The 138,695-nt window shown below is 46.8% G+C and overlaps 1 protein-coding gene, 1 long non-coding RNA gene and 2 other non-coding genes across 5 annotated transcripts; 3 read left to right on the forward strand and 1 right to left on the reverse strand.

Annotated features, from left to right (window-relative positions):
- The first annotated feature begins 10,400 nt into the window (after positions 1 to 10,400).
- On the forward strand, positions 10,401 to 10,779 carry LOC114631973. Its single transcript, XR_003713030.1, has 2 exons — positions 10,401 to 10,501; positions 10,703 to 10,779. It is a non-coding gene; the product is annotated as an uncharacterized LOC114631973 (long non-coding RNA).
- LOC114632210 lies at positions 10,562 to 10,631 on the forward strand. Its single transcript, XR_003713052.1, has one exon. It is a non-coding gene; the product is annotated as a small nucleolar RNA SNORD104 (small nucleolar RNA).
- Positions 10,780 to 10,812: 33 nt separating the features above from the next.
- On the forward strand, positions 10,813 to 10,944 carry LOC114632211. Its single transcript, XR_003713053.1, has one exon. It is a non-coding gene; the product is annotated as a small nucleolar RNA SNORA76 (small nucleolar RNA).
- An 820-nt stretch (positions 10,945 to 11,764) lies between these two features.
- Positions 11,765 to 121,502, reverse strand: Tex2 (testis expressed 2). 2 transcript variants are annotated; one of them, XM_028780617.1, is made up of 13 exons: positions 121,406 to 121,502; positions 76,856 to 78,521; positions 56,211 to 56,411; positions 53,970 to 54,309; positions 51,283 to 51,530; positions 40,603 to 40,749; positions 36,149 to 36,248; positions 26,462 to 26,594; positions 20,485 to 20,610; positions 18,846 to 19,055; positions 15,421 to 15,541; positions 13,159 to 13,326; positions 11,765 to 11,888 (listed from the first exon to the last, which is right to left on the reverse strand). In XM_028780617.1, exons 2-12 carry the CDS (start codon positions 78,494 to 78,496, stop codon positions 13,204 to 13,206), a joined length of 3,390 nt encoding a protein of 1,129 aa, XP_028636450.1. In that variant the 5' UTR covers positions 78,497 to 78,521; positions 121,406 to 121,502; the 3' UTR covers positions 11,765 to 11,888; positions 13,159 to 13,203. The 2 variants fall into 2 exon arrangements, with proteins under 2 accessions (XP_028636450.1, XP_028636449.1); XM_028780616.1 differs by having other exon boundaries at positions 11,765 to 13,326.
- Positions 121,503 to 138,695: the final 17,193 nt, after the last annotated feature.

The following is a 138,695-nucleotide window of genomic DNA, read 5'->3' on the forward strand; positions in this document are numbered from 1 at the left end:
AATGTGTGATGTGCAAGCCCGAGTGCAGTCCTCCTATTAGTGAAAGGAGAGGCGAAGCTCCTGGAAGTTGACCTCTGACCTCTCATGCGCATTGTACCACATGCAAACCCACACTCATACTCACATGTCACACAGTAATAAACTTTTTAAGGTTTTTTTTTTTTTTTTTTTTAGTTTGGGAAAACTGCTTTGGGGCTGGAGAGATGGTTTAGCCCTTAAGCATGTGTGCTTCTTTCCCAGAGGATCCAAGTTCAAGTCCGGTCACCCAGGATGTGCCTCCAGGAACATCTAACACCCCTGGGCTCTGGAGACATCTGCACTCATAGATGTACACACAGAGACGCATATAAATTAAAAAGTGTTTTTTCTTGCATATTTTCTCCAATGTAATAAATCTAGGGATGGGCCTAGGGATGACAGAAGAGGACTGTTATACTAGGTTTTAGGAGGGAGAGGCACGAGGGTTAGTAATTCAAGGCCAACTTCAGCTACATAGTGAGTTAAGGCCAGCCTGGGCTACATGTAATACTACCTCAAAATGCAAGGGGGGGAAAAGGTCTGAGAGGGGAGTTTGCTGGGCTGGAACTCTTTGACAATTTCAAAGGTCACAGTGACCCTGTAAAGGTAGCAGATGGAGCACAAAAAGGAAGGGTGACCTCAATCTGACTCATAAATCAGTTTTAAACAAATTATTCTGAAACAAATAGAAGCCACCCGAAGAACATGAGCCAGGCAGGAATATTTACCTTGCAGGGAGCTGACAGAAACCCTGGGCTTTAATCCTGCTACATGTTCTTGGAATTTCCTCTGTACCACCGAGCTATTCTTAGGATTAGCCAGCCTACATGCCTATGTACTTCTCCCCTTGACTGGCGAGTCAGACTGACAGAGTGCTGGTGTTTTATTTACGGTCGAGTGGCCATAATCTTGCTCCAAAGTCACATGCAGAAAAAGAAACAACTTATGTTAAAGCAAAAGCTGGCATTGATAAATATATAAAAAAAAAAACCAAACTATTTTAGGGCTTCTCTGAAATAGACAGTAATTAATCTCTCTGGAATCTCATTAAATGGTTCCTTTTTTTTTTTTTTTTTTTTGGTTTTTTGAGACAGGGTTTCTCTATATAGCCCTGGCTGTCCTGGAACTCACTCTGTAGACCAGGCTAGCCTCGAACTCTCGAACTCAGAAATCTGCCTGCCTCTGCCTCCCAAGTGCTGGGATTAAAGGCGTGCGCCACCACGGCCCGGCAAATGGGTCCCTTTTTAAAAGGTCAAGATGAGGGGCTGGAGAGATGGCTCAGTGGTTAAGAGCACTGACTGTTCTTCCAGAGGTCCTGAGTTCAATTCCCAGCACCCACATGGTGGCTTACAACCATCTGTAATGGGATCTGATGCCCTCTTGTGGTATGTCTGAAGAGGGTGACAGTGTACTCATATACATAAAATAAATCTTTAAAAAAAAAAAAAAAAAAAAAAAAAAAAAAAAAAAAAAAAAAGGTCAAGATGAGATGACTCAACGGGTAATGGTTCTACCTGCTGTGGAGCCTGACCACCTGAGTTCAATCCCCAGAATCTACATGGTGGGAAGAAAAAACTGACTCCCAAAGTTGTTCTCTGAGCCCCATATGCACACTATGGCATGCATGCCCACACAAGTCCACATACACACAAATAAACACGATAAAACAAAAAATAAAGATTGAGGTTATGGTCTTAATGCAAAAAAAAAAAAAAATAGGCTGCCACATAAAAATACATCACATATAGAGAGACACACAGACACACACATTCATATATGCACGCATTAGATTCAACAAAGACTGACAGAAGGATTAGGTATGTCTGCAGAGGTTGAGAGGAAGTAAATTAACCAAATCTTATTTTTATTTTTCTTGAAGAGCTTCTAAAACAAAACAAAACTTATTTCCAATACCTTTTGAGCTTCCTTCCTTACTGATTCAGACTATATAGAGCAGAGTCTAGAAATCTGTGTATTTTACACTTCCCACGGGTGTCTGGAGGTGGCTGAGATCAGGCCAGTTACAGATAGCCAGTGTTCAAATGCACTGGCAGTGAGTCCTTAGAGTTTAAGAAAATGCTGCCATCTAGCGGAAGTTATGACCTAGACCTGGAGGCTTTTATGTTTAGTTGTTCTTTTTTCTTATTTTCATTTCATGTGCATTGGCATTTTGCCTCAACTGGCATTCTTCGTGAATGTGTGAATGTATGTCTGCGTGAGGACGTTAGATCCCCTGGAACTGGAGTTACAGACAGTAGTGAGCTGCCATGTGAGTGCTGGGAATTGAACCCAGGCACTCTGAAAGAGCAGCCAGTGTTCTCAAACTCTGAGCCATCTCTCCAGCCCCCTGGTCTTTTTGTTTTGTTTTGTTTTTTGTTTTTTTTTCCCAAGACAAGGTTTCTCTGTGTAGCCCTGGCTGTCCTGGAACTTGTTCTATAGACCAGGCTGGCTTCAGACTCAAAAGCTTGCATCCCTGTCACACAGCGACTTGGAGGCTTTTAATCTCGTTTACAACTTAAAATTTTGAATTTATGATTGTCAAGTTGATTTGCACAGCTACTTACGTTTTTTTTAACTGCATTTATTTCTTTAGTTGGGGGGATGCACTTGTGTGTGAAGGTCAGAGGACAATTTTCAGAAGCTGTTTCTCTCCACCCACCGTGTGGATCTCAGGGATCCAACTCAAATCCTGAAGCAATGCCCCAACCACCTTTACCGTGCTGAACCATCTTGTCAGCCCTTTTGAAAAGGGGTACTTTTTAGAAAAAGCTTGTAAAGGGAAGGCAATTTCTGAAAGCGCACATCTTTTAATTAGAATAAACCAAATCTTTTTCTTTTTTTAAGAGACCTCCAAGCTGTTGTTTGGAAAGACTTGAATTTACAATACTTGTGGCATGCAGGTATGGGTTATATAAAATGATGTAAGAAAAAAAAGATGCAAGTCCTTCCTAATTTAAGGTTTAAGAAAACCCTGGGTGTAGTTCCATCTGTGGGCTCTTCCTGTGAGAGAAGAGGAATGGAAAGGTCGTGGCTCTTGTTCTAGGCACAACTGTTGTCACAAGATGACACCCAGCACCCATACTGTTACTACTGTGTGTGCTTCAAACTGCAAATGCTTTCTCTCTCTCCTGTTCATTCCTTCCCCTTTTCCCTCCCCATCCCTTCTTTCTTCTGTGTTGGGGATCAGTCCCTAAACCTAAGTATGCCAGGCAAATGCTCTCCCACTGAGCTATCTGGGGCACAAAGGTTCTGATGTCTCCTGGATGCTGCTACTACTTATTGTTTGCTGTTGTTTGGAAATGTGCAAATACCTGCCTTTAGGGTCATCTTGTGCAATAGTTCTATCAGTTAGGTATTAATTAGACACATTTTGTGGAGGATACATTAAGCCTGGGCATAGTGGTGCATGCTTCTATTCCCATCATTGGAATGGCCAAGGCAGGAGGACTGCTGCGAGTTTGAGGCCAACCTTGACTACATAGATAAATTCGAGGTCAGTCTAGGCCACAGAGCAAAACCCTATCTCAAAGACAAGCAAATACCAGAAAAGCCATTAAAATCTAGAAAGGCAAGAAGCCCACTAAGTAACATAATTAGGAAGAGACAAGACGCAGTTAGAGGCCCCCGGATGGATCAGCAAGGTGTGGTGCCTCAGTCCTGTAACCCCAGCACTTTGGGGGGGGGTCAAGAATGGGAAAGGCAGGATTCCAGGCTACCCTCAACTACACTACAAATGAGAGGCCAGTCTGGGCCATGAAACTCTACTTCCAAAACAACCAAACAAGCTGGGAATAGTGGCCCAAGGCCTTTAACGGCAGCACTGAAGAGACAAGTGGAAAGAGGATCTCTGTGAGTTCAAAGCCAGTGTGCTCCACATACTCAACAGCCAGAGCTACATTGTGAGACCTGCCAGGAAAAAAATCAGAAAAAGAAAAAAGAATTAGCCAAACAAACACTTAAAAATCAAACAAGAGCCGGGCAGTGGTGGTGCACACCTTTAATCCCAGTACTTGGGAGGCAGAGGCAGGCGGATTTCTGAGTTTGAGGCCAGCCTGGTCTACAGAGTGAGTTCTAGGACAGCCAGGGCTATACAGAGAAACCCTATCTCAAAAAACCAAAAAAAAAAAAAAAAAAAAATCAAACAAGAACTCAGATGTCCACTTAATTTCAGAGCTTCATTTAGTTATGGTGGAAGTTGTGACTAGTTCCACTCTTACCAGGCGGTTGGTTTGGGGTTTGAGGTTTGGTTTTGTTTTTGTTCTTTTGTTTTTCCTTGAGACAGGGTTTTTCTGTGTGGCGCTGCTGTCCTGGAACTTACTTTGTAGACCAGGCTGGCCTCAAACTCAAGGGATCCACCAGCCTTCACCTCCCATGTGCTGGAATCAAAGGCGTACACTGTCACACCTAACACTATTATTTGTATTTATGCATGGGGATATGTGTGCATGCCTCTTGTGGAGGTTAGAGGACAACTGGCAAGAGTCAGTTCCCTCCTTCCACCTTGTGGGTTCTGGGAATAGAACTCAGGTCATCAGACTTGGCAGCAGGCATCTTTGCCTGCTGAGCCATCTCACTGGGCCTTGGTTTTTGTCCCATATCCATAGTATTATGACAATGTCCTGTTATTTGTGCTGTAAGTGTAGCAAGAAGTCAGTGGCCCAAGCTGGCAGTTCCTGGAATATCAATCATATTCCCTCTATATTTGAGAATATTGGTTTCAGAAGCCACTACATCTACAGATACCAAAATCCCTTTCAAATCTCTTATATATTAATAAAATGGTATCACATTTGCATGTGTCTATGCATAGCCTCCTGATATCCTCCTGTATACTTTAAGACCTGTGTTATCATTGGATAATTGTGATACCTAGTGCACAGTACTAGGCATTGTTTGGAAAGAACCATGAGGGGGGAAAATAGCCTGTATGTGTTCAACATAGCTGCATTAAAAAAAAAAAAGAATAATTCTGACCACTGATACTGAAGGCAAACTACCCTAAAAACAGCTACAAGTTTATACAAACATGTGCTCACCACGAGCCTTGTCTGAACTATAGACAAAGTCGTCCACCTCCTCTTAGAGTTGCCCAAAAGAACATAAGAAGGTAGCCACCAGCTGGCTGAGGATGTCAGCTTCCTCATCTAGGGCTAGCTCGGACTAATCCTAACTGGTTATTTGTTCCCTTGCTCCTGAGCTGTGTTCCACACTATGCTGTGGAACTGGCTGTGCCACGGCAGAGCATTGTAACTTATCAGTGACCCCAGGTCCAATGCAGCACCAGTATGGATATGGCCGACCTCACAAGTCACCTCCATGCCCTCCCTGCCCAGTCCTCCTGATCCCCTATGTGGCCTAACTCCATAGAACTCTTTGGAAACGTCTCTTGGACAGCTCATAAGCATCTTTCCTCTATTAAAATCTCTGAGGAGGTCTGGTTTCATCCTGTTTTCCCTTAGGCTATTGTTTCATTCCAGGCTGGTCCAAAATTCTCTAACACATTCTCCTTGGATAAGGTCATTTCCCAGTTTTCCTCCAGACTCCTTGCTCTTTCCTTCCTATGAGACTGTAGGCACCCCCACACATGTGGCACCTCCCCCCAACACACACAAACACACACACACACACACACACACATACACCACATAGAACAAATAATAAGTTTTTTTAAGTAATTAAACCTTAATTGACTTGTTATTTAGATAGTCTCTAGCCTGGGCTGGCCTCAGGCTCCATATGTAGCAAAGGATGGGCTTTCTGATCCTCCTGCCTCCACCTCTTGAGTGCTGGGATTACAGGTTTGCCTTACCTCAGCAGGTTTAAACAGTGTTGGGGATGGAACCCAGGACTTCATGTCATTTATAGTTTCAGTCAAAATGTTTGCCACCCATAGATAAACAAAACCTGGCATAGGACTGAGGAGATGACCCGATGGATAAAGCCCTTGCTGCACACACCTAAGGACCAGAGTTCAGATCCCCAGACCTACGTCAAACTGGCTATGGTGTAATCTGTAATCTATTGGATTACATCTGTAGTCCAGTACTCCTATGTCAAGACAGGAGACTGAGGCAAGAGACTCCTCAGAAGCTTGTGGGCTGGCTAGCCCATCATACAAAGCAACAAACAAGAAACCTTGTCTTGCCGGGCAATGGCAGTGCACACCTTTAATCCCAGCACTCGGGAAGCAGAGGCAAGCAGATCTTTGTGAGTTCAAGGCCAGCCTGGTCTATAGACCAAATTGGAGGATGGACAGAGCTACATACAATAACCCTGTCTTGAAAAAAAAAACAACCAAACAACCAAACAAACAAACAAACACAGAGGGGGGTAAGGGGGAAGGGAGGGAGAGAGAGAAAGAGAGAAAAAGAAAGGGAAAGAGGGAGGGAGGGATGGATGGAGAGCACCTTGTCTCAAAGAAGCTGAGGAATGACATCTGCAATTGTTCTCTTTATCTGTGTGCTACAGCATGACCTTGTACACCTTGTACACTTATGCTCTCCCTCCTCCTTCCCTATACCACTCCTTCCCACACACACATAAAAGCAAATAAAAGAGTGGAATATCCACTTAATGAATACTATTTGGCAATCAAAATGGATGGCAAATAGAACAAGATCTTAATCTTTAAAATGTTAAGTAAAGACGGGCAGTGGTGTCGCACACCTTTAATCCCAGCACTTGGGAGGCAGAGGCAGGTGGATTTCTGAGTTTGAGGCCATCCTGGTCTACAGAGTGAGTTGTTCCAGAACAGCCAGGACTACACAGAGAAACCCTGTCTCAAAAAAAAAAAAAAAAAAAAAAAGTTAAGTGAAAGTTGTAAAGATTCACATTTTTACCATCCCAGTCACATAAAGGACTCAAGAGGGTAGAACCAGAAAAAGCTAGTGGTTGCTTAGGGCTGGGGAAAAGGATGAGGAAATTAGAAATTAATGATCAGGGCATGGGATTTCTATCTGGGCTAATGAAAATGTTCTAAGGTTAATAACGGTAATGATGCCCGACTTTGTTAATATAGCCAAGCTACTGACTTCTTCTAAATGGGTAGGCTGTATGTGGTATGTAAGGTATTTTACAGGCAAACCTGGGGGGCTGGAGAAGTGGCTCAATGGTTAAGAGAAATCACTGCTCTTCCATTGGACCTAGGTTCAATTCTTAGCACCCACATGACAACTAATAACTGCCTATAACTCTGGTCCCAAGGAACCAACGCCTTCTGGCCTCTGTCGGTCCTGCACACAAGGTGGTACACAGATGTACACGCATGTAAAGTAAGATACATTTTTTTTTGTTTTGTTTTTCAAGACAGGGTTTCTCTGTATAGCCCTGTCTGTCCTGGAACTCACTTTGTAGAGCAGGCTGGCCTCGAACTCAGAAATCTGCCTACCTCTGCCTCCCAAGTGCTGGGGTTAAAGGCGTGCACCACCACCGCCCGGCCACACATTAGATTTCAACATTCTCTCATTTGCTGATAGAAGAGAACAGATTTAGAAGACAGGATTTTTCTGTCTCTGCACAATCAACATTTTGGGGCTAAGTTTGTTTTAATTTTTTTTTTTAATGGATCAGATAACCCTGGATTGCAGAGTCTTGTGCATCGTTGGGTGTCCCGTGGCCCCTCTGCTCTCCACCTGTACTCAGTTCCTAGGGATGCTATAATCAAGTGCTCAAAACAAAATGCTTAACAGCAAGAACGAGATGCTTCAGTGGGTAGAGTCTGACTCCTGTTGGAGATGTGAATAACACCAGTGATGCTCTGGTCTACATGCTACTTGTGGACCATTACCCTCAACAGCAACAAATACATCAAACCAGACCATGTGCTAGACAATAAAATAAGTCTGTAATATGAGAACAAACCTCTGAGATGGCATCCCCAAATCCCTGTGCCCTGGTACTCACCTCCTCGTGTGGGCCCCCCTCCACTGTTCTAAGGTTGGTCTAAGGGATCAGTAAATTGTGGAAATGATGACATGCCCCTTCCAAGACCGGAGATTTTGCAGCCTTCGTTCCTCTTTCCCTCTGTCCATCTCTCAGTTCTCTTATTCGAAGGGAAGCAGATCAGCTTTGTGTGTGTTATAAGCAGAGCTAGAGAGACCTGTGCAGTTAGGAACTGAGGCTCCCTGGCCACAGCACAATGAGGCTAGGGGTAGGTAGATAATCCAATCCTATGGATCCTGCAGGCCAGGGCAGACATCAGTGGAAACTTCACCAGTGGTCCAGAGCCAGGAGTACTGAACCCTCTGGGTTCCTTATGTGCAGATGCTGCTGTAAACCACTGGTGCTCTCTCCCACCCTCCACCCCCACCCATGACTGTGGAAGCCAGAAGACTGCATCAGATCTGCTGGAAGCCTGACACAGCCTGACACAAGTGCTGGGAACTGAACTGAGCTCAACTCATGTGTATGTAACCACTGAGCCATCTCTCCAGTTCCTAACTGTTCATGAGACAGGGCCTCATCTAGCCCAGTCTGTCTATGACCTCTGTAAGTAGCTGAGGCTGATCTTGTATTTCTGATTCTCCTAACAGCATCTTCCAGTGTTGGTTTTGTGGAGGTGTACCACCACACCCAGCTAACATCACTCTCCTAAATAAATGAAAACAAAATATAATCTGTGGGATGCCTCTATAGCAACCCTTAATGTGAAAAGGATTGTTTTTAATGGGTGGTAAGAAAAGAACAAAGGTCTCCATTAATAACCTATGAATCTATTTTAAGAACTAAGGTGGTGGGGGAGGGGGCTGGAGAGATGGCTCCAGAGGTCCTGAGTTCGATTCCCAGCAACCACACGGTGGCTTACAACCATCTATAAATGAGATTCGATGTTCTCTTCTGGTGGTCTGAAAAGAGCAACTATGTACTCACATGCATAAAATAAATAAATCTTTAAAAAAAATAAAGAAACTAAGGCAGGTGTGGTGATGCACACCTTTAATCCCAGCACTTGGGTACTGAGGCTCAGAATCAGTAAATCCATAGAGGCAGAAGGGAGGTGAGTGATTACAGCTGGACTGGGGATGGGTGACTTGCCAATTAATGTAAGGGCTCTTTCTAGGTTGATAAAAATCTAATATTAGCCAGGAAGTGGTGGTGCATGCCTTTAGAGTCAGAGGCAGGTGGATCTCTGAGTTCAAGGCCAGCCTTGTCTACAAAGCAAGTTCTAGGACACCCAGTGCCACACAGAGAAACCCTGTCTTGCAAAACCAAAAAGCTTTAAAGAACAAAAACAAAACAAACAAACAAAAAACTAGAGGAGCCAGGAATGGCGGTACATACCTCTAATTGAAACTGTTCAGATACGGAGTTCTAAACTAAAGACAATTAAAAGGAGAGAATATCAATAAAGCCAGAAATGATAAATCTCTTTGATGGGGTAGAGCACACGCCCAGCGCTTGGGAGGCTGAGGCAAGATTATGAATTCAAGACTAGTTTGGTCTATTCAAGCAAGACATTCTCTAGATAAAAAGGGAGCTGGTGAGACGACTCAGTGGGCCTCTAGAAACTTCCAAGCATTAAACCTATCAAAGGATTACTGTATTTTGTCAAGTAGCATTTGGTTGTATAGACAATATAATTTTTTTATATTTGTCCATCAAAGAGCCTTAGCATGCTCTCGGTTGTGGGGTACTGTTTTTGAATAATGTGCTATTTACAATTATGCATGAGATTTTATGTGTGCACAGGGTTTAATTTCTCTCGACTAATTTCCCAGGTATTAGTAGGTCACCTGACAAGTGGATGTTTACAAGAAGTTAGTTTTGGAAACTCCTTTTCCAAAAATGGTTAACCCATTCTATTCCCAAACGTAATTGGGAACGACGGTCTGCATCCTCTCCAGTTTACCACAAGGCACACCCTTCCAACCAAGCACACAATATACAGAATAAAGACCTTAAACTGGGCGTTAAAGCCTTTCAGGTGCTGGAATTACAGATGAGTCATGAAGCCAGGCCAAGAGAGGATAATCTCAAACTGAGGACCAGAAAGGTCCTCGTGACCAAATCAGGATTCGTTCACATAAACAGTCTATGCTCCTACCGCTCCGGATCCTTTGAACCTAAGAGGCACTTCGGCTCATTTTCCCACCCTCCGTCTGGCTGCTGGGACAGAATACTTCACACTCGTCACGTTTTTACTTGTCTGGTTCTGCTTACTGGTAACGAACCCGCTAATTACAGCCCCCAACTGAGGTGTATGGGGAATACCTCCCCCACCCCACCCCCCGCCCCGGAAAAAAGCGAGGATCTCGCATCTCGCAGACAGCTAGTTTCGTCCCAGCTCTATGGTTGGAGGACCTGGCTACACGCTGGAGGACTCAAATAGCACGACCAATGAGTCCGTCGCTCTTGCGCACGTGACAAGAAAGCTGGCTCCCAAACGGTCAATGTTGCAGAAGCCCGCCCAACAACTTCCGGAAGCTTTCTTTAAATTAAGGCCACGCGCCCGTTTCGGCCTCTTAGCAACGGGGAGATCTTTAAGGTAATGTGTTTTTTCCCCCCTGTGGGCAGAGGGGCTGCACCATTTGTGGGTGTGCGGCCGGTGGTGATGACACTCCATACAAAGCACGCGTTAGACTGCTGATCCGGGTGATGCGAATCGAAGTCTGAGCCGGCTGCAGCGGCGGCGGGAGGTGGCAGGCCCAGCCAACTTCGAACCCTCACCTTTCGCTTCTCTTTCCAGGTCTGCCCTGCGCAGAACAGCAGACAGCGTGGACTTCAACCTTTCCCCAAGCTTCTGAATAAAGTGTTTCAACAACATTGCTGCTGTCCGTGTTTGTCACTGTCGCCGACGCGCTGCCTTTGAGCCCCCGCGCACCTTCTCGTGGTGCCGGGGGTTAAGCTGCGGCGCCATAGCACATTGCTGGCGCATAACTGGGGCCGCCTGCCCTTCGTAGGCGGCCCTTTTAACCGCTAGCTACAGGCTCAGACTAGTCTACACGGCACTTTGGGGAGTAGAGAGCAGATGGAGTCCTCAGGCTTTAAGAGGCTTACGTTTGGGAGTAAGGATGGTCCGAGTGAACCTTGCTCAAGTAGGTGTTTTCCTTTGTCCCAACCCCAGGTGTGGGTGATAGAGAAATCGGCCTACGGTAAAATGGAATGGGAGGAACCCTGGAGGTGTATTGAATCCATCTGTGGCACACGGGGGAATGGGGCTACTGAAGACTTAGAGGGTTGGTAATTGAATCAGGCCTCCAAGGGGAGCCAAGGACGCTAGGGATCAGTGCTTGGTTAGCAGATATGCCAGAAGTTGGGCCTGCACTACTGGGTAGGGAAGAGCCAGCTAGCACGCGCTCAAATCGGTAACCTAGAAACTGACAATATTTTTTTTTTTCAAAGACAGGGTTTCTCTGTGTAGCCCTGACTGTCCTGGAACCTGTAGACTAGGCTCGAGCTCAGAGATCCACCTGCCTCCCAAGTGCTGGGATCAAAGGCGTGCGCTACCACTGCCTGGCCAGAATTCTTACTGAAACGGAGTAGTTAAGATGAGGAAACCTTGCATTTGGATTGAACAAAAGTCAAGAGAAAGGAAGCTTTAAGGGGCAGGTCCCAAAGACCAGTTTTTCTAGAAAACAAGATTAATTACTCCATCTTCGTGGTACCTTAATTTTTCCATAGGGATGGAATAATGGATTAAGAAATCCAGTTGCAGTCTCAGGATTGCTGAAGGGTGGCTAAAACTACCCTGTTGAGAGTCAGTGCATTCATGTTCCTGTGGGCTTCTCTGAAAAATAACATGCTTGTCTGCTGTTTGACATGAGAGATTTATTTTGTGAAACAATGCAAGCGGTTGTAAGTTCCCACATTTTAAGCTCGGCAGGGTGCAGTCTTGGAATCTCTTGATTGTGGTCTATCTAGTCTTGCCTTTACTGCAGAGAAAGACCAGTGAACAAGACATGTGGACTCTTGACAGGCAAATGGGAGAAATTAAAGCAGTACACTGACTGGAATGATCAAGTAATTTGCCATGTTTTAATGGGATGATTAAAATAAAGGCTCAAATAACTTTTCAATATATTAATTTCTTTAAAGTCATCTTCAAGCAAGGTGCTGTTTAAGGATATTAAATTATCAGAAGTTACCCAAGATAATTTTGACATTGGATGCAGCTTTAAACAAACAAAAAAAAAACCTAGTAGGTTTCCTCAAAGCAAGTTATACAATTAGAGCCCCCAAATTTGTAAACTAAATATTCTGACACAAATGCACAAACTTAAGTTGGCAACATTAAAGAAAGGTCACAAGTGCATGTGTAGATGTAGTGCTTGCCACTGAGTAGAGAAAGAAGTCCATTTGGCCATCAGAGAAGGGGACTGCCCACAAACCTCCCAAATCAGATAAACAAGGCCCTCCCATCCTACAGCACACAGAAAAAACAGAAAAGAACACTTTGTGGCTCCTGCTGCTTTCTGGCCCCACCCCATCAGTACCAGGGAGGGACAATCATTGTGTGCAGTATTTTGACATTGTCACATACGCTCATGTCTCTAGAAAAATCAGGATTGGTTGGAAAGCAAGGTGATTGTACCTCGTTGAGATGGTTTGATCTCATGGCTTTGCCTGATGTTCACATGAAGCCCACTGTCCCCAACCCTGGTGAAAGTGTGGGTGTGTATGTTCTATGGCTGCTTGCTTCCAAAATGCACAATTTAATGTGAAAAGTTGCTATGCCTATTTTACCACCAATGAAATGGCTCACAAAAACACACTCCACACAGGTTACCACAGTGACATTCTCCAAGTGTGGAGGGCTGCAGTCATGCGTACAAAGTGTGGAGTGGACAAATGCTCCCTTGTGCACCAGCTGCCTGAGGAAAAGCTTTGGAGGAGGCAAGGGGAAGCCTTCCAGTTGTACAGCTCTGCTCTGAATGTGCTCATTTGCTGCCATAAAACCTGTCTGACTTAAAAAAGTCATGGTTGAGTCACCTGTGACTGCCTCTACCATGACAGTTCTTTAGGTCTCCTTTGCCAGTCAAAGCTTTACAACAGACAAACCAGATGTTAGTCACCAGATGCAGGGAATGACACCTCAGTGGAATGGGCCAGCAGGCAGAGGGCATAAACAGTCCTTTAAAAGACTGGCTGTGGCACCAGTAAAGACCACCCCCACAGAACAGATGGCAGCCACAAATCCCACACCTTGAGCTAGGTCTCATAATACTGGGAATGTCCCGTCTTCACCAATCACAGCTGGTCAGAGGCCTCCACAGGTGGCTCTTTCAAGAGGCAGGAAGTGGAGCGAGGGTCCATGGCTGAGTGCATTATAGGGATATAAACATCATCCATGTTTGGCATGACAAAAACTTTCTGTAGGGAGATATTAAAGGATAGTCGTATGTCAGGCAATTGTCCTTCTTTCATATATGAAGTATTTTCCTATACATTCCAAGCATGTTCTATCACACTGTCTCTGTATGTGTGTGTCAACTTTAATTCCTTCCCACCTTATTTATTGAGACAAAAGTCTTTCACTGAATTTAGAGCTAATCACTGTGATTAAATTGGCTGGCCAGTGAGCTGGGATTTTATGTGGATGTTGGAGATTTGAACCCAGATCCTCAGGCCTGTGCAGCATGTACTTTACTAAATGGCCAGCTCCTCCGTTCTTGAACTTCAAAAGACCCAAGGAGCTGGCAAGGTGGCACATGCTTTTATTCCTAGCACTTGGGAAGCAGAACCCAGCAGATATCTATGCATTCAAGGCCAGCCTGTGAGTTTCAGAGCAGCCATGGCTGTTACACAGAGAAACCATGTTTGGAAAAACCAAACAACAACAAAAAGAGCCAAAGAACCATACCCAGAGCACAAATACAGGAAGAACCTGGTGTGTCAGCTTTGAGGCAAGAGCCCTCAATTTCATATATATAGATGTATGTATGTATGTATGTATGTATGTATGTATGTATGTATATATGTACTATGTAAGAAACATTCAACAACCTTAATGTAGAACTGGCTTAGCAACTGCAGTATTTCAAAATCATGTTCATGACATATGTCAAGTGAATTCATTCTTTTAAATCTCAGCACAAATGTAAGCTGAGTTTTTTCACATCAAGGAAATCCTAATATGGTGACAGCACAAAGGATAAAGACACAAAGCTGAAGGCCAGGAGGAAGGTTAAACAGGTTCAGGGGCTGGATCCTGAGTCTGAGACGTGAGCTTAACCATTGGCACCCTCAGGGTAGAAGAGAGCTGACTGCAGGTTGTCCTGACACACGCACCTCCACACTCAAAACTTAAAGTGGGACCTATGGAGGCAACTCTTTCACTGAAGTGCTTTCTTACAAGCGTGAGGACCTGAGTTTGATTAATGAAACTCCAGAAGTTGGGCAATCCCAGTGCTGGGAAGACAGTCAGATCCCAGGAGCTCCATAGCCAGCTAGTCTAGACTTACTTGTCCAGTTCCTGGTCAATGAGAGACCCTGTTACAAAATACAAGGTGGACAGTGCCACACACCTCAAACTTAAAATATACCAATGAAAAGGAATGCAAATATTCTTCAAAGAAGTAAATTTATGACTAAGTAAATAAACCATTTACTAACCCATAAATTTTGAAGCACTTTGTTTTTCTTAAAATTTTGAGACAGGATCTCTCCAGGCTGTCCTGGAACTCATTATGCAGAGCAGTCTGGCCTGCCTTTGTCTCAAGTGCTGGGATTAAAAGTATTCACTCCCAAGCCTAGCTTCCATAAAACTTCAAGACAGCCATGCTTCAGATATTGGATCAAGTGACTGGGGAAGGTTCAGTGTGAGTGGTTCAGTGGTAGAGGGCTTGCTTAGCATATGCAAGGCCCTGAGTTTGATTCCCATCACCACAACAAAGTAAAACAAAACAAAAATCTGATCAAAATCTGAAAGAAATAGCTCATCCCAGGCCTGGGATACTGCTACTATCACTGGTGGCAGAATGCAGTAAGCAGGTTTGGAGAGTAAACTCTGGCTTAGGTGTTATTTAGGGGAGGCCCAAATGACTTTAGATTCCCAAGAGAGTTGTTGCTGGCATAGAGTTTCCTTGAATGTTAACTAAACTAAGTAAGGCAACAGAGAGTCAGGGAACACCTTTCCTGCCCACCAGCTAGGTGCTGCTGGCTGCCCAGTTCCTGACTTCACGAGGGACAAAGCCAAAGCCTGGAGAGTCTCTGCAGGCTTACTGGTACAGGGCACCATCATCCTGCCTCTAAATACATCTGCTGGATTCTCTGGAGTCTATTTAATGGGAAAGTTTCAGGGTCTTTGGAACCATTCCTAAAGTACTAAGCCCAAACCTGAACATAGGTATTTTCTACTAGGATGACGTCCATGCAATTCTCCATGAGGATCTTGACCAGGATGAAGTCCAGGCCCTCCGTTCCACTCAGTGCTCTTACACTCTGTGGGAAACACGGGTGTTTTACCTGAAGCTCCTGCTCCAGTTTCTTCTCTATCCACTCTGTCACGTGAACTAAAGTTACTTCTCTCTCTCCGAGTTTTGGCCGAGCTTTCAGCTCCACATATGGTGGCTTCCGGAAACCATACCTTCGTGAAGAAGACAGTAACCACATTTAAGGAGAGAAAGGAAGTGGGCAAGCACTGGCACCACAGACCCCTTTCTGGCACAGGTTTATCACTAAATGATCTCTAGTTCTAAACCGCCACATTCCTGACTCAGCACAGCACATGTGAACCCTGAACGCCTCTGTCTGCTGGGCAGTGTCAGGGCTCTGAGGGATTCACAGCAGTGCTGACAATGGAGAAATGCTGACAATGGATTGATCCTCTGAGGGATCGATCCCAGAAGGCTAGGGACTGAGCATTGCTTTAGAGATTTTATTTCCATAAAATGGCAATGGCCTTTTTCTTTTTCGAGACAGGGTTTCTCTGTGTAGTCCTGGCTATCCTGGAACTCACTCTGTAGACCAGGCTGGCCTTGAATTTCTTTGTATTTTTAATAGCAATAAGATGCACTCATTAGCTGGGCATTGGTGGTGCATGCCTTTAATCCCAGCACTTGGGAGGCAGAGGCAGGCAGATTTCTGAGTTCGAGGCCAGCCTGGTCTACAGAGTTAGTTCCAGGACAGCCAGGGCTACAAAGAGAAACCCTGTCTCGAAAAACCAAAAAAAAAAAAAAAAAAAAAAAATGTGCTCATTATAAAAACCAAAATATATAAGCCAGAACTTTCAGACAACACAGCCTCCTTCTGAATGCCATCCCCACCCTCTCCTAAGCAAGCTCAGGCAGAGAAATGTCTATACACTGCTTTTTTTCACTATGTGCCAAGTCGTGTTTTTTCTCCCAGTCTTGCTATGAAGGCCAGGCTGGTTTAGAACTCTCCAAATCCTCTTGTCTCTGCCTCTTGAGTGCACAGGTGACAGGAATGTGCTGCTTCACCCTGCCTCGTCCCCGCCCCTGTCACAGCCCTCTTCATCCCTGTCACACCCCTGCTCCGCCCACCACACTCCTCCTCACCCCTGCCTCTCCTCGTCTCACACATCACACCCCTGCCCTGACCCTGCCACACCATGCCTTTTATGATTTCTACAGCAGCCTGGCACTCAGAGCTGTTGACAAAGCGTCCAGAGCAGCACAGTGTGGTGGCACACGTGTAATCCCAGCATTCAGGAGGTGAGGCAGGAAGATCCTAGTTAGAAGATCAAGGACTAAAACTGAAGAATTGAGAAGTAGAGAAATCCTGCAAGTCTGTTCTGAGGAACAGTGACAGAAATTGCTGTCTGGCTTCCCTCACACCAGAGTGTATGTCGCCACCTCATGAGGACATGATAGACAAACACAGGAGACCCCTTTGGACCCCACACCTATCTCCAGTTGTGAACTAAAGGCCATAAAAGATTGTCACTTTAAGGTGGATAACAATAAAAGCAAACATCAGTGTGTGTGTGCGAACAGGAATGGCCCCCAGACTCGTGTGTGCGAACAGGAATGGTCCTCACATACTCATGTGTGTGAATGCTTGGGACATGGAAAATAGCACTATTAGGAGGTGTGGTCTTGTTCAAGGAAGTGTGTCACTGTGGGGTTGGGCTTTGAGGTTTCCTATGCTCAAGCTCTGCCTAGTATGGAACACAGTCTCCTCCTGCTGATCTTTCTGATCAAGTTGTAAACTCTTGGCTCCCCCAGTACCATGCTTACCTGTACGCTGCCATGCTTCCTGCCATGATAATGGACCAATAAACCTCTGAAATGGTAAGCCTGCCCCAATTTAAAGTTTCCTTCATGAGAGCTGCTGTGGTCATGGTGTCTCTTCACAGCAATGAAACTCTAACTAAGATAATCAGTTATCGTTACAGTTCATCCGTGAGGGGCAAAAGATGAAAGCACGCAGAAGCAACCTATTATGAAAGCAGTCCACTCAAAGTAACACTGGCAATGTGAGTACAACAAGTTTCCCTTGAGGGCTTTGAAACTACACCAGCTGTGCTCTGAAGGGTGTGGCTCAGGACCTGTGCACATTAGTGGATGGCACCTAGCAGCTGCAGAGGAAGATGAAGAGTCAGAAGATGAAGATGAGCAGGATGTAATGCTCATGGGGCTGGATGAGATGGCTCAGTGGTTAAGAGCACTGACTGCTCTTCCAGAGTTCCTGAGTTCAATTCCCAGCACCCACATGGTGACTCACGACTGTCTGTAACTCCAGTTCCAAGGGATCCAACACCCTCTTCTGGCTTCCTTGGGCAACATACATCATTTGGGCACTTATACATACACACAAAACAAAACAAATACATCTTTAAAAAAAAAGTAAGTAATAATTTTTTTTTGGTTTTTGTTTGTTTGTTTGTTTTTCGAGACAGGGTTTCTCTGTGTAGTCCTGGCTGTCCTGGAACTCACTCTGTAGACCAGGCTGGCCTCAAACTCAAGAAATCCGCCTGTCTCTGCCTCCCAAGTGCTGGGATTAAAGGCGTGCGCCACCACCACCCGGCTCAGTAAGTAATACTTAATCCACTTACAAAAGCTACATTTGAGTTTTACTGGGAATCACTGGCATTGCCTCTGAATGATCAGCGACTGGCAGAGACCCTCTTCCTACAAAGCTTGCTGGATACCAAGGGGTGTGAGGCACAGTGGCCGTGTTGTGATGGGCTGTAGAGCTGTGCTTTCATTGAGTAGCACTCACAGCACAGTGAGAGCTCTGAGGTCTGGTCCTCACGTCGCATGGCTGTGACTGTTTTATAGGAGATGCACACACAGAAATAGATGCTGGGCCTGTGAATGATTCCTTCATCAGTTCTAAACTGTGGCTTGAGCACTGTAATACCCCTCCCCTACACCTCCAATGCTGACACCCTGGGGAGTATGGCGGCCATGTCTGTATCTTCAGCATCCCCAGGTGGAACTTTCACCCAGAGCCTCCTCCTAAGAGAGCCTCCTATCACAAGTGTACGAGGCAGCCTCCCAACACCAAGACCTCACTGAGGGAGCATCTCCTCACTGCCTAGACTCTGCTGCATGTGTGATTGTCATCTGTCAAGAAAGAAGGCCTTGAGAAGACTGAGCCAGTGCTGTAGTTCCAAACCAGGCTGGGCAGAGATAGGGGCTGACTACAATGGGCAATTGTTGTTATTGGTGGATGAGTCAGCTTTAGAGAAAGGAGGACCAAGGACAGAAGCAGCCCCTCCCACAAACTTCACATTCACCTTGACTCTTTCTGACATATGAAGACCATCCTTAAAAATGTACAAGAGACAGTCATGGAAGAAAACACAATGATTAATGATTGAGATGAATCTAATAAAAACAGCGTGGAAATGCTCTTGTCCAGGGTTAAGTAGGTTGGGACTTTTATGGTCATGTGGTAAGGGGATCGCTAGGGCATATACGCACCATATCCGGTCCGTTGGGGGCGGTGGGATGTTGACCGCCAAGGTCCCTCGACACTCTTGCACTTCCACAGTTAGCAGCAGTGGCGTATTAGAGACTTCTTCCATCTTCTTTTTAATGAATTCTGTCTCTGTTGCTTTTTGGAAATATTTTGATTTGGTGATCTTATCAACAAATCTCATAATCTTACTTGTTCGATGACCTCCAACGTACCTTCAAACACAGAATGCAGAGGTGTGTTAGCGTGCGTGTCAGGGGAGTAGGGTTCCCAGGGATCAAATTCAGGCTGTCAGGCTTGGCAGCAAGTGTCTGCCAAGTCATCTCACTGGCCCTAAATACCTTCCACTAGCATGAGCCTTGTGACTTCACTACCCTCCATAGCTTTCCCACTGCGACATGACATACACACACTGTGGTCAGGTCACTCTGTTTGAGGACTGTCCTGTGTACATAAGACATTTAATAGCATCCAAAGATTAGATGGCAAGAATGTTCTCCCTGTTGAGATAATCAAACTCTGTCCCCCTGTGGGAGCTGAATCACCTTTGGTTGAGAACTACTTTAGAGAAAATGCACAGGTCAGATAGAACATTCTGGCTGGACAGCGGACATCCAGAGAGAGTCATCCCACTGAGGAGGAGGCTCCTTTGTACCACTCTGAGATTCAGCATGAGTCCTTGTCCTATTGGAGAACCTCTGTTTCTAGACAGTACAGAGATCCATGCTGCACTGACAGACAGCAAAGCAGCAATTTAATGGACCATCACACCAAAGCCTGAAGCTTGGAACCTGCATCTCTTCCTTCATAAGTTTAGAACTTAAGGGAAAAAGCTATATCAAGTGGATATGCTAGCAAGCCAAGAAAAGTAGCGCTTGCCTCTGGTCCTGCTTATTATCATAGACACAGGAAGAGTGGAAAGTATTTTCTTTACATCCTCTGAAGTTTCAGATATCATGGATGGCGTACATACAGAAATACATGTGTGTACATGCTGGATGAGCATGCTACAACCAAGTAACACCTCGAACCCTAAACAACAGCTCTAAGAGGTACCAACTGTGCTGGGCAAACATTTGTGTTCTCTTCCCACCTTCTGTACGATTTCAAAGAGAGCAAGCTGCTATTTACTTACAAGTTTCTGAATCACCTGGTGCTATAATCTTACATTTATTTCCTTTTAAATAATGTAAAGGTCCTTACAGAAAGGCATATGATATACTCTGATCATCACACCGCCAAAGGCACAGACATAAAGAGCCCCAGATGAAGTTCGTGATCCAGAAGAGCAGCTAGGTCATCCACAGTCTCAAAATTCACAGAAAGAAATAACCCAAGCATCTGAGCTCTGTAGAGAGCAACAGCAAGTAGATGGGGTGGGGGTGCGCACGACTCCCTTCTCTCTTGAGACCACCAGGGGGAGGTGGTGTGCAGTCTGCACCCTCTGAAGACCAGGGAGCACTTCTAGAGACAAGCCTTTCCTTCAAAGGCTCTGATATTTACTCACACTGCAAGGCAAAGCCCAAGTCTTCCCTCTTACGATGTTTCACTCAGCAGGAAGAAGCCCAGAGGGGAAGGGAAAGACAGGCTGACTCCTGGCTGCTCCCTTGACCACCAGAGCCTCCAGAAGCCTCATCCACTCACCCTTCTGCTCCAGGGAGTGGCTGCTTGTCTCCAGCACTGGGTTCTGGTGGATCATCTTCCTCAGAGGAGCCGGCACTGGAGGATTCTTCATCACTGTCAGCCAGACAGTATGCCCTGGGCCTGAAACTGAACAGAGAGGAAGTCACTGGCAGTGCACAGATGCGCAAATACAAATGTATGTACACACACACACACACACACATACATACTCAAACACAGAGGGTCAAGAAGAAACCACTGTCATATGTTGTCAATGTCACTAAGAGACAATCCAAGAGTTCTTGGATTGGCTGCTTACTCAGTAAATTCTAGCACCAAGTCCCCTGACAGGACTGCAGAGGACTTGAGTCCAGAACAGTCTGCCTTTGAGCATGCACCAGAAAGACAGGTGGTGGAGTGGGATGGAATCACATAAAATGTAGGAGTGGGGTAAATGGAAAGACTGAGCAGCTGGCAGGGGTCATGACGGCAGCTTAATGCTGGTGACGTGACTGTCTCACTAAGGATGAGGTGCACAGGCAAATCCCTTGTCTATGGCTTAATCACCTCTCAAAGTAGTTTTGACTGAACTGGTGAGATTAGATACATTATACCATGCCTGCTCCATCTCCTGGGTGTGGGGTCACAAAGAAAACCCAAAGCTACAAGGTGGCAAGTCTCAAGGGACTCAAAAAAGCACCTGACATAAGAATTTAGGGACTTTGCTAGAACAGTTCAAATTTCAAGGCCAGGCTTTCCAGCCCCTTTACAGATCACTGCCCTTCACTAAACTCTTTAGGGTTCCAGAGGGGTCTAGGGCTTGCTGGATCACCAGCAGAGCTGAAGGATCAAGGTTTCCTTCTGAGGTACACCAGAGGCTTCCTGACCTAGCAAAAATGTCTGCCTGCTTATGAGATTACTAGCCAGGCCCCATCTCTACAGCTCAGGGACTTAGCTAGGCACACCAGGGACAAAGGACAGAGCCATCTCTGAACACTATTGAGCAACAAAATGATCACTAAACACAGCCTTGTACTGCTGACCAGAGCAAAGTCCTCAGGCCAGGAAAGATGGTGCAGCCTAGGCCCAGCCTCCCTGCTGCCACTGCCCTCAGGTTCTTGACACCTCCTTGAGCCACTAGTAATCCACGGGGGTAACTGTCTCCTGATTAATGGGGGTCAAGGGCAGAGCACACAGCTGCATGCATGAGAGGGCCAGGCTGAGCCTCTCACCCTGAAACCAGAGCTGGCTGTAAGAAGATCCCACTGATGTCCTCCCAGGCAGGACACAGGAATCCTGCTTACCCTGACTCTGAAATGGAGCCAGAGCTGCACCCACAGGCTGGACTTCAATGTTGAAGGGACGTCCTTTTCGAGAAGCCTCTCCTCATCTGAAATGCCTGCTTCCCATTCTGCCAACAGGCTAGTTTAGAAGTACCTCTGTGCCCCTGCTGCTCAGAGCTGCCTTGGAGGTCCTGTGGGAACGCCACCCTCATAGAGCTCTTGGGTTTCAAATCTATATAGAAAATACAATTCTCAAAAAAACAAAAACCAACCAACCAAACAAAACCCCTCTGAACTGGTTTTCTAGATAAGGAGAGTCAGAAATGTAAACTGCCAGAGATTACACAACTGCCCCCTGTCTCCACCAGTCAAACAGCTGTGTGTCGGCTTTCAAGCCTCATGCTGACAGGTATGGAAGCTGGCCTAACAGCACAGGGCAAGTCCTCATCCATACACAGCACAAAACATCTGGGGTCACAGTGAGATCTGCTGAGCTGGGGACCCTCATGTCCCTACCAATGTGTGCCATCTGGCACCTCCGTCCCCTGGGTGGACGATGCCAGTGGATGAGTGCTGCATTGAGCTCTGGGGTTCTAGAATGAATGAACCCTCTGCAGCACACAGTGCAAGCTGCATTCTGCAGCTTCAAGTGAGTAATTCAGATAATGCTGCCTAGGCTATAGTGTACCAGATGCTGTGGAGTCTGATTTTTGACTAAATAGCATTTCTATCACTCAAAATGGGAGCTGTGTTACGTGGAACCCAGGACTACTGTGTGACTAATGTTTGGCTCGGATGCAGGTTTTACAACTAAATGTGTATGATATGCTTTCGACCTCAGGATGTCTACAAGAACTTTAGAGACACAGTATCTGTCCTCAGAAAAGATGTGTAGGATGTGAGAGACTATTGGCTTTAAACACAACTCAGAATTCCAGAAGAGTGTGCTATCCTCTCAGAGAACCACTGAACAGGCTCATTCCAGTTACACTGCCTCTGGTAAAAACCACTCGACAAGGGTGCCTAAAGTCAGACACAAGAGAAAGGACATTATTTTCTTGTGGTCTGTCTTGGTCTCGTTCTCTCTCCTCTCTCTCTCTCTCCTCTCTCTCTCCTCTCTCTCCCCTCTCTTTCCTCTCTCCCCTTTCTCTCTCCCCTCTCCCTCTCTCCTCTACCTCCCCCCCCCCCCGGGGTCTCATTTTGTAGTCCAAGCTGGCCTGGAACTCGCTATGCTGCCTAGGTTGGCTTCAGACTCAGGTTAAGTCTCATGCCTCAGGTTCTCACATGTTAGGATTGCCAGCATGAGCCACCACGCCTGGCTCAAATGTTTTATTTCTTGTTAAAATAATCATTATCGGCCGGGCAGTGATGGCGCACACCTTTAATCCCAGCACTTGGGAGGCAGAGGCAGGCGGATTTCTGAGTTCGAGGCCAGCCTGGTCTACAGAGTGAGTTTCAGAACAGCCAGGGCTACACAGAGAAACCCTGTTTCAAAAAAACATAAAATAATCATTATCACTTCTGGCAACTTCCAGCAATCAGTCAGCCTATTTGTGGGTCTGTCTGTTTGTCTCTTTTTGCCTGGACATATATGTCTGTGTTATACACATGCGCCATGCCTACAGAGGTCAGAAGACAATAGATGGCCTTGGAAGGGGAGTTACAGATGGTTGTGAGCCTCTATGTGGGTGCTGGGATTTGAACTCTCGTCCTTTGGAAGAACAGCCAGTACTCTTAAAGGTTGAGCTATCTCTCCAGGCCCATTCCAGTAGTTTCTCAAACTACCTGCAAAGCAGGCTGATTGCTATCACTTTGGAATAGTTAAAAGAATGACACAGATGCCAGAGGCAATTGTAAAAAGCTTTCAGTGAAGAGTAAATAAGCATATTCAACAGCCCTGGGTGGGGACCTCACTCCTTAGAATGCATTAACTTTATTTTACTTTTAAGAAACCGGTCGGCATAACCTGCGCGTGCATATGGACACACACACCCAGGACAAGACCTAGTCATGGTATATTTGGCTCCTAAGAAGATCAGGGACCTAGGTAAGGGTGGGGAGAGTATATACACTGGCCCAAGCTGCACCAAGTACATTGCAAAATCACCCCACTACCCATTTAAAGGGTCTGTCATGTAGGATGCATTTCTTCTGACTTATTTAAAGGCCATTTACAGGTTTTCCTCTAAAGTTTAGACTGCTCAGCATCTGTCTCCTTCCCCTCCACTCCCACAGCGCTGGGGACTGAGACAGCACTGGGGACAGCCTAGGTACTCACACATGCTAAGTTCTTCCACTGAGCTACTCTCCCAGGCCTTGAAACCCATTTGGTCTGCCTTGTTGCCCCAAAGTGGTTTAACTACAGTGTGTGACAAGGCGACATGCTGTCTGTAGAAGCACAAGGTTGAAAGAGCCCATAAATGGCTTTCAAAGGGAGCTTCAGACTAAAGCAACCTAGATTTCAGTTTTTCCGTCCTGCTCGCTGGATACCACTATAAGCAATCTTCCCACTAGAAGAGGGAACTTGTAGAAGTTTCCTAAAAGCACAGTCACTTGAGTGGGCCCTGGGGCAAAGCCATGTGTGGCTCGAGGCCTGGAGAGGTGGAGGAGGCTAGAGAGGGAACCTGGAGAAGAGGCTGCTGCAGGCCTCTACACAGTCCACTCCAGGGTGTTCAGTATTAACAAAGACATCGGTGTTTAGTAATAGCCACCACATGGACTGCCTTCTGTCCCTTCTCTCCTTAGCCTCAAGGTGGCCACACATGTTCATGGCTAAGGACCAGAGGAAGCAGATTTTAGAAGTGCTTCTGGAACTAGGTTCTGGTATCGTGCACGGGCTTTCAGGGGGTTTCAATGCTTCAGAACTCTGAGCCAAACAATGACCATAGAAATGTTTTCTCTGTGATAAAGATGGAGTCTGGAGTCCTCAGCTTCTCCAAGGGTTCATTTCTCAGGCCTTTTTCCTCAAAAAGGAAGGGCTCTGAGGTTGTAATTTCTCTCTGCATTGAAAAGTGATGGCAAATTACATATTAATGTGTATTTTAACATCCTCACAGGAGAAAGACAGAGGTCACATCCAGGATTCTTCTATGAAATGACGGGTTTAGAAATACATTCTACCATGAAAGCCACATTCCCAAAGAAAGGGAGTCTTTTCAGTCTAAAGAAACATGGCATCCCGTGAGCAGTCAGTTTGTGGATGTAAACCGAATGGAAAGCCAAGACAGCCAGAAGAACAATAGTCACTGTGGAGTACATCAAAGACAAGACTCAGACCAAGCAGTCTGCTGCCCACCTGTGTTCGCCTTGCCTTTCCAACAGAGCCTGAAGCCCTGTGCTGTGGTGCAGCTGTTTCTGAAAGGTGCTGACAACCAAAGCAAGCTCTGGCCCACTACCATCTAGTAGATACATTAAAAAAAAAAAAAGTTCTGGAGATCAAATCTAGATCAGGCTAGATCAGGACCCCAGCATTTCTCAACGGGGAAGTCTAGGAGACTCTGTCAGCAGAGTCTCACCCCTGCTCAGCCTCCCCGAGCCCTCGGACTGTGCCTTCGTCTGGAAACATGGTGAAATGACATTGTCTTGTGGCTTCGGATGGGACCAAATGAGGCTCAGCACACAGGGTGTGAAATGCTACACAGGGAGTTGATGAATACCACTCACCAGAAAATACAAATCCAAAGATTGCCGAATCCAAATACATTTTAACAAATAGCGGAAAAATGAAAGGAAGACAGCAGATACGAGTTAGATTGTGTACAGCAGGTACAATTCTCCAGTTATCAAAACAGGAACATTTCAACACATAACCCAGATAAGTCAGGATAACCTAAGCAAAAGAATGTCCTTGAAGACACAACTCAACCTCCTTGGTCTATTAGCAATGAAAATCTAGAGGGTCAGTCAGCTTACCACTAAGCAAAGAGCCCAAGAGCCAGGGTCTTGCACTTAGTTCACCGTGGCAGTTCCAGCCACTGTAGCTTAGTCCCTGCAGAGGGACTCAGGATGGGAGGGGCCGTATCCTTTAACTTGGCTAAAACAGTATTACCATTTAGATGTGTAACCAGAACAGTGACTTTTAAGGTGTTAAGAATCTGGGCATCAAATCTGGGGTAGGGTGTGTATTTGGGTGTTCAGGCTCCATTAATTACCTCACAATTCTGAAATATTTCCAAATCAGATTAACTCTGGGTAACAGATATACTATCTACAAAGAGAAGAATTTACTAAGCAAATCAATATTGTATTATTTCGGGAAAGTGCTTCTCAGAACACTTGCGGAGCATCCTCTTAGCTGCAAAATCAACCATCTCGTTATAAATAATTCTGAGCTGGTGATTAAAGTGGTAGATCCCCCGGGGACCTTAATCTGCTCCACCCATTGCCTTCTGTGGCTCGGAGCTGTGGTAGGCTTCAGAGTAAGGACTTGATTTGCAGAACGGTTTATGCTCAGATGGGTCTCTCCTGCTTGCCTGTGTCAGTGATGCTGGCTGAATAACTAAGACAGTGTCACCCCTGCCACTGCTAGCACCAGCAAACGGCCATTGTATGCTGCTATAGCAGTCCCTGGGTGTGAAGGTCACTCTGTGATCAGAAGTGCTGACACTGACCTGCCGGCCATTCAGGGGCTCCCACGCCCCAACCTGCCTCTCAAAGGCTGCATGGAGAGGCTGGGCCCCCAGGGTTGGTTAGTAAATTCATATATAGCCCCTTACCCTTCTTTGCCAATTTCTCCAACCTTCAGGGCTTCAACAAGAGGCTCTTTACCTAGTTTGGTCAAGTTCATTTTGGTCTCGAGAGTCATCAGAAAGGACCCATTGTAAGACATTTCCAAATCGATCCAGAGTCCTAGAGAGACAGTTTAAAAAAAAAAAAAAAGGTTTTGTTTTGATTTTCTTTTTTGCCTCCCAAGAAATATGAGTCTAAACTACAGTATCAAAACTGTTATTTTCAGGACTAGAAAGATAGTTCAATGGTGAAGAACACTTGCTGCTCTGCAGAAGAGTTCAGCTCCCAGCACCCAAATGACGGATTACAGGCATTATCTAACTCCAGTTTCAAGGGCTCTGACACCCTCTTTTGACCTTGGAGGACACCAGACATGCATGTGGTGCACACAGGCACATGTAGACTAAATACTCAGACACACAAAATAAACCCTTCAGCGTTCTTAAGTTAGCATTAAAGTCAACATGTGACTTGTACTGACAACAGAGGGGTGAAAAGCGTGCGGTGCTCTGCCATCAGAACGTGTGAGGAAAGACTTCAGTGGTTTGCATGCTGGGCAGTGGCCAACACGGCCACTCTGGGGGTCACAGTGAATCCAGTGCCCACGTGGATTCTGCAAGGACTCCATCCTCTCTCTCCCTCCTCGCTGCCTCTCTGGCTTCTCCTCCTCACAGTAAAGAAACAAATACCCGGAAGGCAATGGGCTGACCCACAGCTCTCCCAGGAAGGGTGGCCAATGTGCTGCTGTTTGCCAAGTGAGGAGACTTCACTGTGTTCTGACTGACTCCATAAGACAGTCACCAGTCATCAGTGGGCTGGGACTTAGTAGTAACGAGCTGTTGGGGATCACTCTTGTAAGCCTCTCACCTCTACCTAGTAGACCAAGCCTGACGCCCTGAGCCCACATGGGATGGGAAAGGAAGAGAATGGACAAGTTGTCCTCCCACCTCTGCGTGCAGAAGCCACCCCATCCTACCTCCTCCCTGCCAACAATAATAAGTGGTTTAAAAACAGAAAAAAACAGCCCCATAAACTCACTGTGCTCTCCTGTTCTCTCTCTCTCTCTCTCTCTCTCTCTCTCTCTCTCTCTCTCTCAATCTCTCGCACCCCAAATTTTTAGATGTTTTTTAAAGATTTATTTATTTATTTATTTAATTTGTGGGTTTAAGAGATGGCTTAGCGATTAAAAGTACTGGCTGTTCTTCCAGAGATCATGAGTTTGAGTCCTAACCACCCCATGGTGGCTCACAACTATCTGTAATGGTATCTGATGCCCTGTTATCAGTGATAGCTTATTCATATACATAAGAAAAAAAAGAAAGAAAGAAAAGATTTGTTTTATTTGTATACACATAAGGTATGTGCACTGTGTACATGTCTGGTGCAAGAGAATGTCAGAGAGGATGTTGGAGCCCCTGGACCTGGCATTACGGATGGTTGTAAGCCACCAGGCAGGTGCTGGAAACTCAACCAAGGTCCTCTGCAAGACCAACTAGTGCTCTTAAACCTCTGAGTCATGCCTCTAGGCCCCCAATTTTTAAATTTTTAGTATCCATTTGTTTCTGGAAATTACCTAATAATAATAAAAACAAAAGGACTTCCAGGAGCATCTAGGTAAATCTGGAGAACCACTTAATGCCAGAGTTTTAAGAATTTAGTCATCAGAAGGACATTGCTGCCAATAGCTCATCTCTCATTTCACCAGGATGGCTGCCACTTGAGCAGCATCTACACAGATGCCTCCTAACTCCTCCCTGTCAGCACAGGAGGGGACGGCCTGGGAGAAGCTCCGTGAGATGCTTCTTACTCTTGGAGCTCCATAAGACCTCATGGAAATTTAATCAAAATGCAATCCTTCAAGTGGCTATTTAAATGCTAATAAACTTTTATAGATCCTTATACGACAAGTGACAATATGTAAGAGGAAGCAGGAAATTAATCTCACACCATTCTTCATACATAGCTGCATTTTCAGTCCACTGCAGTAAACAGCCCCTCCCTACGTGGCTATCCCCTAGATAAAAGCACCGTCCAATCTAATGGTGCAATTCTTCACTAAAGGCAGAATAATTCCTATTTGGTTTCCAACAAATTCTTCCTGTTACTGAATGCAATTATTCTCCGTGAATGACTTGGTTTAATTAAGTGGCACAGGTCAAGAGTGATTATCTTCTTTTCGGGAAAAACTGCTTTTCTAGCTTACAGTAAGCAGTTAAAAAAAAAAAAACCATTAGTTAGCTTACTCTTCAAAATGCTGTTACTGTGGAGATAAACGGTGCATCTGCTTCAGGAAAGACATTTAGTCCTTAACCACTTCCAGGAGAAAGGGATCAGTCTAAAGGGCCACGTAGGAATTTTAACTCACTATAAAAAGGACGCTAATTTCTTTTGGAAATCCTGGCCACGTTTCCAAATAATATTAATGGCATGAACTGTCTTTGAAAGCTGTTATATTAAGAGTACTGAGACTTTACTTCTTCCAAAATGAGAGGTTTTGTTGTCTTTCTTTTCCCCAAATTTATTCTTTTTAAAAATTATGTATATAAGAGTGGTAGTGGGGGGGCAGGTATGTGCAGGTGCAGTCAAGTCCAGAAGAGGGCATCTGGACTCCCTCCCCGCCCGCCGGCCCCCCTCCCCCAGCTGGAGCTGTGAACCACCCAACTTGGATACTAGGATTCAAGCAAGTACTCTGGAAGAGACCAGTACATATGGGAATCAGATTTCCTGGAATTGGAGTGATAGCCACTGTGAGCTGCCCAAATGTGAGCACTGTGACCGGAAGTGCCCTTTACTAGTGACTCAGTTCTCTAGTCCCTGGCTATCTGGTTGTTTGTTTTGACTAAAAACAAAACAAAACAAACAAACAAACAAACAAAAAACCCAAGTATTATTGTGGGCACAGGCTGGTTCAGGCCCCAGTCGCATGGGCTATGCTCTCTCCTCCCACCTCCAGGAAGGCCAAGTGAAAGGCTTAGAGGTCCATTACACGATCTAGGGCTTGAGTTTCACTCTAAGTTTCTTGACCTCTGGGCAGAGGTCTCACCTACATACAAAGGACACCAAACTATCTTTTTTTTAGGAAGGATTGCATGCAGCCAGCAGGTCTCACGCTCTGGCCATCCTTCTGGCTGCAGCTGCTACAGGGTAAGGCTGTACAAGATAACCAGAGACCTACCTCAGGAGGAGACCTAAATATGATCAGATATTTATGGTGCATTTGCTGTGTTCTTATTTTTTTCTATTTTTTTTGTTGTTACTGTTGTTTGAAACAGGATGTCAGGTATTCCAGGATACCCTTACTTGCTGGGTAGTTGAGGACAAACCTGAATTTCTGATTCTCCTGTCTCCATTTCCCAGGTGCTAAAATTATAAGCACACACCTCCTCTCTCAGTTCATGGAGTACTGGGAATCAAACTTGGGGTTTGTTCATACTAGGTAAACATTCTTCCTCCTGAACTGTATCTCTGGTCCAGCGTCTGATTTCATACCCCTTACTATGCATCATGAGGTCCACCCACAGCCTAAGATGAATTCAAGAATGGGCTGAGAACTTAAAACTGATATAAACTGAAAACAAATATTTCAAATTAATATGATGCAGAAATGTAGAAAAGGAGACTATTAACCATTACATTGAAAAAGATGCTTCTATGGCAATGACTAGCAGCCTAGAAACACACTGAAAACCCAAGAGCATGCGCCTTTCAGAGCAGAGGCCTAATCCCACTGCTATGTCCCAGGCCCTGACTTGCAGGCCACAGGATGAAGTGAACAGCAACTAGGAAGCCTGTCTCTGCCTTGGGAAAACGTGCAGATATGGTGACAATGTCAAGATGGGGTCAGACATCAGAAGTGGCAGCTTACCCTGAACGCAGACAGCTACATGCTGCTATTCTAGCCGCGCTCAGGGACTAATCACCAACCAAATAACAGTAAGGCTCTTTGTACAAGGCTCCGGCATGAGCTCAGTGTTGCTGACAAGGGCGCCACAAAGAAGAGACAGCTCATTCCCTTAAAGTGCTGAGCTCTGAGTGAGCACCATATCCATCGACAGGTGCTGTAAGGAACCCGTCCTAAGGAAGTCCATGATTAAGATTAAAGATGAGGCTGGAGAGATGACCCTGTTTACTCGGTAAAGTGCTTGCTCTACAAGCATGAGGGAGGACTCACGTGAGTGTGTGTGCATGTGTAGTGACCTGGTTGACCCTTGAGCACTGGATCATGAGCCTGTAATCCAGTGCTAGGAAGTGGAGACATCCGTGGGCTTGCTGGCCAGGGTCTAGTCAAACTGGTAAGCTCCAGATTTAATGAGAGACTGGCATTTTAAAAATGAGATGGAGAGGAAGATACATGACGTCAGCATCTGGGCTCCACAGCCATGTACGCACACAGGTACAGGATAAAGATGGCTGCTGGGTGTGGTGACACATCTGTTATCCCAGCACTAGAGGGGCAGAAGCAGAGAAGCATCCTTTGTAACACGGAGAGTTTAGGATAGCATGGACTACATGAGGCCCTGTCTCAAAAAAAAAAAAAAAAAAAAAAAAAAAAAAAAAATCAGGAAAAAGGGGCTGCATGTCCCCAGACACAAGGGAGGCCACAGCCAGAACAGAGGACTGTGTGTGAGTGAGTGTGGGTGCATGTGTGTGAGTATGTGTGCATGCACACTCCTTAATAAGCCCCATGTCCTCCTGACTCTCCCATCACAGCCACAGAAAGCACGTGGCCCCACACAGCAGCTCCCGTCTTGCACTGTTAAACGCACTGGTCTTGACTCTGTGGCTGAGTTAACAGGGCTGCTTGGAAGGCGTTCTAGCTTCACCTCTGTGGCTGTGACAAATGCCCTAACAAAAAAGCAACATTGGAAAAGCAGGGTTTATCTGGATGATAGTTCCAGGCTACAGCTCAGCAGTGCAAAGAAAGCAAGGTGGGTCCTCAAATCATCACATGTAGTCAGGGGCAGAGAGGGAACACACGAGTGTCCATTCTCACACAGTCCAGGGACCAGCTCATGAAGACAGTACCACCCACCTCCAGGGTGGGTCTTCCTACCTCAATCAACAATCAGGACATTCCCCCTCAGACGTGCCCACAGGCAAACCCCGGCTACATAATTCCTCATTAAGATTCTTCCTAGTTGACTCAAGATTGTGTTAAGTAGATAGTTACAACCAGGGTCCCGAGACCCTTGCTCACGGAGCTGACCTCAAGCCTCCCCTACCCAGCCCACTTTCCCCTCCTTTTAACCATGGTGGGTGGTTTCCCCTCTGAAAGTGAGCATCCAGCATCCAGAGAGCAGAGCTTGAAGAGAGCGACTATTATAGGTTATCAAGGTCACATGCTGGGGTTACGGAAGATCACCCCAGGGACTGTTTTGTTCCTGGCAAGCAGACTGGTGCCATATGCTCTCAGATACCACAGAAACTGCAATTTCTTGGATCTGGATGTGCCTTTTGACAACATCACTGTTAGCTCTTCCTATGTTACAATTGTTCTCTCACCTAAAGTCCTCAAGGCTGACCCAATTTAATTCTTAATCGCTCTCCTTAGAAAGGTTTTTTTTAGGGGCGGGAGAGATGGCTCAGTGGTTAAGAGAACTGATTGCTCTTCCAGAGGTCCTGAGTTCAATTCCCAGCAACCACATGGTGGCTTATAACTATTTGTAACTCCAGTTCCAAGAGGATAGGATGCCCTCTTCTGACCTCTGTGGGTACTGCATGCACATGGTACATAGACATACATGTAATTAAAACATGCATGAAAATAAAATAAATATGTAGGAGAGTTTTGACTGCATGTTTGTCTGTTCACCATGTGTGTGCACGCCATCTGTGGAATCAGAAGAGGATCCCATACAACTTGAGTTACAGACAGTTATAACTATTCATGTAGACGCTGGGAATTGAACCCTGATCCTCTGCAGGAGCAGCACATGGTCTTGACCGCTGAGCCCCTTTCCCTCGGTTCTTGAGAAAGAGTCTCCCTCTGTAGCACAGCCTGGCCTGGGACTCACTTTATAGCGCAAATTGTCTTTGAACTTTGTCTGTGATCCTCCTGTCTCCCGGCAACCTCCAACAGCTGAGTCTACCTGCACTACTGCACCCTGCTGCAAACTACTGTCTTCCCACAACACAGCCACCTAGACCTACATCCATCCTTAGACCTACATCCTAAGCTTTCCAAGAGCATCAAGGGTAACAATAGTAATAGTAAAAATAACACCATCACCAGGTGCTGTTCAGACTGGCGTGTTAAGTCATGTATTCCTCATGACAGGTAGGTTGGTGCTCTCAGGGTCTCCATGTGAGGCAAGGAAGCAGAGTGTGGGAACTGTCCTGTGACCGTGGGTTTGAGTTTGGCCATCTCACTCTATGGAGTCACATCTGCACTGCTTCCAAAGTAGAGCAGCAGGCCGGGCGTGGCACAGTATGCCAACAGTATCCCCAGAACTTGGGGAGCAGAGAAAAGACGGTTGTTGTTGCATGTTTGAGAGTAGCTTGGTCTACATGACACGTTCTAGACCAGCCAGAGCCACACAGAGAGATCCTACCTTAGGATTTATAAAGTGCATGGCTAAGGCAAGATAGTCCAAGCAGCCCAAACAGCCCATGTGAACCAGAAGAGATTTTTCTTTCTTTTTTTTTTTAAACATTTTCTTTTTAAAATTTTTATTTTATCATTTTATGTGTACGAGTATTCTGCCTGCATTTATGTCTGTGTACCCATGTGCATGTAGGGTTCATTGAGATCAGAAGAGGGCACTGGACCCCCTGGAACTGCAGTTAAAGACTGGGTCCTCTGGAAGAACAACAAATGCTCTTAACTGCAAAGCCATCTTTCCAGCCCCTGGGAAGGATTTTTCAGAGGGGTATTGGAGTTTCACAGGAGTGCCGCCATTACCAAGTCATCCCAGCTTTCAATTTCCCTAGAAGGGAAGGCTCTGCCCGAGAACAGTAGAACCCCAAACCCCAAACTCATACAGTCACACACTGCATGATGACTTTTGGTCACTAGTGGACCACATATAGGATAGCAGTCCTGTGAGATTCTGTCACTTAGTAACACAACTGCCACCTAAGCCTAGGTAAAGCATACTCTATTGTTTACACAGAGTGGATACAGTCTCACAGTTGCAGGAACACATGATTGTTATTGAGAAACATCTGAGTGCATTCTTCATACTTACTTCTGATTGGGTCATACAGACATCCTTCAAAAGCTTGGGAATCCTAATTTGGTCAAATTCAAATAACCCCCAGGCTTTATGTCTTTCTTTGGTAATATTTTCTCCGTTATACAAGCTGGCAGATAGCTACACTTTGCCCTGAAAGGAGTTAAGTAAGCATCAAGTGGATTAAAGGCAGCAAGGCTTTGATCTGCAGAGCTGAAATGTCTTACACCAGCTCCATAAAACCAGGAAAGAAGCTGGAGACAGTCTCCAATTATCCTCAAAGCCTGGCCCAAATGCAGCCTCACATCTTCCGTACAGTTCAAAGCCACAGGGACACTAGGATGCGGCAGAGCCTGCTGTGCTCTGCCCAGTGCCACTTTCCTTAGACATTTCTGTTAAACCAGGAAAGGGCCTGCTGAGATTGGAGAGGTTGTGAGCATGTGAGAACCCTCAACGGGCACCTTCAGTAGTTACTTTTAACAGCCCAGTGATCAGGTTTGTGTAAGCTGGTTATTTACTGCTTGTTACTGGCCAGTTCCTGAAGAGACAGAGAGCAAAGGGCAGCAGGGAGGCCATGGGTCAGAGGAAGACCCTGCACTTGTACTCTGATGGGGCGGAGATTCTAGCTACACAGCTAACTTAGCAGCAGCACCCCTTTCAATACTGTGTCCCATGCTGTACTGGGGGCAGGGGTGTAGAAGAAGCAACCTTATATCAGGTTAGAACACTACTTGTAGAGTCTAAATCTCTTCTAGCTTCATTCTGTGGACCTAGCCCATCCCAACAGTAGTCAGACTGATCAAGGTGCAGACAGATTTCAGGGTTACAGGTAAACTCAGCATGCAGGGACCAGGTGGACTTGTGTCTTTCTCAAAGATCAGTGTGTGTGTGCCCTGACAGCTCAAACCCTGCTAGAGGGATGTGCAGAGTGCTAAGTGAAGTGTAATCACAGAACACTCACTCTCTTTGTATTGTGCAACAGCAGAAAACTGAGTTCACAAAATGTGATTTGACGGCCGGAGTTGGTCTATTCCTTACAAATTGTACAAAAGATTGATGTCAAATATCATTCTCTAGAAAAGCTGGGTTACTCCCCTCTACTCTGCTCCTAGGCCTCCTTGGGAATAATGTTAAGCATGATTCAAGGGACAGAGCTTCCCTGACAGGGGATACTGAAACTGAGCTGAGCAGGCAGTTTGTTTGGCTGGGCTACCTAGCAAGACCCTGTCTCAAGGAAAGAAAGAAGGAAGGAAGGAAGGGAGGGAGGGAGGGAGGGAAGAAGGAAGGAAGGAAGGAAGGAAGGAAGGAAGGAAGGAAGGAAGGAAGGAAGGAAGGAAGGAAGTTGGTCGGGAGGAAACAAACTGGTGGGGTTTCCCTGTGTGCCAACAGCTTTTCTGTCCACCCGGCTCACCCAGCTTTTGTGGTTTCCTGATTCCTACATACTGACTCTTCCCTGCTGATGCCCTTTGAAGCCACATGTTATAAAAGACACAGAAAGCTGTGCCATTAGTTGTATTTCTTCCACATTCTGATCAATTCTTTTCTTTCTCCAACCACAAGATTAGGCATAAATATTGTGACCATGGCAAGCCTAAGTCCAAGAGCTATATGCTCCAGCAGACAGATTTGGTCCTGAAAGAGTGCCTTCAAATATGCCTTCATTTTTCAAATCCTCCAGACCCACAGGAGTGTAAGAACTATAAAGATGCAAGACGTGAAGGTCAAAGACTTTACAGCTTAGAAGATGAGGCAGGCGATTCTGGGGCTAAGTGAGCAGAGCAGCGTCTCTCAGGGAATCAGGCCCAGTGCAGAGGGGCACGTGGAGCCCATGAGAGGACAGTGCCACTGAACCCTAGCCCACTGCTACACCCTGGCAAGGGCTATAGCTCACATAAAAGCTTGGAACCCAGCAACTGGCTTGAGGGTGCAGACTGGGAGCTAGAAAAAGGAAGCTAGATTTATTGCCACTCAGTTTCCTACCGTGAATGTTGTAAACAAATGCTGTCACTTGTAGGATGTGGTGGCTCATGTCTGTGCTAGGGAGGCCGAGGCAGGAAGATCGTGAGTTCAAAGACAGACTGGGCTACAGAGCAAGGTCCAAGAACAGCCTGGGTGACACATAGCAAGACTCCATCTCAATAACGAAACAACAAAATCAAAACAAACCAAAGATGGCTGCTGAGATGGCTTAGTGGGTGAATGTTCTTGCTGCCATGCAAGGTGGATGGTCTAAGTTCAAGCCCTGAAACCCATTTAAAGGTAAGAAGAGCACTGACTCCATAGAGTTGACCTCTGACCTCAGCTCGCACATTCCTCACCAACTCCCCAATCTCTCTCCCTCACCCCCACCCCAAGTTTAAAAACTAAAGAATGAGAACGAAAGCCATAGTACACATGGACAGGAGGTTAGGACTTCTAAGTACAGGCTTGGTGTGAAAACTGCAGCCAGCTAAGCATTTTACCACCCATCAGTCAAGTCCTCTCCAGTCAACTAGGCGTTACCTTGGTGATCGACATAAGGCTTGAAGGCCTGAAGGATTTTTGGCACAGCCACACCCATGTCAAGCTCTGTCAGTGTTAGTTCATTCATAAAGTAGGGGAGCTGCAGAAAAGAAACAAACAGTGAATGAGACCCCAGGAAGCTGGTAGCACACTAACGTCAACCAGAGCTCCAGGCACTGGCTGAGGAGAGAGCGGGTAAGGTGTTGGGTCACATCTTTATGTACGGACCAGAGAAGGGGAAACAAATAAACAGACAAATGCTATAATCTCATTCATAAGCAGGCACTAGGTGTGGACTTGGTCAGCGATGGCTGTCCTGGCTGAGGAGGTGAAGAGGCATCTGTAAGGAGTGGCATTTGACCTGACACCTGCCAGGCGGAGGATACATGTGGTAAGAATACATGTGGTAAGAATGAGGAACAGAGGGTAAGAAACTGTTACATTTCAAATTTACCACAGGATTAGAAATAACTGTGAAAACCAAAACTAAAGCCTAAAACCCAACCCCACATCCCCCTGTGGCAGGGCTGGCTATTTCTGTCTTCCTCCCATGCTCTGCCTGCTCCACAAAGGCACGTCTTTGAGGACTTTGCCCAGGAAGCCTGTGTCCAAGGTCTCTCTGGCTCCAGGCTGTATATGGCCATCAGGGTACACCAGTGACCAGGGGAGGGAAAATGCGGGGAGAAATGTTAGCATCTGCCCCCACACTCAGGGAAGGGCAGCACTCCTAGACAGACAGCTCGACTCCCACAGCTCTCCCCAGATGACTGATTAACTGCTCGCCACTTTTGCCCCTTCAGGGTGGGCCACAGCTCTCCAGCTCTGCTGACCCAGGCAGACTGCAGCCTCCCCTTGGGTTTCTGCACCTCCTCTGGCTACAAATCTGAGTGTGCCATCTAGTCCCTGCTGGGTCTAATGCCCCCAACTCTATCAGCAGGGATTTCTCACAGAGGGAATAACAGACGAGTACTGCCATCCTTCTCAGAATCCCCAAGTTACCCCAAGATCATACCATGACCTATCTATACTTCCTCTGACTGGATTTGTATTCTCATATTCTCTCTCTCCCTCTCTTTCTCCCCCACTCCTCCTTTTTTTTTTTCCTCCCCCAAGATAATGTTTCTCTGTGTAGCTTTGGCTGTCCTAGAATTTGCTCTGTAAACCAGGCTGGCCTCAAACTCAGACATCTGTCTGCCTGCACCTCTAGAGTGTTGGGCCCAGCCCCACGGCCAGGCTGGGTTTGTATGTTCTTAATCTTCAGGTCATTTGTTACTTTAGTGTAAGGGCTCCCCCATTCCCAGGATCTCAACGTAACCGTGGTTGGACTGAACTCAGAGAGACCTGACTATCTGTGCCACCCAGTGCTGGATCTAAAGACACATGCCATCTCACGCAGCTTAGCCTAAGGTCTGAAGTAGGGGTTCAGTACTTTTCCCAAACGGCTGGTTATCCCGTCGCTTATTATCCAGCAAGTAATCGATTATTTCCCTGATCTGGACGAGCACTTCTGGATACTAGCTTCCCACCACACTGGAGTCTGCACTGCAATGTTAACTACCAGCATCTAAATTCCCCCTATGGTAGCTTTATAATTCTGTGTCTCTGTCTGTCTATCTCCCCTGCCCCTTGTGGGGGTCTCATCATGTAGCCCAGGCTGGCGTTGAGTTTATGATGCTCCACCTGCTTCAGCCTCCTGGGTGCTGAGATGACAACCACGCACCACCACACCTGGCTATGATACAGCTTTATAGTTTATAAGTCCTTCTCTTTTCTTCCAGAATTGTCTAAGTTATATTTATCTAGTTAAGCATTAGGCTAACTTGTAAAAATTAAGATTTTTTTTTTAAACTTAACACACAGTGGGGTTGCACCTGGTCAGGGGTGACTGCCCTCTACACAGTGGATCTCTGCAGAAAGTGGGACCTGTCAGGATTTACCAGCTGGAGAACCTCACCTCTGCTTTTTTACAGGCATCCATGAACATGGCATATAACCAATGTTGTTTGAGACAAGTTCTCATGTAGCTCAGGCTGGGCTCGAATTCACTCGATAGCTGAGGATGGCCTTGAGTGTCTCAGTTTCCTGCCACTACTTTCCAAATGCTGGAGTGACACATGGGTGCCATCATGAATGAACCCAGGACTTCTTGCACGGTAGGCAGGCAAAACGGTATCACCTGAGCTACTATGTCCAGCCCTCAGTCACACATGTCTGAATTGGTGCTCCCTGTCTTAGACACCCACCCCCTAAAAAGCATCAATGTAAATGTGGTGGCATCTCTACCAATCTACAAAATGTCACTTGGCTGAAAGTCTGTCCCACCTGACAGGCTGCCACAGTGCTTTTTGTTTGTTCCTGGCACTGAAGAGGTGGCCTGGTGAGTAGCCTCTAGTTACCTCTGAGTGTTAGGAGTGGGCTGGCCAGCAGAGACTTCTGGGTCTGCTTAACCCCAAGAAGCTAGCACATCGCAACTAACCTCTCCTCACGCAGTTCCCCCTAGGTCAGCCTCTTTCAAATGCTGAAGAAAGCAAGAGTCCCTCCTCTGCCAGTCAACCAGAAACCTACAGGGTCCTGCATGAGTCAGGAACTAGGGGTCATGCTCCTTACCCTCCTGAGTAAACTCAACTAGGGCCCGAACCACCAGGTGTGTGGGGTGTGTTCTCATTTGTGGATGCTCATCCCCTGAGGAGCATCAGCCTGTGTGCAACGACAGCATCTGCCAAAGGGCACGAGCATCCCAAGATGGATGTGAGCCACAGGGGCCAAGACAAAGAGTTCACTTGCTGTTGGGGCAGAAATGCTGCTTGCTTTAAACCCACAGTCTGGATACCAGATGCACCTCTGGCTGACATGAGCCATCGTATGGAACCATGGAGGAAAGTGGCATTATCCTTCTGCCCTTTGTTGCTTCGGTCTCCTCTGTCTCCAGATCACACGTGGGCGGGGATGAGAGGAGCAGCAGGGAGAGATGGATGAAGCTGCCAAGCTTGACCTGGACACCGTTGGACCTCAACTACTTGCTAACTCAGTCGTTCTAACCAGAAAAGGTAGGAGGAGCTTAAGCTGTGGACTGCAAGCACTGTTGTGAGCAATGGAAGCAGGCTTCCCTAGACCTTCTCTGGACTGAGAGAACCTTTGTCCTCTCCCAGGGATGAGGCACCAGGACCTTCTACTCTTAGTTCGAAAGTTCATACTTCTGGAACTGGTGAGCATCCATCCAGAACCCAGGCATGCTCTGTTCTCTTCCTGCTCCAGGGAAGCACAGCCCTCCAGTGTCTGAGAATGGAGCAGAGACGGCCCCTCTATTTGCCTTGCCTGGAGATTTCCCAAGGTGACAAAGAGGTCAAGTACCATTTAGGTGGTTGCTGACATCCCGTCCCCCAAGAAAGAGGGACACTTAATGCTGGCTAGCAGGAGCCAGGTCAACCCTCAGCCTACCCTGCACTAAAATCTCCTCAGGTTAGGAGACAGCCTCTCTTCTTTACTGGGGAAGAACGAAGACTGGTCTGTAGAAGGCAGAGAGAGCTTGTCATAGCTCAACTAAGCCAAAAAAAAAAAAAAAAATTCTGTTTTGTCCTGAGGAAGGAAAAACTCAAGGCAGAGCTGCTCTGTGTCCACATCTTTCTTCAAACCTAAGTTTACCTTAGTCTGAAGTTTTCTTGACCAGGAGGCCTTGAACTCCCTGAGAGCATATGCAAAGTTTTACAAAAACGTCCATTCTTCTAGCAAAAGGATCCACAAGTTTCTGCTTCTCAAAGGAATCTGTAGCCCCAAAGAGCCTCTGACGTAAGCTACTGATCACAGGACTCTCAGTGAAGCCTTAGTGACCAAATTGTTCTCCCTGGCTGGACCTTGAGCAGGCCACCAGCTTACTTCTCAGGAAGCTCTACAGGTCTCTGGTTGGCAAGCATTCCCTTTAATGACAGACACGAGGACTCCTTAGGCATTTTAAACTCACTTTCAAACAGACCTGAGCTACCATCAGGAGTGTTCCTTCAGCAAAGAAAGAGTCCAACACAAAGAGACATCTGGCCCAAAGCAAAGGTCAGGTGGCAGACACATTTAACTGTCCTAGCTGAGGGAAGGAAAGCAGTTTGGAAAGGGGTCTTATGTAGTTCAAAATTTCTGCATGCCTTGGCTCACCTCAAAGCTAGGCCGAGTCTAAGCTGTCTCTAACTCAGACACAGATCAGCCATGGGAGCTCCTTTCTCCTAAACAAGCTTCGAAGGGCCACCTAGGGAGGGTAATGACATAGCAACAGTAGAAAGAGCAAACACGCAGCTGACTCAGTCTCTAGATACTTAGTTACAGATCAAGGTCAGTCTGTGATCCAGGTCAGATATGCATGTGGCACACTTAGATCAAGGTGTGTTTTCACTTAAGACTAAGGGGACAGAACGTTCAGAGGGGAAGGGGTGGGGGACCAGAGAGACCTCTCGTGTGAAAACCGATACCTTAATTTTGCTTAGTTTCATCTGGATTTTCTTCGACACCACATCAGACCAGTATTTCTCTCCCAAGAAGTCCCAAAATATTCTTCCAAGCAAGGCGTTCACCCAGGCTTCCTGTTCTCCCTCCTCAGAGGGTGGGGCCTCTGGCAACTGGCAAAAGAGACCAAAATTAGCTGTCAGAAAACTGGAGACTCAGACAGGTGCTTATTTCCATCAAGCCCCGAAGCCCCTCCTGTAGAAATGGAACATGTGACTTGTCCATCTTCCCTTTAAATTACAAGTCCCATGTCGTGCTGTTGAGCAAGAAACGGGAAACACGTCGACTGTCACAGCTGCACCTCTTTGTCTCCTCTGCTCCCGCCTGTTCTCCCGTGATCCAGCAAAGGCTGCACAGCCCTAGCTCACTAAGATAGCCTGCCCAGCCCACGCTCCCCTCCCAACTAACTCCATGTCCTAGAGTTATCTGTCAAAGCCTGCTTATCTTTCTCCCAGTTAATGCTTGGGCCTGCAACTGTCAAGACCATCCTCATCAAAGAGGAAATGATGGCCAGGACTCAAGTTCAGCCTGACCCCTGCAAGGGCAAGATATTCTTGAGGTGCTTACAAACACTGACAGTTGCATTGTCGTGCCTCTGAGATACTCAACTTAGCAGAGTCAGGAGTTTCCAAAGCCCTCCTCCCCTCTCAGCATGCGATAAAGAGGAGGTAAGAACCACAGGGCCGGATGAGAACATGGCTCTCAGGACAGATGTTGGCCCCAACCCCAGCCTAACAATGTTCTAATGCCCACTGCTCTACCCACACACAATCTGTCTGGAACATCTGCTGCTAGACTATGGAATCTGTCCTATTGTGGGTCAGAGTGGGCAAGGAGAAGGAGAAGCAGCAGCAGCAGCTATGGGGGGACAGTGAGGTTTGGTGGCGAGCATGTGCTGGTGGGCTCAGTACTTTCAAGGGTGGCAGCATTAGTGCTGTTGACCATAGACACACACAGGCCAATAACAGACTCCTGAAGATCACCATATCTGAGCATCACAATACCCCAGAGAGAGGGGAACTCTGTTTCCATCTGAGGAAGGAGTAATCCCTAGTTCATGCCTGATTCTGGCTCCCTGCTAAGGCTGTCAAGAGGGAGGGCAGGCACCAACATCCCGCCAATGAGACAGACACTTGTGGAGGCATCTGAATTAGACTGCAGACTTATACAGGAAAGCAAGCAAACAAAAGGAAAGATCAAAAGACCTAGAAAAGCAAAAGCCTAAAGTCAGAAGACTGCTCACACTTTCCCTTTGTGATCTACGTAAACACATCTGGGCTCCACATGTTACGACTATACACCGCCCACCCTCTTCTCCTTCATGCCTTGGGCTTGTGCACATGTGCCACCATGACCTGCTCTGTGTAGCCAACTGGTCTACCTGGCTATGAGCCCAGGACAATGGCATGGCACACTGGTCACTAGGTGCCAAGAATACAACCTCGAAGGTCTGTCTGGTTGTGAGAACTTACGGTTTATGTCATGTAACAGATCTGAAGTCTGGACTTAGGGTCTGATCCATGTGAGCCATACATGGAATCTGACGTGAAGCCAGCAGACTGCTCGGCCCCGTGCCAGCTCTTTCTCTGGGAACTAGGAAGTGAGGGGCTCACTTCCATTTTCTAGAACATCAGTGTCTAGGACATGTTCTAGACTCCTTCAAATCTAGATGATTTCCAAGGTCTTCTTTACAGATGTCATTGACTTTAAAAACAAACAAACAAACTGGCCTGGAAGGGCAGCTCAGTGGTTAAGAGCACTATTGCACTCCAGAGGACACACTTCAGTCCTCAGCGCCCAGAGGTGGCTCAGAACCACCGTCAACACCAGCTGACACCCTCTTCTGACCTCCACAGGCAGGCCCGTACACACATCTACAAAAGATTAACACCTTTGTTTAAAATTGATACACATTATAATTTCCATTTTAGAAGCAGTGGCTCCACCCCACTCTAGAACATTCTATGTGTGGTGCTTCCCTAGTGCTGTCGTGTCCTGTACATTAACCAAGGTATTTTCCACCACCAAGTTCTGGATAGAAGGATAGAAGCTGGTGGCAGCAATTTCTTATACCACAAGTGTGCATGCATGTGTGTGGACATGTTTGTGCTCCCACACTTGCACTATCATCTTCAGGCCAAGGGTAACAGGTACAGGACTCCTTAAGCCCCATAAGATTATCTGCGTAGACTTCTGAAGAAACATCACATGTCTGAAGAAAATGGCCCCCAGGCTACTCGGGCAGTACCAAACCACTACCCACGTCAGACTCTCACCACTCTCTTGTAGGCTACACAGAAGAAGAGCCCACCTCTTCCTTTCTCAGAACACATGTACCCTTTATCAGCCTTTCTTTAAAATGCTCGTTTTTACAGGAAACAATTACACACACACACACACACACACACACACAGCAGCAAGAAACAAAGATTATTTCACAATGACATCCAAGCCAGTGGCACATGATGCAGTAAAATGTCTCAAGGAACGGACAAGCAGGTTTGCTTTTCCTTTTTGCCAGTTCCTGTATCTAAGGCAGACTCTGCACAGGGGCACAGGGAACAAAGACAAGCATCAGAGCCGCAGAACACAGACAATGCATCAAAAGGGTTTTATGAACAAAATCCTGGCCTCCACAGGCTGCATTTCCAATGACTGCCATAAAAATTTAAAGCCGAAGAACAAATGTGCATACATTTCCTAATCCTGCTCTGTGGATGCAGGAGAAATGTGAGGTGCATATTCATTGTGCCGCCTCCTCCCTCCACTCAGGAAGGGCAACCAAGCATGCTTCCAAAGGCAATGTTTGGGGAAGCCAGCGTTCCAAAGCTGAAGCAAGGCCATCGAGACTGTCTATCTAGCTCTTGGGGAGTATTGTATTTAAAATGAGCTTATGTCCCAGTGCAGCACGGACTGACTCAATTCTGTGGGAGGCCAGGGATGCCTTTCTGCTAAAAGAGAGATCGAAGCAACTGCTCCTGAGTTTGGTCATGCACGGCTGCTGTGTCAAGGTGGCAGCTGTGGTGGCCTGGTCTAGGAGCAGACACAGCAGGACACTCTCTTCATGCTTGTGTGCCTGTTCCCGATTTTAAAAGAATGCATATTCATTACTGAACACACGTATGATCTCTCTTCCCAGATAGAACAGAAACATTTTCGCTGTATTTTCTTTAAGTCTAATCCCCCCCCCTTTAAAGACATGGTCTCATTGTACAGCCACAGATGACTTCAAACTGGCGATCCCACTTCAGCCTCCTGAGAACTAGGATTACACACATGTACCACCAAGCCCAGTTTCAGTCTCTTTCCAATGTACCAATAATTAAAAAAAAAAATGGCAAGTGCCTTTAATCTCTGTATTTGGGAGGCAGAGGCAGGCAGATCCTTGTGAGTTACAGGCTAGCCTGGTCTTTATAGTAAGTCCCAGGCCAGCCCTGGCCACATAGTGAGACTGTATCTGCCTCCCTTCCACCTTCCTCAAAAATGGCTTTATAAGAAAGAGTCTCCTGTAGTCTGGACTAGCCTTAATTCATTCTGTGGCTGAAGATGGACATTCTGATCCTCTTGCTTTCATCTTCTAAGTGCTAAGATTACAGGCAGTGGCACCATGCCTGACCCATGGAGCAACGCCATGCCTGACCCATGGAGCAATACTTTTGTTTTTAAGATTCCCCACCCATCCTCCAGACAGGGTTACTTTGTGTAACAGTCCTGGCTGTCTTGGAACAAGATTTTTGTTATTTTTTAAAACTGTGTGTGTGTGTGTGTGTGTGCATGCACATGTGTGTTTAGATATAAAAGTACTTGAATGTAGCTGCCCAAAGAGGCCAGAGCCATGGAAAGCCAAAGGTGTTGGATTCCCTTAGAGCTGGAGTTACAAGTAGTTGTTAGTGCTGGGAATTGAACTTGTGTCCTCTGCAAGAACAGCATGCACTCCGTACTGAGCTATCTCTCCAGCCCACACGTTTTTTCTTTGAAATGTCTATCCAGATGCTTGACCCATTTTAAAAAATTATTTTTGTGTGTATGAATATTTTGCCTAAATGTTTGTCTGTACAGTATGTGCATGTTTGGTACATGTAAAGGCCAGAAGAGGGTGTCAGATCCTCTGGGATTGGAGTTATAGACAGATGTGAACCACCATGTGGGTCCTGGGACTTGAATCCAGGTCCTATGGAAACACAGGCATTATCCTTAGCTGCTGAGACATCTCTCCAGTCTCCTGACCCATTCTGTTGGTGTGTAGGCATGTGTGTATGAAGGCCAGAGGTCTAGTCTGGATGCTGTCCTTTAGTCTGCCACACCTTGTTTTTTGGGACAGGGTCTCTCACTGGGACCTGAGACACACCGAGTGGGCCAGACTGGCTAGTCAGTGAGCTCAGAATCCACCTTCCTCTCTCTCCTCAGGGCTGGGATCACACGCACGCACCATTGCATCTGGCTTTTTTATCTGGGAGCTAAACGCACGTTATCGTGTTAGCAAGCCCCTGCCTACTGAGCTGTCACTCCACTCCCCTTTACACTTGCCTTTTTCCTTTGTGTGTGTGTGTGTGTGGTGCATGTATACATGCACATATATGTGCAGATGTATGTACATATGTGTATATATAGAAAGACCAGAGGTCAAAATGAGAATCTTGATCTCTTCTCCACCCTATTAGTCTATAAAGTTTTTTTCTTAATGGAGTTGGGGGCAGGGTGGTCAAGTACACGTGTGCAGCTACTGACGGAAGTCAAAGGTGTGCGTGAGGTCCCTGGAGCCGGGATTTAGAGTGCTGTGATCTACCCGATATGGGTACTGGACCCCGAACTGGTCCTCTGCAAAAGCAGCACACACTTTTGTAACTGCTGAGCTCTCTCTAGTCTCAGACCCTCTTCTTGACAGGGTCTTACAGAACCTGATCTTATTAACTAAGCTATGCTGTCTGGCCACTGAGCTGCAGGGACCTGTCTCTGCCCGCCTAGCTCGGGGTTTCAGATGAGCGTCATCACGATGGACTGTGTGGGTGCTGGGGAATCCAAACTCAGATCCTTGTAAAGCACACATGTACTGAGTGCGCCGGCTCCCTGTGCATTTACCTATTTCTTAATTCAATTATCGATGTCCCTAATATTGAGCCACAAAACTTTTTATATATTTTGGCTATTAGAGCAATATGAGAGAAACAATTTGCAAATGTTTTCTCCTACTCTGTGGACTATTTTTAAAGATTTATTATTTTCATTTTTGTGCACTTTGTGTGTCTGTGTAAGTGTGTGCCACACATGTGCGGGTGCCTGGGGAAGCCAGAAGAGGGCGTCACATCCTCCTGGAGCTGGAGTTTCATGCAGCTGTGAGCCTCCATGGGGGTGCTGGGAATCAAACCTAGGTCCTCTGGAAGAGCAGTGTATGCTCTTAACCACTGAGCCATCTCTTTAGCCCCTAATTTTTTTAACTTGAAAATTTGCTTCATTACATTTTGTTTACTTTTATTTAGTGTGTGGGAGTGGGTTTTCCCCACCAGATGGGTTCTGGGTCTGAACTCGGGTCATCAGGCTTGGCAGCAGGCACCTCTACCCACTGCCATCTGGTTAGCCCTCTTTCAACGTTCTCTATGGCACTGTTTTTCTTTTCTCTCTCTCTCTCTCTCTCTCTCTCTCTCTCTCTCTCTCTCTCTCTTTTTTGGGGGGGTTGAGACAGTCTATGGCACTGTTTATGGCACCAAAGGCTTAAATTTAGGTGGACCCAGTTTACTTTTCTTTGGATGTTTGCTTATGTTGTCTTCGTAGGAGCTTTTATGTTTCTCTTTTTGCTTCCTCATGTTCTTTTGGGCAGGCTTGAACTCATATTCTATCAGTTTCCTGGGGGCTAGAGTTTCTGATGGGTACCCATGCCTTGCTCAGGAGGTTCCCCCGAACTTGGTAACTAAGATTTACATCTGTTATGTGCTTTATACCTTAGAGTTTGAGGTCTGTGATCACACAATCCAATTCTGCATGGAATGTGAGGCTTGAGTCACATGAGCTAATTCTGCACAGAGTGTGAGGCTTGGGTTTAAGATCCTTCTTTTACATGGATAGTTAGTTGTTCCCACGTCATTTATTTAAAAGACTATTCTTAGGCCAGCAAGATGACTCAGTGGGTAAAGGTGCTTGCCACCAAACCCGATGAGTGTTTGTTTGTTTGTTTGTTTGTTTGTTTGCGGCCCTGGCTGTCTTGGAGTACACCATGCAGACCAGACTAGCCTCAAACTCACAGAGATCCACATGCCTCTGCCTCTCGAGTGCTGGGATCAAAGGTGTGCGTCACCAAACCTCACTATGACCTGAGTTTAATCCCCAGGACCCACATAGTGCAAAAAGAGAACTGACTCCTGGAAGTCACCCTCCTACTTCCATGGCATGGGCACAGGGGCATGCACTCGTGTACACACACATGTATATACATACCAAATACATGTAAAAGGAGTTTTAAAATGAAGAGTACTCTTTTCCTTACTGATTTTTCTTGGCATTCCTGTGTCCTCTAAATTTTTATTTTTAAATTGGACATATTGCTTCTTTTTTTTTTTTTTTTTTTTACTTAAAATAAGCTTTTTTTTCCCCCCATTTACAGTTTGAAGAGGAAAAAGGGCAGCCCTGGGAACGTCTGCTAGCTTCAGGGTTCCTGCTTTCTAACTGATTCTTGTTCATGTCATTCTTATGCCCTGAAACACAGGTGGCACTGTCCTATAATCCAGCTCACAGATACTAGGTCAAAAATAGAATCCAGAACCCCGAGTGACAGTGACAACAGGGCTCCACCCCAGAGCAGCCTACAGTGTCTCACAGTCCCTCAGTCCTCCCATGAAAAGGAAGTGAAGTACCTACACACCCTGAGCGCCACAGCCTCACGCCTGGAGGATGGGCACACGCTGCTGCTCTGGCAGGCTTCTCTCCCAGCAGCCAAGTCCAGGGCATGCAGAGCCCATAACTTCCTGTCCTCAAATCTGGAGGATCTAGAAATAGGTAATATTTTATAATTCTAATACAGTTTAATAGCTTCAAAGTTGTTTCTATAATGAATCTTCTGATCTTGTTTTTAATTATTAGGGTTATGAACAACTGCCAGTAATGTTTTGAACTGTTTCACACAGCAGGGTAGTCTGTGTTAACTAATTAGATGCTGAGTATTTTTAATGGTGGTTCAGAGCCCAAGAATCAGAGACTTAATGCTGGCCCAGTCACCTTGGCTAGCACTGAACACCACTGAAAGGGAGGTGAATGTGTGGGGTGGTTAGAACACTCTCGAGCCCTACCCTCGGGGACAGAAATGCTTTCACCATGGTCTGTAAAAGGGAGAAGGAAGACGAGATGGTAGGAAGTGGGGGTAAGGAGAACAAAGTGTCCCAAGGCTCCTTCTATGAAAGAGGGGACCTATGAACCTGGGTGAACATCTGGGTGGCGGCCAAGTCTGAACCATAATGGAGCACGCTAAGGGAATGCCAAGGTTCCTCCGTGTCTCTGATTCCTTTAAGGCCCTCCTTTGGACTCACATTGGAGGTAATATGGACTTTAGGAAATGTCCTATCTTTGGCACAAGGCATGAACACTGACAATCCCTAAAAGGTCCATCTTTGGTGAGGTCAGAGAAACAGGCACTGCCGTACCTTCCTGGTAGGAATGAACATTGGTGTAACTATCAGGAACGGAGGTTGGCGGTCTCTAACCAAAAGCACACGTGCATTCACCTTCTGACCTAGTAATCCTGCTTCCAAGATTCAGCATGGAAAATACTCAAAAACATGAAAGCATGCTCACACGTGATTCATCCGGGTACCACCAGGAAATTGCAAAATATTGGAAAACCTTAAATTATAGAACATCCACATGTCGATGTCTCTGCTGCATCTGTTTAAAAAGATGAGAGTGAATTCTATGAATGAACATGGGGTAGCTTCCAGAAAGTATTTGTGAATGGACCAGCAATGCTCAAAGAACATCCACAGTACGCTAAACTCTGAGTAAAACAGAAGAGCAAATGACGCACACAGACAGCAAATCAGAGGCTCAGGGCACTATGGTCTGGAAGTGGGTGAGGGCAGCAGAGACACTGGGGAAAACAAGTGTTTTCTGATTTTTGGAACCATGTTAGTGTTTCATAGAGTGGGGGGCATTTGCTCAAATCACAAAACACATCTGATGTTAGCACAGCATCAGCTCTGCTGGCTTGTAGCTGAGCGATGCAGAGCACCATGGCGGAGCTCACTTTCCACCTGACATGCTTCTCCTTGGGAAGGGCAGAGCCCATGCCCGTCTCCCTAACCAGGCATGGGAGGTTCCCAGGCTGTCCTGATGAAGGACACCAGCACGCCTGCTGTGCCTCCATCCCTAGGGAGGCTTGCCTGAAACAAAGAAGAACTGAGGCCTGCAGCTTTCAGTGCTGGCTCATCTCCACTCAAAAACCAGCATCTACCTGCCCTCCAAGAGAGGGCACTTCCCCCTGGCAGTTGTCTTAGTTAGGGTTTCACTGCTGTGAGAGACAGTATGATCACAGCAACTCTTAGAAAGGACAACATTTAATTGGGGCTGGCTTACAGGTTCAGAGGTTCAGTCCACTATCATCATGGTGGAAGCATGGTAGCATAGTCGCAGACACGGTGCTGAGGGAGCTCAGAGTCCTACATCCTGATCCCCAGGCGGCAGGAGACTGAGCCACACTGGGCATAGCCTGAGCATACGGGACATCAAAGCCCAACTCCACAGTGACACACTTCCTCCAAAAAGGCCATACCTCCTAATAGTGCCACTCCCCATGGGCCAAGCATTCAAACCCATGAGTCTGTGAAGGCCATGCCTATTCAAACCACCAGAGCAGTGATCATCCTCCAGCCTCCAGGGCAGCATCCACAAGTGATCCTGTACAGAGCAGCCAGAAGTCCTCACCTGCCACCCCTGATGAAATTACAAATTTGTGAGGAACTAAATAGTGACTTTTGTTTGAAGCAACCACCTTGGGGACTGTTTGCTTCACAGAGATGGATGACTAACACCTGCACCCCACTACTAAACCCCAGAGAGCCAGAATATGGCCTACATGCTTCAGGCAGGCCAAGCAGACTGAGGAGTCTTGAACTCATGCACTCTGTTCAAATGCTGTCAAGGTCAATGACATATACACAGCCTATGCAAGTCTAGCTCTTTGGTTCCCTGGAGCATGGCAGTTAGTAAACTAACCTCTGGGCACTACGATTCTTGGTGTTTGTTTGGTTTTGGTTTTTTGGATTAAGGTTTGTCTGCCTTGGCTGTCTTGGAACTAGCTCTGTAGACCAGGCTGGCCTTGAATTCAAAGAATTTCCTGCCTCTGCCTCCTGAATATTGAGATTGAAAGCATGCACCACAACCCCCAGGCTATTTTTTGTTCTTTTAAAGACAGGATCTCAGTGTATATACAGCCCAGGATGGCAATCCTCCTGCCTCAGCCTTTTGAGTGTTAGGATTACAATAGTGTGCCACGTGCTCAGTTTCTGTTTGCCTTGTGAATGTGAGGAAGCCGTTCAGAAGGATTTTATCAAGCTCTCTGGGCAGGGCACAGCTCTTCTCCACATCTTCTTGGGTCTGATGAAAACCAGACAACTGATGACCTGGGATTAAGGCAATGTGGGGAGGAAGGAGATGATCCAGGCAAACTGGGCACTTCTTGAGGAGCTGACAGAACCTGTCCTAGCCTAGAAGGAAGTCTGCTTCCACCAGAGGCACATGGTCATCAAGCTAACAAGGTCACATGGGTCAGGTTGGCGGTTAACAACAGAGCAAGTACAGCACAGGGCAGCCAAAGGCACGAGGGGAAAATGCCACATGTTCCTCATTAGCGGCAGAAGTCTGGCTGCAGCAAGAGGTCAAAAACGACTGACTACATGGGGAGAGACCAGATGCTGTGCAGGCAGCAGCTATGCCTCAAAACGGTGGGGCACAGAGGAGGCCTGGACTGAGGCCTCTGGACTGAGGCCTCATGACAAATCTTCAGGAGCACTGACAAAGCCAAAGATCACTAAGGCATTGGGCCAGTGAGCAGGACCTTCCTAACCACAGCCTAACTACTGCTCAGGTGCAAACAGGAGGCAGCATCCTGCTTCCCTCTCTCACATGCACATCCGCCCATCAGCAGAGTCAGTTCCTCTCCGGCTAGCTCACCTGCCACCGCTTCCCACCTACTCCTTCATTCCTGCAGACTTTCTGCAGTCACTTACACTTTAGCCTTCCAACAATGGCACTCCCTATTCAAACCCTTGTAGGACCTCCCATCTCCCTCAGAACACGTCTGAAGAGGCCCTGCTGAGCCTCTGCTGCCTCCCTCTCTCATCCTTGCTTGTGCCCACCTTTGAGTATCCCAACTGCATTCCTGCTGTGGAGTGTGTGGGGCTTGCCTTTCTAGAATGTTCTCCTAAGGCTTACCGATTACCTCCTCAAAGAGACCTGGATAACACACATAGTAGGAGCCTTCCTCAACTGCCTTTACCCAGCTTCAATTCTTCCTGCCACCCAATGGCAGTGAGAATGCATGCCCTTCCGAGACAAGCTCATCACCATGTCTTCAAATCCTGACACAGGGAGGGCCTGGTATGAATCCCTCACACACGAAGGTGAACTTAAGAAGAGCAGGAAGGCCCCAGGCCTGGCTGGTTTACCTTCTTCCCAGCTGTGGGACTGCTTTCTGCACTCTGCACAGGGCTCCTGTTGGGGCTGCGGTCATCCTGGGGCACACACCTGCCCATGTACACACTGTAGTCTAGAAGCATCTTCTGTCGCACGCTTCCCACCAGTTCCTTCTGCTTTGGCTGGGACATCATTTCTTCCACGCTGCCTTTGCTGCTGCTGCGGCTATGGGTCAGGTGCCCCGAGGGGCTGCTGTGTCTGCTGTGGGTGGACAGAAGCCCTGGGGAAGAAATGATAGCTATTAATACAAATAATTAAAAAAGCAAGAATAAACTAAATGCCCGTGGGTTAAATGGAAACCCAGCTAAAATGCTAACAAATGATTAAAAAACTTTACCCTGAAAAATATCTTCTGCTCTAACGATAGGTGACTTTGAGAATAGTTTTAATTCTTTTCCAGGGTAATTTGGAACAGGGTCAGTGCAGTATTTTCCTTTGCTCCCAGTGTACCCTCTAGTCAGGGTGGAGCTGTGAACACTCACAGGGTAAAGGGAGGGTGGGCAGGAAGAATGTATGTTCATCTTCAGCTCAGGGCACTGCAAGGATGCCATCCTTCATTCAACAGAGCAGACCTCAAGCGCCTTCTGTGGACCGGTTCCATGCTAACCAGGGGAACAAGCTGAATCCTTGCGCCTGAGGTATGACACACGGGAAGATAAGTCCCAGTCACCTGTAACAGCATTGCCAAGAGCTGTTGACCTGGCACTGACATCCCACCAGCGACACCTGTGCTATCTGTTGAGGAAAGAGCTGCCATTTTCTTTGCCCTGGCAGAATGATCCAGATAGAGAAAAGAAGCAAGATTTAGAGGAGTCCCAAGAGGAAGACACACAGAGAGACAGGAAGTGTGGGTGGAGGGAAAGGTGGGAGCCTGACTGTCAAGTGTCCCAAGCGTGACCCAGATTCAGTTGCAACAGAGTTTTAAGCACGGAAGTATCCGCACTCAGGTTTACTGTGAGACAAGGTAAGAACAGAGGTCAGAATCCACTGGGTCACTGGTGTCGCCTGCTTCTGGCTGTCTGACCTGCAGCTCCCTCCTGGCTACGCAGACACTTGGGAAAGCTACTTTAACTTAGTGGTTTAGCTGGGTTATTTCCAGGACTGACTACCCGAGATTTTACCTAGAATTCAAACTTTTTATAATCCTTCATCATTCTCAAACCACTTCAAGGTTTAACATTATTATTATTATTAGTTATTATTATTATTATTTTTGTTTTTTTGAGACAGGGTTTCTCTGTGTAGCCCTGGCTGTCTTGGAACTCACTCAGTAGACCAGGCTGGCCTCCAACTCAGAAATCCGCCTGCCTCTGCCTCCCAAGTGCTGGGATTAAAGGTGTGTGCCACCACTACCCGGCTAACATTATTTTTAAATGTCAGGACAATGTATAACTGCACTTCCCCACCCCCCATTTTTTTAATAAAAGAACTTTAGTAGAAAATGCAGTGCAATCCAAATAAACTTCAGAGTTTAGTTAATACATAAAGAACAATTTAAAAAGATAGAGCCAAGAGCATCCCTTCTCCCAGCTCAAGGACCGGGGTGAGAACCTGACTCTGACAGGCATGGCTGCTGGTCCCTGCCCATAGGGCAGCTTCTTTGCTTGGGTGGGACAGGAACTGTCACCACTCTGTAGATCTCACAGCTAGCCCTTGGTAGCATCAGGCTACAATTGTGCCAGGGGCGCTCATGGCTTCCAGCTCTCACCAGGTTCTGTTCATCCTGCAGCCACTTCGGACTGAAGACAGAAACTGTGTGCTAGAGATTCGGAATCTCCACCCTTAGTTGGGCCTCCTGAGCCAGAACCTGCACAGGGAGTTGCTGGAGAAACCTGTGTTATGTCTCTAAGCGATAGCATCCCTGAGAGAGAGGACAGGCCTGAGTCAACCAGCAAGACTTCTCTCATGCGGTGTTTACAGAGGTGCCTGGTCCTGGAGATTCATCACTGATGCCACCTTCACAGCTGATGACAAGCCAGCTGGGCACTTGCTGTTCAGGCCGCTTTGAAATACAGTAGTCTTCCCCGTTGTTCTAAGCTCTATCTCTACACACAGTGTTTTAAGGTAGCCCCAGCTAACCTAGGTATTGCGAGGAGTGTGAGTGAGAGTGGAGGCTTACTTGATTTCAGTGTGGAGTAGCTACCAGGGCCTCCCACAGTCCCAGCTCTTCCCATTGACAAGTCATTAAAAATAACCAGATACAGCTGGGCATGGTAGCGCATGCCTTTAATGCCAGCACTCAGGTGGCCGAGGCTTACTGTGTAGTCTCACCTGGCCCAGAATTCACTACGTACACTAGTCTGACTTCAAACTCACAGAGATCCACCTGCCACTGCCACTGTCCTGAGACTAAAGGTATGTGCCACCATGCTCTGCTTTAACCACAATCTTCAGACTATGGTCCCCTGGAGCTGCTTTTATGAGAGTTGTGGGGCGTCACCACAGGCTAACCACATACATCTGCAAATGGACCATCACTGGAAAAACGACTTCCAACGAAGGGTGGTGGTGGTTACTGTAAAAAGTATACACACTTGAGGTTGCAGAGAGTAATTGACCTAAAGGCGGGCTTCCTGTCTGCCTGCCTGCCTGCCTGCCACTCTCTTAATCTTCCCACAAGCCCTTTAAACAGGTACACACTTACCACAAATGCTATTACCTGATTTACTTCCAGAAACACCAGTCGGCTTCTTGAGGTCTGACTTCAGCCTAGACGCCAGGATGAACCGCCTGAACCACTCCTCTTTTTCCCGGCCAGTTCTCCCAAACAGATACAGTATTGGGTCTCGCTGGCTAGACTTTGTCCCCTCTTGAGGCTGGGATGGCTTCTTAACATCTTCGCTCGACAGCTCTTTCTCAGGAGGTGGCTTCTCCTCAGTAGTTTCCTTATCAGTCTGCGCCTTAGACATAAAGTCATCTTGCCGACCAAGCTCAATACAAATGGGGTACTTTTTATTCCAGATTCGCTTTCGAGCCAAGCTTTTAGGTACAAGATAGATCTATGGAGAAAGGCAAATGAGGATTTACATACTAAAGAGTGTCTACCGTGTGCATCAATATCACCTGCATCAGAAAGGTCAGCCTGTCGGGGCCTTTGACTTAAATGATAGAAGTGAAATAACTCTAACCATTCATCTATAATCTGACTGTAGAACACAGGATGAATTTTAGAGATGACTTGTTATTGCTCAAAATTCCTTTTTTTTTTTTTTTTTTTTTTTTTTAAAAAAGGGTTTCTCTTTAACCTTGGCTGTCCTGGAACTCACTCTGTAGACCAGGCTGGCCTCGAACTCAGAAATCCACCTGCCTCTGCCTCCCAAGTGCTGGGATTAAAGGCGTGCGCCACCACCGCCCGGCCGCCCAGCTGCTCAAAATTCCTAAGTGTACATATTTAAGAGCTAAATACAAAAGCGCTATGAATATCTTTTATTCTCAGGCAGCAGTAACAGTAGTAACATTTAAGTGGTTATCATCAAACAGGCTGGGATAACAACTGAGTTAGTGACCCTAGGTGAAACTTAAGCTGGGGAAAAGTCTAGACAGAAAATGCAGGTCAGTGCTGGGAATCAACTCAAGGACGATTCTACATAGCAACTACCTTACATACTGCCATCACTGCAAAGGAATTGGAAGACCACTCACAAGAGTTATGATTACAGAGACCCCATGTGTCATGGTTTGTAGATGCTTGGCCCAGGGAGTGGACTATTTGGAGGTATGGCCTTGTTGGAGTAGGTGTGTCACTGTGGGTGTGAGCTTTAAGACCGTATTCCTAGCAGCCTGGAAGTCAGTATTCTGCCAGCAGCCTTTAAATGAAGATGTAGTCCTGTTCCTGTCCTCAAAGCACTCGCCCAACCTGCCCCCAGCCCCAGCCTCTTAGCTCCTCTTGCACCATGTCTGCCTGGATGCCACCATGTTCCCGCCTTGATGATAATGGACTGAACCTCTGAACCTGTAAGCCAGCCCCAATTAAATGGTGTCTTTATAAGAGTTGCTGTGGTCATGGTGTCTGTTCACAGCAATAAAACCCTAACTAAGACACCATGCCTATGTGGAAGAACAATTTATATTTCCACGAAAATACAAATGATGCTTTATCAAAATGCACTGGCATAGAACACTTTTCATATTTTACTGAACTTTATCAATACCTGGCAACACATACATAGCATTTACACTGAAAATCCAGTTTCTTTCCTTTTCTTTTCTTTCTTTCTTTCTTTCTTTGGGGGTATTGTGGAGGGGGCAGGTTGAAACAGTTCTTACTATGTACTCCAGAGCAGCCTGGCCTCAAACTAACACTGTAGCCCAGGCTGGCCTTGAAACTAGGATGATCCTCCTGCTTTGGCCTCCTGAGATTACAGATGCATGCTGCCACACCTGGCACTGATGCTGGGGATGGAACTACTGGCTTTGTGAATGTACAAATATTTTACCAACTGAGCTGCATCCCCAGCCCCATAACTAGCTTTTAAAGTCAAAGTTATGAGTGCAGAGAAAGAACCTGTGTTCCCGGTGTGCTCTATGGAGCTCAAAGAAATCCAGGCTCAGCCAGTTGGTGGTGGCCCACACCTTTAGTCTCGTCACTCAGGAGGCAGAGGCAGGCAGATCTCTGTGAAGTTGAGGCCAGCCTGGTCGTCAGAGTGAGTTCCAGGACAGCCAGGATTACACAGGGAAACTCTGTCTCGGGGGTGGGGGTGGGGAGCAGAAATGCAGGCTCTTGGGCCCCACTCAAAGTTGTCACAACCTGCATTTCAAAAGATGCCCAGGGTTTAGTTTCTTTGAGAGCTGCCATCCTAAAGTCTTCAACAACACTGTGGAATGGGACGCAGTATAGCAATCAAGTCTCCAAAGACTTTTCATTCTTTCAAGCTCTGCTTCCAAAATGACCCAGACTCACCTTGCTGTCGGAGAGGTCATAGATCTTCTGGCTGATGTAGGTGACCTCTGGCTTTGTCTCATTGTAGCTTGCCCTCCTGGATATGTTTTTGTTGGGCTTTGAAAGTCTTAAGGTTTCACCCTCGAGCCGAACAAAGACTGAGTGAGTCAAAGTCGCATGGTAAGTTTCTGGATCATAGTTGTAAATCTCATTCATCCATCCCTGGTGGAGAAAACCTCTATTAGGAAGAATGAACAGCGTGCCCATGGTGAGAATCCTGGCTATCAGGACTGAAGGTCCCAGTGACTGACTGCTGAGGAGTGATTTGGTATGGTTCTGATATCCCAAATTTGAGGAGGTAGAATGGTAATGTCCACTATCCTAAATATATGCTCTTTTTCTTAAAGCTGACAAGCAAAAGGAGAGATTCAGGTCCTGTGCACTCAAAGGAGCACGGCTCTCTGTCAAACCCTCCCTGGGACTGAGCACTGAGCCAGGCTGGCCTTTTCTGGTTGTTATTAGTTTCTTATGTAGCCCAGGCTAGCCTCGAACTTGTGCTCTTCCTGCCCCACAGCCTGAGTGCTGTGGTTACTGGTATGTGTCACCATGCCTGGCTCCTGGCCTACTGCTGTTTTTAGATTACGTTGATGCATTTGTTTGTTTATCACATATGTGGGGCCTGTTTATTACATTCGTGCTGAATGTTTGTTACACTCAGGCTGCAGTGTGCCTGTGGAGGCCAGAAGACAACCTGCAGGGGAAGGCAGGCCTCCTACCGTGTGGGACTCAGGAGTGAACTCGAGTTATCCAGCTTGGCAGCAAGCACCCACCAAGCCATTTACCAGCACCGGTCTAACTTTCTAAGTTAGCCAAGCTTCTGCGGACTTCAGTCTACTTTGCAAACAATCCTTGACAGATCACATTTATTCCCGTTACCACTCATCCAAGACTCGGAAGACTTACTGGCCTATTTCAATGAGATGTAACACGTACCTCATGGAAATCATATAGTGAAAAGCAGATGAGAAACAGGCACAGTGAACACATCTCAGTTATTATGTAATTTAAATGGGTACAGCTGTGAGCCAAAGACTGACCCATCCTCAAATCGGTACAAATATATTCATACAGTGGCTTGGTTTTGATTTGTTTTTTAAGTTTTAAAGACTTATTTTAGCCAGGCAGTGGTGGCGCACACCTTTAATCCCAGCATTTGAGAGGCAGAGGCAGGCGGATTTCTGAGTTCGAGGCCAGCCTGGTCTACAGAGTGAGTTCCAGGACAGCCAGGGCTACACAGAGAAACCCGTCTCGAAAAACCATGAGTATGAGTATTTTGCCTACACCCATCTGTCTGTCTGTCTGTCTGTCTGTACCATGTACATGCCTTGTGCCCAAGGAGGTAAGGAAAGGGAGTCAAATCTCCTGGAACTGGAGTTAAGGATGGTTGTGCACCACAATGTAGGTGCTGGGAACCAAACCTGGGTTCTCTTCAGGAACAATAAATGTTAACTGCCAAGCCATTTCTCCAGCCTTGATTTGTTTTACTTTCATGTAAGTGTGTCTATCTGTTTAAGTATGTGCACGTGTATGTGTGTGCTTCCAGAGACCAGAAAAAGGCATCAGATCCTATTGGTGCTGAGAACTGAACTCTGGTCCTCTGGAGAACAGCAACTGCTCTTCTCCACTAAGCCACTTTCCCAGGGCCCCAGACCCCCTTTCTTTGGAGACAGGGTCTTACTATGTTGCTCAGAGCTAACCTTGAACTTTTGACCCTCTGGCCTTGGCCTCCTGAGTAGTGGCAATTACAGGCCTGTCACTAGGTCCAGTCTTACACATGGGCCTCAAAAATAACATTTATACATGCTGACGCACACAAACAGAACACAGAAGGCATACAATATAATCAAATACATCATACATACACATGAAAACAATAAAACCCTTCATTTTGTATGATAATATATGCTAATATATGCTAACAAAACAACACAACAGCAAACAGACTATACTAATGTAATAATCTACTAATGCAATCAGTGTTATCACTTAACCCTTTGCCTGCCATAAAGAATGTTCTCAGATTTTGTGAATCATTGAGACCTCTTAAAAGCTCCATAAGGAATGTTAAATTGCTCACTTTGTAACGGGAAGGCAAGTACCTGAAACACCTAGACTGGGGAATGACATTTCTATGGTAAATATTTGAGTCTCTCACCAGTGTTGACCTGAGCCTCTGAGAATGAGGCCTCCTTAGAACCCCCTTCATTGTCCATCCATCATCACGATGTACACCAAACCTACATGCTAAGGAAAACGCTAGGATAGGCTGGGATCGATGACAAAGGGTTTTTTTTTAAAGGTTTTAAGTTTTATTTTAACATGTATGATGTCATGCCTGCACATGTGTGTGTCATTTGCATGTCTGGTGCCCAGGAAGGTCAAAAGGAGGCCCTGAAAATGGTTGTGAACTCCTATGTGAGTACTGGGAACCAAACCAGGTCCTTTGCAAAAACAAGTGCTGCTAGCCACTGAGCCATCTCTCCAGCCCTAGGAGTGGACACGAAGATTTTAAAGGGGTTTAGGAGCTGGAGGTATCTCAGCAGTAGAGCACTTGTCTAGCATGCACAAGGCCCTGGGTTCTACCCCAGCACCTAAGAAAAAGTTATGAACTAAAGCAGAGGAAAGGGTAAAATTCATGACTAAAGGGTCCCCACCAAAAAGTGGGGAATTTATCCCATCAGCCCACTCGAATATGAATAAGAGACATCACCACAAAAAGGCAGCTCCAGTCAGTACATGGTCTCACATACCGATCTGTGTTGGGGGAAGACTTAGGAACGACTTACTACTCGGGAGACTTGTCCTGCATGAGCTGGGAGGATTCCAGCCTCTCTCTGAGTTACTGACCACGAGCAGCATGCACCCACCCAGTTACTGGATGAACAGTGCTCATGGGAAGGGTGATAGTCTAGCATCTGAAAATGAGCCAGCAATGATCCATCCGAGAAGCAGAGGTAATCTCCAACTCGTAAGGACGGAAGCAGATCAACTGTCAGAGCATCAGCTGGGGTGGAGATGACTGTGCCAAGTGTAAAGCATTCATAGATGACACTGCTTGGGTAGTGTGATGAAAGCAGGGTTCAACTGGTGTGACCTCTGACGTGCAATCAGAAGCCTTTCCCTCCTATCTGATCTATCTGGCTGCAGTGGTTTACCAGAGACCCTTGAAAAGAACGGTCTTCCAAGAACATCAGTGTTAGGAGTATCAGATAGAAGCTGGGTGCTGCAGACTGAGGCCACGCCCTAGTGTCAAGGCTTCATGTGGTCTACCACTGATTTGTCATCCCAGAGGATTTTTGTTGTTCTCAACATCCAAGAACATTAGTTTTCTGGTTTGGTGGTTGCAGCTGTCTATCTCGGCACTCAGGCCTCTTAAGGCAAGAGAGCTGCTTGAGCTGAAGGCCCATCTAGACTACAGTGCTAAGAACTCAATGCTCAAAGAAAAGTGTACAATATTCGGAATTGGTAAGCGAAACGGCACCGCATTTCTAGGCTAACAAAAAATTTTGATCTTTCAACAGATCCCTCATTCTGAACTCTAGGGCTCTTGTGGTGGCGGCGAGTGCAGCGCACCTTACAGTTTCAAAGGTGGCCAGGAGGGGCTCTAGAACAAGATCACACGCCAGATGGTTTCACTACCATCAACATTAATTTACCATTAAAATAAACTCTTAAACCAGGCAGAGAAGTATGCATGCCATTAATTCCAGCACTCAGGAGGCAGGGCAGAGACAGGCAGATCTCTGTGAGGCCAGAAAGGTGAATTGCAGAACAGCCAGGGCTCTGTTACACAGAGAAACCCTGTCTTGAAAAACCAAACCAAACAGACATTGTCTGTCTGTTTTTCCTTCCTTCCTTCTTTCTTTTTTTTTTAAGATTTATTTATTTTATGAATGTGAGTACACTGTCGCTCTCCTCAGATACATCAGAGAAGGGCATTGCATCCTATTACAGATGGTTGTGAGCCACCATGTAGTTGCTGGGAATTGAACTCAGGACCTCTGGAAGAGTCTCTTAACTGCTGAGCCATCTTTCTAGCCCTCCTTCCTTTTTTCGTTCCTGAGTGAGTGTAAGATTGGGATGTGTCTAGTCTTAAGCCACTTCTTCACCTTACACTTTTGAGACACTGTCTCTCATTGAACCTGGAATCTGCTGTTCATCTAGAATGGCATATAGACAGGATCTGTCCGTCTCTGGCCCCCAGTACTGAGCTGTAGAAATATACTTCCCATGACAAGTACTTTTTAACACAGGTGGGAGAGATAAGGGTCCTCCTGTTTGTGCTGCAAGAATCCTACTTACAGAGCCATCTCCACCATCCCATCTTTTATTTGTTTGTTTAGAGACAGGGTTTCTCTGCGTGGTCCTGGCTGTTCTGGAACTCAACTTGTAGACAAGGCTGGCCTTAAACTCATCCACCTACCTTTGCCTCCTGAGTATGGGGATTAAAGGTGTGTGTGCCAACACTGACTGGCGTGTGTGTGTGTGTGTGTGTGTGTGTGTGTGTGTGTGTGTGTTGAGGATAGGATCCAGAGTTACCGAAGGTTTACCCTGAACCCCAAATCCTTTTTATATATTGTTCAATTTGCTAATGTTTTTCTAAATTTATGGTGGTAAATAATCTAGTTTTCATATAATATCTTTTGGTATTAATAAGCATCATAAAGTGAGTTAGGCTGGGGATGGAAAGATATCTCAGTGCACTATCACTGAGAGGTATACTTAAGAATTTATTTGTGCCGGGCAGTGGTGGCGCACGCGTTTAATCCCAGCACTTGGGAGGCAGAGGCAGGTGGATTTCTGAGTTCGAGGCCAGCCCGGTCTACAGAGTGAGTTCCAGGACAGCCAGGGCTAAACAGAGAAACCCTGTCTTGAAAAACCTTTAAAAAAAAAAAAAAAAGAATTTTTTTTTTTTGTTTTTTTTGTTTTTTCAAGACAGGGTTTCTCTGTGTGTAGCCCTGGCTAACCTGGAACTCACTCTGTAGACCAGGCTGGCCTCGAACTCTCGAACTCAGAGATCTGCCTGCCTCCCAAGTGCTGGGATTAAAGGCGTGCGCCACCACCGCCCAGCCTTATTTGTTCTTAAGCACTATTAAACCAAGGGGTATTTTGAAGAACTGATTTCAGCTAAGTTCTCAACTTTGTGGTATTTGACTGTAACCTTTGGGTTTGTGCACGTGTAAGTGGGTTTGCCCGAGTTCAGGTCAGGTTGTACAGTCGTATAAATATCAGAAGATGCTCACTGCCTGTCCATCACTCCCAGCTCTTTCCTCTGACACAGGGTCTTTTCCCCACCCTGGGGCTAGACTGGCAGCCACATCTTGCTGTTCTTACATGGGCTAGAGTGTCTCAGTCTGGGCCTCACACCCATACTGCAGGAGTCTGTGCCCCTCTCTCCTCTCTTCAGTGTCTGGAGAGTCTGTGGTGACAGCCTTTTTTCGGCCCTGGCAGTACTTTGAACTTTTCTCAAAAGCTTCTCTGTTTGGACACAAACTTCTACTACTGCTAAGTTTCCTTCTAAATCCTACATTCGATGAACTTTGTTACATGCTGGATTTCTTATCTCATTCGATTGGAAATATTTTCTAATTACCCTTCCACAAGCTATTTAGAAGTATGTTTCGAGAAAAAAAGAAGTATGTTTCATGAGAATTTAAGATCTGTTACTGACTTCCAGCTTAATTATGCCCAGAGAACATTCCCTCTATAATTTCTCTTTTGTTAATCAGCCAAAATTGTATTCAATTCTTGCACTTGAAGTACTTCTGATGACATCCTTGGCCTGAGATTCCGTGCCACAGTCCTTAGCCACTGTACAGCTGGGGTTTCCCCTCCACTCCCCTAGCTGCTTGTTGGCACTGACCACAATTAGGCTGACTTGGTGCTGAGCACAAAAGCCTCCACCACCCTGAGACACGCAGGCTTGTCACAACTGGATGCAAACACAGTGAGGGAGACTACATCTGGAACACAAGAGTCTCCACCTCCTCCCAACTCAGCAGGTGGAAAAGTAATTTCTTTCTTTTCTTTTTTTCTGAGGGTAAGGGTTGAAACAAGGTTTTTCTGTATAGCCCTGGCTGTCCTGGAACTCACCCTGTAACCCAGACTGCCCTTGAACTCACAGAACTTCTCCTGCTTCTGCCTCCTGAGTGTGCTGGGATTAAAGGCCTGTAAACTCCTGTTAGATTTTGCATGCCAGATTTTGGTGACAGGTTTCTTCTTTCATTTGTGTCTTGAGAGAATTATTATGTACGCCAATCTGGCCTCTAACTCAAGACCTCCCCACCTCCACCTCTCTGGTGTTTACAGATCTGCACTGCCAAGTTCCGATACATACGCTGCTGTACTCTGCTTATCGACAACAATTCTATGTGGCTTCAAACACAACCCCACTGCGGTCACTGAGTAGAGGCTTCTCCAAATGTATTCCTCTCTTTAAGTACACACTCATCTGTGGGGAAACTGCTATTAGGTTTTTACCTTATTTCTTTGCTTTTCAGATTTGGAAATAAGACAACACCTCAAAGGTGTAAGACCTGGGCTCAGCACCAGCTCTGTGCACAGGTCAGGAGTGCCGCCATTACCCTGTGCCCTCTAAGGACTTGCAGGTCAGCTCTCTTTCTAGGTCTGTTCCTGTGTAATATGGTAAACAAAGCTCCTGGTAAATAAAGCCAACCTTCCCCATAAAGCTTCCAGGAGCTGGTTTGCCACAGAGCAGGAACTCAGCCCAGGAGCCTGAGGAGCAGGCCCCTCCCTGGCTCTGGCTCCACCCAGCAGGACCAAAGTTCAGGGATGAGTAAGCAGTTAGCCTCTGTTGACAGCTCTGACAGATACAGGTCACACTCTGTGTTCTCAACAAATACCAGGGCAACCTGATCCAGAGGAATGAAAAGGAAAGGAGTTGAAGGCTGAACTACACAGCTCAAACCATAAAACCTTCCCACTCTAGTGGCAGAGGCAAGGAGCCCAGCCATGACTTCCCTGGGTACAGCCTGCTCCAAGGTCTGTCCAGTCTGACCAAGGCCAGCATCCCTCACCCTCATCTCCCCAGATGCCCAGCCTCCTCTTTTTTTCTTCCCTTTCATCTTCAGATCTCCCCCTTTCTGAAATGTTTTCTTCCTTTAATTATGCTCAACAGATGTAGTTGAGGCTAAAGTCCACGGCTTCCCAACAACAAACACACCACCAGGATTAAGACTCAATGGCACACACACTTGTGGACAACTACTGTTAGCTTTAGGAGACCCTATGAGCTCATATTTAATTCTGTGTAAGACTGTGAAAAAAACGCCCTGGTCGCCCAGAGTGTCAGCAAGACTTCCAACACCTGCTAGTTACAACGCAGGTGCTGCTCAGTCCTCGGACCCCCACTTTTCCATCCTGTAAAAGGGCTCAGCCTAGCTTCCTGCTTTCCTTACCCCAACTCATACTCTATGTATAAACCACATTTCTCCATGCTGACAGAACTCGGGAGCATAATTCATACAGTAAGAATGAACGTCGTAAGCACAGTTTGAAGATACTAATCGCTACCCACAGCACCACCTGGTACCTAGACTCTTGTCGTGTCATGTGTACCACGTGGCTCATCCTCACCAATTTCCTACAACCACATTTGAAACAAAGCTCAAAACCGGGTGAACGACCTGCCTCTTGACGGAGACTGGTACAGCTGAGACTTGGCCTCAGATCTAGCTGACTGAGGTGTGGCTTCCAACCATAGCCCCATGACACTGCCAGATAGTCTGGGCAGTGCCTTGCCACCCTTCAGGTCAAGGCAAAGCTGACGCCTTCTCTGTTCTCTTTTGATTGCTTTTACTAAACGGCCAACTCCACAGAGCAGGAAGAACAAGGCACATCTCAGTACCAGCAATGTCTCTTGTCTGAGCATATGAATGAAGCCAGACTTAGAAAACAGACTCAGAAACTCAGGTTAAATGAAATCCTTACAACTCAGAGCCGAGCAGGCTGCTCCAACCCAGACTCCCAGCCCATAAGTTCTGCTGCACTCCAGGAGACCCACAAAGGAACAAGCTCAACTATTACTTGCAAGGAGGAGACTCCACCACTGCAGAGTAAGAAAATAAGAATCCTGGAGCGACAGGAACTGCTGCGGGGGCCATAGTACACGGAGACCTGGGGCAGACAAGCCTGGGCTCAGACCAAGACGCTGGTCAGAATCAACTCAGCCTGACCCCCGAGTCTGCCTCTGAGACGCCACACACCACAATACTTCAAACCAGGTCTCCCTTGCGAAACTCATTTTTTTTTTGGTGGGGGGAGGTTTGGTTTTTCGAGACAGGGTTTCTCTGTGTAGCCCTGGCTGTCCTGGAACTCACTCTGTAGACCAGGCTGGCCTCAAACTCAGAAATCCACCTGTCTCTGCCTCCCAAGTGCTGGGATTAAAGGCGTGCACCACCACCGCCCTCGAAACTCAGTTTCCATGCACAAACCTAATCACCTTTTCCTACCATGAGCCGACCCAAATTCTCCTGGTATTTGACTGACACCCTGGGAGAGGCTGCATGTGAAATCTCTAGACTTGAACAGTCAGATACACAGTGCTCAGAGCAGCATGGCCCATGTGCTGCCCCCCTCCCCACTGTCCCCTGTGCACTGTTCTAACATTTTTAACTGTAAACTTAGTGAGTGAGGTATTTCTCCAGCTTGGTTTTGTTACAAGCATGGGAGTGGGCATGAAGAGACACACACAGTGAGTGTCGTACTCCAAGGGCCTCCTGCTGTCATTTCATATACACTACTGAGATGTCATGCAGCCTTGCTTCTTTCTGAACCTGGAACTGTTTAAATGGAGACTGTGCATGCTACTGGAACAATGACCAGTCACAGGCGGCAGCTGTCTGGCCTGCAGTCTGGACCTGGGACAATGTTTAGAAAAGGTCAAGGGTTTCTCTTCAATTCTCTGCTGGACTCAGAAGCCAGGTTTGGCTGGAAGTACAAACCACAATCTATAAAGAGGCCCATTTAATCCTGGGAAAGATTAAAAGCTACAATTAACCTTTTGCAAAATAATAAAGTCTGGAGGAGCTACCATTGTGTCCCAATCACAGCGCCAGGGAGGAGTTCAAGGCCAGTGCCCTGTGCTCAGCTGGATGCTGAGCTGGCCAGAGGACAGAGTTGGTCCTCTGGCCCCAGGAAGCGATCAGTCTTCGGTGTAGCGCCTGGGCTGACAGCAGTAACTCTGCAGCAAGCTTTTATTTACCCCATGGCTGCCCTGGCACGTGGACTTGTCTGTCATTCAGATCCCTGCTTATCCCTTCATCTATCTTCATTTGTCTTTTTCCCAGAGAAAAGCGGCTGAAGGCCGGGCTGCTGACACTCACCTCTGAAATGTCCGCACAGCTGGCTGAATTTCATTTGCCCACAAATGCCACACAACAGGACTTCGCACTTACTGACTTAGCCCCTTTTGATATATTGATGCCTGGGAACCAGAGTCACCTAGTAACAGAGCATCGAAGATCCTAGGCTAGAAGACAAGGAAGAACTCTGGCACAAACTTAACTTCACCCAAGAAAAGACAAAGCAAACCTGCAGACACAAAATGCATATTATGAATGACAGCCTCAAGCAGACAGCCAATATTTAAAATACATGCTACCCAAAGACACTCCAAAGGAAGAGGAGCGGTCCATTAGCGGAAGGGACAGCAACAGTACTGTCCAAATCCTCCCTGACTGCTTCAAGGTCACCTTCACAGCCCACCGCTGGGTCACTGGAGTCATAGCTGAGCCACAAACTGTGGGACATGACTTTTATCTGGCCTTTTATCCTCCTCAGGAACATCTCTCAAGCACAGGTGAGTTTTCAATGGTGATGCAGTTTAAATTAGAGTGCACTGGCAGAGGGCACTAGTGTAGAAGATAAGCAACTCTAAAATTAGGAGGACAAATTAAATGATCTCAGATGAACCACCGAGATAACCAAGGCCCTATTTATATTCATACATAATAAACATCAGGTCATATAACTTCAACACTGGCTTGTTAATAATAGATCAGCAAACAAGTAGCCCCAAGCTTCCCAGATTGCCTGTCCTGTCAGTCAAGCAATGTTTGATTACCTATCAACCCTATATACCTTTACCTTTAAGTCACACGATAAATAACAGAAGCTCTGCAAGAGAGGACACAACTAGCCTTTTTGTCAATTTTTACGATATTGCCATGCTATCTTTCTAATTTTGCTTTTATTATGTTCATACATAATAAATATCAGATCATATCGTGCGTGTGTGTGTGTGTGTGTGTGTGTGTGTGTGTGTGTGTGCGTGTACAGCCTGAGTCCATTCTCCCCTCACACCTTTACCTGGGTTCTGCAGATCTGGGGTCATCAGGCTTGTGAAGTAAGTGCTTTACCGACTGAGAGAGCCCCCTGCCCCTCCTCATCCTGTCTCCAGCTGACAACCTAAGGCACCATATATGCTCTCGGAGTGACGCTTACTGTTAGTGATAATGGATACAAGTCTGCATTTCAAGATCAAATAGATAATTTCTGATGTTTATGGCCAAAGGTCTGTATGTGTGTGTGTGTATACACACACACACACACACACACACACACACACACACACATATATATATGACCATCTATATGTCAACTATCACAAAACTTAGTCACTTTTTTGCCTAGAAAGAGCAAAAATACAGATAAAAACTAAAAGCTAATATTTTCTTCTTGATAGTATCACCAGCAACCTGTTGGACAACACCGAGAGAAGCTACAAAAGCAGTGAGCTAAGTACAGTGGCCTGGCCTCCAACACTGCACACACCTGCAAGCATGTGTGCACAATACATATACATACACTCAACACACTCACACAGCACACACTCACTCACTGAATACACACATATATGTACACTGAACACACACTCATGCTTAATACACGCATACTCAACACACACACTCACACACTGAACACACATACGATACTTGCACTAAACACACACACACACTTAACACACACACCACACACGCATACTCATGTGCATGTGCCCTGCAATCACTTTGGGTTACAGCAAACTTGTCCTGAAAGGCTAATGACTATACAGTAAGATGAGTCTACTGTAGGCATAAATTTTTTGCAACCTACTTTTAATAAGGGTTCAATCTCTCCTCTAGCCCGCTACCCAGCAGAGGTAGTGGAAGAGAAAAGTTATTAGGATATGGGGGAAGTGAACCTGTTCAGCAACAGTGCTTTGGGAGTGAGCTCGATCTTCTTTGACAGCAATTCAGTCCCATAGCAAACACCAAATACAAGTCAGCAGCTGCAGACCAGTCCTCTAGGCAGGCAGACACCACACATAAACCAGCAGCTACAGTCCAGTCCTTTTGGCAGACTGACACCAGGCACGAACCAGCAGCTGTAGTTCAATACTGAAGAAACCAAAAGGCTCGCCAACTGGCCTGAGGCTGAGGAAGAGGAAGCTGCCATAGGAACCTCGTGAGCAGTTTTTGAGGCGTTTCTCTCAATGTCAGCATTACCACAAGTGGAGCTCAACATGCTATGTAAGGTGAACCAATACATGTGTGTTGTTAGCGAAGAATAGTGAGGTGGAACAAACCAAACCAGTGCTCAGTGCTCGTCTCCCACTGTCTGGGGGCCATACTTATACTCCATCCTCAAGGGTCCGTTCATATTTGCTATATCAAAACATCCTTTCACCTGTGTGCCTCAGCAAAACATCATTTGACATATCTAACTTTCCAAAGAAACTAGAAGTTTCTACTTTAGTCTACAAAGGATTCTTCACTTCTGAAGGGAAGAGGACAGGGTTCATTTTAGACAGGGTCTCACTCTTAGTCCAGGCTGGCCTGCTACTAACTATGGATTCATATCTTGTTTTGAACTTGTGGTATTCCTTCCTCAGCTTCCCACGTACTAAAATTTCAACCTCTAACACCATGCCCAGATTGTATTTTTCTTATACATTAAATATCAACTTGGAGGTGAAAACTCAGGTGGCGTTTTTTATGGTAAATGTCTTACTATTCAGATCACACAATTTGAGAAGTCCTTGGCCCCTAACACCCACAGCCTCTTTTCATCACACCACAGATGATACCCAGAACAAAAGCGAAGAGGATGCTCTTAGGATAACATCCAGAACTCAAGAATTTTTAGGATGCAATGTGTTGGACCAGAATAACAGCCAGTCACAAGGTAAACTAGTGAGCTAAAAATTGGCAAGAGCCTGGGTGTGGTAGTGACGCACTTAATCTCAGCACTCTGGAGGCAGAAGCATGAGAATCTGTGTGGACCCGAGGTCAGGCCACAGTGAGTTAGTTAAAAAGCCAACCAAGATGGACTGTTGGAAGGAAGGAAATGAAGGAGGAAAGGAAAGAAAGGAAGAAGGGAAGGAGGGAGGGAGGGAGGGAGGGAGGGAGGGAGGGAGGGAGGGAAAAAAAAGAAAGCATTACTGTCAGTGGGTTCTGGGTACATGGGAAGGGATCACTATATTAATGTCTCTTTACTTCCAGATATGCTTGCTTTTGTAATAAAAGTTAAAAAGTAAAAGTCCAAAAATCAAATATTGGTATCACCTGTCATCATAAACCACGTTGATTCTGTAGAATTCAGAAAGAATATTGCACACAGTTCCCTTTAACCAACTTTACAACACAAAGAGCATGCTTATATGTGAGGCCTCTGCACTAAGCACCTTACCTGACTTCCCTTAAAATTGTGTGTATGTGTGTGTGTGTGTGTGTGTGTGTGTGCATGTGTGCGCACTACATGTGTGCAGGTGTACACAGAGGCCAGAAAAGCATGTCAGATCTCTTGGAGTTCCAGGTGACTCTTGGAGTCTGATGTGGGTGCTGGGAACTGAACACATGACCTCTAGAAGAGCAGGAAGAGCTCTTAACCCTGAGCCATCTCTCTCTTGTCAGCTTTTGAGTTTTTGAGACCATCTTGGCTTCTAGCTCAAGACCTTCTTCCCTGGGTCTCCCAGGTGCTGGCATCACCATGTCTGGCTTCAAAATTACTCTTGGTGTTTGTTGTTATGATTTGATTTTTGTTTTTGATATAGGGTTTAAAATAGCCCAGGCTGGCCTTGAAGCTGGCCCTGAACTCCTGATTCTCCTGCCTCATGACTGTGGGGCTTACAGGTATGAACCACTCTTCATGGCTAAAAATTATTCTTTTATATATCACAACCCAAGCCTATATTTTAGAGAACACAATTATTAAAATGATCTGTCCCTTTTATCATATCTAACTTTCCCAAAGAAATGTTTTCCAAAAGTCCTCTTCATTAATCTCTGCAAAGGCATGAATGTAATTTTAGCCAAGCTTCTAGACAGATTTTTCACTCTGGAAGCGACATCCCATGGCTCTGCATGTTGGTAATTTATATCAGATGAGAACTTGCTCTTACACATAACTCAGACTGCATCTGAGTCACGCTCAAGCATAAACCCAAGAACCTTACGGAATCTTGAGGAAGTTCTTCATTATAAAAAAGTGGGAAAGTTGGCACATGGGTGGAGCTGAGTGAAACGCGCTCCTGGCCAAGTGACAGGGCATGCTCAGAGGAGAGCATCACGTTTGGTTAGAAAGGCTCGGTACCCATCCTAAAGGCTGTCGGCCTTAGGCTTCCAGGTCCTGATCTCATCACTAGGGCTTCCCGTCCAGGACATCTAGCTGGCCACTGCAGAAGCATATGCACAAGAGGGGATCTGCACTGTGATGTTCTTGGAGCTGTGGCACACAGGAAGTTGCCTAGAGCTACCTTACCCAGCCCACCAGGTTTCATGGTTGGTCAGGCTCTTGACTTCACACTTATGTGTCACTGGGCTGGGTGCCAGAGGCAGCCTTGCTCCTCCTGGCTGCTTCTCATTTGCCTGATTCCCACACTTTAAAACAAGCGTGCTCTGGTCCCAGGAGTCCTGCAGCCTTAGTGTCAATTCATGGGTCCCACAAAGGCACAGGAATGCTTGTGCTCCAGTCAGTATGGCTGATGATCAGTTGGGCTAAGAGTTAATAGTGGTGTATCATGGTCCTACACAGACACAGTAGTCTCTGACAATAGCTACTACAACATGGCTGCAGACTGGTCTTTTGGATTAGTGACTCCATATTCACTGTTACAGCACCATGTTCTGTGTCTAAACATGTTTATTTATTGTGTGTATGTGTATACATGTATGTGGAGAACCAGGTACACATGTAAGTCAGAAGACAACTTGCAGGGGCTGGTTCTCCCCCTCCCCCTCCGCCATGTGGACTCCAAATTGCCAGGTTTGGCAGCACGTGATCTTACATACTAACCCAGCTCACTGGCCCTTCAGCATCTTGCTTGAATATAAATGTCAACAGTGTATATATGACTCAAAATTTACCTAGAGAAAACACAGGCCATCTTTCCTTTTCACTCCCTTCTCACAAAGTGAAATCACAGAGAAGAGAGACTGTTATGTTCCTAAATTGCTCACAGGGCCAATACTGGAGCTACACCCTGTCCTACAAAGGCTCTACACATTTCCTAACTCACTTCCTACCATCAGTGACAATCTCCATGACCAGAAGCTTAAAAGAATCTGTTTTACTCCAATAGTCTGTTAATTTTTTGTTGAGACAGAGTTTCCCGAGGTAGCTCAAGCTGGCCTTGAACTTGTATCCTCATGCGTCAGGCTCTCAAGTGCTAAAACAGTCTTAAGCAACCCAACTCCAGTTCAGCTGGTTCATGGTTCACAGATGGAGGTGGCTTATAGGTGTGTCCAACCTAGCGCCCCAGGATAGCTCTGAGTGTGGCTCAAACACAATTGTAGATGACAAAGTCCTTTTGCAATGTCAAGAGGTTTGCCATCCCTGGCTGTCTAGGGACTAACATCTGTGTTAGAGAGCTTAATGGCAGGTATTTTGACCTACTGGGAGGTTTGGGGAGTGTTTTAAGTTTTCATATTTGTGCTCAAGATTTGCATCACTTCATTCTCTACAGAAGCTAATTAGTATCACATACATGGAAAAGAATGCAAGCCAGCTAATCCATATTCAAAAGTAGATATTTCTACTCACCAGACACAGGTTCACAGATGCCTTAGTCTGTTTCGACTGCTATTAACAAGATATTCAATCTGTATAATTTATTTATTTATTTATTCTATTGTTTTTTATTGGTGGTATTGGAGGTTGAACCTAGGACCCTCTGGCATACAGGTCTTTTTCTCACTAAGTTATCAAGATTGACCTCGAATTCACTTTGTAGCCCATGTAGTCCTTGAAATGGAATTCTCTACCCTTAGCCTCCTAAGCATCAGGGGTAACAGGTGGCTGAACCAGGGCACTTTTTAAAGAATAAATTTATTTAGTTGCAGAGGTAAAGTCCAAGATGGGGTGTCACACCTCTTCGGCTTCCAGGGTGGGGAAGGGTGTATTGCTCCACCCAGGAGTAAGGGAGAAAGGGAGGCAGGGTCATGAAGAAGAAAGACATCTGCTCGAGAGACAAAAGGGGCAGTATCTGCTGGCTTTAGAGCAATTTGCTCTCCTGATAACTAACCCACTCTTACAAAAGCTACATTCATTCTATCATGAGGATGAAGTGCTCATGATCCAATTACCTTCTTCCCCTCTTTGAGACAAGGTTCTGCTATTTGTCTAGATTGGCCTAAAACTCTCTACATAGCCCAGGTTGGCCTTGAACTTGTGATGGTCCTATCTTTCTGCCTCTCAAGTGATGGAGTTACAGCTATGAACTATAGGACCCCATGTATTCTAAACTGGCCTTTATGTATTTAGAATGATCTTTAGCCCTGGCTGTCCTGGAACTTGCTCTATAGACCAGGCTGGCCTAGAACTCAGATAGCCACTTGCCTACACCTCCCTAGGGCTTCAAGTGCTGGGATTACAGGCATCTGCCACCATGCCCAACTTCTAATCATCTCAACACAGCCACACTGAAAATTCCATTTCAACCTGCATTTCAGCAGGAGCAGACTGACCAAACCATGGCAACAGGCCTGTTTTATAAAGAAACCAGTGTCTGGCTCCTGTATCACATCACAGGCATAGGAGCAGGAGGACTTGGGCTTAGCTGGCTGGTGTAGGCCTTTGGAGCCAGCTTGCCACTTACATCCTGGCCCCACCCACTTCTAGCACATGTCCTGTTTCTTGTGTGCTGCTGCATGATCACATGCTCCCACTACCATGGACCAAACCAAACCAGCAAACCAGTCACTTCCTCTCCATGATGGACAGCACCCCACAACTGTGAACCCCAACAAATCCTTCCTCCCTTTGGTTGCCCCGTCACATATTCAGTCTCAGGAACAGAAAAGGGAACGAATACTGATCCACTGGCTAAACTCTTACTCAAGCATGGGCCCAAGCACTCATCCAACAATTGCTTATCACATGCCTACCGCACATTCTATTGTTTGTTATTGGTGGTATTGGAGGTACTCAGGATACGAGGATGAACTGATGAACCCAACCTATGCCTTCATGAAGCACACAGAACCCGGCGGAAGCCAGACAATCTGCATGTGACTACAGCTAGGAAGTCTGCTCCGTTGAGGTAGAAGCTGCTGGGACAAGGCCCTTTCACTTTAGAGGCCTGTGTAAATAAACTCACCCAGCAGAGTATAGAAGGATGCAAGATGTCACTTGTGGGTCTAGACATCTAAGCAGGCATGCTTTTCCTTTCTGCCAAAACACTGCAGGAGAGAACTTGTCAGACCTATGACCAGGCTTGGCAAACTGGGCACACCACCACCCATTGCTCTGCTCTGCTCTCTGCCGCTGTTCCTCTGCCGCAAAGACTATACTGCTCACAAGCCTAAGGTATTTACTATCCTTTAAGAAGAAGCTGGCTGAGCCCCAGGTAGAGGAACAGGACAGCAAAAGCTCAGGGCCCCTGAATAGACAATTACAGGGAGCCACCCACTGCCTACAACACCCACATTCAGCTGGTATGTGCTCAGGAGACAAGCTCCCATGTTTAAGCCAAGCTGGCATGAGCCTGACTCATTTGGAGAGTAGAGCCCACAAGTCCACTGAGAACACAAGACGGATGGCTGAGACTGACTCAGGACATTTCCCTTTCCTTATCACATCTGTGTCTAAATTTTGTCACTGTTGATGAGTGTCACCATATCTATAAAAATGATCCCCAAGGGGGGATCTCACTGAGAAAAAACAAGCTCGAGTCATTTGCATTTGAAATTCGTATCTTGCAATAAACTCCAAACTCTTCTAACCAATAGCAGTGTTCCTTCTCTACGCTTAATTTGTAAATGATTTCTTTATTGTATTTATTAAGTGTATAGGTGTTTTGTCTGCATGCATGCCTAGTGCCCTCAGAGGATAGAAGAGAGTAATAGACCTCCTGGGACTGGAGTTACAAACAGCTTTGAGTTGCCATGTGGGTCTGGAACAGAACCAGGGTCCTCTGCAGGAGCACCCACTACTAAGCCACTTCTCAAGCTCCTGGTGTACCCCTTTCTAAACATCACTGTCACCAGGGTAGAAGCCCAGGAAAGAAGACAGGGAAGGCAGAGAACATATGCTCACAGTGTCCCTGTCACCAGCCATGATATCCCATGTGCCTCAGCAGTCTGCCAGGAAGACAGCCTTTATCAGATAAACCTCTCAACTTTGGGATAGAACCATGAGCCAAAATAACATCTTTCCTTTGTTTGGTTGAGACAGGGTCTCAGAATGCAGCCCAGGGTGTCCTCAAACTTACAAGCATCCTGCCTCTGCCTCCCAGATGCTGAAATTACAAGTGGGTACCACTAAATCTGGTACCCTTTTTTAAATTACCTAGCCTGGGGTATTATATGGCTAGCAAGAGAATACAGACTAAATCACACTAGACCGAAGAGCCATGCACGAGTAACAGCCTCTGGGCCTCCCTCCCTTCACGAGCACATACCCAAGCAGAACAGGGTTGTGATACAGTTCAAATGAGACAGTGTACCCACACCTAGCACCCTGCCTTTACTGTTCTACTCACTGGATTAAAGCAAGCCAACTGTAGTGACATTTAAACAGAACTGTAATGTCACACCCTCTGGGTAGTTGGTAAACTGTCAACCCACAGTTGACTAGATCAACACTGAGGTTGTCTATTTTAAGGTTGAAATCTTTCTGGGACAAACATCTCTGTCAGTCAGTAGCTCTGGGACCAACATAAGCACCTTTTTTTTTTTTTTGCTAAAGTTAACACTAGGCCACTTAGAACGTGTAGATCAGGTGGTCACAGCATCACCCTTGCAAGAGTGGAGCCACCGTGCATGAGTCACTTTTGCTCTGTTCCATGAGGGTGTCACATCCTCAGGAGCCAATGCCAGCTTCCCTTCAAAAAAGAAACAGTCTCACAGCAAACTGTGTGGGGAAGCGTGAAGGGGTCGGCTGCAACACACGTGATGCCTAGATGACGACGGGTGGGGGCGAGTCAGCATGTGTGACACAGACACCACACTCTAGACCAGAACAGAGCCAGCTGACACACCGGCGTGGGTCTGATAAGGACCTTTCTCTTTGAGTTTCCCGTGCCCTTCTGTGGGATAAGGACGGAAGGTAAAGAGACTAGAAAACAACAGACAGAATCTTGGTGAGAGCCCCTCCATCCACTCCAGCTAGGGCTTTCCTTTCTTGTTTTTTTTTTTTTTTATTTTTTTTTTCTTTTTCAATAAAGAGAGATCATGTTGTCATTTTCAGGGTATTATTTAGACAGAAGAAAGGGGGAAAAAATCTAGAAATTTAACAGAGACCAAATAAGCTTGTTCCTTGAAGAGAGCTAAAGGTCAATAATGATCAATAATGCTCAAAACTACTCCAAGAAACAGAATCAGTCTTTAACACCTGTAAGGGCAGCAAGGGGCTCTCAGAGAAAGTCTGAGATATAAATACACACCATATAAATATGTATACAAATAACTTAGAAAGTATATCAATGACAATTTTATCTTTAGATTTTAAATTTAAAAAAATTATATGTATATATGTGTAAACATATGTGTGTGTGTGTACACATACATGTGTATGCAGGTGTAGGCATAGGCTTTTTCTGCAGAGATGTGTCACGGGAAGAGTGGGGGTGGGGCAGCAGGGGACGTGGGGATATCACACTGGGCTCAAAAATGTGGGATGAACAGAGTCCCTGCCTCCTCATGCACAAAACTGGAAATACCTAATGCCAACAGGGGATCCTGTGGTTGACCTTGGCAACTAGCATCTAGCAGTGACCCTTAAATGTTCCTGATTCTACACCCTATATAAATATGTATACAAATAACTTAGAAAGTATATCAATGACAATTATATTTTTAGATTTTAAGTTTTAAAAAGTATATGTACAGATATGTGTGTACATGCATGTGTACACATACGTGTGTGTGCAGGTGTCTTTGGAGGCCAGACAGCTGGGATCCCTTAGAGCTAAAGTTAAAGGCAGCTGTGAACTGGCCTGACATGGCTGCAAGGACATAAAACTCAAGCATCCTGCAGGAGCGGCACCTGCTCAACCACATCTCTTCAGTCCACTGCCTGTTGTTGATTTCCTTTGTTTTGAGATGGTCTCATTCTACAGCTGTATCCTGGAACTCACTGTCTAGACCAGACTGGCCTCAAACTCACAAAGATCATCCTGCCTCTCCCTTCCAAAGGCTGAGCTTACAGACATGCGTCACCAACAACATGCCGGGTGACAACTATAGTTTTATGCTAAAATCTTATGAAGTACATAAAATGGCCAGAAAAATGTAAATATGGAGAAATAAATAGAATTCTAATACATTCATTCTAAAAGATCATCTCATGAGCCCACCCCAGGAGGCCCAAAGCCTAACACATGGCATTCACAGAAAGATGACATTTTTTTCTCTCTGTCCACATCTCACTGTGCATAGAGAGAAGCTAGCAGCAAGGACCATCAAGTGATATCAATTGGCCTCTTTCCTCTTGGCTCTCTCCTGTAATTCTATTAGCATTGAACCTGATGCCAGAATCTCCAAATATGTAATCCTTCTAGGCATGATGGCACATGCCTTTATTCTAGCAGTTGGTAGGCAGAGGCAGCTGGATCTCTATGAGTACAAGGCTCGTCTGGTCTACACAGTAAATTCTAGGACAGCCAGAGCTACATAGTGAAACTGTCTGAAAAATAAGAATATAGAATCCCGCCGGGCAGTGGTGGCGCATGCCTTTAATTCCAGCACTTGGGAGGCAGAGGCAGGTGGATTTCTGAGTTTGAGGCCAGCCTGGTCTACAGAGTGAGTTCCAGGATAGCCAGGGCTATACAGAGAAACCTTGTCTCGAAACCACCCCCCCCACAAAAAAAAAGAATATAAATCCCAACATTCAGCCATGACATCCTCAAAATATAACAAGTACCTGGCAAATTGAAGGGCAGACCTAAGAGGAACTAGGTAGAAGTGTTGCTCTCTGGGGCTGTGGAGAGCTTAAAGCTGCCTGGTAAATAGGTAAACATGCTCTATACACAAGGTTTCCAGATGAGTTGCTTGGGTTCCTGGACAACAGAGAGATCCAAAGTCTTAAAAACACCTCTGATTCAAACACCTTTAGCCATTAGCTCAAGATGTAAGTTCACCTATACCAGTAGCTGGAGGGAGGTTTACCTTTAGTATTTCAGGCTCCTTGATGTCCAGGGATCTTGTGTTCCGGTGTCGCAGAGCTTTGTGTGATCTGTGGTATTTATGAGCACTTGGTGGTGTAAAGAACCAAATCATGCAAACTGCAGTCATGAACCCGAGGCCGATGCCCAGGAAGAGCCCGCTCATGTAGTAGGGGAGGGGGAGGATGAGGTATGCGTAGACACACATTATAAAGAAGCAGAGCGTCTTCACAGGTAACTCCTGATGCTCAGTGGCCGAGTCCTCTTCATCCTCACTCTCCAGAGCCATGCCATCGCTGGCAAGCACCTCTGGTTTGAGGGGGATATGGAGGGGCTTATCCAGTCTCCCATCGCCCTCAGTCTCCAGCTCAAAGTCCTCAGTATACAGTTCACAGAACTCTTCATCCTCCTTGCTCACTAAAGCAGACAGAGAACATTTCTCAAGAACCAGAGAACTTGTCTTCAGACCTAAATCCTTCAGACTGCTCACCTGGGAACCCTTAGGCTCCACTTCCTTCGAGGCGTCCTCAGTGGGCTTTGGGTGGTCATTCCTGGGGGTGTTGGGGTCACTGCCGTAGCCGTCCCCCTCTGAGTCCCCCTCCTCCTCCTTGATGCTGTAGTTATTGCTTTCCAAGTGCCCATTCAAGCTGGACAGGTTGGAGAGTTCTGAAGCACTTGAAGATAAGGCTTTGGGCCTGTGGCTGCCACTTTCCTCCCCGATGATTTTGCTGAGGAGCTGGAAGGGCTCATAGATGACCTCAGAAAGGCGTCGCTTAGTGTCTTCGATTTTTGCCTCCATTTCGGGCACTTTAAAAAAGGAGCGAGTGTCAGAGGGAGAAGTCAGGGGGGAAGAAGGCGCAGTCTTGGAATCTCCACCTGTGTTCCGTGGTTGTGTGAACTGTTTGAACAGGTGCAGGTTGAGTTTGGAGTCTGGGGGCTTATAGGACACGGTATCCGACTCCTGCCGGGAAGTGTCTGTGGACAGAGACTTGACCAGAGTCTTCATCAAGTGCCTGTGCCGTGGAGGGTGGGGGGGTTCTTTTGGCTCCACCTCGGTTGACAGGGACTTCACCAGGCTCATGAAGGGCTTTGCACTAGAGAGGGCGGAGGATGAGGCACTGGATGATAGGACAGGAGACTTGGAAGGAGAAGACAATGGAGACGAAGAACTGGTTTTCTGCTCAGAAAGGGACGACACACTGGGAGAACTAGCTAAAGGCCCAGATGAAGATGACCCTGGAGACAGAGCCAGTGGCACTGGACTTACTACCTGCAGTGCTGGAGCAGGTGACTCCAGCAGCTTTACAGTGTTCTCAGAGACAGGCAAAATGGCAGGAGTCTCAGACACAGACAGTCCATCTGCAGGGACCGTCGCAACAGCAGGGCCTGCAGGGTCATGGCCACCCTGGGGTTCAAGATACAGGTCCTCCTTGGCTTCAAGCCCCGTTACAATGCTTTGGTCATCTAGCCCCTCCTCCAGGTAGCCCCTGAACTCCTCCTCCTCTTCCTCCTCCTCCTCCCCGGATGCTGAGAAATGAATGGCGATGGTGTCTCTGGACACGGATCTTTGCACGTGCACTTTGGGGGTTGATGGTTTTGGCATGTCAATGGTTTTCTCGGCATGGCGACCATTCAGACTTGTCATTGCCGGCTTCGCAAGCGCTCAGGCTCTGAGGAAAACAGCAAGAAAAGAACAAGTCAGAGAGTGGCTTCTCCACAGGTGACTGACTGGGCCACGTGTAGCTCCAAGACCAGAAGAAGCTCAACTTAGATGGTGATTGTGCTTTTACATGGCAGATGGCCATAGCGTCACACTTTGGAAGGTTTAATGGTTTAATTTCCACAAGATAAATTCCAGCTAGGCATTCTCTTTTATGAGCAAACCACACACCAGCATTCTAAATGCCAACAATCTGTCTTGCTCACAACTGCTGAATAACCACTCCTTCCCCTTTAACTGGCTCATTTCTACCCACAACCCTCTCTACTACAAAGCCAAAATGAAGCACCCGGGTGAGTTTAAAGCTCTTGAGATAAAAATTTCACAAGTAGTGTTCTGGCCATGAAAAGCTAACTCAAGACGGTTCCTACTTCCACTGTGGGTTCACAGCAGCCCTGCCTTGAGTCTCCCACAGTGACCACACTGTTCTGCCACCTTATAGTAAGTGGCAAAACAGCCACATAGGGAAACCTAGAAACTAATTGTCATGACTTGTCATTGTTCTTACACAGCAAGTGCCATCCGGCCAGGGCACTGAGGCCACACATAGAACAAGCATTGGCTCAAAACTGAATCCATTACTCACATGGAAGAAAGCTGAGTGTCAGTGTGGTAGCCTACCAGCACACATGAAATGCCACTGAGTGCTGCGGGAAGCCACAGGAGACAGGCTCTCTGCCCTTCTGGAGCCTAACAGCCAGATGAAAGGAAGGCAGAGACCTGGAAAGCTGCCAGCCAAACAGGCAATGCCAAGTGCACCTGTGACATGCATGTCATGCCATCTTACACCACTGTGCAGCTGGCTATTGACTTAAGCCAGCCTCAAGTCCATGATCCTCCTGCCTCAGCCTCTTAACTCTTAAATACTAGAGACAGTGGTAAGCCCCACACCTGGCTAATTACAGGGCACAAGGCATCATGCCAGGCCTCTACAGCTGGACAGAGATGCCACCAGAAGAGCTAGGATGTTGGGGCAGACATCAGCAGTTCTCAGGCCACAAGGCCAGGCGGGGTGAGACACTGGACACCTGTGTTCTCTGAACTGGTGTGTAGTAAAAGCAGGATGGACATGGGCAGAAAATTAAGACAGGGGCATGAGGACTGTTCTCTGCTACAGGACACACAGCGGCCATGGAGGGGGGTGATCCAGGTCCTAGAGAGGCATCACAAGCAAGTGGAAGGGTCTCTGCCTTGGCCAGAGCAGAACTTCTCGGACTTACTCCTTTCCCAGCTAACTCTGTGGAGTTCAAATAAGTTACAACTCAAACAAGCTACAACCTCAACCTCTGCCTCAGTAATTTCTGCAAAATGGTGGTCTAGGGCATTTCCCAAATGTTCAATCCACTTGTTTATGCTCACAGGTAGACTAGATACAACCCCGCCCCACTCACGGGTAAGCAGAAGCAGCCTACTACAGGCCATCTATACCACACTGCTCACTTGTTCCAACACTTAGGTCCTCTGCCACACAGTCTTGTTCAACGTGCCAGCAACTGATACTACCAACAAGAGCACAGACGGAACTTAGGGTGGCAGCATGGGAAACCGTACCCCTAGATCACCAGAGTGAGGGAATTTGCCAACGATGGAGAGAGCGCCAGAGTCGGGGCCCAGACACCTCATGAACACACCGTTTTCACCATCAAATCTCAGAGACATTACTTCCATAGACTTTGCATCAGAGTTGCCCGTGTTCTTCTGTGACCTGCAGGCTCTCTGACTGGGGATGAATACAGGAAGAGAGAATGAGCCCCACTAACCACTAATGAGCAACCTACATCCAGCAAAGGGCACCAGCTGGAAAAGTCTGCCTGCGGGCCAGGACACTGCAGGCTAGGACAATTCTTCCCTGGTTTGTTTTGTTTATAGACAGGTCTCACTATTGTAGCCCTGGCTAGCCTGGAACTTATAACATAGACACACTGAACTCGAATCTATAGAGACACAGCTCTATCTGCCCCCTGAGCATTGGGATTAAAGGCAGGCCCAGCTCTTCCCTGTTATCTTTACGTCAACATGTCTGTAGGTTAAAAAGACAACAAGAGAAGGCAGCAACAGACACAATGAGGGCCAGCTCAGTCATTCAACAGTCACCCAGTTTCACATGTACTCATCAAGTACATATTAACCTAGGAGTTCTTCAATTATATGTATATGTCTGGTTGTGTGCACACATGGTATGTGCATATTCATGTGAGTGCCTGAGAAGGTCAGAAGCATCAGATTCCTATGGCTGGAAATACAGACATTTGTATGCCACTTTATAATACGGATGCTGAGAACTGAACCCAGGTTCTGTATGTGCTCTTAACTGCTGAGCCATCTCTCCTGCCCCTCACAGGGGTAATTTTAAAGGAAAATTGAAGGAGTGGTTTTAAAACAAAGTTTGGTGCTGGCTAATTCTCAGTCAGCTGCTGGAACAACACCAAGGGTAAGGCATGGCTGTCACTCTGAGGCTGCTTTGTAGGAAACAGTGGCTTCCAGGTAAAGGAGACTCTGGGTGCATATTGGGGGAAAAGCACACAGTTTTGAGGCTGAATAGTTAAGCTGGTCTTCTAGGATGCAGGACAGAAGTGAAGAGGCCTAGCTGAGGCGAAGGTCAGACTAGGCAAAGCCCAAGGCATGGGTGAAACATCACTGGGGTGTCTGCTCGAAGCAACCAGGTCAGACCTTAGGGACAAAGCAGGCACCTGCTGAGAAAATTGCTGTGTTTTGTACAGAGGCCACCAGGGCCCCATGACCTGCCAACTGAAAGGGACTTCTGATGGTTTCTGATCAACTTTTCCCCTAAGTCCCTATCAGTCAAGAAGGCCCAAGGCAGGACCCACAGAGAAGCAGATGCCAGGCCACCAGACGGGGCAGGCAGCCTAACCAAGCCTCAGAGCTTCAGAGGCCCATTACAAACAATGACCAGGCCTGGCTCCACTTCCTGACCTCACAAAGCGAGTGAGTACAGGTGGGGCACCACAGCCCATCTTTAAACGCTAGGATGCCTGTGGTCCTCTTTGTCCTGACAGAATAGACCTGGACTTCTGCTCAGGGATTAGTGAGAGCAAAGTGCCAGTCTGTGAGGATCAGCCTAGGCTCACTGGAGCTCATGTATAGGGGTTCCATTTCCTCTCACTGTGAGACCAGGTAAGCAAAGGCTGCTCCTAGGAGCCCCAGATCAATGGTAACTTGAGTATGCCAGAACCAGCCCAGGGTTTGGGTTCCAGACATTTACTCAGGTCTCTGCTAAGCCACCTCTTCTTGCACTCCTTACAGTAGCTGCAGGGCCAACAGAACTGACTTTACACAGGCCAGCAGGAAAGTGCAACCAACTGACACTGGGAACATGGCACGGCCTGCCTCAGCACCAATCGACCATGAGAGGATTGGTCAGGTGTGGCCTTCCACATCCTGGACTGCACTGCACACCCTTCCCCTCAGCAGCAAACAGCTCTCTGTCTTTCTTTGTTTTGGCCATAGTAGCTATTCTCTGTGCTCCATCACGATGCTTCCTTGGGAGGCAAGAGCTCAGTTCTGAACCAGCAGCATGTGACCAGTCGCACTGAGAAATGAAAGGCCTTCTTATCCAGCCCACAATCTAGTACCATAAAAAATGCCAAGCCTCGTGCCCTCTGCTACTGAAATTCAATTATACTCAGGCCCAAAACGCAGACAGCCTTTAGCCTCGGGAGCTGAAATGCCAACGCAGACTGCCTTTCCCACTCATCTCCTGCCAAAGCCCCCATCAGACCTCAGGGGCTGCAGTCTCACACTGACCTCTCCATTGAGTGTGATGTCTGTCTTTAGATTTGAAAACTAGCCTTGTCACCAGGGTCCCTTGGGGACAATATCCTGCCAGTGATATGTTTAAAGACTCTGATGTGATCACAGTGTGCTGCGGACTGTGTGCTGCCCTGGAAGGGGCTCAGAGGCAAGGTGGAGGGGTGAGCAGTGAATGGTGTGTGACGTGAAGGCTGCTCCATTCTCAAGCCCACTATCCTGTTGGCAGGGAACACAATATGCACAGTTAGTTATGTCCTCTAAGAAGCTGACACATCTGCAACTGACCAAGAAACAAATGGGAAAAAACTAAGAAAGAGGAAACCCTAGAAATGGACCCTAGACAAGCCCCCTCTCCAAGGCAAGGGCTGATCCTGGGAAACTGGCAATCTCTTTACTTTTTACGATGTATTTATTTGTGCGTGTGTGCGTGTGTGCGTGTGTGTGTGCGCGCGCGCACGCACAAATAAAGCGTGCGTGTGCGGGCGCTGTGACACCTTTGAGCTTGTTGCAGGGAGGTATGAAAGGCTGCCACCATTAGGTGTTCATCGTCCTTCCTTACGAAATGAAAATGAATTATTAAAGAGGGAATCCAGTGCTGGGGCCGACTCTAAATGCTACTGCCCTGAGTAACTGAAATGTGCCAGCCTTCTCCATTACTCAGGCACTCTAGCACTCCTGTTGGCTTTGTTACAAGATCTACTCAAGAAGAAACACAGGGAAGGCACAGGTCAAGAGAGAAAGTCCAGGGAAAATAGAGAGATGAATAGAGAAAACATTCAGGACACTTTTCAGAATCAGAGTTTTCCTCTCAAGGGCAAGCAGGGGGCTTGGGGAGCAAGGGTGCTTACCAGCAAGCCTGAGGACCTGAGTTCGATCCCAGGAGCCCACACAGTGGAAAGGGAGAACCAGCCCCCAGAAGCTGTCCTCTGGCCTCCAAATGTGCACTGCTGCATGCGTGCTGAGGAACCTCACAAAGCCAGGTGAGGTGGCTTTGAGTGACCCCAGCACTGTGGAGGGTGAGGCAGGAGGAGCAGAAGGGCCAGGCCAGCCACAGCAGCCTAACGGGACACACAGAGCTTCACTTGTTCTTTAGCAGTTCCTCCAGTGAGGCTGGCTGCTAAGGTAAGGGATGCAGACGTTTATGTTCCCAAACAACGTCTAAGGGAAAACAAAAGCTTGCTGCAGCCAAACGCTCTGTGAGCCTGGGCTTGGCAGCCATATTCCTAGAAAGCAGGATGTTGCCTGCTCTGCTGATGGCCTTTCCCAGGTCCTGGCTGTGCGTCTCCATTAGAGCCACTGTCCCCAAAAAGATGTTCATCTCTCAGTAAGAGAGAAAGCTGCGCTGGATGTGGTAGTGCATGCTTTTAACTCCAGAACTCAGGAGGCAGAGGTAGCCAGATCTTTGTGAGTTTGAGGCCAGCCTGGTCCACAGAGTGAGTTCCAGGACAGCCAGGCTACATAAAGAGACCTGGTAGATTTAAAAATGGGAGAAGCTTCTAATAATGGTTTGTGCTCCAAAATTTATGTGGCCTTCTTTACTCTATGCCACCTACAGAAAACAAGTCAATGGCTTCGTTCAAACTTGAACCACAAATCACCAAAGACTCCCGACAGGAGCTGGCCGCCTTCCCTCTCACAGGCTCCACAAGTCGTCCAGCTGAGAGTGCGAACACCAAACGTCAATGACACTATCTCGTTTCTAGAAACCCAAAAGGGCTAGCCTCGTTAATTAAGCCATGAAAAACCAATTGACAGTAAGTCAGACTGGACAACGAGAAAGGATGAGCTATTTTAAGACAGTGTGGCATTTATTAACAGCTAATAACTGCTCTGAAATTGGCTTTTGTTTTTGCAATTTTCTAATCTGATAATAACTTCCCTTCCTATCTCCAGCTGGATTTTTATCAATCCTAGCTTCCAACAACCAAAGCCATACAAACCTTCTGGGTTACTATGTTACCAGTAACATCTGCCTGGTCCTCTCTTACTAGAATAGACAGCCGTAGTGGCTACTGTTCCTTCCTTCCTTCAATGCTCAGTTACTGCAGATGGAAGTCCTGCATGAGAGTGAGTAGGCCTCTGGATCCAGGTTTGGAAGTTTCCTTTCTCAAAGGTAATCCCAATTTGTCAAGGTCACTGTTAAATTACACACACCCTGCCTGGTAGCCTAGCTCTGAGTTAATAGTTTTAATTCAAAATTTTTTGGAAAAGGAAAAGAAGCAAGGACGTTTACTTTCTTTTTTTTTTTTTTCTTTTTTTAAGACTCTCACTATGTAGCATCGACTGACCTCTGCCTCCCCTTTGCCTGAAAAGCTGGGATTAAAGGCATGCACTACCACGCCCACCTAGCGGGGGACATCTTACATTTCACTTCTCTAAATGTGAGTTTCTTCTATAAGAAAGGGGCAAAGGAGAGTAGGACTGTTCAAACAGTGGATCTAGACCACACCAACCATCTAGAAAGACCTAATTCAGCCTCAAAATCTCAAGTGCATCCCTAAACTCACTTAGATCAGCCAGGCAGCTGATAACTGGCAGCAGCCATTCTAATCTGGTAATACCCTTCCTTGACAACAAAAATCAAAACTGACACGATAGGTAACAAACTAGCCTCAACTATGTTCCATCTCAAGACGGGGCTGGCCCTGCATACTAGCCCTCTTCCAAGACACTTAAACCCTGACTGTTAGAAGCCAGGACACTTTCCATGGGTTATCAGGATCCTAGACTCCAAGTCACCACCTCCTCATACCACACCTGCACCGCCACCACCATAGCCATTACCTCCACCTCCCTAACACCCCACCCCCGAGAGCTTACTCCATGAGCAAACCAGTGGGCCCACGCCTCCCAGTGCTGAGAAAAGCAAGAGCAACAGATCACTAACCGACCAGAGTGCAGTGCACAGCAGGCATGGCAGCCTGGCAGCTCCTCTGGCTCCCAGTGGCTCTATCAGATGTAGTCACCAAGTGGGGTCACGGTAGTGAGGAGAGAAAGCCAAGGGCATACCATTCCTTGAACTTACACGATTTTCTCTGAAATAATCACTCTCAGAAAGCCTAGCCGCATCCTATTGTTCTTCCTGGAAGTTACGATTATCTTTCAGATTTTAAAGGTAAAAAATGTCACTTCAAGCTCCAAGTGGTGGGGCCTAGAGCGGTGACTCAGTGGTTAAGAGCACTCGTTGCTCTTGCAGAGAACCTGGATTCAGTTCGCAGCTCCTAGATTAGGTGACTCACAACTACACACACATTTAAAAATTAAACCTAAAAAAAAAATTAATCCTAAAAAAAAAATTTTCCAAGAAGTTAAAAGGAAATCCCATTTTAGACATAAACCATTACTTTACCTCTTAGGAAAAACACATGCTGACAAAGCAGTGAAGCTTCCTTCTCTTTCTGAAGGCCATCTTAATGTCTTTAGGGTCAAATTTAGGAGAATATACTCAATGTTTTCCAGCCTGTGAGCAGCACATGGGACAGTCCCTGCATCTTGAGGTAGACAGGTAGGTGGTGTGTGTGTGTCTGTGTGTGTGTGTGTGTGTGTTGTGTGTGTGTAGGTGTGTGTGTGTTTATGTTGTGGAGGAGGGAAGTGGGGGTCGACTGCGAGTGGGCTGTGCCCTATTCTCACTTTTTACCTTGGCTGCCATAAAACAGGGTCTCTAACTGAACAGAAAGTTCTCCCTTTCAGCCAGGTTGACTGGTCTCAGGATCCACCTGATGCTGGGGTTACAGACATGCAGTCATACTGGGCTGTCCTTTTACATGGGTGCTGGGGACTTGAACTGAGGCCCTCATTCCTGCATAGCAAGTACTGGTACCCACTGAGCCACCCCCTCACCCCAAGAGCAGATAATATCTAAGGAGGGCTTGCTCTGGTCCAGGGCCCATGAAAATTCCTTTGTTTTGTTCTGTGTGACACTAAGGATTGAACTCAGAACCAAAAGGTTTGGTGGCAAAAAAAAAACAAAAACAAAAAAACAACCCACCTATACAGGTCTGTGTATGAGAGCCAGTGTGTTGGAAGTGTCCATTTGTAAGAGCAGAGGTGGAGTGTCAAATGAACTCATATTTAAATGTTCTGCTGCTGGTGGTTTTTGAGACAGGGTCTCCTACAGCCTGGACTGGCCTCAAACTTGCTGTACAGCAAGACTGGCCTTAAACACCTAGTCCTCCCAAATCCACTTCACAAGCACTGACATCACAGGAAAGTGCCTCCAGGAAGCTCATTTGGAAATGTTGAAACTACTAATTATTTACCAATTTATATAGCTGATAGCGTTGTAATCGTATAGAATATTGTCCTTGCATCCTTGTCAAGCATAAACATGCTCTTTTACTTTGTCCAGTCCTGCAGGTAAAGGAAAATCTCAATTCTTCTGCATCATGCTATATTTCAGCGTCCTACACCCCACCCCATCACCACCTAGCTATCTGTGAAACAACCATTCCAAGATTTCTATTTTAAGGTACCCAGGACACTTCACCTCCACTCTCTAGCTTCTGGGTTTTATAGCTTCCTGAGAAACTTTTCTCCTTCTGTCTTCACAAAGCATCAGTCTTAAAGAGCACAGAGAATGTTGACAGTGATGTGCATTTTGCTTTCAGATTTCTGTGCAAAGATCAAAGTCTTGCATTTGTGGACAGCAGTGAGAGCTCAGCAGTTAGGAGCACTTGTAGAGGACCCCAGATTCAGCTCCCAGGACCCACACTGGGATGGGAACCCTCTTCTGGCCTCCTTGGGCCCCTCCCATGCCACATACACCCATACAGATAAACATACAACACGCATCTATTTTCTTTTAATCCTTTGAATTTTTTTTAAAAAAATATAAACTGCTTTAGACAGTCACATCTCTGTGTGTTCTAGCTGCAGTAAATAGTATCATACTTGGATTTTTTTCCCACCCAAATCATATTAGTTAACTAAGAAGCCTATTTCTTCTGAATTCCATTGGTATCTACTGGTCGTCTGCCTTCTCCAAGAACAAAGGTTCAGGAATGTTAACCTCTGTTTTCAGTGAGAAACTTCCTATATCAGACTTAACATTGGTGCAGGACAGTAAAATCCACTAAGGATAATCTTACATCAGGATTCTATTGATAGTGGGAGTCCAGTCTGGGGCCCAAGATTTTTTTTTTTTTAAAGGTTTTTAAAAGACATGGTGGCACATGCTTACTTCCATCAAGACCAGACTGTTTGAGAGTGAGTTTTAGAGTCTGTAAATCAGTAAGTAAAACACCAGCACTGAGCCTGAGCACATATGTATAAATAAGGCAGCCAGTGTGTGTATGTGTATAAGAGAGCCTGAGTGTGTGTGTGTGTGTGTGTGTGTGTGTGTGTGTGTGTGTAAGGGAGCCTGAGTGTGTGTGTGTGTGTCTAAGGGAGCCTGAGCACGGGTGTATAAGGAAGCCTGAGTGCGTGTGTAACGGAGAAAAGGGAAGCAACAGATAGCTGTTAAGGCACAGGGTAGCAGAAAGCTTCCTGGTAGCCCCTTGTGTGTGTGTGTGTGGGGGGGTCTACTTAACAAGCTAACTGGCGCAACCAAGTAGAAACCAGATCTAAGTAGTAGATGAAGCATGAAGCAAGGGAGGGAGGCAGGAAACCTAAGTCCATGTTCAAGATCTGTCAAGTCAGAAGCTACCATCTCCTGACAGAGCTGACCCAGCCACATGGCTGCCCTGTGGTTTCCTCTGAGGATAACTTACATACAAACCCTGAGGCAAGGCCCTCCTCCATTGTAGGTGTCCCAAGAAGGACCTGGGCTGAAGGCAGCCTAGATATGAACTGATGGGGCCTAAGAGCTCCACAGGAGTAAGCTCCCAACAACTGGTCAGCTAGATAGAATCAGTCACTGAAAGACGTACCAAACGCAGCCATGAGGCGGGCACTCCGAGGAGGGCTGAGACCCTGACTGGGCAGTGCAGGTCCTTCACTCACTCTACCTTCCTGAGCTGTGAGATGAGGGACTCTTGTCCATTGTCTTCAGGAACTTCTAGAAGGCTCTAAATTCTACCAGAATAGAACACACTTAGGAGTTCTACTTTTCCACTTTGTACCAGAGACATTCTTAGCAAATATTCAAAGTCAGGCAAAGGAAACCAGGGTGCAGTTCAGATGACCAATGCTCTGAAGACAACTGAGTCAAAACAATTTCCAAACTGTTCCAACAGTTCAAGCAGGCTCAACTCACACCAGCAAATACTGGGAAACCTTCCAGACTTGTTTTGCTTGGCCCAGCTGTAGAAACATCCCTTACATCTGCTCACAGGCAGAGTTGCTAGGCCTAACAGAGAGTCAGGTTCAAGAGTGGAGTGGTGGAGGGTGGGCATCAGGCCTCCCCAGGCATCATGCAGTCTTCCTCCTCTGATGGGCAGCTGGACACAGATGAGGGCCATAGCTGGCCCCGATCTGGGTGTGAGAGAGGCAGAGCCCCACTGGGCTCTCAGCCTCAAGTTCCAGTCATCAATTCTAGACGAACATCTCTCCAAGGACAACTCCAGCTTCATCTTCCTGTGGATGGGAACTACCCTTCTCTGTGTTCCTATGTCCTCAGACCTCTGCTGAGCCTTTCATGAGGCCCCCTGTCTTTCTAGAGAAAAAACTCAGTGAGAAATGAACCTCCTCCCTTCTTTAGTCCTTGGAGAAGAGAAAAAAAAAAAAAAACAAAACCAACCAACCAAACAAACAAACAAACAACAACAAAAAAGTGAAGGTAGGGCAGCAGGATCTCAGCAGGTAAAGATGCTTGCCACCAAGCCTGGCAACCACAGCTCCATATACTGGATCAACATTTCTCTCGATCTCCCTCCCCACCTCCCCATTCCCCCGCCCCAGCCCTGCCAACCAGATCCTGGAAGTTAGGCCCACCCTCTGCTGTTTTCAGGAATTTCCTGACTCACCTTACTGATCTGAGTTAAACTCCACTGGCCTAATTCTTGACTGTGCCTCTCATTCTCTCTCTCAGTGATCACGCGCTCTTGATCCTCACTGGTCAGGGAGGCAGTGTTCTCTTGTTTCACACAGCCAACTTCACATGCCTACACAAAACTCTCCCATCCATCCCTCCTGCTCCTCGTTCACATAAGCCACACCCAGCTCTAATACGGTGCAATTCTAAACTCAGCAGACCCATCAATCCCTTGATTCTGTCCATTTCTCCCAACCCCACACCAAACTTACTCTTGTCCATCATGGAATTTGCCAAACTGGCTATCTGTAATGTCCCCTTTCTTAATTCTCCAAATTGCCTTAGGTCATATGATTCAAGAAAGAGAATTCTAGACAGGAAGCCAACAGCCCTGTTAGTAAGCCCAGATGGCTCTCCCTCTCCACCTGGTTAAACTTCTAGGGTCTGAATTCCATTTTCAATCCAGCCAGAGGACATGAGTCAGCTTTGATTCTTGTGCAACATGTTTTTCATTCAACAAAATCAAGACTTTGGAAAACTAGGGAGAAAGCAGCCCTACCCAGGAGCCAGTAAATACCACGCAGTAGCATGGTCACAAAGCCCTGAGAACAAGAAGCATATTGGAAGAAGCTAAAGATCTAATATATACTATGAAAGACATTCGCCCATGAGCACTAAGCACCACTGTGGAAGACAGCATGGTACACTGTAGGGCTCAGCAGAATCTGAACAGATTGTTCCACATTAGCAACGACAGCACTTGACAGCTGCTCCTCAGTAGGTGCTGAAAGGAAAGGTCTGGGGGTGGGGGAAGAGCAAGGAGAGCAAGCTACCTATAAACCAGCATCATCCCTGAGCCTCTCTGAAGAGCTGTGCAGGTAGGCGGTCCTTCTTAAGAGGCTACAGAGAAAAGCAAAGAGAAGACTGGATACAGGCTGGCTGCTTGCACCACTCTGCCCCTAGGAAAACCGACAAATCTCTCCTGTAGACTGGGCATCCAGTATGTATGTATGTATGTATGTATGTATGTATGTATGTATGTATGTATGTTGTATGTATGTATGCATGCATGCATGCTTTGGTGTTTTGCCTGCATATATGACTGTGTGAGGGTGTCAAATCACTTGGGGCTGGATTACAGAGCTGCTGTGTAGGTGCTGGGATCTGAACCTGGGTCCTCTGGAAGAGCAGCCAGTCCTCTTAACTGCTAAACCAATTCTCCAGCCCCAAGTAGTATTACGCTTTTGCAACTTTGAGACAGGTGTGGCTGTTGTGTGGTCTAAACTTAGATTTCTGAAATAAGAGCTGAAGATAAGGCTGGTTAAAAGGGTAATTTCTTTTTTCCTTTTTAAATTGTTTTTTAAGATTTAGGCTTTTTTTTTTAATTATTTGTATACATAGGTAGTAGGGTATGTGCACATGAATACAGTTGCCCTTGGCATCCAGAAGAGGGTGTTGGATTACCCAGAGTAGGAGTTACGGGCAGTTGTGAGCTGCTCAACTTGGATGCTGGGAATTAAAACTCTGGCCCTTTGCCAGAGCAGTATGTGCTCTCCAGCTATACCAACCTCTGTTCCTGTTTAGTGCTTTAAGATCTCACTCTGTAGTCCAGGCTAACCTAGCACTCACTATGGAACCCAAGCAGGCCTTGATCTTGGGGGAGGCCTCAGCTTTCCAAATACTGGAGTGAGTTTGCTCTGGCCTGGAACTCACTTATATATAGACCTGGCTGGCCCCAAACTCACAAAGACCCACTTGCTTCTACCTCAAGAGTATCAGGATGATGCACCAACACATGCAGCAAGTGTCTGGGGTTTTTTGTTTGCTTGCTTGGTTTTTTGTTGTTGTTGTTATTGTTACCCTGCACCCCCACCCCCGCCTCCAGAGGGTTGGCTTTTTTGAAACAGTTTCTCTATGTAGCTCTGGCTATCCTGGAACTCACTCTGTAGACCAGACTGGCCTCAAACTCAGAGATCTGCCTGCCACCACCACCCAGTAATTGTCTGTTTCTATACTAGCTGTATTTAGCGTATGCACATCTTCCCAAATTCTGCTTTTTTGATCTGTTTCAACACGCAGGACCACTGTAACAGGCTGACACCAAACAACCTCCTCCTCTGTCCTTTCCCTCTTTACAAAAGTCTAACCATGTTTAACAGTAATTAATTGATTAATTCAGTTATTACCATTTCAACACAGATCTGAATTTTAATCAACAATACAATTTATAAAGGACTCCATGTTATGAAATCAAGTCACTGTCACAACTGTGATGACTAAGCCCTGCTAAGTTTGAGAGAATCAATCAGTTGCTTGATTTTGAGTCAAGGAAATGAACATTCTAGGGTAACCTCATTCTAAGGGAGTGCAATCTGCTGCCATTTCTGATAATCGAGGCCAGAGTTAGACTAGACCAAGCCTGCCACAAAAGGTCCTACTATGTCACACACAGTCAGTGAGAACCTGGAGCCAGGATGAGACCACATATAGTTGCATTTCCAAACAAAAGCAAGAAAGGCTGGGGATGTGGCTCACTTGTGAGTGCTTTCTAGCAAGCCCTGGATGTGACTGCATAAACCAGGCACGGTGGTGCATGCTTGTTACTTGCTAGGATTCTCTGAAAGATAGAGGCAGAAGAATCAGAAATTCAAGGCCTGCCTGAGGCTGTATCCAAAACAAAACAAAAAAGAAGAAAAATCAAAAGGCAAGGATCTTGATGATTTGGGCAATTTTTATGTCTTTATTCTGAATGAATGGGTGTATAGTTTCTAGTAAGCCCTTTAAAAAATTTTTAAATTTACTTTATGTGTATGGGTGTTTTATCTACATGTTTGTATATCTACCATATATGTACCTAATGCCCAAGGAGATCAAAAGAGGGCATCAGATCTCCTGGACCAGCAATTATAGTTATAAACCACCATGTAAGTGCTAGGAACCACACCCTGGTCCTCTGGAAGAACAATGTCCTTGGCCATCGAGCTGCCTCTCTATCTAGCCTCTCAAAGTCTGAAAATGATTTCCTGCCTCCTGGAGCCTCCTTTGTAGATATGATATGAGGTCAGAGGCACAATCCATAGCCTTTTTTTTTTCCTATTACATTTATTCAAAGTTGAGGAGGGACAACTGCCATGGCACATATATTATGTGGCCTCAGAGGACAGCCTGCAGGAGTCAGTTCTCCTTCCATCTGGTGGATCCTGGGGAGCAATGGGACAGCAGCAAGCACCTTTGCCTGATAAGCTATCTTACCAACACTCTGACCATTATATTTACTATTACGTTATAGTTTATGTGTATGGTGGGTGTTTTGCTGCATGTAAGTCTGTACACTTACATGGTGCCTGTAGAGGCCCTAAGAGAGCACTGGATCTCTTGGAACTGAAGTCTCATGTGGATGTGAGCCTCCATGTGGATGCTGGGACCTGGGTCTCTGGAAAAGCAGCCAGCACTCTTACCTCTGAGCCAGATTTCCAGCCTCAACCATTATATTATTAGTCATAGTTGTCAAAGGACAACTGGGCAAATGACTTACCCATAAATCCTAGGAAACATCTTTAACACATGGATGCCCCAGCCATCCTTTCCCATCTCAGGGCTCATTATGACTGATGAGTGGAGAGGAAACACATCATGTGGAAACATCTCCAGCAGTCACAAACCTGTGTGCGTGCATGTGTGTGTGTGTGTGTGTGTGTGTGTGTGTGTGTGTGTGTGTGTACATGCAAGCACATGCTCCACAATAGCTACTCTGGGAACTGAGGCTCACTAGTGCAAAATAGTATGTAACATTAGAAACACATTACATTCGATACAGAGAGGTGATGGGGCAGGGAGAGGACAGAGAGAGGCAGACAGCGAGAAACAGGCGAAGTTGGACCAGGAATTCAGCGAGAGGGTTACAGAACTCAAGCTGCTCTTAGGCATCTTGTGGTAATCAACTGGTTAATCCAGTCCACAGCTACTACTTCAAAAGTCATTACTCTATACCAGGCCCTTGTTCTGTGAGCCATAGCTCCTCAAGGCCAGTCAATCAACTCCTTCAGACACTTCAAATGAGGAGTCAGAAGTGGGCTACTGCTGCCATGGCCACATGGCACAGTGAGTCAGTGCCCTGCTCCTGGTCTTTGCTGCACTAGTAGTCTTGTGTTGTTTGCCATTTAGACTGTGGCCCCATCCAGCCCCACAAACCCAAGATGTGGAACTGGCACCAACAGGGTTCCACCATGCCGATCCTGAAGGTCTGGCCCAGTGCCATCTCAAAGGCCAGATACAGGCAGGGATGAGGGACAGCGAAGAAAAGCAGGTGGACTGAAGAGAAACCTGGATGCAAGAAGGAAGAAAAGAAAGCTGCTTCTTGGCAGATCAGAGGAAATTAAGCCCACAGAGCACTTCATAACCAGAAACATGAGTACACAGCATGGAACCAGACGGTCTGATCTAATTATGGAAGTACTCTAAGCCTGATGGCTGCCCTGGGCTCTGCTGATGTTTCAAAGAAACAGGCTCTGTAAAACTGTGACCTTGTTGTCTTTCTGTTCACAGGTCCGCCCACTAACTGTAGTATCCTGCCTTCCCACATGACCGGTGCTGAGTGCGTTGCCGGGTTATCTTCTAGAGTCTATGAGCACAATGCTAGACAGACTCAGAGCTTCCTGCATATCCACATGCAATGAGGACCATTAAACACCACTTAGAACTCAACACCCCAAACTGCCCTCCACGGCACAGCTGACAGCCAAGGCTAACCAGAAGGACATGTGTTCAGAAGTACTCTGCCTGGCTCTACACTCCTGGCTTGTCTACTGAGAGGCCCTATGGTAGAAACATGCCCCCTCCCCAAACTGTGGGAAGAAGGGGACAGAGTTCCATAAACTGTAAAGGGCAAGAGTGTCACAGTTAACTACACTGACATTTATTTATGTGCTTGCTTGCTTGCTTACTATTTGAGACAGGATTTTACTGTATAGTCCTGGCTAACCTGGAACTCACTATGGAGACTAGACTGGCCAAAACCTACAGAACTCCACCTGTTTCTGACTCCTGAGAGCTGGGTTTTAAAGGTATACACAGCACCACATCTAGATTCCTCTTGTATCTTAACGACAGAGAGAAATACGACCTCCAGGAAATAATAGCACTTGTCCTCAAAGATCTTATCATTTTGGCAGTTGTTATACCTAAAATAAATTCAGATTTGTTTTTCCTGAGAAAATATCCACTATACAGTTTTAGTTTTCTCCAAAAACTTTATGGGAGACCTGGGGAAATAACTGAGCTATTAAGACCAATTGGTGCTCTTACAGAGGACCAGAGTTCAGTTCCCAGCACTCACATGGGACGGCTCACAACCTCCTGTAACTTCAACTCCAGGGGGTCCCAATGCCTCTGGTCTCTTTATCCACATACATACACATATACATGGAGACATATAATTAAAGACATATCTTTAATTAAATTTATGAGAGCAACTTTAATCTCTCCAGTAAAGACTAATGCTCCATACTGGAACATGTGACCTTATCAACTCAAGCAGAGAGCAGTGGGGCACATACCTATAACCCCAATCCTTGGGAGGTGAGGCAGGAGGATCACTACAAGTCTGAGATAAATCCAGGCTACAGAATAAATTCAAGGCTAGCCTGGGGTACTGTAGCAAGGCCCTCACACAAAACATAAACAAAGAGGACACCGAAGGATAGGACAAGGGCTCTCTTGTGTGTCCAAGTCACAGTTGTGATGTGTGAAGACGCACCACGGAGCTCTACCCCACAACAAGCTGTCACAGGGCAGTCGTGAGCGCTCCGGCCAGCACGGTCACACTTAAGCCCTTTAGCTACCCTATCTACCTGTTCCAAGCAGAGGAGGGACATCTGTTCCAAGACATCTTGAGTATAAAAAAACCTGAGGAGACTGGAGAGCTGGCTCAGTGGTTAAGAGCACTTGTTGCTCTTGCCAAGGACCTGAGTTTGGTTCACCATTTCCACATTTTAGACAAAAGAAATTTAGATCAAGACAAAGCAGTTCTGGCAACTTAGCAAGTATCAAACCTATTAACCAGCAGAGCCAGGACTCACGCTGCAGGCTCACACCCTTAACCACTATGCGTGCTGCCTCTCTGCTGCTTCCATCCACAGGGCCATCTGGACCACAGGAGTCTTTATGGCACTCTGTGTTTTAGGAGATCCAGCCACTCAACAACCAGGCAAACTACTGGGAAAACAGAGACTTTACCCTACCAACCTACACGGAGGCCCACGACCATCTGTTACCCCAGCTCCAGAGGGTCTCATGCTCTCTTCAGACTTCTGCGGGCAGCAAGCATGCAGCATTGTGTACATACATGCATTCAAGCAAACATTCATAGACATAAATATAAATAAATCTCAAAGAAGAAAACTCAAGGAGGGGGATGAATGGGGGAGAAGGGAAGAGAGGAGGGGAGGAAGGGCCTCAGTCTTTCCTTTTACACTGTCCAAGCGAGTGTAAGGTTTACCCCTATGCAAACTGTCCCATGGATCCGTCTAAGTGGCTCAAGGCACTACCAAACAGGGATTGATTTCAAAAATAACACCTAGCTAAAACCAAATACTTATTTCTCTCAAATTATTCTATAAAACAAGTATTTGAAATTAACTGTGGCTCTTTCTTCCTTTCACATTTTACTAACTAAGTCAGTTTGAGAAAACATTCTTTTTCTTTTTCTTTTTTTTTTTTTTTTTTTTTGTGGTTTTTCGAGACATATTCTCTGTGTAGTCCTGGCTGTCCTGGAACTCACTCTGTAGACCAGGCTGTCCTGGAACTCAGAAATCCACCTGCCTCTGCCTCCCAAGTGCTGGGATTAAAGGCATGCACCACCACTGCCCAGCAAAATTTATTAAAAATACATTGTTGCTGTCTTCAGATATCCATAAGAGGGCATCAGATCTCATTGTAGATGGTTGTGAGCCACCATGTGGTTGCTGGAATTTGAACCTTGACCTCCGGAAGAGTAATCAGTGTTCTTAACCACTGAGCCACCTCACCAGCCCTTGAGAAAACATTCTAATGTCAGTCAAATCTTTCTCGACCGAGAGCAGAGGCAAGGCAGCACACACCCATCTGTATGCCGCCTCAGAGTTCACAAAGCAGAGCAGCACTCAGCACTGAGCCTGGCCTCAGGGGGCTAGAAGAAGGGACGGAAGCCAGGAAGGACTCAAATTGGTTTGCAGATTAATCACAGAAGGGTCTCCTAAGCAACAGAGAGCTGGGCTAACACCTCAGATGAGAGAAACAGCTCACTGATGGTAGTGGCAAGGGAGAAAAGGAAATGACCAAGAACCCAAGGCTGGACCATTGCCATGGAGAATCCAAAGAAGTCCCCCAGGGCCAAGTGCTATGACACAGCATACACAGAAGGCAAGGCTGGTGCCACACTGAGGACCTGGTCACTGGAAAGGAATGAGGAACGGCTGAAGGACTGTGAACGGTCTGCATGCACATGTGGAGCTGACCAGATGTGAACACCCCACAACTCCCTCAGGACTGTAGTGGGCAGAGGCTGAGGAGCTCAGTCAGCCCTTACAAACTTCAGTGGGAAGTCCTGACAAGCTGGGCTAGGAGTAGCCATGTGGACAAAACATATTTGAGTCAGGAGACATGCACGGGTTGCCACTCTGGAGGACTGGATGTGAAAGAAGCTATTCTTATGGATGGAGCCTGGGCCCTAGGATCAAAAGCTGTAAGGATGGGGCCATAACAAGAGGGAAGGCAGTGAGGCTTAAGAAGAATGCAGCAGGCTCACTTTGAGACATCTCGGAGGCAGACTGTTGGTGACCTAGCCTCGTGGCCATCAGAAGATGCCCAAGGCTCTGATTCAGTAACTAATATTGCCAGAGGAGAAAAATGGTGCTTGGAGCCCAAAACTAACAGGAGAGCCCAGACTTCATGCTGAATGATGATGTGTTTCTCAAAGTCATGAGCCCAAAAGACATGTGCAAGCAGTATGTGCGTGTTTGAGAAAGTGTATGTGAATGGGGGGGGGGGGGGAGGTACAGGGAGAAGGAGAGGGAAAAAGGGGGGACATTCTGGAGATGTCTGCTAGAGTTTGACTTCACAAAATATCTCTCCAGAGAAAGTTAATTCTGTCTGCTATTGATAATAAAATTCTTTAAATTTTGGCACCCTAATTGAATCTCACCAGCAAGCACAAAACTTAGAAATGAAGGAAGAAAAATAATTGTTCTCTGTAATTGAGCAGCATGAGGGAACTTGCACTGAAGATTTATGTCCCCAACACTCTGGGACACTCATTCCTCTTCAGGGCTCAATGAGACAGAAACTATGCCTCCTGTTTCCTAAATAAGGAAACCAAGGCAGATAGAGAAACGGCATGTCTTGCCAAAGGCTTCACAGCCAGTATGAGTGGACATGGAAACCAAACGGGTCTGGGGACAGCGCTGACGACCAGGAAAGGCGAGCACCCGTGTTCCGTGCCCTGCCAGGGACACGTCTGCTAGCCTGCTTACTAGGAAGTCTTTCTTACTGCTTGCATTGACTAGTTATTGTCTTAGCCTCAAGATAACTTTGGCGGGTTTTTGCTGCTTCCTCCTCCCTTGGAGATAGGGGCTCAACTCTACAGTCCAGGCTGGCCTCAAACTCAAGGCAACGCTCTTGCCTCGGCTTTCCCAAGGTTTAAGATTATAGATGTATGCCACTCCACACAGACAACCGTGATTTTTAAAGACTTTTTTTTAAATTAATTCAATCATTTCTGCTACAGTTTCTTTAAAGATTTTGTTTTATTTTAAATTTTGCATGTAGTCGTGAGCATAGCATCCTGAGGGCAGGAGGCAGCGGGTTCCCTGCAGTGGGAGTTACAGGCGAATGTGTGCCACTCAGCTTCTGCTCTTAGCTCCTAAGCCATCTCCAGCCATCTGAAGAGATGCTCAACATCTGATCATTACCCCAAAGCTTTAAGTTTTACTGACAATTACTAAGAGAATTTAGATCAAAATGTAAACTCAAGTTGGGAAAGAAAACTAAGTGTTTGTTTTCTATCAAACGCCTACAGCATCTTTCCAGCTCAAGCTGAAACAAGGGTAAACTGGCTCCCTTAATTTACAAAACAATTTTCCAGGCTCGGTTTCCTTTGAGACAGACTCACACTGTTTCTCACCAAGAGATAAGGCTGCAAGGTGAAGTCCTTGCCAGGCCCGAGGAGGTTAACAGCGCAAACTGTCAACTCAGGCTTCTACTTGTGCTCCCAGTAAACGTTATGCAGTCCATACCGATGGCACGTTTCTGAGCTGCACAGAATCAGGTGGGGGTGGGAGAGTAGGGGGCAGGGTAGAGGTGGGGATGGGGGATAGTGTGTGTGTGTGTGTGATGAGATCATGACAATGAAGGACAAACAGTAATTTGTCAGTACATGGAAGACAGTGTTTAAGCCCCATGTGCCACAGCACTAGAGGTCCTCCATGCTTGTGTTGGATTGGATTTTTGTTTTGTTTGAGATAATCCTGGTAAGCCTCGTACTCATTATTGTAGCCTAGGCAGGCTTTAAACTGGTGATAATCCTCCTGCCCCAGCCTCTTGAGTGCTAGGATTAAGGCAAGCACCATCATATTCAGCTAGTCCATCATCTTTGATATGGACATACGTACATGTGTTAAGTGTGTACGTTCATATGCAGCTCTTTGCTAATACATGTTTCCAAGCCTGCCATTAACTTTCTAGGTGCCTGAGATAATTAATGGCACTTGCCCACCCACAACCCAGCACCCTTTCCTGGCTCAGACTTGGTAACAGTGACAGAAGTGGTGCTGGAGTACAAGAGGGTGGGCCTGGGAGTCCCAAAGGCCAAGGCCACAAGGCTTCAGGCTGCTCAGATGAGTGCCGGACCATGGAGAGAGTACTCCACCTGCAACTGTGTGTCAGCCCTTGATCTGCCCTCACCAGCTGAGCATCTGCAAAGCAGGAGAGCTGAGGGCACAGGAGGGGTCTACGGAAGTCCCTGGTGTGGGCTTCTCCTGGCCTGGCTAGTCCCTATCTTGGCCTGGTCTCAGTTTCCTGGTCTGGGAAGGAGAGCTGGTGTGGGGCAGAGCAAGCAGAGACAGTGATGATAGGGTGCTGTGGGACTCACAGAAAGACTGACGCCCACCAACCGGCAGATTCCAGCTCTAAACAAATCTACCTATTAATGTGCTGAGACCTGTGGGGGTGATCAAATGTCACATACATGGGAAAATGCTTCAGTCAGTCAGTGCTATCAACAGAATGAAACTGCTTCATGAAAGGCGGGTTGTCATTTTTGTGGTTCACTGCTTTAAAATGAAACACAGAAGAAGAGAGTCAGGCCCATGACTACATCCCTCATCCTGTGCCCTGTCCCTGCGGCTCGGGTCACCTGGCCTCTGGATGCTCTGCCACTTCAGCGACAGCATTCAGGGGATCAGACTTTGTGGGATGACTACCAAGGGGCTGGTGTGCTAATGTCAACTGGGCTCACAGGACATCAGACAGTGAGGCTTAGTCGCCGAGCTCAACCAAAGACCACGAGGCTGTTCACTTCTGCCTTGAACCACAGCCAGGCGGACAGCAAGGGAGCCAGCAACTTCCCTTCTCCTCTGTCCCTGCCCTAGGAAACTGACAATAAGAAAATAAAAGATGTGACTGGACCACCCCCCTCAAAAGGAAAACAGGTCTTCCAAATGAAATTGTCACAAGCTCCAAAGGAGCCCATAGAAGTCTAAGATTCCAGAAAAAAGAGGTTAGGCCCAAGTTGGTTGTGGTGAACATCGCTGCTCAGGTGTCTCCCCTTTACCTTCCACATCCACACATAAAAGATGTACTGCAGCCGGGCTGTGGTGGCGCACGCCTTTAATCCCAGCACTTGGGAGGCAGAGGCAGGCGGATTTCTGAGTTCGAGGCCAGCCTGGTCTACAGAGTGAGTTCCAGGACAGCCAGGACTACACAGAGAAACCCTGTCTCGAAAAACCAAAAAAAAAAAAAAAAAAAAAGATGTACTGCCTGACATCATGTCATACGCCCATCATCTGCTGCTACCTGTTGCCCTACAGGATATATCCCTAAGAAATGGGGTGAGGGCCAGGGAGATTGCTCAGTAAGTCAGGTGCTCGCTGCCAACCACAGCGATCCCTGGGGCCTATGTGGTGGTAGTGCTGAAAACCAACTCTGTAAGTAACCTCCATGCACACGAAGTAGCACACCCACCAACACACACACACGCACAGAGTATAGACAAAAATGTAATTTAAAATTTTAAAAATATATCCTCTGTGAGCAGAACCTATTTATCCACTGCTGTGTCCCAATGATGGCACACAGTAGGCACTTTATTTATTGGATAAATGACTAAATGAACACTGCACATAAAATGTGAATAAGCTATTTATTTATTGCAGGGCATTAGTGGCTCATACCTTTAATCCCAGCACTTGGGAGGCAGAGGCAGCCCGGTCTATAGAGTAAGTTCCATGACAGCCAGGGCTACACAGAGAAATCCTGTCTGGAAAAGAAACAAACAAACAAGCAAATGAAAGCTATTTATGTTGTCCTTAGAAAAATCTGAATAGATCCAGCTTGGGGGCATGTGCCTAAACTATCCCAGCACATAGGGGATACAGGCAAGAGGAACCTCAACTACATAGCAAGGAGGGGCCTACTCTGACTGTTCTAGGAAGGAAGGAGGAGAAGGAGGGAAAGAGGGAGGGAAGAAGAAAGGGAGGGAGGGTATCTCAGAAAGTGAGCATCAACTATGAATACCGTTCAGAAGGTAGCATACCATGGCTGCTACGAGACAGTGAACTTAAGCCCAGGCCAACTCTAGAGGACCAAGCGAGGCAGAGAAACAACATGCAGCGCTGTTCCTATGAAAATGTGTTCCTCAGAGGATGCTGTGCTCCAGTACATCTACAAAGGAAAGGCCCTCCCAGGAAAGGGAGGGCACCCCAGTGGTGGCAACACTTCAGACCTCTGTCAGATAAACCAAACCGCCTCTGCAGATAGCTATCTACCAGGGTCCACAAGAAACCTGGGCCCTAGACCTGTGGCTCCAGAGCTTCATGTGCACCAGAGTTAATCATGAGCAGGGTAGGCCTGTGGCAAAGTGGAGAAAATGACTGGAAAGCAGGATGCAAAGCTAACACTTTGCAGTTTCCATAAGATACTTTTTCTTTGAGACAGGGTCTTATGTAGCCCAGGTTAGCCTCAAACCAGCTCTTTAGCTGAAGATGGCTTTGAACTCCCAATCTCCCTGCCTCAATGCTCAGATTATAGGCCTGTGCAACTATACCCAGATTATACTGTGCTGAGAATTGAACCCAGGTCTTTACACAAGGCAGGCAAGTACTTTACAGATAGAGCTACATCCCAAGTCCATCCCTGTCTCTCCCTGCCACCCTCAATTTTTGAGTCAAGGCCTGGCTGGGTAGCTCAATCTGGCTTGTTACTAGGTAGGCCAAGTGTCCCCATCCCTAGCTACAACACAAATAGGAGATTTCTGAAATTGTATCATATATGGTAAAAGCATGTGATGCTTCCTTCACAACTAATAGAAAAAGCAATTTATCTGACAAACTAGTTTTGGGTCTAGTGCTCACAGGTCAAAGGCCGTAAAGTCTTTTTAACTCTAGGAATAAAAAGCATAGGAGTAACCCAAGAAGTCAGTGTAGCGTGAGTGTCACTGTTTCAGATACACACACTTATAGCCGCCCTCAGGCAAAACGCCTCCAAACCACCCTTCAGAGCACAGTGAGCCTGGGCTCCTGGGAGAGAGGAGAGACCCACATTGCAGATCCTGTCTGTAGTCTACACAGCTCCCAAATGAAGCCTGTCTATTGACCCACGAGTATGATGCCACATGAATGTTCTGTCCTCCAATGAAACTGTGATCCGCCAACAGAAGACTGCCTTTCCAACATTCTCTTCTACTTTCCTGTCTTATTTTAAATTGGTTGTTTTGAACATACATATACATGCAAAAACTTGTTTACGGACACATGGGGTACATGTTCCAAAGGGGTCAGTGTCCCCAAAGAAACTAGTGTTTTTATTTTTTTTTATTTTTTTTTTTATTTTTTTGGTTTTTCGAGACAGGGTTTCTCTGTATAGCCCTGGCTATCCTGGAACTCACTCTGTAGACCAGGCTGGCCTCAAACTCAGAAATCCGCCTGCCTCTGCCCCCCAAGTGCTGGGATTAAAGGCGTGTGCCACCACTGCCTGGGGAAGCTAGTGTTTTTAAAAAATAAAAAATACTTTGTGTGTGCCAAGGCACGCGTGTGATGTAAGCTTTGGGATGCTTCTCCTGTCTCTGCCTCCTCTGTTGCCACGGGGATACTGCAGCTGGGACTAGAGATGCGAGCCACCACATCCATGCATCTTTTGACCTGGGTTCCAGGAAATGAATTCAGGTAGTCTGAGGTAGGCAACAAGTGCCTGTACCTGCTAAACTACCTTGCCCATTTAGACGTTAACAGTCTTTAAAGTGTACTTGCTATGGTTTGAATATGAATCAGTTCCCCAAAGGGCTCATGTGTTGAAGGCTTGGTTTCAAATGCAGCAGTTCAGAGGTGTGGCCTTGAGAGGTAACTGGGTCATGAGGGCTCTAACGTCAACAAAGTAATTAATCCCTTGATGGATTTGTAGTTCATCACACCAGAAGTGAAGGCGAACATCTATAATCCAAGCAGTGGGGAGGCTGTGACAGAAGAACAGTGATTTTTATGGCTAGCCTGGGCTACACAGTGAGTTCTAAGTCAGCCTAGGATACAAATTGAGACCTGGTTGTTTAAAAAGCCTGATGGGATGGATGGTGCTAAAAACACTACTGTTCTTTCAGAGGACCTAGGTTTCATTCCCAGCACCAACGTGGTGGCTCACAACTGTCTGTAACTCCAGTTCTAGGTAGGATCTGACACCTTCTTCCAAGCCCTCTGTAGGCACCAGACACAAATGTGATGCACATACATACATGCAGACAAAATACCCATGCACATAAAAAAATTTTTAATTAAAACAAAACAAAAGGTAAAAGAGGTAGAGACGGCCCAGAGGAAATGTAGCACTGTAGGAATGCTTTGGCCTGGACAAAAGCACATACACTCTCTCTCAAACCACACCCTAACGCTGCACCCATCCTACATCATACACTCAGCACCTCCCCAACCCCACCATACCCCATCACCCCCAACTGCTGTGTCACAGCCTCTTGGCTCTGTGACTGCAAGTCTGCCTCAGGCCCAAAGCAAGGGAGCTGGCCAACATTGGAATTAAACTCCGAAACTGTGAGCAAAAATAACCATTTTCACCTTGAATTTTCTCCCCTGAGAGTTTGGTCACAGTGACTAACACAGCATGAGAATCTTAAACTGGGTTATTTCAGGAAACCCAGTGTTCTCAGAGCTGCCTCCAGAGAGTAAGGTTCCTAGCAAGTTTGTTTGGAATCCAAAACTTTTCTCAGGAAAACTACTAAGAAGCCAGGCAAGCAGCTCATACACTATCTTTTTATGGGCGCAGAGCTCTCATGTTTTGGGGTACCCAACACAGGGACCTTCCAGCTTCAGTCCCTGACACCAAGACAGCAGGCATGTGGGCAAGGTCTTCACTGGAGATTCTGCTCTTGGGTTTGCTTTGCACTCATAAACAGGTGGCACTCCCTTCTGCAGGCTTTGGTGGTCATGAAGAGCTTTCCCCTGCCTCTGAGGTACCTTATTTTATCCACCTTCCCATGAAAGGTTGAATTAATGTTGCGTCTTTAACTCTACCACGGAAGCTCCCCTCCCAGGCAGGCTTTCCTGACACTTAGCAGCTCTGCATCGAAAGGCAACCCTTCCTCAGTGTTCTCAGGACCCTCAGCACACCAGGGCTGGAGTCTCGGTGCTTCTCACCCTTCCTCCTGCTGGGATCCTTTCATGTGTTCCTCATGATGTGGTGACCCCTAACATAAAATTAGTTTCACTGCTACTTCATAACTGTAATTTTGCTATTGTTATGAATCATAATATAAATATCTCATACACAGGACATCTGATATGCCACCCCAGTGAAACGATCACTTGACACAACCCTGAAGGGGTCGAGACCCACAGGTTGAGAATCTCTTAGAGTTTACCAGGTTTAACATGTGTATCTTCCCTTCCAGGTTTTAATTTTACTTTATATTTTTGTCTTTACAAGTTTTTATTCTCTGCTTTCTCAAACATGACAATATTAGCAACCCAGCACTCAGGAGGCAGTCAGGAGAATAGTTGCAAACTCAAGGCCAGCTTCAAGCAAGCTCCTGACTCAAAAGAAAAGGGTAATTATCGTACAAATTACATGACTTCTCTTCTTCCCCAACCCTAGCTGGGGCCTACTGCTATCACCCCCATTCTGTTCAAACCTCAGAAGAAAATGCCTGGTGGCTCTAAAGATCTCACAGTCGCTACAAGTCCACCCGTCTTCTCTTCACACAGGCAGCACTCTGGGGACTTCTTCCCAAAGTGGCTAAAGGTCAGAGAAGCAGGAGCTGAAAGCAGAGCCACGTTCTCCTGGAGGACGGCCTTCCCCTCTTTCCTAACCCAAATGGTACCATTCAATTTGGAAAAGAGTCCATTTTAGAAAAATGGACTTTTATGCTATTATTTCCAAGATGACAGGATGTACAAAAGGAGAAATTACAATCCGCTGAGAAAATTGCAAAATAATTTCTAACTCTATTTGCTGTAATTTGACAATTCTCTTAAAAGCTTAGAAAATGAATGATTTTGAGCTATCTCAAACTCGTTATCCTAACTGGAATCTATTTAGGTGACTAGTTAGCTCCCTTTCAAGTCACACAAAAGCACAGATAGCGCAGATACCCTTCCTAGTAAAGCATACAACAGTATGCCTATAAAGTCTAAGTCACTAAGTAAATAAAGAGTTTAGCCTCAAAATGCCTTCTGGATCTACTACAGCACACGTAAGATCTGGAGACCGGCACAGGCTGACACACACAGAGAATGAAGTGATGGGGGCCCACCTTCAACAGAGTCCAAGTCACAGACAGCAGGGGGTTGGTCTCATTGGTTTGATTTGCCAAGTTTTTGTTTCCCACCTGTCACTGTTTTCTTGAAAGTTCCCAGGGCGGGGGGAGGGGGGTGAGAGGGGAATGTGCCTAGTCACAGAGGCTCAGAAGAATGAAATGGGAAGTCTTAGTTCCAGAAGTTCTCTACACTGGAAGCAACTTGCTGAGACAGTAGAGGGGTCAGGGGCAGGGCTGGAAAGACGCCTCAGCTGTTAGAAGGGATCACTGTTCTTGCAGAGGACCCAGGTTCAATTCCTGGCACCCACATGGCAGTTTACAACTGTCTGTAACTTCCATTCTAGGGGAACCAGCACCCATTTCTGGTCTTCGTGGGCCAGACAGGGATGCAGTACATATACGTACGTTCAGGCAAAACACACATAATAAACCTTTTAAAGGAGAGGGAAAGGGGGGGAAACAAAAATATCACAGACAGAGAGCACTAGGTCGTTCACCATGCTGTGGTCACAGGACACAGCCTAACCATTTGACCTGCATATTTTGGTAGCCTCTCATTACAATAAGTTTGTGTTGTAGGAATGTAAGCCGACTGGATGAGAGGAAGGCGTCACACCAAGGAGAGCCAGCTGAAGGCTTAGAGCACAGCAGGAAGTCATCTGCACCTGGACAATTAAGGCCCAAGCCCTGACTCCCTCTGTACTTAAAATCCACAGCGCTGGCTCTTCATCAATTTTAGATGAATCTCACGGTAGGTTCTCTGTAATTACCAACAGCTTGCATTACCAGCTCACGAGACGGCTCTATCAATAAAGAGATCCAGTTTCTTAACTGACGCCTCCCAGATATTATGCCCACCTTTGGGTGCAGGCTAAGGACTCCTCGGAAGTAGAAGAAAAGAACATTTTTTCCCTTTAAGAGCCATATTTCGACTCGCCAGGGCACTAGGGGAGAAAACATAAGTGGCAAAAGCAGATGATCTGGGGATGAAGGAGGTTAGTCTGGATGACAGGGCCTTGCTGCAACACTGCCACCTACTAACAGCTTTAGCACATATCATGCATGATGCCCTAGAAGAACAGTCTTTCTGACGGCAACGGTTTCTGTCTTTACTGTCTCACTGTCTCTGGCAACACTGGAGGAGGAGAGTAAGGCCCAAGCATATGTCCGTGAGCAGAGCTCACCATCACACAGCACAGCTGTACAAGGATGAGTCCGAGGCCAGCTGGGGCTGCCACAGTGGGCGGCAGGACTGGGAGCAGGGAAGGGCAAGCTGAGGCCCCAGGGTATCTCAGGGAGGACCAGGGGCCACTGGCCAGAGCCAGGCCATGAGGAGCATCAGGCTTCCTGGTCCTCCTTAACTCAGGCAAGAATTAACTACACCTAACAGAAGAGCAGTGCACAGCACGATTTAGAAAGAACAAAGACAAACAGTAAAGCAGAGAGGAAGACGAGAAAGAAAGAGAGAAACATAGAGAAGCCCGTGAGAGAGACAACCAGGTACCTGTCAAAAGAAACTAAGGAATCCAGAGGGAGAAGGGGGTGGGGGGCTCGGAGTTCACAGGACATTTTCTCTACAAAGGCTTTAGGATTTGAGGGGGCCAGCAGCCAGGAAAGAGACATTTTGGTGTGTGAGGCCAACCTGGGATGAAGCTTGGGGACTCGAGCACCTAGTCTCTCTCTCCCTTGCTGGGAGCTGGTCACTCCAGCTCACTTCAGAGCTGAGAACATGAGATCTCATAGCTGGTGCTGCTCAAGTGTGAGCCCTATGATAAACATTACAGAATCCCACCACGTGTGCGCGCACACAATCATCTACTCCTGGAAAGACACACTTCTCCTCTAAAGTTAAAAACACCCATGTGTCTAGCTAGTGCATGCCTTTAATCTTGGTACTTGGGAGGCAGAAGCAGGTGAATCTTGTTAGTTCAAGGCCAGCCTGGTCTACATAGTGAATTCCAGGACAGCCAGGCCTATATAGTGCCCATCCCACCCCCCAAAAAAAATTGATGTAAAGAATTCATTACATGTTTTTTGTTGCTGTTGTTTGTTTGTTTGTTTGTTTGAGATTGAGTCTCACTCTGTAGCCCCAGTTGGCCTGGAATTCATGTAGATCAGGCTGGCCTTCAACCTGCTTCTGCCTCCCAAGTCATTACATATGTTTGACTAACATAGGTAAGTAAAGCTTTGATGGCGTCCCTTCATGTAGTGGTTTTGTAGTCCTAGAAATTTGGCCAAGACACGAGGTGCTGGGTGAAGCCCCATACCCCCAGAAGAGGATACCCAAGCCCAGACAAGAAAACAGTTCATTATTTCCTAAACATAAAAAGAAGTAACAAAAATACTGAAAAACAAATTGAAAATCTGAAACATACATAAGTATTTTCTTAAATTTAAAAATAGAGGGAGCCGGGCAGTAGTGGCGCACGCCTTTAATCCCAGCACTTGGGAGGCAGAGGCAGATTTCTGAGTTCGAGGCCAGCCTGGTCTACAGAGTGAGTTCCACAGGACAGTCAAGGCTACACAGAGAAATCCTGTCTTGAAAAACAAAAACAAAACAAATTTAAAAATAGAGGGAAAGAGAAAATGGAGGGAAACTGCTATATTGATTTATAAGCTATTAGTTTGGGAGAAAATAATCTAATTAACCATTTTATAATTAAGAACTTATCAGGCTTAGTGCTATCCGAGGTATTGAAACACTTGCTCTAAGATTCTTCAAAGGCACCTAAACCTCAACTCTTGGAAGGCAGAGGCAGGAGGAACCGGAGTTCAAGGTCTTTCCAGAGTACATGACTGCAGAAGTTGCCAAAAGGCTAGAGCTGCTGTGGTGGCCAAGCCATCAAGGCACTGCATTCAGAAAACCGGAGGCTGACACCTATGACATTCTGGCCCTGCCCAGTCAGTTCCTCAGCATAGCTACTATCTCTGTGAGCTGTCATCTGTCAGTCCTCCTGGGACTGCTGGATAAACAGCCCACCTAACTCAAGGCCAGGACAATCTGTTCTAAGCCCCTTAACAAGCCTCAAAGAACCAGGCTGAAGTTATACCAGTAGCTACATACTAGATGATGTTCCTTTCCTTTCTTTCTTTTTTATTTTTTGGTATACAGGGATTCACTACGTAGCCTAGACTGGCCTCAAACTTGCAGCAATCCTTCTGCCTCAATCTCTCTAGTGCTGAGATTACAGTCATAAACCATCAACTCTAGAGCCAGTTTCTGGTTCCTTGCACATCTGTCAGGATGCTTCTGTCCCTCTGAACAGCATTCTTTGGAAGAGGTTGACACTACCCTGAGAGGCAAAAGTAAAGACTAAAGGCCTAGCCTGAGGTACCTGTTACCTGCTACAGACTACTTTAAGACTAGGAAATGGGACCTTCTGGTTCTTACTTTAAATACCAACTTAAGCATTTGTATAAATGAGCTCCTACAGGTGGAACATGACACTAAAGATACATGGTCTCTCCTTAGCTTGCCACAAAAATACCCATCTCACTCAGCGTTACCTGATCCATACAATGCCTGCTGTGTTCACTCTCAGGAGTGCCAGGCTGGAGCACCCCTCTATAGCACCAAGGGAGGAAGCCCACCCAGAAGAGGAAGCTGGAGCCAGTGTCAACTGCAGATACCACGTGCTTCTAGCCTACAGGAGCTAGGCTCAGAAATAGTTAAAACTGCAGTCTCTCCAGTATCCCATCAAAGCTATAGATCAAACCAGAAAACGTTCAGAAATGTGTTTTCTAGCATTATAAACTCATTCAGGCCATCCTTTGGAGGGGCCTCTTGACTATCGCCCCAGGAAATTCTCAGCCTTGGACTTACAACACCTGCTGCCAAAACACCTCTGCTGCCTAACACAGAAGTTGTGTGATGTGGGTTCTTTTCTTCTCAGAGATTTTTGGGACCACAAATCAGATCTCCCAAAATAAAATTCACTTCAGGCTATGAAGCCTCCTAGAGCCAGGTCCTCCATCACAGTCAAGCCTGGAAACAAAAGCCAAGTTGAACAAATGAGTTTGGTCTCTGGCTCAGAGCATGATCAATAGTCATTTCTGCTGGGAGTTTTAGCCTTTAAAAAAAAAAAAATGAATGTCCCTGCTTTACTACTGACCTTCCCATTAGGATCGAACCCAACCCCCCCATCCCTGTGGGCCTCCGTCCTACCCTGGGAAATTAAACCAAAGCAACTCCTTTCCCCTGGGCTCACCACTGCCCTGACTTGTTTTCCACCTCAGTGTCACCTCTGACCTGCACTGGGGCAGCGGCTCGATTCCCCCTGAGGACAGTACCTCCAGGTTCACACAGCAGCTGCTGGAGTTTCTGAACTCTGGACAGCATGAGGTGAATGGAAGCCCAGAGGACACATCACAATAGTCCGTGATGGGTGGGTGCTGACCAACGCCTCTCCTGTCTGCCTGGTGCATGCCAATGGATGTGGAGGACTGGCAGCTGGGCGCTCTGAGGTTCACCTGGATCAGGTGCGATGGTACAGTGTGTGCTCATGAGTACTAGGCCCTGCATTCAATCCCCAGTACACTCCCCCTAAGGGAGTCACTGTTGTGGAATGATATCCATGAAGTCATCCCGAACAAGCATCTGGACACTGGTAACACCAGGGAGGCTCCTGGCTCCAGAAGGGAAGCATTGTCACCTTTTTAACTCTAAGGAAACAATAACGTGGAAACACTCAGCTGATGACTTGAGGGGTAGAGCCAGCCTGCATGAACATTGTTCATTCCTGGACACTGCAGCTGACCCTCTAGACAGCTTTTACCTCAGCCACTGTCAACCGGCTTTTTCCTACTTAGCACCATTAAGTGCAATACAAACACAGGAGCACACACACTTCCAGCTTTTTTTTCTATTTGGTTCTATTAAGCACAGCGTCACTCCCTTTCTCTCTCCCTCCCTCCTTCCTCCTTCCTTCCCTCTTCCCTACCAGCTCTCCATGAGGAGTTCCTACATGATCTACCTACACAAACATCCGAATGCTTAATTACACCTGCCAGAGGGCCTGTTTTAAAATCTGCCTGTTGCTGCTTACGTCTGCAGACTGAGTCTCACTAGGATATTACCTGTTCTCCTCCTGCGCTTTCATTGAACTCAAGTGCTTTCTGGTTCCACCATCAGGCCCCACAGAGTGAATCTCACAGAGGGGTTTTCCTTGAGAGTCATATGACCCCTCCCGTGCTAACTGCCAATCCCCATTCTTTGTGCTGCAGGGTTTCCAGTGCAAAGCAGCCTTCCTCCATGAGCTGCTCGACCTCAGAGCAGTCTGTAGACACCTGAGCCCTTCTCTCAGTGCCATCTTCCAGTTAAAAGTTCCTTCCTGGTCACCACTGCCGTACAAAGACACACACCAAGTCCCACAGGCCCCCTTCTTGTCTGTGTCTACACTTTTCCTCTATTCTCTTCTGTGTCCTTAAAATCCACAGCTGGAGGTCATCTTAACCAGACTTGCAAGACTCCCAGAAAACACAGGTTGTGAGCTTCATGATACCGCCTCTCCTCTTGGGCCAGGCGATATCTCAGAGGGTCCACCTCATATCCAATCCTTGTAACCGGCAGACCAATGTCTCTTAAGTCTGGGACAAAGGACTAGATAGAGTTTCCTCTAAACCTAGCCAGTAGCTCCCCATGTACTTCAGACACTCCCTGCCTCTCCATCTCCTGTTCTCTGCCCTAATATTATTCAGGCTCTTCAATAAGAAGGGAAGGAGGGGAAAGCAGCTGTTTATTAAAAATCTGGAATAACAACCTGTGACAATCATTATGAAAAGGGTAAGAACAGAAAGAGGAATATGAGCGAGGTGTTAGGTTCCCTGAGGACAACCTGGTTTCTGAACATCCAGAACTGGAAAAGTGTCAGCACACCTAAGTAATACAAGAGGGCCAGACCCCCTGCTGATGAGGGCAGAGGGCTAAACCTCCTGCTACAAGTCTTTCAGGGTTGCCCAGAGACATCACATGATCGTGTCGGGATTTTACCTTTTTTCCTCCTCCTCGTCATCTTCCTCCTTCTTCTTCTCTCTCTCTTTTTTTTTTTTTTTTTTTTTTTGGCTTTTCAAGACAGAGTTTCTCTGTGTAGCCTGGAACTCACTCTATAGATCAGGCTGGCCTCAAAATCCCAGAGATTTGCCTGCTTCTGCCTCCTGAGTGTTGAGATTAAAAGTGTGTGCCATCCACCCAGCAGGATTTTTTTTTTTACATTTTTATCTATTTAAATAAATAATAGGCCGGGCAGTGGTGGCTCAAGCCTTTAATCCCAGCACTCAGGCGGCAAAGGGATGCAGATCTCTGAGTTCCAGGCCAGCCTGGTCTACAGAGTGAGTTCCAGGACAGCCAGGGCTACACAAAGAAACCCTGTCTCACAAAACCAATAAATAAATAAATAAATAAATAAATAAATAAATAGAATTTATTACATTTTTATCTATTTATTGTGTGGAGGTGCTCAGAGGACAACTTACGGGGGTTGGCTCCTTTCCTTTCACCTTGTCTGAAGCCCAGGGATCAAAGTTAGCTCATCAGACTTGGTTACCTGCTGAGCTATTCCAGGGGCCTAAGTGTTTGGCTTTTTTTTTTTTTTTTTGGTTTGGTTTTTCGAGACAGGGTTTCTCTGTGTAGCCCTGGCTGTCCTGGAACTCACTCTGTAGACCAGGCTAGCCTCGAACTCTCGAACTCAGAAATCCGCCTGCCTCTGCCTCCCAAGTGCTGGAATTAAAGGCGTGCATCACCACCGCCCGGCATTTTTTTTTTAAAAGAGATTATTCTGCTGTTTTAATAAGCAGATTGGAAAGGAGGAGTGAGCAGGAGAGGTAGGCAGTCAGTGCAGAGCCCAAGAGATGCCATCAGCACACAGCAAGGGAGTGGCAAAGAAAGAGCAGAGAGGTGAGAGCCCAGCTTGTCTCCATGAGTAGAAATGTCAACAGCCTCCAGGAGCAAGCCAACTTCACAAACCCTGCGGCTCATTAGTTCACTCCCTTGGCACCTGCTTTTCAGAATTTTTACATAAATTGAAGGCCAGTCTCCCAGTCACTGAAACTGCCATCAGTGTTAGATGTTATCTTAGTATGCCCTGGGGATAAAGAACTGCCCCAGATGCCCTGTGCCCTCCACAACCTCTGTTGCCTTGGAACAGCCTCTAAATCCTTTACAGTAATGTACACAGCTCCCAGAGCTGGGGTCAGCCTGCCTTCTGTAGCCTTCAGAAGCCTTCCCTAGCCTCTTTGCTTTTCAGTGCACAGTGAACAAGCAACTCAGGGGTTCAGGGAACCCTAGGTTCAGGAGACACCACAGCATCAAATCCAGTTTTTCAGAGTCTCTGAGGCCAGCTCTAGACCCTAAGCCCACCGGTGTTGTCCCTTCCATACAGACTCTGTCTGTATCAAAGAACTGAGCTTGGGAAACACCCTAATGTGTGCGCTTACACTTGAATTAGTCGAGGCTGGAGAGATGATGGCTCGGCTGTTAAAGGCTGGGCTCCTGAGCAAAGGTAAAAATTAGTTGAGCTGGGTTCTAACTGGTGGTTCCTGGTTTGGGTTTTTCTGTGGTACTGAGAATTTAACTCCCATCCCTACACATGCTAGGCAAGCACCCTACTTGAGTTACGTTTCCTGCTGAGACTGGGTCTTGCACTGTCTAAGATGACCATGTGGAACTATCTCAACTAAAAGTACTTAAATTTCATAAACTGAAGCAGTTTCTCAGGGGCATCACCACCTTCCAAATGGCAGGTGGCGGCCATTAGAGAACCCAGTTCTAGAACATGTCTAGCTTTACAGGAAGATCTGTTGGACAGGGCCCAAGGGGCACTGCTACAGAGTTGTTTCCCTAACCAACTTGAATTGTCTCTTTACAAACAAACAAAAGCCGGGCAGTGGTGGCGCACGCCTGTAATCCCAGCACTTGGGAGGCAGAGGCAGGTGGATTTCTGAGTTCGAGGCCAGCCTGGTCTACAGAGTGAGTTCCAGGACAGCCAGAGCTACACAGAGAAACCCTGTCTCAAAAAAACAAACAAAAACAAAAAACAAACAAACAAAAAGTTTACCATATAGAACTCAGTATGTGGACCAGGGTGGCCTCAAGCTCAGAGATCCCTCTGCCTCTGCCTCCTGAGTGCTGCGATTATAGACATGCACCCTCCCTCCCCCAGTCTACTCTCTGTGCTGCGATTACAGGCATATGTGCATGCGCACACACACCACATCTACTCTCTCTCCTTAGTTTTAAGGTTTCATGTATTTATATTTTATGTATACGAGTGTTTTGCTTGCATGTGTACACACCATGTGCATGCCTAGTACTGCCAGATGCTAGCAGAGGATTTGGGGTGCTCTGGAAGTGGAGTTACAAGCAGTTGTAAGCCATCATGGGGGTGCTGGGAACCGAACCCAGGTCCTCAACAACAACAGCTGCCCTTAACCACTGAGCCACCCCGCCAGCCCATCACATCTCATCACAGTCAAGGCTATAAAGATTTCCAAGGAAAAGAAAAGAAAAGAAAAAAGAAAAAAAAAAAAGATTTCCATGAGTTCCCATTTTGGATTAGGACTTTCAACACCAAGCATGTAGGACGTTTCTTCTCTCTGATCACACCTAGCACATGAGTGTTTAGTTCAAAGATACACATGCAGTTTCTCTTTGGAAAGCCCACCAATACGTATCAGCAAGAAGCCATCTGAGAAAGAGTTGAGCAAAATTCAGCAAGCATGAAAGGCAGCACATGCCTCTGGTCCCAACAGCTGGGAGGTGAGGCAGAAGGAGCAGAAGCTCATGACCTGTCCAGCTATATAAAGAATTCAAGGCAGCCTGTGATGCTTAATTGGCCATAGTTAACACTTTCTAGGAAATCATAAACTACTGTATGGTTGGGTTTGCAGCATTTTATTACTGACCATACCAAACAAAGAAGCAAAGCAGTGGGCTTTCATGATACCAGAATATAGCTGTCCCTACAAATACCAAAATACAACAGTGAGTTGGGCGGTGGTGACTCATGCCTTTCACACCAACACTTAGGAGGCAGAGGCAGGCTGATCTCCTGGCTGGAGGCCACCCTGGTCTACATAGTGATATTTCGGGACAGCTAAGGCTACACAGAGAAACTTTATCTCAGAAAAAAGAAAAAAAAAAAAAAGACAAACAGAAACACCAAAACCTGTTAGAGAAGGGGATCAGTAAACTACTGCATACAGCAATATCCGATCACCTGGGAATAAAGCCGCTGCTTTATGATGCTGACAAAGGAGGAACAAACAAACGAACAACTTCCCACATCCAAATACTAAAGCAGACACTAGGCCAGAAGGCTCAGTGGGCAACAGTGCTTGCTGCCCAGTCTGGTGACCAATCTCCAGGTGCCAAACTCCAGGACCCACAGAGTGAGAAAGGAGAACCGACTCCCAGTAGTTGTCTTCTGACCTCCACAGGTGAGCATGCTTGGGAAACATGCAGTGCATGTTACATACATACATACATACATACATACACACACACACACACACATACAAATTAATAAATGTAATTCAATTTTTTTAATCAGACAACAGTGACAGCTTCCAGTCCAGTTGTCTGTGCACAGAGTGCTAGGACTCCTGCAGACAGGGCCAGCTCTCCCCAGAAGCAGGTGCACTGCAGAAAGCCACAGAGCTGCCTGAGAAAGCCTCTGAAGACCTGCACAGCAGCTATCCACTTTGTACCTGTGCCCGGTCTGGGTCAGGTTTCCCACTGCTGAGTCAGAAAACCCTATTCTCTTTCTGTTCATGCCAGGAACAGCCCTCAGAGTTTACTCAATCCTCAGAGCACAGGAGGCCCAGGAGGTTAAGAAACTTCCCAAGGCCTCCTAAGCACTGCCTGGCTCCTGAGGGCACCTGTCCTCTGCCCCAAGCCAGGTACATACGCAGGCTGCACTGTCTGCTCTTCTGTCTCTCTCTGCCCCTTGGTCAGCAGTCACCAATCACCTGCCCACCTCTCTCCCTCTCCTGAGATTCTCTTCTCTTTCCCAGTTCCTTGTTCTCTCCTTCGGAGCGATTTCATATTCTCTACCATTTTGTATGTACAGCCTGTACAGCACATCTGTTGGCTTGTCTATTGTCTAGACTACATATGGTGCCGTGGGCAGGTGGAGCCCACATCTGTTTTACTCCTCATTAGATTGCCAATGCCAAGCACAGTGCTTGAGACCAGGGAAAATTCAAATGCTTGGTGACTGAAAACCACTGTTCAGCCGGTCCATTCAATAGGCTATTTCTTAACTTGTCTATTTTAAACCCCAGATAATAAGTATTAACAGTTTTAGGAATACTGCTTAAAAGACAACACTGGGTGTAAGAAAGGACTAAGATTTGGATAAAAGTGAGCCAGCTTAGGCAAGCTTTACACAGCAAAGGAAATGTATATTCTGATTCTGACTGGCTACTTATGTATACCAACAGCAGTGTTTGATCTCGAATCCTAAGTAAACTTAGGACTGAAGAGAGCTCCTCGCCCCATGCAATCCTCAACTGTTAGAGTAAGCTATTGAGGTGCTCACTGTCTCAGTTCAATAATCTCCTCAGGAGAAAGTGCTTAGAACCAATGATCCAGGCAAATCCAACAGACAAAGGTTTCTTCAAAGCCCACCTGGGTCTCCCATCCTGAGAGATTCCTCAGGAGAGGTCAAGTTCATCTCTCAATAGTCCCATTTATGCTCACAGTGATCTGCCAACGGCTTTGTTCACCAAAAGAAAACCCTTCCTTTCAAGGACCTAACTCTCCCCTCACTCCGGTAGGAGTTACTCTTTAGGCTTAACCCACCTACCCCAATTCACTCACTGCTGAACAGGTACAGGCTGGAAAGCTGACCTCAGAGCAGAGGACTCTTCCCTTTTAACCTGGGAAAGCCCCCAGAGCTCGTGGCTTGAAAGGGTTCCAGAAGGAGTGAGACTTTCATGACCGTACCACAGAATTTATGCTGGGGGCAGCAGAAGCCTGAGCTCTGACCTTGTCCTGGGATCCTGGCTTCATTCTTTAACCTCTTACAACTTCAGCCTTCTCATCTTAAAATAAGATTCATTTAGCCGGGCGGTGGTGGCTCACGCCTTTAATCCCAGCACTTGGGAGGCAGAGGCAGGCGGATTTCTGAGTTCAAGGCCAGCCTGGTCTACAGAGTGAGTTCCAGGACAGCCCGGACTATAAAGAGAAACCCTGTCTCGAAAAACCAAAAAAAAAAAAAAGATTCATTGCCAAGTGTGGTGGTGCACACCTTTAATTCCAGCACTATGGGGGCAGAGGCAGGAGTACTCTGAGTTCAAGGACAGCCAAGACCACCACATAAAGAAACCCTGTCTCAGGATAGAGAGATGGCTCAGAGGTTTACTGCTCTTTCAGTGGTCCTGAGTTCAATTCCCAGCAACCACCCGGTGTCTCACAACCATCTAAAATGAGATCTGGTGCCCTCTTCCAATCTGCAGCACACATGTAAGGAGAACACTGTATATATATTTAAAAAAAAAAAAAAAGAAAGAAAGAAAAAAAACTCTGCCTCATCGTCCCCACAAAAAACCCAAAACAGATAAAACAAAAAAATAATTTTCTGATGTTTGAACTAGGTAAAGTTTATACCACAGCACACAGCGATTCTGCATAAATAATAACCAGTCTATTCTTATGGATTGTTAATTGTTTTCTACTTTTCTTTTTGAAACCAGATCTCACTATGGAGCCTGGCTATACCAGAACTTGCTATGTAGACCAGGCTGGCCTCAAACTCAGAGACATCTGCTAGCCTCTTCCTCCCAAGTGCTACTTTTAAAAACATTGTCACAAACATCCAAGTAAGACTCTGAAAGTCTTGAATGAAACTCTCAAATGACAGGAAGAGCATGTAACCCCAGCTACTCTAGAAACAAAAGCAAAATCAAGGCCAGACTGGGCCACAATACAAAACCTTGTCTCCAAAATACTAAAAAGTCCTGTCTAAAGTAATTCCTTTCAACCACTGAGTATCTCAGATCCTTGGGCCCCTAGGCTCAGATACTCTGAGACTGTGTTAGGCATGGAAGCAAGGGGACATGTAAATAAATAAATAAATCCTCAGGGTAGAGGGTTAGCTTAGTAGTTAGAGCTGGGTTCAATTCCTAGCACCCACATGGAGACTACCCACCTCTTCAGGTTCCAGGCATGCATGTAGTACACTGGCATACATGCAGGCAAAACACTACACACATAAAATAATAGAATGAATTTTTAAAAAAGGAAGTTCTCAATTTGTAAGAGACTGAGGGTCCGGAGTGTAAAGATGTCCCAGGAACCCAGGGATCACAGGTGACATCATCAGGCCTGCCAGGCTCTAGTTCAGGGCTCTGTTCATCTCATGCAGTACCATGAGGCACTGTAAGGAGTTTCAAAAGGAACAACACGCAATCTTAAATATAACCCTGAGTCACTTTAAAATCCGTATGTAAGTATACATCAGTATGGGGCTCCAGTCTTTTTAAATCAATCTCTATTTTTAACTGGAGGATTTAAAGGTGACAAAAACAACCTTAGTGAACAGCCAGGACAAAGGGAGCCGACTGCCCATGGCTCATTAGCCTCCTGAAGGTAATGCTTCTCATGGGGACAGCAGTCAGCTAAAGATCTACTGACAGATCCAGGCAAACTGGAAACCACTCCTCCAGCCCAGGATCCCAGGCCACGGACAATCACCAGGGCTCTGAGTGGCGAAACTTACTGGATGCTCAAGGCACCACCAGTTAACTGTTCACTCTGCCATTTGACAGCATCAAGTGGTATGGGGGATCATTGTATGCCAGGCCCCAGTGAGCTCATTAACCCTCCTCAATGACTTCATATAACCCTCTTCATAACTACCTATAAATAATCAACTACCACTGTCCATCTAAGCTAAGGCCACTGACTATATTTTACACACCTAAAAAGATCACATGTGCCACTGTAAGGTTCTGTAAGTCTTGGCTCTTGTTATGAACCTACCATGATACAGATGGCACTGTCTTGGTGTTACTATGCCATAAATACTGACACTCTCCAGGTGATGAGACTGAGGTACACAAAGACAGCAATTTCCCCAAGGTCACAGAACTGGTGAGCAGACACACTGGGATGCAGTCCTAGAAAGCTGGATCACTTCTCCCCTAGAGTTCCTAAGGATCTAAGGAGCCCCCTGTCGCCCCCAAATTCCACCAGGCAGAGGCAGGACACCGGACGCTGACTGGTCACCGACACAGCACAGCAGCTCATTAGCCAGAGCCAAGCCTGACCTGTCATTCAGACACTGTCCCGTGTTAACTCTTATAATCTCCACTCGGCTCCAGGAAAGGCGGTACGGCATGGTACAATGGGAAAAGCACATCTTGGGATCAAACAGTCAGAGGTCCAGCTCTGTGTCCAGTGAGCTTGTCATCCTGGTTAAGTCATGAGACAATCCTGAGCCCCTTTCCTCCTCCATAAAAGCAGGCTATCATCCTACCCTGAGAGACTGCTGCAGGACCAGTCTGTGCACAAAAGATGGGATGTGCCCCACGGCAGAGCTATGACTTGAAAACTCACCTTTATTCGGTAGTGGCACACGACTTTAACCCCAGCACTTGGGAGGCAGGAGCAGGTGGATCTCTGAGTTGAAGGCCAACCTGGTCTACAGAGAGAGTTCCAGAGAAACCCTGTCTCAAAAAATAAAGACAAAACAAAACTCCCACCAGTTCCAGTCAGCTTCTGCTTTGGGATAGAATCAAAGAACTCAACACCCTTGTAACCTAAACAATCCCTAAGTGGGACCCTGGGAGATATTAAGGGTCAAACAGGAGAGAGAATTCCTCGAGAGAGAGAAAAGGAAGGAAGAAAAACTAGAGGCACCTAGAAGTCAAGGACAGCATCTTGTTATGATCTTCCTAAATTGTGAATTAATGGACTTGTAAGAAAAAGGGAAAGAAAGACGCCTAACATCAAGACACTGGCCAACGAACATAAAGATGAATATAATTTCATATTGAACCTGACAACACAGAAACTGGTCTTTGAAGATTCAGCTTGCAATCAAAGTAATCTGAGGTAGAAAGATTTCTCCCTCTCTGTTTTTATTAAGTAACATTCTGTGTGTTTCTTCTTATGTCAAGAGCCTCAGGAAACGAGTGTTTTTGACTTTGATGGACTCCTTCCTCCTCCCTCCACCTCTGCCACATCCACAAAGCCCAGGAGATGCTAGCACATCACAGACTCTCAATAAAAAGTTATCAAATAAGTATTTTTTGACTCTAGGCAATGTCTTTGTTCATAACGTCCTACAGTTATTCTATATAAAAGTGTGATCACGCTGGGGAGGTGGTAGAGGGCTTGCCTACCACACATGAAGCCCTACCTTTGATTCCTACACCATGCAAACCTGGTGTGTCGGTGCAGGCTAGAAACCCCAGCACTCAGGAATTGGTGGCAGAAGAATCAGAGATTCAATGTCAACCTCAGCTAGGAACAAGTTTAAAGCCAGCCTGGAATATGAGAGACCTTTTCTCAAAACACACACACACACACACACACACACACACACACGGTCTAACCTTTGCTGCCTTTCCTAGAAGCAGTCTAAGAATGTAATCTCTAATAACAGGAGTTATTAGGCTATAGCCCTCACTACTCACCACTCAGCCCAAACGGCTCTTTTAACTGCCCCTCCTCATCTGTCCTTACCACCTGTCAGTGAACTTCATCACCTCCACGCTCTGATATGAATCTCCTTGTCCCAGAAGAAACACGTGCAAGGATGTGCAGTCCCCAGAGCCCTCCTCTACCCCTCTCCAAGCCTTCATGTCCACTCCCAGGAAGCTCAGGGAGCAAAGATCAGCAAAACTCTGGCTCTTTCCTCTTAGCCTCAAGCCATTTATCTATTTAGAAGACTCTGAAAAGGTACTGAAAGGGTTTAAGGGTTGGGAAAAGCTAACAGAAATGGCATTTACCATTGGTCAATACAAGATACACTTTCCTGCAAGTCACCCCAATCCAAAACGCACACCTAGACCTTCAAACTCCCTTCCCCAAGGGCCAAAGACCACTTGTCCCTCTGTTTCCCTTGTTATTTTCCACATACAAGTCACTTTCTCTTTGGGTTTAATCTAGCTCCCGAAAAGACTATCCCTCTCAATTGAGCACACAGCAATGGTGTCAAGGCACTTGGACCTCACACGGGAACAGGGCACAACCTGTGTCCTCAGGGATCTCACACTTTTCCTTCAACTCTTAAAAAAGTATGTCCTCCTTACACAGTATCTATGAAACCTAATGCCAATGTGTTTCTTAGCTCTAGAAAAAAAGAGCGAGGGTGTTTAACAGACTTTGCCCTTAAATTTGATGCCGTGTAACCATAACAACTGATGGTTTAGGTAACCATCAACCCACTGAGGGGCTAAGTTTTCCAAAATTCGTTTTTCAGTGGGGGGAAAACTCCCTTGCACCAACTCCCGCGCGCAGAGTCGGCACTCCGGAGTGGCATGTGGTGCAATGGAGCTGGCGGTTCCCGTCCCCGCGTCGGTCCCCGGGTCTCCGCTACCGTCATCTCTGTGCTCCCAGCGGGGCAGCTAGCGTTAGGCCTCAGCCCAATGTCACTTGTTAACCTTCCGATCTCCCCGGTTTTTGGTGTGCCGTCGCCTCCCTTTTAAAGCAAACAAATCACCCCTCGGTTCACGGTGTCCACCAGGAGTTGTAGAAGAACAAGCGAGACGCCGACACCCACTGACAGATTCGCGCAAAAGTAACCGCGCTCCTCCATTCCCAAGCTTCTCCCACGGTGGCCCAGGGGGCGGCGGGCAGCCGGGGCTCCACGCACAGAGGTGACAAGTGTTTTCCTTTAGCGAGCGTGTGGATGCTGCTTCCCAGAACCTACACCGAGCCGCGGACCCCAGGCTGGGACCAGCTGGCTTGCACCTCCCGCCCCAGGGCGACTCCGCCCCGCCCGGCCCCCGAGCAGCGAAGGTCTCTCTCCCGGGGCCACCCGTGCCGGCGTCCCGAGCCCTGGCAGTGTGGAAGTGGCTGTACCGAGCCCCGCTGCGCCAACGGCTGCGGGAGCTGCCGGTGCCCCGGAGCCGGGCCACCCAGCCCGGGCCTGCTCCGCCCGACGTTCCCTGCGTCGCCCCACCTGGCCCCGAGCGCGCTCACCCCGGATCCGCTGGCTGCCTCATCCTACTGCGCCGGCGCCTGTACTCTGCGGCCGCCGCGGCTCCGGCTCCAGCTCCAGCTCCGGCTCTGGCTGGGGCCGCCGTGCTGCTGCCCGCCCGCCCCCGGGCACCGGCCGCCCCGCCCCGCCGGCGGACCCGCCCCGCGGCCGCGGCCCCCACCGCCCAACCAGGCGGAGGGGGCGGAGCCAGCCGCGCACCAGACATGGCCAATCCAGCCAGTGCCGCACGCCCGCGAGAGGCCTCGGGGATCGGCCGGTGATTGGTCAGGGCTGTTAAAGGGGCTGCGGCGCTGCGGACTGGAAAGAAGGGGCGGCTGCGAATTACTGCGGGTTACCTGGCGGAATCCCAGTGGGAGGAGCAAGCGTTTCTCTCTCCCAATGAAACTGAGGCGCTTTCCCCAGTTCTTTGCATTTCTTAATTTCCTCTTCCTGCAATTTCTCAACAAGTGCCTCCAGCCGGGAGGGAAACTGAGGTTACGAAAATAGCAGCTATCCGGCTAGGCAGATTCTTACGAACTGGGGTCTTGGGAGGTAGTCGGACATTATCAATCCCTGCTAGTTCCAGAAACTAGATTTCTGAGCTCCTCCTCCACACCTGACCATAGCAACCAATCCCAAACTGATTAGTAGAATTAGCGCCGAGAACTCGTGTGACGTAAATATATCACATATTATGATCTTTTGATTTTTTTAAATACAGGGTCTCCTGTAGACTACGCTGTTTTCAGACTTGAACGATAAGCCTACTGCCTCTACCTTTACCGCTAGGACTATAGGCATACACCACTACACTTGGATAACATAAATTTACCTTAGAGGGACGGTATCCAGGGGCGAAAGAAGAAAGGTAACTTTTAAAGAGGAGTTTTCACTTAAAATGAACTTAGAATGGTGAAGGCTTATTTTTTTTAAGATTTATTTATTTATTTTATTTATGAGTACACTGTAGCTGTCTTCAGACACACCAGAAGAGGGCATCCAATCTCATTACCGATGGTTGTGAGCCACCATGTGGTTGCCGGGATTTGAACTCAGGACCTCTGGAAGAGCAGTCAGTGCTCTTAACTGCTGAGCCATCTCTCCAGCCCGTGAAGGCTTATTTTTATTCATCAATTCCTTACAGGGTAGAGGGAAGGGGTGGAGGGTGTAGAGGGTAGGCAGGACCCTCATAGCACATTGGCAGATTGTGATAGTGCTCTTTGCTTATCAACTTTGCCTTCTAAACGAGTGGGACCCAAACTTCAGCATCAGCCCATCCCTGAGAATTCTAGCATGCAGATTCCTAAATCCCACCTAAAGTCTCAAATTTGCTATGACTGAATGGTTCTGGGACATTTATTTTTCAACATTCTTTTCCCAAGAGATTCCAATAGGGGGCGCTCTGAGGGCCGTACTCTTTTGAATCATTGCTGTGAAATTAAAACTCAACTGGCGCCGGGCGGTGGTGGCACATGCCTTTAATCCTAGCACTTGGGAGGCAGAGGCAGGTGGATTTCTGAGTTCGAGGCCTGTCCTGATGTCAGTGAAGGAGATCCCAGCAGCAGAAAGAGCATTCACCTCAAGAGGCCAAGACAGGGAGGCAAAACACATAAACTCTTCCCTCAGTCCTCCTAGGATCTCAGCCTCCGCAGAAGGTTCCCCACAATCAAGATCTCTCATAGGTGTGCACAGAAGCACTCCTAGTTGGTTCTAGTACGAACCAATCAACAGCTGAATGAAAAGATCTCTCTTGGAACTTGGAATCCTAGCACTAGGGAGGCTGAGGCAGAAAGAAACTTACCCTGAGTTTGAGGCCAGCTGGGCTGTATATCCAAACCCAGAAGAGAGAAGCAGTGGGGAGAAAATTGTTGTCTTGAGAGGTGAAGGTTCTAACCATAAGCACCTGTGTGTCGGGGCCAAGGTTCCACCATCTCTTCTGCGGCAGCTATCTAAAGTCTGACTCAGAGCTGACACCCCACCTCCCCACCCCCACCGCCCCTGCAAACCCCACTTACATCCCTTCTTATTGTAAAATCTCTTAGAAAATTACCAAACTCTGCCACAGGGACTTGAGGTTAAGATGCCCTGGCTAACTGACACTTTTGCTTCTGTTAAACTGTTTGCCCTGCTTCCTCCTGCAGCTGCCAATAAGATATGGTTTTGGTTTTGCTTTTTACGTTAAAAGCTCTCTGCTGAGCCCAGCAGTGGTGGCACTCGCTTTTAATCCCAGCATTTGGGAGGCAGAGACAGGCGGATTTCTGAGTTCAAGGCCAGCCTGGTCTACAGAGTGAGTTCCAGGACAGCCCCGGCTTACAAAGAGAAACCCTGTCTCGAAAAACAAACAAAAACAAACAAACAAACAATAGTTAAAAAAAAAAAAAAGCTCCCTGCTGAAGGCAGTCGGGGCTGCTCTGTGAGATAGATCTGTGCTCTCCAGGCAGTTACTGGCTGGCTTAACGCTCTTAAAATCTGACTCTGATTTTGTCAAGTGTTCCTTGGGTCTTTGCTCCACGACACCCAGAAATAATATATATTATTTATTATCTATGTATATGAGTACACTATAGCTGTCTTCAGACACACCAGAAGAGTGCATCAGATTACACTGTAGATGGTTGAGAGCCACCATGTGGGTGCTGGGAATTGAACTCAGGACCTTTGGAAGAGCAGTCAGTGCTCTTAACCACTGAGCCATCTCTCTAGCCCCACTAAAGAATTTGTATGCTTTGAAAATATGAACAAAGGATTATATACCGTTGATGCTTCCTCCTAAGAGGTTATTATGTATAGTAACCCGGTGTGGTACACATGATTATGATTGTGTGTGGTGCACAGGTGTAGAAACTAAAGCTCACAGAAAAAAAGTGATTTGTCTGAGACAGGGACAGCATGTTAAAGGAAGACCCGTCACTCCTGACCCTAAAGACTAGGCCCTTTCTACCGTCTGTTCTGCTACACAGCCTGCCAAAACACCTCTTGCTCCCAGGCACAGCATAACTTCAAAAGGCAAAAGGAACAAATAGCACTAATCTATGCCAAAAGGAAATATAATACAGGAACACAGCTTTGGAGTTTAAGTCCAGTTAACATCTGCTTGCCCTTGATTTGAGCAGTTATATAATTAAAACTCTATCAGATTGTTCCTCTATAAAATGGAAAAATAAAATTTTTACATAGATTTTTGTGTAGCCCAAGGTGGCCTCACAATGTAGCCAAGGATAGCCTTGAACTCATTCCCCTGCCTCTACTTCAGGAAGCACTACTAGGATTATAGATGAGCCCCCCCCCCCATGCCCAATGTCTGCATTGCTAGGGACTGAACCACAGATTTATAGATACTAAATAAACACCAACAATTGAGCTATCCTCCCCCTCCATCCCTGAAAAAAATAAATTCTATGTCATTGGGCTTGCACAAAGATCCTGTTAACTGAAGACCGTATGCGACTTTACAGATGGTCCCAACTCGTGATGGTCCAACTGATGATTTTTTAAATTATTTTTTGAGGGGTGCATATGTACCACTGTATGTGTGTAGAGGTTAGAGGATCATGTGGGTAACATGGATGAAACTCAGGTCATCAGGCTTGGTGGCAAGCACCTTTCTCAGAGTCACCCCCTTTGGCCCCCACTGATAGTTTTACATGTTTTGATAGGATAAATGCACAAGACATTCGATAGAAACTATTTTTTAAATTTTGACCTTTTCTCACAGTACGTGAGGTGGTCGTTTCTCAATGCCGGGCAAAGGTAGTGATCGACAGCTCCCAGACCACGTGACCGTGAGGTACCGGCCGATGCTCCACAGTTCGCTGGGAGGCTAAGCACTGGTAAGTTACGTGTATTGATTGTGGTTTTGTTCATTTGTTTTACCTACAGTATAACCTCATCATAGGTCAAGGAATATACAGATGTTGTGGATTTGGTTTAATGCTTGCATTATGGGTTCCCGAATTGCACGAGAATCCTGCAGGTGAAACGCTGAGAGTCCCTGCCCCCAGCTGGTTCTAACTGGTAAATAAAGTTGCGAGTGGCTGCTCGCTGGGCAGGGAGACAGAGGCGGGACTTCAGATTTCCCAGGCAAGGGAACCCAGGGAAGAAGAATTGAGTACCACCGTACCGGGAAAGCAGAAAGATCAGGCGTGAGAGCTGCAAAAACCGGAGCATACAATCTTGTAAGAGCCGGGGAAGAGCAGCCCCAAGCCCCGCTCTCCATTGGGTCTAGGATAACAAAGATGGAATACAAATTTTAGTAAGAAATAATTCAGGAGTATCGGAGGGGAGGCGTTAGCAACGTGGAAGTTAGGGAGTGGTCCAGCCATTGCACTGTTTAAAGCATATTAAAAATAGAAGGCTTCGTGTGTGTGTGTGTGTGTGTGTGTGTGTGTGTGTTTCATTGGAGAATCCAGAACATTGGGTCAATATCAAGGAACGCATGCCGCTGCCTGAGAGATTAGAGTGGATTAATCTACTACTACAGCTACATGTAGACCTGTATTCTGAAACATGTAGACATGTATTTTGAACTTTACAACTGAAGAGGGTTTATGCAGATCAGGGGCTGTGGTGCTAAATTTACACATCAACTGAGGTTGCTTGCTTTATATTCACACATTTCTGAACATAGACTCTAAATGCATAGCATATATTAAGTGAGCCAACACGGTCTCCCTACCTCATAATTTTTTCTAAATTATGTTTCTTTTTGTGTGCATACATGTGTATGTATATATAGGTGCACGCATGCCTGGCTGAACATGTGGAGGTTAAAGGGCACTTACAGGACTCCATCTCTCTTACCATGTGGGTCCCAGGGATCAAACTCAGGTCATCAGCCTTCTGGGGAAGCATTTTTGCCTACAGAGCCACCTTTCTAGCCTATACGCTAGAATCTTAAGTCTTAGCAATCTAAGCCCATATAAATGATAATTCTACATTATAAATCTAAGTTATAGCCGGGCGGTGGTGGCGCACGCCTTTAATCCCAGCACTTGGGAGGCAGAGACAGGCGGATTTCTGAGTTCGAGGCCAGCCTGGTCTACAGAGTGAGTTCCAGGACAGCCAGGGCTACACAGAGAAACCCTGTCTCGAAAAACCAAACCAAAAAAAAAAAAAATCTAAGTTATAATTCTGGCTCCTCCCCCTCCCCTTCCCACAAGGTTCCTTCACATCCCAGGCATCTACTGCACATTACATCTACATGAGTTTCAGTATTTGAATTATTCCTGATGATGGAATTTAAAGATAATCCTTTTCTCATGAATCTATAAACAACAAAGCTAGTTCCATTTGTGCCGCTGCCTTGCTCACTTGGAGGGATGAGTGGTTAAGAGAAACACAGGTCCAGGCATTTAGCTCACTTGGTAGAATGATCACCCCACACACAGGAAGCCCCGGGTTTGATCCCAGCACCACATAAACTAGGCATAATGGCACCCACCGGTGATCTGGGTGCTTAGGTGCATGCTGGTTCAAGGTCAGCCTCAACTACCTAGTGAGCTCAAGGCCAGCCTGGGACACATGATACCAGAAAAAAGAAAGGAAAGAGGGGAGTGGGAAGAGACAGAAGCGTGGGAAGATTAAAAGTTAAACCACTTGTGTATCTAACAAAGGTTAGGAACCCATTGTGTCACAGGCTATGTAGAACACTGCAGAGGTACCAGGTTGGGTGGTGGGCAGTAGTGCCCAGGTAGACTGGGATGCCAGATCTAGGGATGAAAGCCCTATAAATTAGAAGGGCAGTGCAGACTCCCTCAGATGTAGTAAGCCCAGGAGAGCTGAGGGAGGGAACTAGGCCTTTACAAACCCTAGAGTTTTCCAAAAATGCTTTAGGGTAACCACATGGAGGTTGTTAAGATAAATCAGAAAAGTAGTAAAAACTCAAATGAACCAGACACAGTGGCATACAGTTATAATCCAGCAGGAAGGTTGGGAATTCAAGGTCACCTTTGGCTTGAGAGTGAATTTGAAACCAGCCTGGGCTACATAAGAAATAGTGTTGAAGGGACTTTTTTTTTTTTAAGTGTTGACACATTAGACCAAAAGAGAAAAGGTTTATTTTTGAATTGGTGGCAAAGGCAATGTTGGTGGGACTGGAAATACAGAGTCTCTGGAGCCAAGCTAAGGTGAGCTATGAAGAAAAGAGACAGGGAAGCAAGCAGCAGTGGTGCACACTTTCAGTCCCAGCATTCGGGAGGCAGAGGCAGGGGGAGCTCTTAATTTGAGGTCAACCCAGGCTACAGAGCAAGTTCCAGCATGGCCAGGGCTACACAGAAAAACACTGTCTTAAAAACAAACAAAGCGGGGGGTGGGGGGGAGAGAAAGGAAGGGGGGTATTGTGGAGGCTGAGAAAAGAGGTCTGAGGAGACAGGGAGATGGCCACCTCTTCTCCAGAGCTGGATATGAATAACGAAGGGCTTGGTGCTGATTCATTTCATAGGTGGAGGCAGGAAGCAGAGGAAACTCTGGCTTGATGGCTTCTGGCTTTTAGCTTATAAGCAGGAACGAGGCTAATCTCTTGAGAGTGAGTAAGTAGCTGATAACCAAGAAGCTTGGTAGGAAATGGATGCTGGAAAGGCCACTGGGGGAACTGAAAGGAGGAGCTGCCGCTGGAGAGGGATGTTCTAGGCAACACTAAGGACCCTGTATTCCTTACATTTCTTGCGACTGAATACTTGACAAAAGCTATCTAAAGGCTGATTGGGGGTGGGGGTGGGGGGCGGTGTCACAGTTTGAGAGTGCTGCCTAGCATGGTGGAGAGGCCGTGCCAGCAAGTGTGGGAGCCGTCTTGTCACATTCTGTCCCCAGTCGGGAAGCAGAGAGGTAGAAGCTGCTGCTCAACTCTCTGTGATTCGTCAACCTGTGACCCCGTCAACATTTAGAACTGGTCTTCCTACCTCCGGTAATTCAGTCTAAAAACCCCTCACAACATACCCAGACGTTTATCTCCTGGGCCATCCTTCCTCTTGTCAAATCGACAATCAGTGTTAACCATCACAGGCCTGTGTGTTTAAGACAACAGGGCTTGGGGTTTGCATGAGCAGATCTGGGGGCTCTGGCCTGATAAACTCGGGGTCAGTGACAAACAGATACTGAATGTGGAGAACTTAGAACAGCATGGCTGAAAAGATATGTCACTGGTTCTGTGTCACATGGTGAAAGAAGGGAACCCAAAGAGCCAGAGCCGGGAAGAACCAGACTTCTTGTTCGTCTAGGCACAGAGGAGGCCAGTGAGAAGGTCAAGTGTGGCCACAGAAGCAGAGCACTTAACAGCCCCTAGCTGTCTTTTCTGTCTCACCTCATGGGAGTAACTGCCCACAGTGGGGGTTGGGTGGGGAAGAGCTACCTCTCAGCTAGCAGTCCTTCACAAAGGAAAACCTGTTACTAATCCGGAGGGCTGCCATCTGTCTCTGCTTCCTCAGGAGAGTCCTCAGATGATTGTAGACACCCCACCTGGAAATCAAATAATGATCACAAAAAGAATTCCTTTTTTGGGGGTGGGTGGGGGCAGGGTCTCTTGTCTCAACCAGCCTACACTGCTTTCTAACCTTCTATGTATTGGAAGATAGCCTTGAACTTCTGGTCCTTCCTGCCTCCATCTCTCATGTACAGGGATTACAGACAGGTAACACTGTGCTTGGCCTTAAAACACAATTCTAACTTCAGAGATTGGGGGTTGGGGGTGGAGTGTCAGAAACACAACCTACCTATACACAGTGCTGTCTCCATCCCTGATTCTCTGGACCCGAACCACACATAGCCACTTAGTGATACCTGTATCTATATAAACACAGCGGAAGGGCAGGCATGTCCTGTTTGCCTTTAATTTTAAAATGGTGGCTTATACACCCCAATACAGCATAGCTCTCCACTAGGTCATTCAATGGAACCGGGAATGGAAATGGTGACATTCACAGCCCCTGCCATCTCCACAAGACCATTTAATCCCTATTTGATTCAGAAAACAAAGTTGGAAACCATGTTTGGGTGAGAACTTAGACAAAGAAAATGTTTGGATCTGTTTTGGCCAAAACTACCTAAAGCTACTCGTGACTAAGAAGCTCCTGTGTGAACACATTATTGGGTGTGTACATACAGGAAGCGCTCCTGAGGTCCAAGGACAGAAACGGGAGGAGTATTATTACTGTGGCTGTATTCCTGGCTGCTTAGCTTCAGGGGAGCTGTCAGAGAAACATCTCCTCACATCCTCAGAGGAATCTGAAGCATTTATTCACTATCTCCTGTACTTATAGGGAGCAGGCTTTGCACAGAGGCCTCAACCCTGCTCGCAGGAAGCACGGGGCTCGGCAGAGAGTACCTTTCTACATCTGCTAAGCCAGTGTCACCAGAGCACACAGGACTAGACTGAGAGGTCCCACATGCACACTGGAGGCTAGGTATAGCCAACTGCAGCTGCCAGAGTCTGGGCACAGATCTGGGCACTCCAGCAGTATCTGAAAGGTTTACAAGTGGAATCTGGCACTGAGACCATTTGAAAAAAAAGAGAGACATTTTGCTGACCCAGATTTGGAGGGTGTCAGGGGAAGGCTGTCATCTGAAGAAAGGATATATGTGTGTGTCTCTGTGCGCTTGTGTGTGTGTTGTGTTTGTATGCACAAGTGAGCTAACTAACAGCCATAGGGCTTTCAGAAAAAACATATACTGGAAATTTAAAAAATACCACCTCACAGAGGAGGAACCAAATCCACACCCTCATCGCCAGACCCACTCCCAGCCCTGTCCTGCTGGACTGGTGGCATCCACCATAACAGGAAATGGTCTGAGTTTTTCTGTTATGAATACGATAGCAGCTTCTATTATCAGCCCAGATGGGAGAAAAACACCCAATTTTTTTCCAACCTATTCACAATCGCTAACTTCACAGTATTTCCCTGTGTGAGCGCTGAAGCAGCGTTTTACAATTGCTATTGTTGACACTATATAAATCTCCTCTTGCCGGGCAGTGGTGGCGCACGCCTGTAATCCAAGCACTTGGGAGGCAGAGGCAGGTGGATTTCTGAGTTCGAAGCCAGCCTGGTCTACAGAGTGAGTTCCAGGACAGCCAGAACTACACAGAGAAACCCTGTCTTGAAAAACAAAACAACAAAACAACAACAAAAAAAATCTCCTCTTTATTTAGAATGTAACCCTGTAGCCCGGTGAACAGCAAGATGGCATAAGGCAAAGAAAGACTTGGCATGGCGTCAGCAGAAACGGGAACTCTCCACTTGCCACTTGAGTTAGGGGACTTAGCTTTTCTGAGTCTTGGATTTGTTGGCTGTGTAACAAAGCCAAGAGACACAGCCATTTCTCTGATAGTGGTTTGCTATGTGGTCCTCTAGATGGTAAGCGTAGTGGCTGATCTCTGTGAAATGTCTACGGCGGTTTAATGCCGCAGACGCCATATTGTAGGAAGCCCCAGCGGCTCCCCCATCCTCAGGGAGCACTGTGTAGCCTATGTAGTCTTTCTCTGCCTTGATATGGTACCCGGCCTCCAAGTGATCCTCATTCTCTACTCATTCCGGGGCATTTCAGTCTTCTCTCAGGTGATCAGGGGCTGGTCTTTGTGGTAAATAGACACAAAGACAGAGTGACAGAGAAGGCTCCTGCCTTGGCGTTTTGGATCACTGGGGAAGCTGCCATGTTGTAATGATACAAGCAGCCCACAGAATGTCCTACTCACCCAGGAACAGAAGGCTCTTGCCAACAGGATGGCCAGCTGGACAACTAGATGGATGGATGGATGGATGGATGGATGGATGGATGGATGGATGAGCCACCTTGGAAACTGATCTTTCAGTCCCAAGCAAGCTTTCAGACAAGTACAGTCCTGGCTGTACTTTTAAAAATAAAACATGTGTGTGTGTGTGTGTACAGAGGTCTGATCAAAGTGTCTTCCTTGGCCGGGTGGTGGCGCACGCCATTAATCCCAGCACTTGGGAGGCAGAGGTAGGCGGATTTCTGAGTTTGAGGCCAGCCTGGTCTACAGAGTGAGTTCCAGGACAGCCAGAACTACACAGAGAAACCTTGTCTTGAAAAACAAAAACAACAACAACAAAAAAAGTGTCTTCCTTGATCATTTCCTGCATTTCTTATTTACTTGTTTGAGACAGAGTCTCATACACTGTATACTGCCCTGGCTGGTCTTGAACTCACTTTGCAGACCAGGCTGTCCTTGAATGATCCACACCCCTCTGCCTCCTGGGTGCTGGGCTGAAAGGTATACAGCACCATGCCTGGCTCCCCACCTTATTTTTTTGAGATAGATATTTTTTCTGAAGTTGGAACTAAGTGATTGGCTAGACTGGCTGTCCAATGACCTCAGGGACCCTCCTTCCCACGGCTCTCTCCTTTCACCCTCAGTGTTAGATCGAGAGATGCACACTGCCACTCTCAGCTTTAATGTGGGTTCCCGAGATCTGAACCCCAGTCTTCATGCATGTGCTGCCACATGGGCCGGTGACACAGAGGTGACAGAGATTGAATCCAGAGCCTCACACAACCCAGACAAGCCCTCTATCAAATGACCTACATCTCTAGTCTGTTTATTGTAATTTTAAACCATTGAGTTTTGGGATTGTTTATGTACCAGCAGATAATTAATATACCTTATGACTAGCTTTAACCAATGGACGAAGGTGGAAGACATATTTCGACACTTAGCCCAGGCCTCATGAGGACCAAAGGTTTTACTTCTGGCTTATCACCAGCTCCATGTTGTAAGAAGCCTACACCAAAAGGAGACATCTCCTAAGAAGGACATTAAACGCTCCAGCCCCAGATAGAATGCCCGGTGAGTTCCTAGCCAACCGCCAGCACCAATGCATGAACCGTGGAGGGAGGTTTCCACTGAGTTGGACACTGGATAACTGCAGCTTTACCTAATATGGCATGGGACAGAACACACAGCTGAACTCAGTACACACAACCACATGGGGAAAACAAAGATGGCCAGGGTTTCAAGATTCTGTTCCCCATCCTGTCCCCCGTTCCTTTTTCTGTGGGTCCTCACAGACCCCAGCAGCTGCTCCTTATCAGGTGCTACTGAGGTTTCCTACCTCAAGGCTTTGAAACTTGGTTAGAACTGGGCAGTTAAGGCCCTCCACCTCACAGGTGACACCTGCTCTCTTTAGCCGGAGGGAACTGGAAACAGTCCCAACAGCTTCCTGGGACACACAGGCAAAGAGTGGAACAAATGTTGTTTGCCATCTGTCTTAGTCAGGGTTACTATTGCTGTGATGAAACACCACAACCAAAGCAAGTTGAGGAGGGAAGAGTTCGATGTCCATCACTGAAGGAAGTCAGGGCAGGAACCCAAGCAGGGCAGGAACCTGGAGGCAGGAGCTGATGCAGAGATCATGGAGGGATAGTGCTTACTGGCTTGGTTTGCTCCTCATGGCTTGCTCAGTCAGCTTTCTTATAGAACCCAGGACCACCAGCCCAGGGATGACTCCACCCATAATGAGCTGGGCGCTCTCCCATCAATCACTAATTGAGAAAATGCCCTAACTATAGCCAGATCTTATGGAGGGAGTTTCTCAGTTGAGGGTCCCTCTGCTTCAATGACTCTAGTGTGTGCCTGGTTGATATAAACTAGCCAGCACATCATTAAAAGGCCAAGTCCTGTAGCTCCCTGTTGGTTAGAAGATGACTGGCCTGTTACAGCACTAGGAGCCTGAGCTAAGTTTAACACAGAGTTGTGGTCTCTGTTTCTGGGAAGATCTCAGCCACTGGTTTATGAAGTTCCTCTGTTTACCAAAGAGCCTCTACTTAGTCGTACTAGCAGAGCCTACAGCCATAGATGAGGGGAGATCTCTATCATTCCCAGGAAAAACCGGAGCTCCTGGAAGTCAGTAAGGAAGAGGCTAAGGCTCCTGGTAAACTTAGCTTTCCCTCCTTTCCCCTCTTGCCTCCTGCATCACACTGAGCAATTGTAGAAGTGACCCATGTAAATTGCAAATGGCAGCAGCAACTGACCCTTTCTGACTCTATGCCGGCATCTCTACGCCATCATCACGAGCAGTAAAGCCGTGTTTATAAAGCCAGGAAGGCCCGACGACTTCAGAAGCTATCCAGTTTCCAGAGGCTGGAGGACATGATGTCACTTGTTGATCCAGGCTGGAGATGCAGCAGGACATCGGACTGGGCCCTCCCAGGGCACCACCTAGTGGGAAACACCAGTGTTTACTCTGGCTTTTTTCTCCTTTAGCATTGTTGTTGTTGTTGTTGCTGTTGCTGTGTGTGTGTGTGTGTGTGTGTGTGTGTGTGTGTGTGTGTGTGAATGCCACACCTGTGGAGGTCACAAGGTTCCCGGTTCTTTGGCAAGTGCCTTTATCTGTTCAGCCATCTCTCCACCCCCTTCCCTCCGCCTTTCTTCTACTGTATTTCCTTGCTCTCACCTTTTAAAACCCACACTTCTGGAACAGACCAACAATGGGGCAGCTCTTTGTAAAACAAAGGCTGCTTTGACTCAGGAATCTCGAATAAAAGCCAATTACATCTCTAACCCTGTTCTTTGTAATTTTATCTCTTGATGCATACTCTGACACATCCAGGACTCTCTGACTTGGCCTGACCTCTCTTATTGTCTTCAGGCTGTGGTGGGGCAGAGATACCTGGCCACACATTTCTGGTGGTCCTTTACATATATAAGAGATCTAATGAGGCTGGTGCCAGGAAGCCCAGGAGGAGGATGGACAGGCGCGGGTCATAAGATGACCACTGTAATCTCTGAACAATCTCTGGGTTTGAGGCTAGCCTGGTCTACAGAGTGAGTTCAAGGACACCCAGGGCTACACAGAGAAAGTCTGTCTCAAAAACAAACAGATAAAGAGGGTTATTTGAGGATAGAGGGGATGACATGTGATACTTTTCCCTTTTCCTTCTCTCCTGTCCACAATTACTGTTTTAACAATGTTTGGGCAAGACAGGAAAATCTGAGTGTCAAACAAACAAACAAACAAACAAAACCTGAGAGAACTTGGCATTCACAGAGATCCTACCTGTCCATGAGGAGCAGGGAAAAGACCACCATGCTGGGAGTGGCCTATAACTGATTCCTTGTTGCTTTGAAGGATGAGACAGCCAGGGGCCTGCAAGGTGTTACTCAAGGTTCGCGTGGAGGTGGGCTCAACTGCAGGGACCTTTCCAAGACCTAGCTACCAAAGTCGTGTGTCAGTGGTAATTCTGTTTAACCTTGATGCTCACAAAGACTACCTCAGAGGACAGCATAGGACCTTCTGCCTTGTCTCATTCTCTGGAGGTCAAACCTTTGTGTGAGTGTCCACGTCCTCCTACCATGACCCCTTCCCCTGCCACCAGATTAGGGCTTAAGGTCTTTTTCCTCCAAGGATGAAATCAAGCCTGTCACCTGGGTAACCACTTCCTTTGGCCTTGGGTTGTAAGCCGAGAGTGCTCCAAGTAGCTCTGCTCCTCTCTTGCTGTGATCTCTGCATCTTCTTTATGGCACTTGCTGAGAAGGCTTCAAGTCATTACAGGTGTCCCCAACCCAGGTCCTTGACTTCTAGAGGATCAGGGACCACCTCTGGCCCCTCCCCAAGGCCAGCTTGTCGCAGCCCCTATAAACACTTGTTACTGACAGAATGCTGCCCGTTAGGAGGAGATGGTGAAGGCTCTCAAGAAATGTGCTGGGCTCCAGGGGTCTTCATACAGTTCTGTTTGCTATTCGCTGATCAGCTCGTTGGCACCACCTTGTGGTCAAACTAGGTAACTACTCTTCAGTTATAAAGCCAAGGTTTGGCCGGGCAGTGGTGGCGCACACCTTTAATACCAGCACTTGGGAGGCAGAGACAGGCGGATTTCTGAGTTCGAGGCCAGCCTGGTCTACAGAGTGAGTTCCAGGACAACCCAGGCTACACAGAGAAACCCTGTCTCGAAAAGACAACAACAAAAAAAACACAACAAAAGAAAAAAATAAAGCCCTGGCTGGTGTTAAATTTGAAGTAATTCTCCTGCCTCCATACTCTCAAGAGTGCCAGATTATAGGAAGCTGCCATCAGATAGTTTGATGTTTGTTTGTTTTTACTTTTTTTATTTTTTTATTTTTTATTTATTATTATTATTATTTTTTTTTTGGTTTGGTTTTTTTTTTTTTTTTTTTTTTGGTTTGTTTCTTCTACACAGAGACAGGGTTTCTCTGTGTAGCCCTGGCTGTCCTGGAACTCACTCTGTAGACCAGGCTAGCCTCGAACTCTCGAACTCAGAAATCCTCCTGCCTCTGCCTCCCAAGTGCTGGGATTAAAGGCGTGCGCCACCACTGCCCGGCGTTTGTTTGTTTTTAGACAGGGTCTCTTTGTAGCCCTGGTTGGAACTCACAATGCAAACCAGGCTGTACAGGAACTTACAGAGACCTGCCTGCCTCTGCCTCCGGCCAAGTCCTGGGGTCAGATGTGTGTGCCACCACACCCAGCATCAGTGGATAGTTTTAAGCAACTATTCTTAGAAAAAAAATTACCTAAGAATTCAATTGACAATGGTGTTCCTCTATAAGTATCAGGAACATCAAGCTAGGTCACCTATGGTGTGGCTACCAGTGCACCTTGGTCACAGGACTATCCCAAAGGCCTTGTTGATCTTAGGTGAGGAACATGTGACTGAGCCCCCACCCCCACCGTGTGTGTGTGTGTGTGTGTGTGTGTGTGTGTGTGTCTCACTCTCTCCAAAACTAGTCTATATCTAGTCTGAATCTTTCTGGAAAACTGTCTCTCTCCTTCAGAGGAGAGTCCAGCTGGCCCAGTGTTTTAGGCCAGTTCTTCAAACTCTCAGCAGCTGCCCGCCAGCATGTCACCTGAGGGAAGGGGAGCCCAGGAGGAACACGCACCTGGATGCTCCTTGGTAACGCTATCCTCTTGGGAACCTTCCTGGTCATCTTGTCTGCATTCAGCCCAAGCCAGGCATGAGGTTTAAAGTCACACAACCATGCCAAGCTGAGGAGGGAAACTTGAGACTCCTCTCAGAAAAGACAGCAGCTGCCTCTGCAGCCTGTTGGCATAACTAGTCTGATGTTGCTACCCAGAGATTTTGACATAGGTGTTCAGACAGAGCTTGGTACTCTTTAACTGACAGAAGGGCTTGAGGGTCTGGGAGTCCTCAGGTGATGTCTGTGAAATGAAGAATATCAGTAAATGCCTCACAGCACTGAAGTAAAGATCACTTATGGTCACTGTTTACACTTAGTCATAAGTATTTGTGGACCCCCTCTGCGGCAGTTTGAATATGCTTGGCCCACAGGAAGTGGTGCTATTAGCAGGTATGCCCTTATTGGAGGAGGTGTGGCCTTGTTAGAAGTGTGTCACTGTGGAGGTGAGACTGGGGTCTCCGATATATGCTCATGTTTGGCCAGTGTGACATACAGTATCCCCCTGGTGCCTTCGGAAGACAGTCCCTTTGTGCTGCCTGCAGATCAGTATGTAGAACTCTCTGCTCCTCCAGCGCCATGCCTGCCTGCAGGCTGCCATGCTTCCCACCACAATAAAATGGACTGAACCTCTGAAACTGTAAGCCAGCCTCCATTAAATCTTTATATGACTTTATAAGAGTTGCCTTGGTCATGGTGTCTCTTCACCATGGGAATGAAATCCAGATCCTCTGGAAGAGCAATCAGTACTCTTAACCACTGAGCCATCTCTCCAGCCCCTGGAGCGCTCTTTTAAAAATATGTAGATATGGCTGAAGCTACAGTTCAATGGTAGAACACTTACCTAGAATGTATAAGAACCCACACCCTATCCCCCTCATCTCTGTTATGGTTTAAACATATGTGTCATTTCCAAGTTCACTTGCTCTTCAGAGCAACAGTATCAAGTGGTGAGACCTTCGGGTGCTGATGTCTGGAGGCCCTGTCCTCATGGACAGGATTAGTGTACTTACTCAGGTGTTTGAGACAGCTTCTTATAGATCCTCACTGTTGAGCCTGCCTGCTTTTCTGGATTCTAAATCATGAAGCCCTAAGCACACTTGGCACCCTGGAATCCTCTCTTTCTCTGAAGTGCCTCCACCTCACGAAGCTGACCTCCATTCCCAAACATGCTGGCTTTTTATTTTTTATTTTTTTATTGTTTTTTGAGACAGGGTTTCTCTGTGTAGCCCTGGCTGTCCTGGAACTCACTCTGTAGACCAGGTTGGCCTCGAACTCAGAGATCTGCCTGCCTCTGCCTCCCAAGTGCTGGGACTAAAGGTGTGTGCCACCGCTGCCCGGCTATTCTGGCTTTCTTGAACCCTAACTCAAAGGCATGGCTCCCTCTCTTCCTTTTCCCAATCTCCCTCTTCCCAGCAGTTACTGGGGTTTAGTTTGCTGGCCCCTTCATTTTGCTTCCAAACTGCCCTTAAGGTAAGGGAGAGAAAGGGAGAAAAACGGTTACATTTTGAAGGAGCTTAACTCTTCCATCCCTTCATCTATGACTTCTTCTTGAGGATGCCAGAATATGGTGTCCTCTGCCTCCCCCCCCCCCCCTTATTTTTTTGCTATGCTGAGGATTAATCCCAGGGTCTTACATGTTAGACAGATACCCTTCTACTGACCTACACTGTCCCTAGGCCCAAAGTGCCATCTTGCAAGAAGAAAGTGAGCTTTCATCAGACAGACCCCAAGTCAAGAGTACTTGGTTTTGAATTTGCTAGACTTCCCAGAACAGAGTGACATCATCTGTCAGCCCCTGCCCCACCCCCACCCCCACCCAAACTGTTTTGTGTGACAGTAGAAGCAGTCCAAAACAGCATCCTGAGAAAGCACCCGTGGGTGTGGCTGAAATGCAGGATGCAAACCATCTCCTCACAGTGCTCCAGGGCATCCAGGCTCTAGCTCTTAGTCATGGACAATCTGTGCCTTCTTCAGAAGTGATACTGCCTAGGGAAGCACGGGGACTCAGGAGCCAGCAGGAGGTGACACAGCAGGGCTTTCTGCAGCAGGGAGGTTAAAATACTCGGGTGTTTCTGGTAACCTGAGAACCAAACTGGTCATTAAACTAAGGTCTGGGGGTGTGGGGGGGGGGGGGCGGGGTGTAGCCACACCACTGCCCTTAGCTATCCCATTCCCCACCCCCACCCCACTCTCTCTCTCTCTCTCTCTCTCTGAGACAGACCTCAGGAGTGCTGGGATTCCAGGGCCACCTCATTCATGCTAGGTAGGTATTTTATCAACTGAAACATATTCCTAACCCCTGGGTGTAGGGATAATCTTTTGTGCACTGTGTGGAAGATCCGATTGTCAGTAAAAAGATGTTCGGCCAATGAACTGAGGCAGAATTGGTAGGATATTTGAAGGAAGAAGGCGGG

This window comes from Grammomys surdaster, unplaced genomic scaffold, assembly GCF_004785775.1.
Source record: "Grammomys surdaster isolate TR1022 unplaced genomic scaffold, NIH_TR_1.0 371, whole genome shotgun sequence".
Lineage (NCBI taxonomy): Eukaryota > Metazoa > Chordata > Mammalia > Rodentia > Muridae > Grammomys > Grammomys surdaster.

Coding starts and splice junctions, on each gene's coding strand:
- Tex2 (XM_028780617.1), bottom strand. CDS start 78,496: ATGACAAGTCTGAATGGTCGCCATGCCGAGAAAACCATTGACATGCCA. Junction 36,249..40,602: donor TGAAACTAAGCAAAATTAAG/GTATCGGTTTTC, acceptor TCTTTTCTGCAG/CTCCCCTACTTTATGAATGA. Junction 26,595..36,148: donor GCCTTATGTCGATCACCAAG/GTAACGCCTAGT, acceptor CTGTCTCTCTAG/GACTCTGGATCGATTTGGAA.